The 111,430-nt window shown below is 31.6% G+C and overlaps 4 protein-coding genes across 7 annotated transcripts; 1 reads left to right on the top strand and 3 right to left on the bottom strand.

Annotated features, from left to right (window-relative positions):
- Nucleotides 1-3,200: 3,200 nt before the first annotated feature.
- Nucleotides 3,201-39,628, bottom strand: LOC136976333 (microtubule-associated protein RP/EB family member 1-like). 4 transcript variants are annotated; one of them, XM_067271597.1, is made up of 9 exons: nucleotides 39,531-39,628; nucleotides 30,594-30,737; nucleotides 30,473-30,511; nucleotides 18,401-18,507; nucleotides 16,107-16,311; nucleotides 10,377-10,468; nucleotides 7,958-8,116; nucleotides 4,381-4,464; nucleotides 3,201-3,448 (listed from the first exon to the last, which is right to left on the bottom strand). In XM_067271597.1, the coding sequence occupies exons 2-8, from the start codon at nucleotides 30,724-30,726 to the stop codon at nucleotides 4,396-4,398; spliced, it is 804 nt and encodes a 267-aa protein (XP_067127698.1). In that variant the 5' UTR covers nucleotides 30,727-30,737; nucleotides 39,531-39,628; the 3' UTR covers nucleotides 3,201-3,448; nucleotides 4,381-4,395. The 4 variants fall into 4 exon arrangements, with proteins under 4 accessions (XP_067127698.1, XP_067127691.1, XP_067127685.1 ...); XM_067271590.1 differs by having other exon boundaries at nucleotides 3,347-4,464; nucleotides 30,594-30,729; XM_067271584.1 differs by having other exon boundaries at nucleotides 3,347-4,464.
- Nucleotides 39,629-39,944: 316 nt separating this feature from the next.
- LOC136976363 (proteasome subunit beta type-2-like) lies at nucleotides 39,945-62,252 on the top strand. Its single transcript, XM_067271615.1, has 5 exons — nucleotides 39,945-40,139; nucleotides 50,854-50,976; nucleotides 52,585-52,655; nucleotides 53,907-54,066; nucleotides 62,012-62,252. Exons 1-5 carry the CDS (start codon nucleotides 40,049-40,051, stop codon nucleotides 62,152-62,154), a joined length of 588 nt encoding a protein of 195 aa, XP_067127716.1. The 5' UTR covers nucleotides 39,945-40,048; the 3' UTR covers nucleotides 62,155-62,252.
- A 7,535-nt stretch (nucleotides 62,253-69,787) lies between these two features.
- Nucleotides 69,788-96,715, bottom strand: eIF3h (eukaryotic translation initiation factor 3 subunit h). Its single transcript, XM_067271575.1, has 7 exons — nucleotides 96,584-96,715; nucleotides 86,935-87,091; nucleotides 86,113-86,280; nucleotides 85,936-86,035; nucleotides 82,360-82,509; nucleotides 76,521-76,656; nucleotides 69,788-70,131 (listed from the first exon to the last, which is right to left on the bottom strand). Exons 1-7 carry the CDS (start codon nucleotides 96,656-96,658, stop codon nucleotides 69,904-69,906), a joined length of 1,014 nt encoding a protein of 337 aa, XP_067127676.1. The 5' UTR covers nucleotides 96,659-96,715; the 3' UTR covers nucleotides 69,788-69,903.
- A 3,452-nt stretch (nucleotides 96,716-100,167) lies between these two features.
- On the bottom strand, nucleotides 100,168-101,227 carry LOC136976225 (uncharacterized). The gene is made up of 4 exons (XM_067271449.1): nucleotides 100,767-101,227; nucleotides 100,622-100,690; nucleotides 100,443-100,532; nucleotides 100,168-100,305 (listed from the first exon to the last, which is right to left on the bottom strand). Exons 1-4 carry the CDS (start codon nucleotides 101,127-101,129, stop codon nucleotides 100,168-100,170), a joined length of 660 nt encoding a protein of 219 aa, XP_067127550.1. The 5' UTR covers nucleotides 101,130-101,227.
- Between the last annotated feature and the right edge of the window lie 10,203 nt (nucleotides 101,228-111,430).

Below are 111,430 nucleotides of genomic sequence, written 5' to 3' on the forward strand. Positions count from 1 at the left end.
TAAATGCATTAAACACGATTCCAAACACATCAATTGAATCGGTAAAGGCATTCTCGGTAGCAAGAGTTCTTTTATCCCAGGATTCCGAGACAAGCAAAAGACCGTGAAATGAGAAACCCTATTATTAATTAACTAATTAATAATTATATATTTTGGACCTAAGGTTTTTAGGGTTTCATTAAAAAAATTTATTTTTATTAAAATCTTTCTATAAAATTATGCCTAAATATTATGTAAGATAGAGAAGGGGAGGGGGATCAAAGAAAATATTACAGTTTCTTACACAGGGTGGGTGGGTGTCTAGAATGACCGAAATCGCCCTTACGTAATTTATGGACGGCCCCTAAGTGAATTCTTTAATAAAAATATTCAGTCTACACTAAATGCATGAAAAATAGATATATTATTTAGGTATATTTTAACTAACCAGGATTTCAACATCCAAAAATCAACTTATGTTAATTAAATACTGCATTAAATAAAAAAATTGGTGTATATGGAATATGGTCAAATTTTATTATTCGGCATTCAGATAATTTGAACGCCGCATAATGAAATTTGTACATATTCGGGACCCAACATATCCGGACATGTTGGGTCCAGTCTCTCACCACCCGACTGTCCCATTGTAGGCCTGGCTGAATCTATAATGGGTTTGCTTAGAAGCCATCTTAGTTCCTACAGATTGAAGTGTTAGAAAACACCTCACGATTTCACGCACACAGTAGGCCGCATTCGGTAGCAGTGAGGCTAGCTTCATCTGTAAATACAGTTGATCCTAATGGAATGACGGTAATCACTCAAATACCGGTATGTTTTGTAAATTCGGGCAGGATGTTTCAGTTACTATTTAGTAATTGTTTCAGCTTGATTTAAATACTAATTTGTTCCTGTATTTTAAACCAATATTACTTAAATTGTTATTTGCTTAATGGAGCTCTCGGCCAGATACTGGACGTTAATTTACTGGGTTACTCAAAACTTTTATATACTATAAATTTTTGATGCAGAATCGCATTACCACATTTATGATCTTATGTAGAGTATCTTTTCATTCATTATCAAAGAAATCTTAGAAGAAACATGACAATTTCACGAAAATTTGTTCAAATATTAACATTCTAAAATTTTTCATGATGAACAAACATTTGCAAATACTCGGGCTTTCGCGAACGTTTATATATTTTATTTTGTCTTCAATAAAACAGTAAAGGGGCAAGACAGGCTGCCTATCTTTGCTGTTTGGCTACCACCGGGAACCCGGGTTCAAAAATCCCAAATATTTAGGGAGTGGTCTGTTGGGGGTTCCGCCCTCACCATCCAGATGCCTCATTGCCGGCCTGGCAAACTCATTATGAACTTACAAAAAATCTTGGTGCCCGCAAGGCAGATTTAAAAATAATAAAGTTGAAACAAAGCATTTTAAGAATTGTAAAATGATTTTGAAATTTCAAATCTCCACAGTCTTAAATGACATTGTTCAAAAAATAAAAGGTTAAGTATTAAGTGTTGGTATTTTAAAGGGTTGAAATAGAAAATTACATTGGTTATTTCATATATACAAATATTCTCCTTAAATTTTAACATGAATATTTTTGTCCTGTCATTTTAAAATATATTCAAGTAATCTGTTAACTTATTAATTTACAAAAATAAACTGTTATAAATTCTTAAAAGTAATTGAATATTAATTTGATCAAGTACGGATAAAGTCAGCTATAGGATAAGAGCTGGTCAAGTACTGTAAAGGCTGTTGTACTTTGACACACTTTAAAACCACTAACAGTACTTTTTTTTCATTTCAGCAAAAATTATGACAACTCCCAGCCTTACAAAATGCACCTAACAGAATTACCATTCTTGAATATACATGTGGAAAAAGTTGTTTATAGAGTAGTATACCAATTAGAAAAGGCAAATCTAAGTGAATAAACTACTTTTCTTATAATGTTATAAAAGAATGTTTAAAACATTTTAAAAAGATGTTCTTCAATATGTGATCACATCTCGAAATATACCCTCTTAACCATGACACACTAGTTTATACATGAAAAATAGTACAGCATAATGCATTAACTAATTCCATTTGTCTGAATAATTTACAATTCAATTGTAAATAGTAGGAAAAAAAGAGTAAATCAGTCACACTGGAGAGTAAATCAGTCACCTGTAATGGTTTTATTGGCCTTATATATTTATTGTTGACCTATGAATACTAGATTTACTGCTTGGAATTTTTTGTCTAAAAAATAATGTGACAATATTTTAAGACACCGAATTTGAACATTTCGAGATACAAGAGCAGAGAAAATAAATGTGTTACCTGTAGTTCATGTAGCAAACTTGAGAATACCACGACATCTTACCTCACCTAACTGAATTATAACACCAAATTTTTTCTCTGACAATATCTGTGATGTTCTTGTGAAACTTAAATATTGCATCAGAATTTAACTAACAGACAACATAAACCTTATGATGACAATAGAGTGTACAAATTATTGGCTACCTGCCTAAAAATTTAATTACACAACCACTTAATGCTACCAGATGTTGACTTTCCCTTATAGATAGCACTAGTATTATTAATCATCATGAGAATATTCCAAGTTGTACTATGCTCCAGGTAAAAGTTTCCTATAGATACAATTGGCTAACTGTAATGATGTTGATTGGACACTATCTTCATTAGCATTGTACAAACACTTCTCTTGGACAATCATATCAGGATAAGAGTAATAGTCTCCATTTGGTACAAATTTCACATAGTTTCACATTCTTTGCAAGAAATTTTATAATGCACTGTTGTTCCACATGGCTGAAATATACCAATAATGCTGAAAAGAAAAGAACTTGTTCTTGGCAGAGTAGTCTTTATAACAAATTTTATAATAGAAGTTAAAAATGTGCAGATCAGTCATATGCTTCATAACAGACAAATTTGAAATTATTGATGTATTTTAGTATAAATAAGTGTTTTGTAAAAAATTTACTTATTTTTATTTAAATTCTGTTGATGGTAATTAACTTAAATGATTATTTGCAAATGTGTACATTCTACATTGCTTGAACTATGCTATTATGTATTGTTTCAAAAAAAAAAAAAAAAAAAAAAAAAAAAAAAAAAAAAAAAAAAAAAAAAAAAAAAAAAAAAAACAGGAAACTACAAAGTATGTTTATAATAATTAAGGAAAGAGAAATTCAGAATGTTTGATCATTTTTATTTTAACTTTCTATAACAGAATTTTAGAATATTTCAATTTATTTCAAGCAGTAAGAATCAATTTGTTCTAATTAAGAAATTCACAGCACAATTTTACTTAAGGAAATACAACAGTTGACAAAATTACCTTTCAAAAATATTCTTTATTTATCCTAATAATTTGAGCATTATAGCATGGTGACGATGATCATCACTTTTAAAGATATTTTTTTTCCTCTATGGGGCCTAAGAATTAAAATACATTGGTATTAATGATATCTCATTGAAAAAAAAAATAAATGCTACCTATTTTAAGCTAAGAAAAATTTCAAAAAGCTTTGAAATTTAGATTTTCATTCAATCATTCTGTACTTATTGCAACTACTTTTCATTAAAATAAATGAAACGAAAACTTGTTTAAAGTTTTAAATAAAAAAAATTTAAATATTTTATTTCATATTTTTTTAGAACTCACAACAAAGTTACCAAACCAAGAAGGCTAAATAATTTATTTGATCACAGATATCTTCCCAATATTTGAATACAGTAAACCTTTATAATTTTAAGTGCTAACCTTCAGCATTTTATTATTATTATTATTTCTAAAAACATCTAATAAAGTAATTTTATCCTTTTCCCAATAATATCAGTGAGAAATATTAGAAAAAGTTATTAATGCAATAGTTTTTTTTTTTACTGTACAAATAGTGTTAAAAGTTTGTGAAAAATAGTTTGATCGGGTTGTAAAATTTCCTTAAAATATTCAAGAAAATTATATTGATATAATAAAAAAAAAAAGAAGATTAAGGCAACAATGTTCTCATAGATTGACATTTTCCTCACTGAATGTCAGTGAAAATGTCAACTACACTTGATGTTCATTGAAGTATAAATCATGAGAACTAATGATATCTAATAGTTAGTTAATGAGGCTTACTTAAACACACAAATACAACTTAATACATTAACAAGCACAAATTAAAAAATTTTTGAAAATATTTTGGGTTGTAATATGTAAAACAATGAATTTTACTTAATTATTTAGGATGAGTTTCAGTACAAAATCCAATGCAGCATTTTGTTTAAACAAGTCTATGAAATACAAAATGAATTTTTAAACATTACTCAGATTGCATTTTTTTTTCCCTTTTTCATTAAGGCATTTAAACTGAACATACATTTTTTTGTTTTTGCTAATATTCTTCATCAAAACTCTGAGGCACTGCTCCATCTTCAGTTTCATCAGGAACTGCAAATCCCTCCTGGGAAAAAAAATTAAAAATTATTCTTAAAATGTGTCAAAATTATCGATGGTGTATTTAAAAAAGATGCTAAAAATCAGGTAATACAATTTGCAGTCCTGTCAAGTATTTTCATTTTTAAGATAAAATGCTTTTAACCATATTTAAACTAAGATTTTGAAATTTAAATAAAGAATTCAGTATGTGAAGTAATGAAAATATCAAAACAACAGAAGAAAAATATGGTGACATATTTCAAGTGTATGCTATTCATCTTTCATAGAAAAATCTTTGAGAGAAATAATTTATACAATGTATAAAAAATTCCTATTACATTTATTTACATAATTCTGCACAATTTTCCTACTTTTCATTTGATTCTAGTTAGTTAATAAAAGAGTATATTCGGAAAATAAGAAATAAGTACTGTCGGCATCTCTCTTGCATGTTGTCAGTGATCTCATGCACATGTGCAATTTCATAGTCATGTTAAACAAATTTAAAGCCATAGGAAATGTTAAGACAATTGAACAGCTTGCCAACTGTGAGCACAGTCCAATTTATTTTCTAAAATGTCAGGAAAATGTCTAATCAATTTAAATTGATCACCTGATCTGTGAAAGTTTATGGTGATGCATTGAGTAATGGCATGGTTGAGAAATGGGCTTGGATATTCAGTGAAGGACTAAAGAACTTGCATGCAAGTATGAACTGGAAGACAATCTTTGAAGGCTGATGACTTGTCACAAAGGTTGATGAAAGTTTGAGAACAGATATGGATGTCTCATAAATCACAGTTAAATCTAAACAGTAGTCTGCAGTGAAAGCATTATGCCTTGCCAAGAAACAAAAAAGTTCAAGCAAACTATTTAATCAAGAAAAATATCTCGTGTACTGCATGCCGGGACAGACGGGACCATATTCTGGTCACTTGTCTCTTTCAGGGACAAAACTTCAATACAAGAGAAAAAGCTAATTTGGGTCACTCTTAACAGGCTCATCTTTATTATTGATGTCATGATACTAGGTTGATTATATGTTCAGGTTATTTGCACATGCAACAAAGTATGGAATTTTAACCAATGAAATTAAAAATTTTTTTCGAAGAGTAAAAATTATAGCACGTGGTAAAGCACGAGGTTCTAATAAAGCACACACAAAACAAAATTTTTTAAAAATTTGCTAAAATTTTATGAATTCTAATGTCAAAATGTCCCGGATAACATTTTCTTCTCAACAAATGAAAATATTGATAACTGAGCTAGAAAAGAGTATATATTCAGTTAAGGGGAAAATTACATGACATGTTTCAAAAATACTTTGTCATCCAATCTCTCAAAGTAACAGCATAACTAATGGTTCATTAACTGATGTAGAATCATTAAAAATAAAAGAGTCAGGGTGTTGAGTGAAATGTGAAGCAGCTGCTTTAAAAATAAGAAAGACAAATGCATCATGTCTTTCCCAAAGATAGAATATATACTCTAATATAATTGTACAATGCAATTAGCATCTAATAGAAGCTAAATAGAAGCTAAAGATGAAGGATCAATTGAAAAACAACATACTCTAAATCCACTCATTTCTGAAAGTTGAAAGTTCAGAATTGTGTTTGCAGAAACATTATCTCTTGAAAACAAGAGAAGAACACATCAAAGGGGTTCTGCTGATGGACTTCATGTACCGAGGTATAATAATCAACTAGAGTTTATAATAGTCAAATTTATTGTTAAATAGTGAAACATTAAGCTGTGGTGTGCAAAATCAAAACAAGAAGCAAAGGATTATGAATGCTAGCACTCTTGTTTCACGACCACACCCTTCCAATCACATTCAAAATCTCATTTCAATGGAAATGGACCAGTCTCTGTATAGCCCTGACCTGGTGTCAAATGACTCTTCTTATATCTGAAGAAGTTCCTGGTCAGGATGACCTGAAAGACAAATGCAGAAGTAACTAACATTCAGATAGTCACATTCTATGAAGAGAGAGTATATAAAAAGAACTTAGAACCCATTATGACAAACACCTGCATTATTGAGGCATTTGTGGAAAACTAAAGCATATAGAATGTGCTAAAATTTCTTTGAGATTTTTTGCAAGCTAAACATACAAGGCATGCTCAAACATATATACATTTTTAGAAACTTTATTGTAAAAAATAAACACTTTACTCATCCTATACAAGTACACACACATTAAAATAATGCAAATACAAACAAAAGCTGTGCAATTTAGATATTAGTATATATTTTAATGATATTGATGTAAGTAAATTTATTAATTAAATCTAACAATCAGGATAAAATCACTTATATTTTTCAAAATATAAAAATTCAATATAACTTTTTAACAAAACTAATTCACTAAATTGTAAATCTAATTTGATTAGATTCATTTTTCAGAGAGATAAAATATAGGTCAGCTAGAAATATTGTACGTTGCTGTGAAAGGAAAAATCATGTTCATGTAACAATTATTTCCAGTATAGAGGATCGTTTTTTAAAAATCTTATTTTGTGAAATAATAATTGCAAAAATTAAGATTTCAAATAAATTTTATTTGGATGTTTTCAATACATGATACTGCAACATTTCTTGATACCATGTACTTTATCCACAGTATTGTCATCGTGTGTATCTGATCTTTGGTATGCAAAATATTACACCTCCTTAATCAATTGAATTTGATAGATTCTGGAAATTGATAAATTTTTAAATTTAACTGAAAATTCTTAAAATATAATTAAAAAATGATAATGTTAACAACTAATCATAATTTAGTCATAAGTGTTTAGCAATTTAAGTCCTCTGAGTTGACTCCTTTTGTCAATTCACTGCATAATCAGACCATAGATCAATGCATTGGTCTTTAAATTTGAAGCCTCTATGGAACCTTTATGCCAAAATATTTTTGTAGAACTGATAATAGTGTACATATAGAAACGGCAAACAGGACTATTTTTAAATGAAGCTTCTTATAATTGGACACTAGAGTTTAAAAAATATATATATTAAAAAAATTTAAAAAGTTTCTAACAAAAATAATAATCTTATCTTTATACACTTCATTTGGATTCTACAGGATACAGTTTGACTATCACTAGTATAGATAATATCTGACATAAATCATTGCTTAATAAGATTTCTGTAATACTTCAAAAAGCTTAATATTTCTTAAGACAAAAAAAAAACTTGATTAAAAAAAAATACAAACACTCCTACAGAAAAGAACCTAACAAGATGAAAAATTACTCTAGCTATATATCTAAGATAGAAAAGGAATTGGGTGTTCAATGAATTTGTATTGTGAATTTTTAGAAAACTCCTGACAACTAAATTAGGATATTAAATTATTTGATGTCATTAATAATAATATGCAGTTATTTCGTTTCATTTTATTATTAACTAAAGATATCATTACAAAGCTTTTTAATTACTTAATTTTTTTACTTTAAAAAGTACATTTATATTTTAAATATGCATTAATAAAAATATTAGAACTGTACCATACCTCAGTTGCATACAATATATCTAGGATACGTTCAACCAATGTTGCCTTTTCAACTGCATCATCTTGTTCCTGACAGAGTACTTCAATATCTCTTAATTTACCATAGTAAAAATCCCTCTCTTTTTCTAAACCATCCACAGTCAACTTAAGTTCTGATACCTAAAAAAAAAGACAAGCCAGATTGTAAAATTTAAAAGTAATTTAATAATTTATGTACAGTACGATCTTACTTTACATGGGAATTGTGTTAGCGTGTACCATAAAAAACAAACATTCATGTAAATTTTTGCTCCATCTCAAATAGTTCCAGATGATTGCCTAAACATTTATGCAACCATTTATTCTTAATAAGATGTTAAAATACTGCAAGAAATATATGCAGACCAGCATATTCACCATACTGAATAATATTTACTAGTTTACATTTGAAATGTCAGAAGTTACACATCCAAAATATTATTGATTTTATTTCAATCCAATAAAAAATCAATCAATGCTTTATTCAATTTGCATAGGAACAATCAATATTATTCAAATTATTAGTCCATTTACAAAACATTTGTCATTTCTGCATACTGCAGAATTGGACAAATATATTTCTTATTACAATGCTTTCTCCAGAAAGTACTATTCAAGTAATATAATTTTGGGTTAAAGTTTACCTAGGTAGTCCCAATGGCAGCACTTCGGTTAGATTAACTACATTTTTAGTAGACATTTCCTTTTTATTCTTTTGTTCAAGAACTACTGTGAATCAATAACTAGCAACATTAAACAATTGGTGGCCTGCTAGCAGCTCCCCTCTGGGAGGAGTCCATCAGGAGCACAAACTGTTGGAAGCGCTGCCATTGGGACTACCTAGGTAAACTTTAACCTAATTTTGTTTTTGTGTTAACCAATCTTGAATTCCATTCACTCTCCAGAAAAATCAAATAATAAAATATTTAAAATTTGAAATATTAAGGAAATAAGGGAACAAAGAATTAATAAAATATTTATTTAGTTTATAAAGACATTTATAAATAAATATCAAAATTCACTACAAGAATTGAACAGGATACTATATACTTTTTATTGAAGATTCTAATCAAATATTCTGTACTTGTTAATGAGATAATGAGTTGATCAATGGATCAAACTCATTATCTTATTCCATTAAGTCATAAATTAGTAAATTATTATACTGAATATACTGATTATAGAAATGATTAATGAATGAATTTGAGTTATAATTATATATAACATTTTACTTGATCAATCAAATAAAATGTCTATACACAGATACAACCATGTACTGTACATAAATATTCATACTACTACTACTACAATAGAACATTCTGTATTTTCTCAAACAGAAAAAAATTATTGTGATTTAAAGTTTTTACTGCTAAAAATCTTCCATAGGCATTTTTTCCAAATTTTAATTTTAATCCTGAGACAAATTACTGCACAATTTTGATAACATTTAAGATATTGTACATAAGTGGTGCAGTTGTACTCTTCAGTTTTCTCTATTCATAGCATATGGTCACCATCTACATATTAAATGATTTTTCTCTGTTTATCCATCTTGTTGTTTTTCAGCTTTGAATTAGGTGATACTGTATCTGCAGTGTACAGCACTACATGCCTTGTAATGTAAATATATTTTGTTCTTTATTTTTTAAATGTATTTGAAAGAGTTACTTACATTTTTGCATATCCATTGCATATAAGTCTATTTAACAATGTTATAGGTTTCAATAAATTTTTAGACATTAGTTTGAAAATATACTAAAAACAGCTTTTGAGATGGTTAGATTTTTGTGATGTTTCTTACTCTTATATAACTTTGACCCAGGAGGAGTCAGATGCTGCTTTAGAACATGTCAAAAAATATTTTAAAAAAGTTATAAAAGATGGATTATGACATTAAATCTGAGTCAGAAGACAGATTATAAAAGATAATCAGAACAGTGAATCCAAACAAACAATCAATCACCTAATTAAAGAGATGACGTTTTTTAAGAGACTGAAAGACTAAAATTTATCTGTCAAGACTGTGGTAAAAATGTTTGCAAAAATGCCACAATTACTAAATGTGGCAGACGTAAAGGGAGCAACAGACTAAAATGGAGTGACTTTTAAAGCATTTAGACAATTAAAAATAACTGTTTTTTCAATAGAAAGTTCTAAAATATAATGCCCTCTTATTTTATTAATATAGTCACAAAAAAAAAAAACACCGTTGGAAGACAAAGTGATATTGCATGTGTGATAGCTGCAATGCACCATCTCATGAGACTAAAAGATGTGCCTCAAAGGGTTAAACAAGTTTAAAAGTATATAAATTTAATGTCTTCAATTGTTTTATAAAAATAAATTTAAAAAAATCAATTTGATATATTAAAAGTTTTTTTAGACACTTAAATTACTTCACCTGATTTGATAGCTCATCCACTTTTTGATCACCAGCTATTCTGTTTGGTGTAATTGTTGGTTTTGAAGAAACTTTTGTCTGTGTTCTTGGGGCTAGAAGTTAAAAATAATTTTAACTGAGAATAATTTAACACACGACAAATTCTATTACTTGAACAATAAATTAAACTGAAGAATTAAAATAAAAAACAAATGCCAAAAACAGCAAAAATTTTATGTTTCAGTTATTTAACATTTTACTATTATTAAAATTTATAAACTTTTTACATTACCAAAACCTTGCTATTTTATTTTATTAATGAGTATGTTTACCAACAGATTAAAAAATTTTACTCTGCTAAAAATGTACTCAAATATGGCAGGAAACATTAATTTATGCAGCATTAGTAAGTATGAAAAAATGACAAAGTATTAAATTTGAATTGGCTTCAATAAGTGAACTGCATTCCAAATTTTTTAAAAATGTTATAATGAAAATATCTATACCAGTAATGTGCACACTTTTCTAGATGCTGACTGTAAGGAAACTTTGCAGGATTCTGACTGGATTCACACTTTTTTCTTACCGTGTTGCAGGCTTTAAGCCTGCTGAGACATCACACTCCAGAAGTAATCCAGTTTTTATTAATAAAATGTTAATTATACTGAATTAAGTATTACAATAAATATTAGCCATCTCATCTTTTTCACCTTTGTGATATTTGTCATAACATCCAAAATATTTCTCTTGGCAAGGTACACAATTTACAAATTACATGCTGATTACTCATCTTTTTCATAACATACTTTAAATTTAGTATGAAAATAGATAAAACGAAAACTTAAGAATTTAGAGACAGATCGAGCCTTTATCAAAAATATACAGAAAACATCGTTATTTTATTATACTGTAACAATTCTTCATTACAGTATAAAAAAATAAGGAATATACAGTGTGTGAAGAGTATAAAAAATATGTATATTGGTGAAGAACTGTTACACAATTCTTCACACAGTATACATATTGTATAAGCATAAAGCATCCACACAGTTGATAATTCATGATTAAATAATTAGAACAAGCATCAACATTAGCAATGTTTTTCCTTCCATGGCTACCATATATACTTAGGATGTTTAGAAATCATCTATGTTACAGATGACAAACAAATCAATAAAATAAAATTTTCCATTCATTAAACAAAATTTTTGTAAAGCTAAATTTCATATTGGTATTTTCAATTTCATATTTAATTTTACATTTTGATTCTGATCCTACGATGATTATTTTATATAAAACATTATCCTTATCAAGATTCATTTATTTTAAATATCACATGCTGTTATAATAATTTATGTAAAAAAAAAAAAAAAATATAAAAACACTATTTTTTAAAAATGGAGAGCAAGCTGTTAACCTCAAACCCGTTAAAAAACCAACAAATACCGACCGAAACTCAAAGTGCAGTATATAAAATTCCGTGTACCTGCAAAAATAAAAAATATTACATAGGAGAAACAAAAAGAAAAGTAAAAATTAGACTGAAAGAACATATAGCTGACTTAAAATACAATAGAATAAATTCTGCATTTTACGAACATTGTACTCTAAATAACTGCAACATAGACAAAGATAACGTCAAAATACTGCATAAAGAAAAATTAACGTACAACCGGAAGTTTAAAGAAACCATAGAAATTATAAAAAGTAAAGACAATATAAATAAAAATCTAAGCCTTAAAATAAACGACAACTGGCTTAATATATCATAAATCAAAATATTTTGGGAAAAAACAATTTCTTTGGAAAAAATGAGCCTGCAAAAAAGCTTTGGTAAACAACCACAAGGCGGCGAACACCATACGTGGCAACACTAACCGTACCAATGTAAACATCAAAAAAAGGGGTGGAAGGGAAAAAGGGGCGGAAACAGTTTTAAAAATCTTTTATATTTGCAATATATTTTTATGTCTTACAGCAAACTTTTAAAGTTATAATGCACTTTTTATAGTTGATGAACTTCTCACAACTGTAATGTATACAGTTAACAAGATTTTACATTTTTTTAAAAAAAGATAAACAACAGTTGACTGAGAAGGGGCAAGCCCTGAAACGTGTACAGAAACAGTACCGTATCAACGAGAATGAATAAAGATATCTGATAGAAAACTTGCCAAGTGTCTTTGAAGAAAAAACACACAACATTAGTGTTTATCAAGTCTAACACTATTTTTGTTTATTTTAACATGCATTTTAAAGTTAATATATATTATGTGGTATTTTTTCTATATACAGAATTTTAAGATCCTGTATTCATTATGAAAATATATATATATATATATATTTCAATAAATGTATTCTTAATAATAATGTATTCTTAATAATAATCATCCATTCCTGCTGATACCAAGAGGGTGTACAGATCAACATGGTGAAAAAAAGAAAAAGCCAAACTTTTACACAACTGTCCACTACTTTTTCCAAATTTTGCTATCAATAAACAAGTTTTTAGCCCGAATTAAAGTTAAATTCCTTTCCTCTAAAGCTACTTAACACTATCAATCCACCTTCATCTAGATCACCCTTTGGTTTTCTCTTTGATTTTAGCTTTGAATACCTGCTTGGCCAATCGGTCGTCTTCCATTCTTTCCAAATGGCCAAACCACCTCAGATTAGTCTTGCTTACTCTTGACTGAATATTTGTTATCTTAAAGTCGTTCCTTGTGTCTTCATTTTTAATATGATTTTGCCACCGTATCCATCTATTAACACCACTAATTTTTCTAAAAACTCATTTCTGCTGATTCTAATTTTTGGTCAATTCTCTTATTTCTCACCCAACCCTCAGAACCATGTCAATATAGGTTTAAAAGCTTGTACACAGGTAGTTTTGTCTTATGACTTATTTCTTTCTTGATCCAGGTATATTTGATCAATTGGCTCCCTGCCTGACCTGCCTTGTTTAACCTACTGCTAATTTCCAAATTAACTTTGTCTTCGCTAAAGATTTTTCCCAAGTACAAAAACTTATTGACATGGTTAAACTTGGTAACAAATGCTTAGAACATTAAAGTCTCTTTCTAGTAATAGCCATAACCTTCGTTTTCTTATAGCTGATTGACATACCAAAATTCCTGCAACTTTCCTCTAAATTATTTAAAGCTTGCTAGAGGTCCTTGGATTTATTGGTTATTAGGACAATTACTCTATTTCCCAAACTGAAGTTTGTCAATAGTTGTGATTCTTTTATTAAATTATCCATGAAAATTACTAATAATAAAGGGGACAATGCACATCCTGGCCTCACCCCTAGTTTTACTTGGAACTATTTGTCCTTCTATCCTTATGGCCGACTTGACGTTCCTATACAAGCTTTGGATTCCTGAGTAGAGTATCCTTGATGCCATATTTCTTAAGAACTTCATGCCTTCTCCAGCAATCCTCTAGACACTAGAGGATTGCTGGAGAAGGCATGCAATCTTCTAGAGTCTAGAGGATTACTGGAGAAGGCCTTCTTCAGGTCAACAAATTCCAAGTATAGTTTCTTGTTATATTCCCATGCTTTCTCTGTCAATTGCCTTGTGTAAATATTTGATCTTGGCATCCTCTATTTGGTCTAGAGCCTGTCTGTTCTATGTCACTTTTAACTAATTGTTTGACCCTTTTTTCTAAAATGCTGCATAAATTTTAGCTGGTACTGAGAAGCAGAATTCCTCTATAATTATTACATTCTGTTTTACTTCCTTTTTTTATGAATTGGCTCTTCTTCAATCCTCTGGAACCTTCCCTTCAGACCAACATCTTTGAATAATGTGATGTAACTACTGTACTACTGTTATTCCCCCATACTTTAGCATCTCTGGTCTGATTCTACACTGGCACCTTTCCACATTTGATGGTTTTGAAGGCCTTATCCACTTTTATAACTGAAATAGGATCCGATACTTCCAAAATTTCGGTACTTTTCTCTTGTTCAGCTAAATCTGTCACTCCTTCATTCAGTAGCTATTCAAAGTATTTTCTCCATATTTTTAGAATATCTTTTTCTTCTGTTATAATTTCACCATTATTATTCTTTATTTCTCTAGCTACAGTTTTCCCACTGATTCTGTAATTCTTTACTAATTGCTAGGAACATTTTGCCCTCTCTTTATACTTGCTTTCTATTTGTTCCAAAAATTTTCCAGCATCTTTGTTTAGCAGTCTTTCATTTAGCTTTATAATCTAGTAGGTTGCTTTGGTCTTATTTGCCAGATATCTTTATAAACTGCCTTCTCTTGTACTGCTTGTCTAACCTCTTTGGTCCACCATGGAGTTCTAACCTTCCTATCTTTGCAAACTACTTCCCCACATACAGTTTTTGTCGATTCTACCAATGTTTCCTTGAACTTTTGCCATTCCGCCTCTAAATCCATTTTGATAATAGAGGTGTTATTAGCTGTGGTATTAACCATATTTCTGTATTTAATGGATTTGGAAAATCTGATAATTTTTCTATTTTTTAGCCATTGAAGCACCTTTTTACATCTCCTAGTCTTAATATTGAAAATTTTTTAATTTGCTCAGTACGAGGTGATGATCACTATTGACTTCAAAACCTCTAAAGACTCTTGTGTCTTCAACTAAATGAATCCTTGTTTACAATAATATAGTCAATTATGCTTTTCAGATTTCTAGCGTGTGTTCTCTTCATGTGAATTTGTGACACTGTGCTGGAATATTGTATTAGTACGCACTACAGTGATTGACAAGCACAAAACTCGAGCAGTCTTTTGCCATTGTTGTTAGGTTTTTCTCTCTCACCAAACTTACCTAAAATGCTGCCATAGATGTAACTGTCATTTCCCACTCTACTATTAAGATCTCCAGCTAGAACTATTTTTTCTTTAGTATTTGTCTCCACTGCTGATCTCAGGTCATAAAATTCTTCGACATCTTCCTTCTTTGAGCCTTCAGTAGGTCTACAGTCACAGATAAATCTCATTATCCAGTTTCCTATTTTAAATTTCGCCCAGATGACTCTGCTAGAGTGTTTCCCATTCTATAAGATTATCTTCTGTAGCAGATGTAAATCCTATGGCTACACCCTCCTTGCATTGAGCATCATTCCCTGAGTACATAAACTATATTTATTGTTTAGGCTTGTCTCGCCAACTTTAATTTTCTTAGTTTCAATGATACATTTTTACATTATACTCTTCTAGCTCTACTTCCTTTCCATTCAGACTTCTAACATTGATGGTACCAACCCTGATTTATGTTCCAGCAGCATATTTAATGCTGTGTGCTAGTTCCCTGACCAACACAATGGGGACCTTGTTGCAACACAGGCAACGTCCCAGCCAGTATGACTTTCTGTTGATTTGATTTACCACGTTTAAAAGTTTTAACTGAGAGAGAGATCCATTAGAGTTGGTTAATCCTATAACGGTAGCCCATCCTCATTTGCTTCGATACCCAGTTAATTAGCTATCTACTGCCAGGTTGTCCCATGGGGATGAGGAATGGACATTAGGTCAAGTTTACCCAGTTGGTTCCTCATGTGCCCACTATCTAGGGAACATGAGGGTCTCCCTCTGGTTGAAAGACTCAAACCTTTAACTCCTCACATAATTCTTATCCTAACAATATTCTTAATAATTATATATTTAATCTTAAATATTAAAAAAAAAGTCAATTTCTTAAATAGAAGCAAAAATTTTGCAATATATAAAGAGATTTAGAATAAGCATCAAATACAAAATAAATTACCAGCACGACCAACAGGTTTGGTGAAACTTTGGTTAACTTTTCCAACAGATCTGTTTCCGCCGGATCCAACAGGAACACCACCTCTTGCATCACTTGCATTATAAGGATGTCCATCATAGTTTGCATCAAAAAACTTCTTAAACCATTGTAAGAATTCAAAGTTATCTTGAAACCTTCCTTTAACAAGTCTGTCAATTGGAACATTCTATAAAAAAGTTTTTAAATGTAATTACTAACTCAGGTCACTTTACAATTGACAATAAATCATATATTGTTAGATTTTCATTTGAAGGATTTCAGAAAACACATACATGCAAAATATCTTTGACAACACCACTCAACTGCACAACCATTGTATTTGTGTATGTAGAGTAAAATATTTAATTACTTATATTTTTTTTATAAGTTTAAAAAAAATAGTTTATTTAGAAGACTATTAATTTCTATAGTAACACATTAATTTTTTTTCCAATATTCACAAGTCAATTCTACACTTCTAAATGTAATTTTTTGTTATAGTTTACATTGTCAGAAGATAAGTACTTGTAGCAAATAAAATTGCAAATTTAAGATTTCTTAAATATTTGTAATAAAAAGTCAAAAATACTAGAATTGTGTATAAAAGTATGTGCAATTTTAATGTTTTATCCTAGAATATAATACAAAACAAACATTTTTATTATTATTCAATGACAAATTATTCTCTGGATAGTTTCAAATTTGCTTTCAAGCCTCCATTAAATTCTAACCCAAGTCCAGAGAATGCATTTGCATTGCTATAAACAAAAAAGTAAACATTAAAAATTTGTCCTTTATGTTATCTTAGAAGAGTTAAAAAAAAAAAAAAAAAAAAACATTCTATAATAGTAAGAAGTTCTAATTTCATTTGTACACCTATGATTATTAACTTTAATGCTGAATTGTTCAATCATTTTGAACAGATTACTACAATTTTCTCTCGTCTTTTTTGAGAGATTAAAAATGCTTAATTCAGGAAACCAAATTAAAATTATTTAAAAAACCTGAAGGAGAGAATAAAATTTCAATTTAAAAAATATTTCAAAGGAAAAAAAATGTTTACATTATGACGAAAGTCTTAAACTTCATCCAATAAAAAAACCACAAACTTTTTAAAGGGGGGGGGAACAAAGGCTGGTAATTGCTCTTGCACAACTTCTCCAGCATTCAAATAGAAGTTTAAGTCCAATAAATTCTTTATTATAGCATAAATGAAAATTAAATATTAATAAAAACTTAAAAATGAGTCAGTCATTTTGTTGAAATATGAGAATTTCTATTTTTTTTAACTTTTTAACTTATTATTTTTTGAAATATTTTGAGATTTTATCAAAAAATTTTATGACAAAAACCTTATTTCTGAGGTTAGGGGTGAGTTTAAAAAAAAACTTAAATGCCAATAAAAAAAAATTTTCATTAAATCTAACCCTATAAGTCATGACCTGCTACTACTATCCTTCTATCTCTAGCGTCCTTTTTCACTTATAATCTACAAAATTTAATAGCCTTAATGCCCCCACATACAGAAATAACACTTCTATTTTTATGGCTCAGAACTGGACAATTTTGATCTGAAATACATAGATATCTATCATTCATATACATATATGCACAAAGTTTGTATGTAAATTTCTTTAAAGGCTCTTAGTCGTCACAATACAGAAATGCAAAATATAGGGGAGGATGAAAATTGACCATCCATCATACTTTCCCTCATATTGTAAAGCAGCAAGAAAGTTAAAGATCCAATATTTTCATCTTTCTTTAACTGAAAATTATAATCCTAAAAGCTTTTTGACATTTAACAAAGTAAAGAAAAATTTAATAAACTTACCGAATAATAAAAGCTCAAAATATGACAATAATTTAACATAATTGTTATAGTTTTTGCAACAATTATTCAAATTATATTCCTTGAAAAATACTATCATTCGTCTAGAATTATATAAAGTTATTAATTCACTTATGAATTACAACTATTTTAAATTAAATCTTTATATGTACTGTACCGTACATATAAGATTAAAAGGTCAAATTGTATTAAAGTTGTTCCTAGAATAATAAATGTGTACTTTTTAATTATTAAAAACCAATATTTTTTTATTCACACTTCTATTTTGGATAAAACTACTTTAAATGCAAGTTATATTCATTATTAAAATTTAAACCAAATGCAAATTGATTATAACAAAGCTAGATTTTATGGATAACTAATATCTGGTGTATTACATTAAGTCATATTAAGAATTTATGTAATGAGAATCATTAAGTTTTACCTTATCTGCACCAACTTTCTTGAAGGAGGCTTGCAAAAGTTTGAAGTTTTGAATATATTCATGTTCTTGATTAGTTTTAAATTTCACTCTTTTCAAGGATATGCTTCCTATAAAATTAAAAACTTCTTAAAATAACTATCATATTAAAAGCCAAGTGTATTTTTTACAATATAATCTTCAAATTCAAAATCTTTAAAACACGTTAAATAATTTAGTCATTCGTTAACACTATTTATTTAGGTACTTATAAAAAAACTGGAACAATTAACAGTAATGTTGCAGTACAAAATAAATGCAATAAATTTATTACTACAGAGTTCCTACTCAAATTTTTGTTTTGAATTCTCTGATTTTCCCTGACCAACTTTGTCCAAATTCCCCGTCCCTCACATTTCTTACGGTGTGGAATATCGACATAATAAAACAGGATTTTATTTAGTGTGAACATTGAGTACATCTATCCCTCTTTTTGCTCAGTTGATAAGTTTCAAATACTGCTACATTAAAAAAAATACAGTACAGTACAGTACAGTACATCCTGTAGAAAAATGTTTGATAGAATCCACAACTTCAATGTAATGAAAAAATAAGCAATTTACAAACGAAACATGAGCTAAATTAAACACCAGAACACTTGAAGCTTCTGCAATTTAATATTCAAATGCTTTCATAGCCTATTTTTATAGGCCATCCTCAGGAAATTATAGTTCCACAACCGAGCACAAAGCTGTCCAGACCATCACTCCTTTCAGATATGAAGTCCTCAAACTTTGTAGAATAGGGCTTTATGGACACTTTATTGCAAAGTATATCATACTGTTCTTTTACTTTGATACAAACAGGATTGGTGAGAAATGTGTTATCATGTAGAACCTCCATGAAATACAATTTTCCAACATTTCATTGCATTTTAATAATTTCTGGGTCTAAGTTGCTCAAAGCTTTCACACATTTGTACTTGACAGGTCCCTTCTCAATCTTTTGTGTCATCACTTTCAGCACATTTCGACAATCTCTTAGAAAACACAGAATATCTTTGTCGCTTACTTTCGATTCTTTTAAAACCTTTTTTGCTCCAAAACCAATATCCAAATTCTTCAAATTTACCAAGTTTTCATTAGCATTTAAATCTATTTTTAGAAACTGCTTGTTGGTGACACTGTCATTTTTCACAAACTTTCTCATCAGGTTCATTAATAATTGAACAACTGCTTTATAAAGATAGGGTGCAAGAGGTTTGTTGCTCTGACATCGAGTGAGAAAGCTCTCACTGTGTGTACATACTGACCAAAAAAATAAAAGTTTAATTTTAATAAAGGGATCATCGAGTGCCTGTCTCAAGAATGTAGCCACCTTGCTGTCTTTCAACTTTGTACTGTTTATGTATGTCTTCACAGATTCAACAACAACTGCTGCAAGTTCTAAGCACTCTCCATTCTCCAACTACCTTGAACCAAACTTTTTGGGAAATAATCTGCTTCCACTTATCCACTTGGCGTGCAGAATACATTACTATTTGCTAAAAGACTCATAGCACAAATTCCGTAGCAGTGGTAACAAATTCCAATCTACTACTTTAAAACCAGCTTTTACAGCACCATGGACTACATGTAAACCACATGTTCCCATTTTCACAAATGATTTATCAACATTTCGTCTCTCCATGTGATCTAATTTATTCAGAAAACTTATGTTTACATTTGGTCCATCTATACAGATATTCATCTTAATCTAGCAAAAATTCTTCATATCTGAAAGGCCATTGAGAAATGCAGAGATCATCTGCTGTACTATGATCCAGAAAGACATTATTTAAATATCTGGTCATAACTTTCTCTCTAGTAACAGTATTTTATCACAAGATCCATTTGAGTTCTTTAAGCAACTTTGTTTAGTCAAGAGATAGTAATATTATCGCAACTTGTAACAGCATCAATCAATTTTTCTCTGAAATAATGAGCTAGGCCATAATTTATTATATAGGAAGCTTTATTTGGACCCAATTGTATGGCTATAGCACTGTCAGGAAACATTTTTTTGAAAATATTTTTAATATCAGAGCATGAATTAAGTGACATCTTTTTCTTTACAACTGCCAATGCCAGAGTTATCTCTGCTTTTATTACATCACCTTTTATAAGAAAAAGTGTCAATGTGCTGCTAAGAAATGTTGATTTGGTGAGAGACTGTTCGTTAGTGATCGTAGATCTATTTTCCACAACAAAAGCCGTTTCACACATTTTGTTGACTATTAGAAGAGTTTGAATTTGTTGTGGTTAAAACCTTATCAGTGAAATTTGTTCTGACTTCAATCTTTTTATTTCAACGTGACTAACTATTTGCATGTGAAACTAATGCATGCTTTCCCCATATTACTTAATGAGAAAACTTTACAACAAATGCAGCAAAATGCTTTTGTATCATCATCTTTTACAGTTCCTAACCAAGAATTTAATTCTGGATGAATAGCTGGATCCAGCCATTGAAGATTAAACCTTGTTTGTTTCCGTGCCATTATAATTTAAGAAATGTAGAAAAACACAAACGTTGAATAATATTAAAAGACAGATGAACCAGATCAGATAGCAATGTGTAAGACTTGTTTTGTCACAACACTACGTAAAATATTCAAACGACATCCAAATGTGCATCTGCATATATATTAATTAATAGTAGTGTTGCCAACTCAAAATTCAAATTTACAGATAGACATTTTAATAAAAATACCCAAATCATATTGTTTCCATTAGAATTGCTTGATTTTTTTAGCTCTATTCTTCATAAATCCATTAAATCTAGCAAAAAAATTAGCTGAATTGGCAACTCATTAAAAGAAAAAAAATGTTCTGTTGCTGCCATTTTGATTTTGGTTTAAAGGACAGAGTTTTAATAATTTTTATTATTTAATTTTGCATTAAATTTCGTCTTTGCATAAAGTTTTCTTAAGGCGGCAGACAAAAATTTATTTATTTTAACCCTTAATTACAATTCTTATAATTATTGCAAATCATATTACAAAATCATCTTTCTCACTTTTATAGCAAATTTTAATTAAACAAACTAATGTTTTCAGCCATCTTAGCCATCAGCCTTCCTCAGGTTTAACATAATTTCAAATGTCAATTAGAACATAAGATTTGAAACTTTGAGTTTCGCTTGTGTGAGTTACAAAGACTCTTTCCCCTTGGGAAAATAAAGGGGATAAAGTTAATTCTCTTGTCAGGAAAGTTGAGGGACTAATAAGTATGTGGGAAATGTGGTACAGATAGACAAAGACACCTCTTTACCGTTTAACCCATTTATTGTACAAATATGCTTACAATATAGTTAAAGTTGTCTTCATTTTTTGTTTTTAAGTTGTAGCGATGTTAGTGGAACCTGGAGCAACATTCAGTGAATAATCCGGAATGGAAAGTTCATTTGATTTCCATCCGACGTCTAGCACTAACACGTTTGTCCTGAGTTGGAAAAGTTCTCCTTTTGAAAGGCAACTGTTAATTTGTGGAAGGAAAAGGCAGCAAAATAGCAGATGAAGTGCAGGGAAAAGGCAAATGACCGGAGGTAATTGGTGGCAATGGATTTGAAAAAAAAATGACTCTTGACAGCCTCGTGTCCTTGAGACACTGGCTTTTATCACCTTCCTGTCCCTCAATTGTTCCCTGGATTGGTTTCAGATCCTCACCCACGCTTTATGATGGGGATCTGATGGATTCTCCGATTTACTTACGTCAATCGAGGAATCGGAGTTCGCAGGAGAAGTCGTCATTGTCTTTTCAAACAATGGAAATTCCAACTCCAATCCAAATGATAGATTTTGGGAGCTGCACTGTCTAGACTATTTCTCAAGTTTCTATAAAAAATTTTTTGTTCATTCCATTTTTTTCTCTAATAATTAAATTATTTTACATTTTTCTATTTAGTGAGTTCTGGGACAATTCCGGAACCTCACACTTGCATTCCTATGTCGTCATAGTATTATGAAAATTGGTACTCTTAAAACTTATAGAATTTAAATGAAATAAATACAGAAATAAACAAACAAAATTACAATTATATGTTAATAAAATATAGAAGTTCAGGCATAGAACTGTAACTACAAATCTCTTTCTTTTGCAACATAACTATTAAATTGTTTTGGTGTTGTTTCACACAAAAAGATAATTAAATTACTAAAAAGTTAAAATAAATTTGATTGATCTTTTTAAAATTTAGCAGCTTTTTAAATTTTAATTATAAGCAACTTAACATTGGCTAAACTATTGGATTACCTGTTGATTTTCAAAACTATAACAGTATATCTATTACAGGTATGATCAATGATGCCTGTTTTTAAGCCCTAAATTTGCAAAATCAGCGATATTTGTTACCCAACGTCATTTCTGTTAAACTAATTATTAAACTATGTATCGAAGTTGCGAAATTAACGGAAGAGAGGGAGAAAAATACGCTTTCAGTATAGTATTTTCAAGGAAAATCGTAACAAATGTAAAAAGCTTGTGCCAACAACAAGTCGGTGCCAGAATTTTACTATAAATGTCAAGTAACTATTTATAAATATTTTACATTGTGTAGTAATGTTTTAAACATGAGAAATAATTAAATTACAGATAATTCAACTTTTAAAAGTTTGCAAACAAATTTAATTAGTTATTTTTTATTCTAATTAACAATTTCATCTTTTCATAATTAATTTTTAATTTTAATAATTCAGCAAACACTATTACGTAAAAGTTATTAATCCACAACTGTAAAATTATATGGCTTCAGAATGGTGAAAAAAAGCCATTTTAAAACGGATTCTGGAATATTTTCTTATTAAAGATTGCAGCATTACTTCTTGCCGCCTGCAGATGGCTATGTTTGGTCAGCCATATTCAGCAAATGAAATCAACAAGGCAGCTAAGAAGACAAATTCCCTGACTTTCCAAGACTTTTTCCAAACACTATTGAAAATCCCTGACTTTCCAGGTGCGTAGGAACCCTGTATTAAACACTTGCTTGTAAAGACTTATTTGTATAATACTAATTCTTGTATGTTTGTAACTTACAGATTATTAACTTAAAAACATTAAGACAAGAACAGAACTTTATGTTGCTTAAAGTCATTTTAATATGATTGTTATAAAGAGCAATTAGTACTATATGATATTGACTCAGAACATGAATATTGGGTAAACCACCCCACAGACTTATGACCATTGAATAATACATGGGTCGACTAGACAGTCAAATACAGAAGGATCACACTCAAAACACTTGTGAAAGAAATAATAATGTGTTGCATGTATTTTACTTGAAGTTCGAACATTAAACATGTATTTCTGTTTGCTATACAAGTTTGAAATTTTGACTTGAGCCACAACCTCTTAATATAAAGTGACATCTCCCAACTACAATGTTCACACAATTTATTGCTAATTTAATTTCATAAAAATTAAAGTTGAATTTTAGCTTTGTTATTTTTAAAAAATTCAATTATTAGAATATATGATACCTTTAGGAACTTTTTTCAAGAAGATTGCTAGTTAGTTCAGAGATCTTAAAAAATTTGGCTGACAAAAATAGTAATTTATTTTCTTAATACAGGCTTTATTCAAAAATTAAAAAAAAATAATCAAAATGAGTTGAAAAAAATTATGGCATGTGCACACATGTGAATGCAATGTAAGAAATAATACATACAAGTTCTAAGAATCTAAACTTAACATAAAATTTATTTAAAGACAAATTATAAAAAAAAAGTAAAATGGCAAAGCTGTATTTGGGACAAGTCTGTCTTGGAGACTCACTACTAAGCGGGATCATTTTGATGCTCAAGGCGGGTCTCATTCTCCAATCTTCTTTGGCATTGCTGGTTTTGAGCATGATTGTTCAAACTTCACCAGCCACGACCACCAGGTTGTCCACGATGCATTTTCGGTGAAATTAACCTATCCAATTTTGAAATTTTTCTCCGTTGTGTGTTGCCCTGGGTTGAATTTTTGTCGATGCATAACGAAAAAGCTCCCATTTTTGAAAGAAATAATCCTGGCTATTGTATTGTCCAAATTTTTTTATTATTTTGCACAAACAATATATATATATATTAATAAATGTAAAAAGAAAAATTATATTTCAGAAGTTCATTTTAATATAAAATTATAACGACTAGCACCATCTACTTTCAAAAACGTTCTGATGCTGAAACTAGATATCTCTGGTCGCCACATGCTGACCTCGACCGGTTGACCTGAGATATGTGGGAATAACATGGGATTGGGAAATGGGGTTTTTTTCAAAGATTCGTTTATCAAAATTCGATTTCACAACATTCGAATTTCCAAGTTCCCAAAGAGCAATGAATGTGCAAATCTTGCACTACTGCCTGTTTGTAGAGTGTGCTGCCATTTTGTATTTTATTTTGACTTTGTTCTCAGTCCCCTCAGTACCTACAAGTCTGCTTTTTTTTTATATGGAGATGACTTGGGCACTTAATACTCTGTGCCAAATTGCAAGTCCTGACATGTACTCCTTCATACCTCTAAGCTGGTTACCCAGCTGGTGGTATGATTTTATAAACAAGACAGTCTTGTCAAAAAACAGACAACCAACCAGATGATAACTTCAAATATCAAATGAGCAGCCAGATTCCTTTATTGAGCTATTTAAGATTAAGTAGTTTGGACACAGGTAGGTGGTTAAGCCACCTACCTGTGTCCAAACTACTGAATCTTAAATAGGTGGTAAACCACTTAAATAGGTAGGTGGTTAAGCCACCATCTCTTGTTAAATTTAATAATTAGAAATAATTTAATTTAGAATATTCCAGAAAAAAAAAATCAGCCCATCCAGAGTGGGAAGCAAATCAACAACAACTGCTTACCATGCAGATATGTTGCCAGTTACACTACCTAGACCTCTGTCCAATTTTTGCTTTCAGACTAATTAGTTATTTTAGATATAACCATACTGATCACTCACTTTTCTTCCAGAATATTCTAAATTAGATTTAACAATCAAAAAAAAAATTACTTGAACAAGAGATGGAGACTTCCAACCTCTGGACAAATTACTTAAGTAGCCTTAAAAAGCCAAATGAAAAAAGGAATCCAACTATTCATTTGATATTTGTTTTATTAGTTACTAACAGTTAAGCCTGGCATCGTGTAAGCAGAAATAAGTACAGTGGTGCCTCGTATAATGTACGCCTCGAATAACGGACGCTGCAAACAACAGACTTTCCGGCATAATTGGTGACTGCTCCATGGGTGCGTTCTTTAATGTGACTCCACTACTACGGGAGTGCGCTGCTGTTTGTAGGCATTTAGAAACGACGGTGAAAGAAAGATGGCGGCGCCCGCACTATCGATAGTATGGTGATGGAAAAATCTATAATTATAAACTATGAGCTTTAAAAGTCAAAAGAAGGGTCCCAATTGTAAAATTTAACCATAAAATGGATTATTTGTTGAAAGAGCATTCGAAAATAGCCTCGGAAAAAAAAAATTCATAAAGCACTTAATCACCACGTGCGCTAACTCGTGCTTTCACAATTTCTAAATTCTCATTCATAAAACCACGTAATGGACCCAGAAACGAAACTATCTGAGCCACGGAAAATGCCATGTCGCTTTCCACCGTAAACTACTGCTACAAGCGACCGTTTTTGCCGTTCGACGGCGTGCACTCCCACCAGAATTTAGGAACGCGTTCCGCAGGAATTTTTAAATGGATGTCGCTCGCGCAGAGTTACGCAGAGGAATAAAAGAACGCACCCCATGTTCATTTTTTATGATACAGTATGGTTATTTTATGCTGCGGAACAAATTAGATGTTTTAACATGTATTTCTATGAGAAAATCCATTTCGTATAACGGACGTTTCACTTAACGGAAGTGCACCTGGAACGGATTAAGTACGTTATATGAGGCACCACTGTACAAGGGTAATTCCATGGAAAAGTGGACATTCTAAAGTGAAAATTTTTTCACTAAATACTTTTTTTGCTCCTATGATGATGATATATCTCTAAAATGTAAAAAAAATCATTTTTGGCAAGTTAGTCACATGATCAGGTGCCACACCTGTTTTGCAGCACATGATGACTGAACATTTGAGCATAAAGGAAACTATTTTCTTCTGTTACATTGAGAGCCTAGATGACTTGTTGATAATAGTAAGAAGTAAGTATCTTTAGATTATAGATCCATGTAAAAAAATATGATAATTTAGAATCCTTGTGGATATAATGGGAAAAAATGGATCAGCTATTGATCTGTTACGTCCATTACATTTTACTACAAACTTCTCTATATCTTGGTCATTAAGTTACTGAAACCTTTGTAATTACACATTCTTCTAATGATTTTCATCACATTTAAACATAAACATAACCTCATGCAAAGATGATTGAAGTAATGCTTAAGAAAAATTTGCACTTGTTACATCAGTTACATGCATTTGTAACGGATGTAACAGGAGAGGTTGTTACATCAGTTATATTATGTTTCATTAATTTTCTCTTTATTTAGATGGCAGATTTACCAGAACCACCTGGCAAAAAAAAGAAGCAATGACAACTGCAGAGAGGATGAGAAAGTATAGGGCCAAGATGAGTGCAGAAAAGATAGTTGAAACAAAAAGAAAAAATGCAGAAGACCAGAGAGCTTTTAGACAATCCTGGACAGCTAGTAAGAAACACTCAAAGACAGCAAAAATCAAGAGAGGATGAGAGCTATGAGAAAACACAAGAACTTCATCCTAATTCGGACTTGTCCTTAAATGAGAGCCCTTCAAAGACTTTCATCACTCTGCAGTCATATGGGAAAGCAGTCCAGAGAGTAAAGAGAGCTTTACCAGTATCACCAAGAAAGCAGAGATCAGTTGTGAAAGAACTAGCAGTTCAGTATGGAATTGAAACTAAAAAACAGCCAAAGACATGAGAGGACAGTGGTAATGAGACCAAACATTTAGTTGTAGCATGTGATGAGAGTGACATTATATCACGACAATGTCCAGGACTGGTGCCAAGAAAACAATACAAAAAAGTGATGAATATGACTGATGGAGGCACATACTTTTCAAGCAAGAGCATCCTGGGATTAATTCTAGAGGGGGTTATGGTTTTTAACTGAATTTGTACAGTACATTGGAGTTGCAGGTTACATTTGTTACATGTAATTATCACATGACCATCAATAAATGAATGATTTTATAAAAGTTCCAATGATTTTACTTTTTTCTGATACTGTGTTATACATTTCATACAAATTGTGCAATAAAAAAATATAAAGTTTCAGAGAAGTTTGTCATTTCATTAGTTACCAAAAATGTGGTGGCTTTTTCATGTTACAGCCGTTACAAAATTTTATAATAAATTTTCACCAAAGTTTATTAAGATAGCAAATGTAACTCACTGCTATATTATTTGTCCAAGTTCACACAATAATGCTACAATAGTCTCTTATTTTTAAGAGCAGTAACTTTTTCACATTAAATGAGATTATTGAAAAATCTGGACTGTGTGTGTTACATCCGTTACAATGGAACATCCCACAAACATTAAGATTATTTCGTATTTCTAACCCTTCTATTATATTATACTATAGTATTTGATTTATATAATGGCAGACTATCTTACATAAGGGGTTTATCACGCTGAGTGACTAATCTAACACATTTAAAAAAATTCTTTAAATTGTGTACAGTAGAGGAAGACACTACAGTAGAGGAAGACTAAGTGTTTACTTAGTACTGTGTATAAGGTCTTAGCTACGGTCATGATGAGGAGGCTGACTCCACTAGTAGAAGAGAAATTGAGTGACTATCGGTGTAAATTTAAGCCAGGGTAGATCAACGAAAGATTACATCTTCACTATAAAGCAAATAATGGAAGTGTGCTACGAGTTTAATGTGGATGTTCACCAGCTCTGGATTTTCAGCAGGCTTACGATAGTGTGAAAAGGAGGTTCTTGTACCAGACTTTGAAAGATATCGTAAGCCTGCTGAAAAGCCACATAGAGTTGGATGCAAATGACGCTCACCAGAACAAAATGTCAAATCAAAGTAGAGGGAAACCTCACTAGAATAGTTGAAATTAATCAAGGTTTGTGGCAGGGTGATGTGTTAGCCACATTGCTGTTTAACATAGTTCTGGAGAGAGTGATGAGAGGGGTGGAGACCAATTCACTAAATGGCAATCTGTTCAACTGTGTTAGCCAAAATTTAGCTTATGCCGATGGTATGGGTATGCTATCCTATAGCCTGGGAGAGCTGGAGGAAGGATTGGGTAGAATGGAAAGTGGATTACATTACATGCACATCAATTAAAAATTTGCTCAAACTTTTATAATTATATAATGTCTAAGAATAAAAATAATCTGTAGATACTTTTTAATACAGAAAAGAGAAAAATACCATCACTAAATCAAAAAAATTTTTACATCCCTGATGTTATCACTGAGAGAAAGAAAAACTTTTGCAAAGGATAAGACCAACATAATATACCAAAATTGATAACTTTTTACATACATATCAAAAACAACTTTGATGAAAGATTTTGAATCAAGACCAAAAAATTGGTGTTTCTGGAAGACATTTTAGAATAATTAAATACTGTCGAGCCTGCATAAGTCGACACCCCAAGGGAAAGTGAAAATGTGTCGAGTTATCCGTTATGACGACTAAAGCGAAGTTGAAAAAAACCACAATACTATAATTAGGAAAATAAGGTAGTGCAATGTTCCTCTCTGACCATCCATCATCACTGGCACTAAAGTTGGTTTCTAGTCCAAGTACCCCAGCAATTTCCATCGCCTTTTGTTTCAGTATAAGTCGCAAAACAGGAAGATTCGATGAACGAATTTGCTTTAGCCAACATACCAGAACATCTTCGACATCTTTGTACGGCAACTTTCTCTAGCATTTGAGACAGCCGCAATGAAAATCCAAGAAAACATTTCTTAATTTCCTCTTTTTTCTCCAGGATTCCCACCAATGTTGTTTTTGAAAGGGTTTTTTTTTTGTTTTGCAAATTCAGCTTGCCAAGTTTTCTTACATTCAAATTCAGAAACAAGTTCGTATTTTTCCTTCAGCCTAAGCGTTGTTAGCTTAGGGACACTCATTTCTCACAGAAATGTGAAACACATGCTACAAATAACATTTGATGTGAGAAAATGCAAAATCAAATTCTACTGTGATGTTGATATATATTGTATATTTTCTTTATGTATTTTTATATATATAAAATAACAGATAAACAAAATGTTATATATATACATAACATATATATATATATATTAATAAAAATGCCTTAATAAATAAGTCGACTCCCCTCCTAAAAAAAAAAAAAGAGTTCACACCACACTATGCGAAGTGAACTCATTTTTTTTTCCAGGAGGGGAGTCGACTTATTGGATGTCTAAACATGTGTGGGACAGCAAAAGTATGTCGATTTATCCAGTGGTGACGAATTAAACGGTGTCGAGTAAGCCAGAGTTTTTTAACATTAATGCCTTTGTAAGTCGACCGGGACCACAGAAAACTGACTACTTAACCAATGGTGTCAAGTTGTACCTATGACGACTTATGTGGACTCGACTCTCTGCAGTGAAGAATAGTTGTCCTGGTGATTGGACATGGCAAGTAATGAAGATATGTTTAGTATCTGTAATGTAATTTTTACTAGGCAAGTTGTTTACTTAAGCCCAAAAGATAATCACAAAAAATTCTGGAGAATAATAAATGTTTTGATTCACATAATAAAACTATATTACATTAATTTCTCAGTATCTAATAAAAAAATTTCATAAATATTTTACTATTATAGAAAAGCTTCAATTTTCTTTTTAAATTTCAGTCGATTGTAGAAAGGTAGTTTGAAATACCAAGTAATATGTTATTTGATAACTGCAGTTGTTCTGTTAATTTGAGATAATTTACTGATTAATTTCATATGTTTACACTCAGGATAAGCATTATAGTTACCTTTTTTTTTTGAGAAATTCAAATGGTTAATTTTAACTAAACTAAAAATTTTCCTTAATTTACAAATGTTAAATTGCATTTTTATATACAAACAGAAATATTACAAACCAGGAAAAAGCATATCCATGAACTGACAGTATGCTGCACCTGTAAATTAAAATTCTTTTTTTATAAAACATTTTGATTTAATAACATAATATTTTCCTATTCTTAAGTATAAAAATCATACCTGTACACAATTCTTCAATTTTTCCATAATTAGTCTGTAAACAATCATTTACCCAACCAAGCATTTCATGGCGACTTAGATTTTCAGCAGTAGCACTTGTTGCATAGACATTTACACAAGTTAATTCAGACATCTTCTAAAGATTAAATTTAAAATATTTAATCATTAATTATAGTACAGCTAATAAAAATTCATTACTTATTTTTCATATACATACAATCATCATCAAACTTTAAATATTTTTGAAAATAATACTCAAATTCAACAACATTAAAAAAGAAGGCCAAAACAAACTTAACAGGGAATATTGGACAAAAGTATCAATTCTTCCATTCACAAACACAAATTTTAATATTCAGCTTTAAAAACAAAGCATACTAATCCATATTCCAATTTTGTGCAAAAACAAGCCTCATTACATTCAAGTAATAATGTCCCACCAATTGAATATTAGAATTGATTATTGGAATCTAAATTAAAATTTCTTTGCTGAACATTTTTAAATTTAACAGGAAAAATCCTATGATATGCTTCTTGTCTAGTCTTCTTAATGACTTGAGCACTAAGATTGGCTTTACTTTATCGCTACATATTACATCACCACAGGACATCAAATTAGACTTAGAAAAACACTTTTATTTTCAGAATGCATATCAGACCTGGACCTATTGTTTTATTGTATCAGCACTACCCTTTATGTATACTTTTTCTTTTATGGCATGTTTAATCTTTTAATGTTCTAAACATCAAAATCAACATATTAAATGTAAGTCTACAGCCTTTTCTCATTTGTGTCAATTACGGTACTTTACCTCCTCTTAATTTTGTAGCTAAAAAGCTGATGAGGGACTCGGTCTGAAATGCATTCTGAAAATAAAATAGTGTTTTTCTAAGTCTAATTTGATGTCCTGTGGTGGTGTAATAAGTCTGGCAGTAAAGTAAGGCCAATCTTAGTGCTCACAAGTCATCAAGAAAAATCCTATCATCCTAAAATTTTGTTCAAAGTAATATTTCGTCCTATAACTTTGAAATTAGCAAAAATATATCTGTGCTAAGATGATTTAATTCATTTCAGAAGAATCAAAAAATATTCAGAACACAAAAGATCCAAAGACAGAAAATTAGTGATGATTAGTTTTTCAAGGACATAAAAAATAATAAAATTTAATTAGTACAGACATCACTTGTACAACATGGCACTTCACATGGTTTTGCTCTAACATGATTTGAGAATTTGGGAAATTGTACAAAATTTCACAATTAAGTGCAAACTCAGTTATTCAATATTTTTTAATTCAAGTAAGCATACGTGTCATCTCAGATTTGCCCATGGATTTTACAATATTGAAAATTTTAATTTGTTTTCTGCCTTTCGTCAGATTTACTTTAATGAAAACTGATAGGAAAGCTAGACAAGGAAGAAAAAATTGTACGATCAAACAGGCATTGTTGATGCTACTTTCAGACATTAGCCTTTAAGGCTCATCATGTTTTGGTTTTATAGATTAAGTATTCTAAATAAGAAGATTAAACATTTTTAGGCAAGTGTTATCTACAGTTAAAAAAAATTTTAATAATAAGCAATCATTTGTAGAAATGATGAACAAAATATGGCAGTATCTTGGTACTCGAACAAACAATTCAGTATTCCAAAACAAATTCTGGAGAAAAATCACTCAGTACTTGATGGAACATACAAAAGGCCCCTAGAACAAATTTTCAATTAATAACATTGATTTTGTCATCCATAAAAACTACATCAGCAATGACTTCATTTTTCTTATTTTTTTCCATAAAAGTTATGGAAAAAAACAAGAAAAATGAAGTCATTGCTGCTATTTCTGACCAAGATCGACATAAAAAGCTGAGATGATGATAATACTTTTAAAAAAAAATGCCCTTGTTTAACTAAAATTAACAACACATAACTAAAAGTCACAAAAGTATTCTGTTAATTATTGATTGCTATAACATTTCTCTTAGTGACAGAAAAGAATAGTATAATTTTGCTAACTTTTAGAACCTAAACCTATGTTTTGCATTAGTCCTTTGTTTCGTATAGCATGAATTTGCATAACACTTTTCAGAATGTGAGTACTACGTTATACGAGGGATATATATAAAATATTTTGCTGATTAATATATGGGTAAGTTATCAAAACTACTTAATTTTGAATTTTAATATAATTTAAAAATAATAAATAAATAGTCTAAATTTTTTTCTATTTGCATTGAAATCAGGCATATAACTGCAATGAAAGAACATAGGCCTCAGACAGTAAATGACTAAGGGCATTATGAACAGTAACAAATGATTATTTTTGATTTACTAATGAGAATTTTAAAATGTTTCAAAAAATACTTTTTTTTAACATTTCTAACATTAACAAAATCATTTTGTCAGAACACTATTTAAAATCACAGGTTAATTTATATTTACATTACCTCAAGAACCAAAAAGTCATAGTACACAGTATTTCTGACTAAAATAACTTACTCAGTATAATATAAATTCTACACTATTAACTATATTATATTAGTCACACACAATAAATATATAGTTAAAAATGGTTAATTTTTTTTTAAAAAAGACAAATATAAAAATTAGACAACAGTAAAAAGAATAAAAAAAAAAGCCATTGATCATTTGTTAAAATAGACTGATCAATAATAATATTTCATTTAGCCTAGAAATAGGACAATCACCTTTGAAAAATATACATGGGTATTAAAAAAGTAAAAGTTTCAATAAAGCATCAGTAAAAATTCACAAGAAACATGGTAAAATTTTAGAATTAAAATACTATTTTCTGGTGTATAAGATAAAATTTTTTTCCGCCAAACAATTATTTTCAACAATGTATAATTTTTTCAATAATAATATAAATTGATTGAAAACATTAACATACAAAGGGAAAAAAATGTAGAATTATAACAACATTTTTAATCTTTATCTTCAGAGTTGGACAAATCTTCTGAAATATCTTTTGTATTTCAATCAGAATCATTGCTTTTTTTGAAACAGCAAAATCACATTCAGTATTATCAAGGTACTTAAATTCTTTAAGAAATGTGGCATTAGTACAGGTAGGCCTCCTACAACGCGGTACCTTTACAACGCGTTTTTGCTCCAATGCGGTTGGAAAAACGCAATACTTTTACAACGCAGTTTAGGGTATTTAGAAACGAATTATCTTCCACAAAACAGAAAAATTGCAATGGATCACATAAGTGCAGTGGAACTTGATGAAACAAGCTCAGATCTTGAAATAAGGCCAGTCAAACATTCTCGAACAACTATAATAAGTGACGACGAGGACCGAATTTGTGAGCATAACATTACGTTTCTTTTTAATTTTGACTTGAAATCATAATCTTTTTAGTTTTTACATGATGTTGAATTTTATTTAAGCTTTTTATATACATAAATTTAAAAAGTGATGAAAATGTTACACCATAAAAGGCAGTTTCTCTTTTTAGAACTGAATCTCAGTTTTTGTATTAAGTTGGTGTCTCCTATAACGCGATTTCCCACAACGCGGTATTTTCAAGGAACGTATCTACCGCATTGTAGGAGGCCTACCTGTAATGTGATTTTTGTTACATTCCATAAGGTTTTAAACCATTCACATACTTCTGAAATGTCAACCTTCAGCATATAAGACATTGATTTTGAAAAATTTTTAGGGAAGAAATGTTTTATATGCCAGAAAAGACACTATATAAAGTACAAAAAAAAATATATTTTTTTTTAAAAATCAAGGTTCAATTGAAAGTAACCTTGATAAAAGCTTGGGGAGAATATTTTATTGGATAGAAATTATTTTATTCATTTATTGCATGCTAAATTTTGGAAATAAAAAAATTTTTCTTCTTTTAGTTTACTAATATTTGATTTAAACAAGTCAAACATTAAAAAATCAATAAAGTTAAAAATTACAATCATTATAATGCATACGTAACATCAATATTCTAGTTGTACAGTAATGAAATATGATCTTAGAAATCTAAGACATCTCTCTGAAATATTAAAGATTAGAACTACAATTTTTAGAATTTTTTTTTTTAATCTTTAAAACCAAACATTTTCCAGATTAAAATCAGGCTATATTACTGCTACTATTAATAATTAAATACCAAGTAATTTGTCACTAGAGGTAGGTATTAGGCACCACATATATTTAATAATTATAATTTTTATTAAATAATTTAGTCAGCACCATGAGTAACTAGTTGGTCATATCTAAATTAAATGTCTGGAAGCAAGAGATTAGATGGAGGTCTGAGTAGCATAACCAGCAATGCATCCACATAAGCAACAGTTGTGGGTTTGAGTCACATCTGGACAAATTCTTTTCTTCCAGAAATTTTCTGAATTTATTAAAAGATGGCACCTGTTACAAGTGCCAAATCACTCAGTATTTAATTATTAATAGTAATGGTAAAGTAGTCAGATCTAACCTGCCAATCAATTGGTTTTAATATTTTTTGGGCTTTGATATGTTTTATATATATATATATATATATATATATATATTTTATTAAATTGGATATTCATTCTTCGACTACCACAAAGAGAAATCTAATGACAAGTATTAGAGAGTAAATATCACGTTCATGTATCAAAAACATCATTAAGTAATCTAATTTAATTGGTTAATTATAATTTATATTGGTTATATTTATGTCAGTAATAACACTCCAATGTTAAACTATATAAGAATGTAATAAATTCTTGTTATAGCAAGAATATTCTTATCGTTATTACTAATAATTGTATTTGTTTGTCATTTAATTTATAAATCTTCATTACAATAAAATATTCTCAGTTTTATTATATCAACATGTTATATTGCTGTTTTAAATGTATAAAATACACAATAGAATTAAATAGATGATTACATTTTTTGTCATAATGCAGAAATAGGTGAAATAAGGTTATACAAAAATGATTAATAGTCAATTTTCACTTAATATTAAAAAAGTATTTATGCTATTAAAAAGAATGAATCAATAGAAGCACAAACATCAAAAAGAAAAAAATTTTATACACGATTTTCTATGATACCAACACCTATCTCTGATATTTGATAGACTTAAAGAAAGTTGTGGCTATAACAGCGATTGAAATTTTTAACACCTATAATTGAGCTCATCATCTGCTTCAATTGAAAAAAACTGTCGTCAAAATGCTTAAGTTTAAAATTATCTCTAATAAGTTTTAACTGTATAAAGTTAAAGTATATTCTTGTCTAAGTTCTAAAAATATCTCTTTAATAGGTATATAGAGCTGTGTATGGAATATTTGCATACATTGGAATGTAGTGTTAAACAATATGCAAACTTTGGCATCATCTTTATAACAAGATGATTGAGAAATTTTATATAAACAGTCATGTGATGAATCTGGTGATATAAGAAAGCATTGGTAATGCTTTTGTCTGTCTTATTCATTGTATTAATTTCTTATTGACTGTTTTCATGTATTTTTTAACATTTTTATATTTAATTATTAACTTATGCTATGAATTATTGTGCAGTATTTTAAAAATAAATTATTTACAGTAGTTAAATTTATTAATTTTATTGCAAAGAAGAAATATTGATTAATTATCAGATTTTTAGGAGAGTATCTACAAACACACTAAATAAATAAGATTAAAATTGAATTTGAATTTATATTTTGAGACAATTTTTTGTAAGAATTTCTGATAATTTTTTTTTTTACTTTAATCTTCATAGAAGTCTGGTTAATACCTGTGCATATTACTAGATTTAAAATAGTTATATTCCAATATTTAAAAATTAATAATATAAGAATGTCTTATTTTAAACTGATTTTCAGTCCTTTCCATATATATTTCCAACATGTAAAAATATTGAGAGGGAAAAAAGACATTAAATCTCATCCCAACAATCATTTATGATTTAAATACAATGAGCCACGATATATAATAATATGTCATGATGTACCACTTGTGTAACTTGCTAAAAATTTCCCCTGGTTCTTCAAGGTACAAGGTTTGTGCCTCAGTGACAAATTACACAATATGCTCTGTGGACTACCAGTAGTACCTCAAAGCATTCTGTAGATGTATTTCAAGAAATAACACAAAACAAACTTGTACCAACCTGCAACTCGTGATCTGTACATCATTCATCTTAGCCTTGAGGTATAGAGGTATATATATTATCCACCAAACAAAAAAACTTTCAAAAATTAGCATAAACATTAAAAAAAATCAATTCAAAGAGCAAATTATGATTTTCTGATATGAAAAGAACAAATCTATAGAAAAAAGAATATCCCAAGGGGACAAAGTTTTTCAACAGTGGCAGTTAATATGTTAATTCTTAGCTAATAGCTAACTGCTTGAATGAATGAATCATCATCATAATATAATAATAATAATAATAATCAAATCTAGAACTGAATTACAAGAAAATTACAAGAAAATTTTAAGAAAACACAGCTAGATAAATTTTAATGTTTTGATCTGGTTTAAGTACAGTAATATTAAAAAATGAAAGACTTATGCAGAAAAAGTAAAATACTTAACTATAATTGACGTAAATTTATTGCATTATCATTATAATTAAAAATTTGACTTAAACTCAATTTATTCCATAGGAATTACTTCAATCATGAAACCAATCTACATAATTAATGATAAGAGTATGATTATTTACATTTTATACAGACTGATAATGAATCATAAACAAATATTTGATAAAAAATACAACTGAAAGTAATAAAAGAATAATTTTAAACTGTGATGACTAAATTGTCCACATATATCATGCAGGCCTGGCCAAATTCCAAAATGTCAAAAATGCATTCTCACACTAATGAAACTGTATCCAAACAGTTTCACAAAAATGTATAATAAAGCAATTTTATCAATATCCCATTTACTAAACACAATCTGTTTGGAAAAACAGAATGTTATTTCAAAGTACAGTATACATATATATATTTTTTAAATTAAAACTTTCAAATAAATATTGAATAATATTAATTCCAAAAAGTATTTAAATACAATTATAAGTATATTTTTCAGAGAAAATTAATATATTCTAGAGGAAAGAAAAAACATCAAAATAGCAAAATATAGATACAAATTTATCATAATCATGAATTATTTTGAATTACAAAAATAATGATAAAAGAAAATTGTTATTACAGAAAGGTTTTGTCTGTAATTCTGCAAGAAGAATCAAAATTATTTGCATATTCCATCTTATAGAAACTAAGAGAAGCTTCTATTGGCAGAGAAATTTTGCTTTTAATGTTTCAATTATTTGGATTGGAATTGCAGGGGATTTATTTTTCAACAACTCAATTTCATCTTTTCTAATTAATTGTAAAAACAGCCAGTAAACAGTCTTATTTTAAAATGTCTAGAATTAAACAGACTATTCTTATTATTTAAAACTAAGAAAAATGTGTAAACATGCATTTAAAAAAAGGATTATGAAATGATAAAAAAAATCATATATATAATTATAATAATTATTTCATTCTACTGTCCAATTACTCTTAATTTTGATTTGTCAACAACATAACCAGGGCATTAAAGCTATCAGTCAGATCAAAATTCCATTCATTTAAAATAGGTCCAACCCGAAATGAGGTTGTCCAGTTCGGATAGCTAACACTTCAATCCATATCACTTCTCATAAATTATGAAGACCCGAATTGATTTTAAGTCAATCTCCATGGCAGTAGGCTAACATCTCACCACACATCTATTTTGCAAACTAAATTAAAAACACATACCCGTTTATATCTAGTATTTTAAAAATACATATTTATATGTATGCATGAATCTTAAAAAAGTAAATAAATAAATAAAAAATACTCTACGAAATGTGACAATTTTTAATTTTGTCATCATCTCCCTTTTCCAGAATGCTTTATATTTATTTATTTTTTTGGAAATAAATAGAGTATATTCATACTGACAGATTTATACATCACCTCTACCAGACTAAGTGCTGATGATTGACATAGGGGGAAAAAAAAAAAGAAAAAACCCACAATTTAATAAATTTCAATAAAATTTTAGCTTTGTTTTTAGCATGCTTTTAATATGTAAGACTTTTCTAAAGATGATTCCTAAATAAGAGAATCTTACATAATATTCTTAACTTCTTAAAGAATTGCGACAACAAAACAAAACCTCCAAATTAGAAACATATTTGAACATAAGAATATTTCATTAAAAAGGTTATCATCATCGAAATTATAATTTAAATAGAATTTAATAAGATAAAGTATATTAATTTAAATAAAAAAAAAAAATTGATTTTTCTTTAAATTCCTTTCCAAACATAATCATATTGATCTTTAAAATTATCAATATATATATATAGCTTTTATATGTATTAAGTATATAATAATTTATATATCTTTATACATACATAACTAATACACATTTTCATATATAAACATATCCTGAAACTAATGAAAAAAATTATTATACATAATCATTTTGTATTCTATTATACTAGTCTACAAATAAGAACACATTTTATGGTAGAGATTACTTTTAGGTAATCGATTCATATACACTTATATATACCATTTACCTAAAAGTAACTTCTACCATTCTTTAACCTAAATCAATAGCGGCAAATGACTTCATACACTTATTACTATAACTATAGAATACATACGGTCCGAGTTGAGTAAAATTCTTATCGAGTGAATCCGAACTGACCTTATTAAGGTATTAAAATCAATTTAATTTTTACCTAATTAAGTAATCCTTTTTTTTTTTATGTCATCGAAATTAGATCATTCTAAAAGCGCCATTTTAGGCTTAAATTGGATTTATATCGTTTTTCGAGCGGTTTAATAAACACAAATGTTTTAATTATGTTTAAATTTAATATATAATTATTAAATTTATTTATTAATAAAGGAAAACTTACGCTAAATATATTTGAATTATCACGTAAGACGAAAACTGGCCAACTCCGACTTCGAAAAGATCTCTATGAAACCGGTAACACCATTCGCTTTTATACGACAAGTCAATTCGTCGATTTCAAATATTATTTTTATTCAAAAAAAAATTTATCGAATTTTAATTTAAATATTTATAAACTATTATTTTTTACCTTCGTATAATTATTTAATTAAAATAATTAATTCGTTTACTGCGGTCTTAAAAATTAATTTTCTTATCGAACATAACCTGACAAACGGTTCTTGAAAAAATTTAATAATGGAAAATATATAATTATCGTTTAAATAAAATATAAATTTTTAATAATTGTTGTATTCGGAGAATTAAAAGCAGAGAAATTTTAAAATATTTTAACGAAAATCGTTCGTTTCTGTTAGCGACATCTGTAGGCCGTATTTGGCGTAGTCTTTTCTGCAAGTCACGTTACTTCTGTGTTTAGACGATCCAGACGAAATTTTCCAGGTTTAAATTATTTTAATAATGGAATGCCTTATAGGAATTACATTCGATGATTTTGTGTTGTTAGCATCTGATAAAATGGTTACACAGAACATAATTATGATGAAAAAAGGTTAGTAAAATATTAAGTTGTGGTCACTGTTTATGTGACAAACATTTTGAAAATATAACTTACTGAAGTGATTTGCACTTTATAAAAATAAGAGAAATTATCTTTTTATAATTTACAATGGTCAATTGATTATTATTTAATGTTTTACCATGTTTTCAAGTTATAAAAGTATTTTTTTCAGGAAAGAAGGATACCAATGAGTAGGGCCTACCATTAACATTGGATTACACTGCATAAGTACAGTATTTTTGGGTATAACTACATTATATCAATACATACATAAACATTGAAAATTAACAAAGTTTGGGGGTACAAATCTGTGCCGTGTTCAAATCAAGAGTTAAATAAAATAGCGATACCTCGGTTTTCATCGATAATCTGTCCGAAAACTATCAGCGAAATCTGAAACTGATGAAAACCAAGGCAATTAATCCATATGAATTAATGTAAATCCGATTAATTTGTTCTAGACACTCCAAAGTATATATCAAAACACATTTTATAGAGATTACATATAGCGTTTAATACTAAAATCAGTAAGAAATTAATATAAAAGACTAATGTAAAGAATAAATGAACATTTAACATGGCATTTCTCCACGATGGAGCTAAAAGGAAAGGAAAGCAATGGAATTGTTTGGCTAGACGTGCGAGGTAATGCTCACACAAGAAACAACATCACTCTGAGCAGGAAAACTCGTGGGTCACCCTTTGTTTTCACAAAATTAGCAGTGAGATCAAGTGGGCATGCTGACAAAAACTGACAGATTTTTCATGGAAAAAATTGAAACTGACAATAAGTGAAGTAGACAAACACCGAGGTATTACTGTACTTTGTTGATGAAGCCAACCGCGGCGTACGAGTGTGAACAGTCTGTTTGATAAATCCGAGAATGACCAAAAATATTTTGGATTGAATAATTTTTGACTTTTTTAAATAAGCAATCTGTTTAATTCTTAATTATGTATGAACGGTTTGCATTGCATATCATTAGCAGATGCTTGCATGCCTATTGCATATTAAATTTGATATAGAATTTTGTTTTGGAGAGAATTTAGATTTATTGAAAATTTAATACATATTGACTAATCAGAAAGTAAAGTAGCTATAGACCACTAAACCTCTAACTTCCACCAAAACGTGTAAAAGTTTGCAAACATTTTCAGAATTTACCCGATTTGGGTTCGGAGAGTTTGATTTAAATTGGAATGCACACGTAAAATTTAAATTTGAATGAGCCAGTATAAGATATTATGTTTTCAATAATAGAGAAGTACATTTTGTTAAAATATCTATGTAACTTTCAAGGGTTGGTTTGATGGGTGAGGCAATGAGGTGACTGCCTCTAGAAGCAAAATGAGAGATGCCACCGAAATATTTAAAAGAGAGAATGAATAAATAATAATAATAATAATAATAATCTGAATATAGTGAAGTTCTGTAAATGTATGAACTGTTTATAAATAGCTTTAAAATACAAGAGTACATTCTAGAAATTTTCTCTATTTCCAATCATTCTTGAAGAAGGGGTGGCAAAAATTTGTTTACCTCAAATTCACATTACAATCAAGCTGTTACTGATAACTTATATGGCTTGATTTTATAAGTATAGCTTGTCTTCAACATAATAAAGTACTAGTTATTGTAGAAAACCTAACTTTTAAAGGATTTCAAAGCATCTTAAGATCTTAATAGCCTTTTACACTTAGTCTAGATCAAATAGACACATATACATGTGAGCTTATCACACCAGTGTGATAAGCCCATATGTAAGGGCAAAAAGCAATAGATTATACCGTTTATTCTTAATAGCCATTAGTTTATATAATGATTCATTTTGTGCTCGTATATTAAATTTTGATTAAATTGACTGCATTAGTAGTATATAACTAAGACATTTTAATATATTATATAATATAATAAATTTATTTATCAAGACTTTTTAACAGCTTAAAGTAACCAGGATATCAAATTTAATGAATACTTTTCTTTATTTACAGTTAAAAGCATTGTAATGACATTTAAAATTATTTAAATAATCTTTGTAGATCTTGAAACTGATCAACATAAATTAATAAATGAAGCGAGAAAACTATTCTTTAGTTTACATGTAAGAATTACTACATGAGTAGTTTAAAATTAAGATTTATAATTTTGATAAATCAATTCTGTTTCTTTTTGAAGGAACTGAGCCAATATCGAATATCATAATTTTGATTTTTTAACCAGGAACTTATTAGAAAATTAAAATTATTCATCATATATGCAGAATTCTTGCAATATCATTGCATTTAAAAAAAATAATAATAATTACTAACATACTGACGTTCTTTCTTACAAATTATTTAATTTATTTGTTAAATTATGTAGCAATGTTAAAGATCTGAACATCTGCAAGATAAATAGTATCATTGTATACATGTAAAATATATTAATAATGATTTTTATGATTCATTTTAAAACTTTCTAAAATGCAAAGAGAAAAATTAATTTAATATTAAAGAACTAAATATCAAAATATAATTTACATTCTTATTATATAAAATATCAGTTTACTATTTTTCTCCTTGTGAAAGTTTTATACAAATTTGTTTTATTAAATGAAACAGGTAAGAAGTATATAATTGAAATTCATTAATTTCATCAATGAATTTTTTATTTAATAAACTATTATGATTTGAGTGGTTTTTGTTTCATCGTATTAAACTGTTCTTTTAACCAGATAACTGTGCTTGCACAGAAATAAAAACTGTTTTAATGGAGATGAAAATCTACCAAAAAACAATGTCCAAATGCTTGTAACATTCATCGTTAGGGATGTTAATGAAAATAAGTTTTTGTAATGAAGATTGATATATCAGATTATAAGAGGAAAGTTTTTATGGTAACAGTGAAATGCGTGTTATATTAATAACTTACATTTATATAAATGTAATTATTAATATAACATTCCATTATTACCATGGAAACATTATTATTTATTTACTTTTTTAATCTGCTATGATGGTCTCCATGACAATGAAATTCCACTTGTAAATGTTAGTTTGAAAGTTCTTGGCCTTATATATATATTCTTTTCATCTCATTGTTCTTCCATTTGTTTTTTTTTTTCGTTTTAATGTTATGTTGTATAGGATTTCTAAGAGCTTTTATTTTCTGTTTTTTAATGAAAACATTTAACATTATCAGATTAGAATTTGTTTGAAAATATAAATTTATATTTTTTCATGTTCACAAATGTTTACAGAATTTGTGAACATGAAAAATGTAGTCATATCTTTTCTGAATAACGTAATTATATAATTTATAAATTTTTATTTGTTAATTCAAAAAACTACAAAAACAACCACTTGTACGTTTAAATACAGTGCAAATTTTACTTTTTCTAATGTTTTCAGTCGTTTTAAATGCTCTTCCTCAGGATAAAAACCAATTGCAATTTAAAAATAAAAACGAAACACATGTTGGACTTACTCTGTAGAAGTCTGACAAATGCAGTAAACTGTTGGGATTCTAAAGCATTAAAATTTCAAAACACAAATTGTTTCAGAGGACAGCTTTCGTTCTTATTTTTAAATTGCAATTGGTTTTTATCCTGAGGATCCGGGCCTTTAATATGACCAAAAACATTAGAAAAAGTAAAATTTGCATCTCATTTAAAGGTATAAGTGGTTATTTTTATGACGAATGCAGCTTTACTGAATAGTGTTAACTCAATAATGTTGAACATTTAAAATAAATCTATTTTTATGCTCATTTAAAGTAAATTTGCTTGTATTGTATGAATTGAAGATAATTTTAACTTGCAATATTTTGGTTGCCTTAATTTATAGCAGTGTGTGCAAGAACTATAATTCGAACTACAAAATGATACTTAAAATAAGATATAAATAAAAGTTATATTTAAATTTATAATTTAACAAAATATAATATATTTTATGCTGTATTTCCTGTTTTCCAATTTTACAATAAAAATAATGCCTACACACTAACAGAACAGAGAACTTTACTTAACAGGCCATTTTTTTCGTAATCATAATTATATAATATGGATGTTTGTAATTGATAATAAGGAATTTAGAAAAGATTCACAACTATGAAATGAAAGTTGTTTTGTTTTGATTGTTTACAAAAATTTAAAGTATTTTCTAAAAGTCATCGGTTCATCCCTCGAGGATATCTTTCATCATTCTTTGCGTCCTGACTCTCGTCTCGTATAATTGGAGCCTGCGTGAATACGAGATGAGAGTTGGGACGTGAAGAATGATGAAAGGTAATTTAAAGTATATTGTAGCATTTTAATTAGATTGCAAACATTGTGAATATCTACAGCAGTGGTCCCCAACCCTATGCCCGCGGGCACCATGGCGCCCGCCAATCGTTTTACGCGTGCCCGCCACTGTGTGACCACGATAAAAATAAAAATATTTCGGTTTTCGATAAAATGCTATGTAAAAGTTTTTTCACTTTGAATGATTAATCATTCAAAAGTAGAAATGGCGTCCAACACAGATGAAAGCACAAAGCGAAATGCGACCGATCTCTTTTTCCCCTCCGCCAAATCTGCACCAATTCAATTTCCCATACCTGAAATGAAGTAAATCGGTCCGTTCTGAATACCATAAAATCAAAGTAGGGAAACGTGTAGGGCCCGTAACTTGGAGTGACCTAGAAATTTCAGCAGTCGTTAACTAAATAAAAAAAAAAAAAAACTGTCAACAGCCATCCGTGTGTCAGAAGTAATCTCCGCCACGATATCTCTCGCACCATCTAGAAATATTCCTGGGTGACACCACGATATCCGCACCGGGTGTCACCCATGCTAATGTCACATTATATAAGATTTGTGTAGAAGAAACTTATTTAAATGGGGCCCCAATTTAAATTTTGTCTAGGGCCCGCTAGAGGCTTAATCCGGCGCTGTTAACTATGTCCAAATATAAATTCACCTTGAAAAAATAAATGGTGCCCGTCGTCCAGCCGGTATTCTAGAATGTGCTCTTAGGTACAAAAAGGTTGGGGACCCCTGATCTACAGTATTTGAGTAGAAGTATAGGTATTCCTCATACAGCATGGTTTCACTCTAACACAGTTTGAAAATTGGGGATTTCTCCCTACAACACAACTTCACTTTCTCGCTAACATGGTTTTGGAAATGCTTCATACAAAATTAACAGTTTTTAAGTGTAAACCTTGTTATTCGATTATTTTTGTTTTTGTTTTTTTTTATATATTCAAGTAAGCATGTGTGTCATTTCAAATTTGCCCACAGGTTTAAAAATATTGAAATTTTCAAATTATTTTGTGCTTTTTGTTGGGTTTACTTTAATAATAATCAATAGAACAAGGAAGAAAAAAATTGCATTAACTTTCCTTTCAACCAGGCTGTCATTACTTTCAGACTTTAGTTCTTAAGAATGTCCCTCTGTTTTTTTTTATAGATTAATCTTTGCATTTTGTAAAATTTATTTAAACATTTTTAGGTGTTTAAATAATGAAGTATTTAAACTTTTTTTTAATTGTGGGTTCACTTACCTATGAATGATCACTCGAACAATTTGGTATTTGAACATGAATTCTGGAAAAAGTCACTTGATACTCAACTAAACAAATGCGACCCGCTAGAACAAATTTTTGATTAATAACATATTTTTATTTTGTCATCCATAAAAAAATTTTATGATGAAAATAAAAAAATATGAAAATGTTGCTTGATATTTCTGGTCACGATCAGCAAAAAAGCTGAGATGACGAAAATACTTCATTAAAAAGAAAGCTCCCTTGTTTAACTAAAACTAATATTAATGCATAATACGATGCTTTGTGATCGTTAATTAATTATTGGTTGGAAATAAATTGTCAATTGCTTCAATAAACACATTTCTCTTAGTAATGAAAAAGAAGTGTACACTTTTGCTAACTTCTGAAATTTAACCCTATATTTTGCATTAGTCTTTTGTTTCGTATATCATGGATTCGCATAAAACGACGCGTTTTCAGAATGTAATTACTGTGTTACATGGGGATACCTAATTATTTTTTTAATCTAATAAATTAATGTTGAAATCCTAAAATGTATATGTAAAGCAAAACAGTTGAGTAGATAAATATATGGTAGAGTCAAAAATAGAGTGAACTTTTATTATGTTAATACAGTAGAGCGTCGTTAATCAGAACGTCGGTAATCGAAATGGTCGGAAATTGGAACGATTTTCAGTTGGACTGTGTCGTGCTGAATCAAACATTTTTGATACTAGATTTACTTCTAAAGTATAATTTTCATGTTTTTTATATTCTTCAATATATTTATTTTGTTTGTACAAAATAAAGAAATAATTTTTAACGATACGATAGCCTCGATTATTATTATAAAAATTTTCGTTAGGCTTAAAATCGACGAAAATTCAACATGAAGCGACACGCAACGGAGAAAAATTTGAACATCGGACAGGTTAATATATTTTTTCGTACAAAGTCGGAAATCGGAACAAATGACTAATTGGAACAACCTCAGTCCCCAATTGATTCCAATTTTCAACGCTCTACTGTAGTACAAATATTTACAGAAGACACCATCAAAGTAAGCTTCTTCCATTTCTGCCATTGTTTATACTACTTGTTAAAACAATTATAGGAGTGGAAAGAGTTATGGAAATGAAAAGATGAAAGGTGTCTATGGGCTTTTTTCACTGCGGCTTCAAGATTCAGCTTCCTGGTTAATAAATACCAAGAACGATCTAACCGTATTATTTCAATCTTTTTTGCTCTTGATCTTGACTCAAAAACTTTTTATTTGTTAATTAAAGTGAAGTTGAAGGATACATATTCCAATCAGCAACAGAAGCCATCTTGCAAGTAGTATGATTTATGACTAAGCATGAACTAGTTGATTTCATGATAAACTGATAGGATATAGCATTGAACTAAGTTCATATTGTAGACGAAGGTTTGGTCTGCAACCATGCAGTCATTGATTCAGTGTCATTCTACATCATACTCTTCAATGTAAAACAGGCACTCCCTTCAACAACTGTTAGATCCAACGTTTTGGATTTTTCATATGCCATAAAATAGTTATCCTACTTCAGCTAAAGGTTGCAATTTTAAGACAAAGTTTTTGATTATCATGCATATGATAATGCTCCTATCATCCTAATTATTTCATTAAACTATTAAAATATACATATAAATGTATAAAATATCTTTAGCCGATACATACATTGTTTATTAATTAATTCTTTTTGATAAAAAAATACTTGCAAGAGGTTGTAGCATGAAACTATAAATAACATATTGCATATATTGTATAATAAAACTTTGGCAAAAGTTTGATTTATTTTCGAATCTACTATGTATGTTTACCTCTTAAATATTATAGAAAGAGCATAGTCCATATAACATTATATGCGTGGAGAACTTATTTTGGAGGATATTTCTTATAAAAAGTCATCTCTAAATGTCTGCTAACTAGTAACTAACTCATTTCAACTTAAGTTTAGTTCAACTTAGCTCAGCTTCTTGACCTTATGGTATCCTGTCATATAGTTCAGTGTACTCTCCTCAAGACATCAGCTCACCTCTCACATGGAAGACTGCAAGTCATCTATGTAATATAATTATGTAAACACTCTCTCACCATATAACAATTTAGTTAGCAAGGTATTAGTTTCAGTTCCCCATTTAAAAGGAAGAATTGTAATTAGATATTTCGTTTTCATTTTGATTTAGTTCCATTATAATTGTATATAGAGGATGATTTATTTCTAAATACATCTTTTAATCATTAACTTGTTCAATTCTGAGAGGTCTTACCGATCATTCAGATTAATAATGGTCATCACCAATGTGTGATGGGGTCGACCAGAGCCCCGAATATCGCACGTATATAAAAGAGCTAAATAATCCTTCATTAAAACCTTTAACTGGCGTGGGGTAAGATCAAATTGCGTATGCAAACGATTTTCGGATGCTTCCCTGGGTCCATCCTCAAGCTATGTTCTTTGTAACGATCCGTTATAACGAAGACCAGCCGTTTTTGGAACGAAATTTGAACTAGCAAACTTCTAATCCAACAGGAACCATGAGCGATGTCTTAATGAAGGATTATTTGTATATTTCTCCAATGTGTGTCGATTATTTGTTTATATAAAAGAGCTATTAACCAAAGTATTCTGAAAATCATTAGCAATAAATGCTTTTATACTAAATATCTTGTATATTGGAAATAATTTGATACAACAGCTTACAAATTGTTTGTGAATATATAGAGCTTTGATAAATAGAGCAATCTCACATTCCTCTTTAGTTAAAGCAGAGTCGATAGATATACTGGTCCTTGCACTGCCAATAGCTGTAATGATACTATTCTGGTTTAATAAATATTTTCCCACTTTGAGTCCTAAGTTTGGCTGGAGCATAGGGAGAGTCAGCTATAAACATTCAAAATTCTTTTAATATAAGAAATTTTCTAGTTTTTAACTTAAATATTTCTTTTGTCTTTTCCAAAGGATTGCTTATAAATACTATTTTAATCCAGTTTTGAACATTATTTATTCATAAATGTCATTAATATTTATATTTCTATTAACTGTCGCTTTCATGATTTTAGACTTTAAATTGAGTAGACTGTTTGTTTTTTGTTTACAATTTGTGTTCATTTTTAAATATTTTTGGGAGTTTTTATTAAGGGGAAGAAAACTTAGTCAAATAATTTATAGTTAAGCCGGTATATACATTATTAATATGGGATGTCTTTGGGATTCTTGAGAGCTCTCTGAATCAGGAAGAAAAGAGAATGATGAGACTTATGTATATAAGTCTCATCATTCTCTTTTCTTCCTGATTCACATGGTTTAACATTTCTATACATTTCCATAATTAAATGTATATAAATGTTAAACTATGTGTTAAGATAGGATAGATTTAAAGTGTTAAAAAAAATAGATTTAGGATTTAGGGTGGCTTTGGAGTTTATCAAGGTTAAGCCCATATTTCTTTTTATTTTTTAATATTAGGAAAATTATTGTAGTTTGCAGTGAGAAAAGAGTTATGATATATGTTATTCACAGTTTATATTGTGTTTATTAATGATAGAGAGAGATTAAAGTTGAGACAAAAAAAGTTAGGAATAAGTTAGAGAAGAGGATTAAAAGTTAGTACAGTACATGTAGTTCTTGGTTTCAAATATAGGCTGTTAGAGGAAAAAGAGGAAATCCAACTATTTAGACAACGAATTCAACATATTTACAGACACCTAATAACTTAGAGATGATTACAGGTTGACAAATAAAATAGGTAAATGTAGGATGGCAAGAATTCAGACAATATTAGATATTGACAGTGATAGTGATTAGTGATGACATGGAGGCTAAAAGAAAGACATGTTAGTGATATTTTAAACCTATATAAATAAAGGACAACTTTAGTAGGCCATCAATAAAACTTCATTCATATTCTACTTTTGATAGTGCAGAATATATAAATTATTAGTAGAGCCAATGTGAGTGTCATAAGAAATGTGATTTCTCATGTCAAAAATACAAAACTATTTCATTCCAAATACTATTTCTCACTACATTAAATAAAGTAAAATTGTATAGCACAAATTATATAATGTTTGTAAATTATTTAAAAAATAGTTTGTCTTTATCTGGATAAATTTCTATGGCTATTTAAATGTATCAGAGGATTTTCCTACGGTTTTCCTAATTATATTGTCATACATATGTAATAAAACAGTAAAATGCAAATTCACTTACTTAGTTTACCATTATCTATTTATTAAACAGATATATTATACAAGAACATTATGTACAAAACTTTCATTCACAATACGTAGCAATATAACAGTTTTAAACATTATAAAAGAGCATCTTGTCTTGAAAATTGTTGAAACTAATATCTCAAATACTATAGTAGAGATAACAGAGACTTATCACAATGCTACTGAACATTAAAATGACAAGACTGTAATCTGATGATAGAAGTGTCATTTTTATGTTACCAGTAGCATGTGATATCTCTATTATAGTATTTGACATATTAGTTTTAAGAGTTTTAAACAGATCTCTATTTAAAACCTGGATAAATTAAATTGAAAATAGTTATATTTTTGATTTATCTACATCCTCATCCAATTTTTTTTTATAAACCAAATACACTTTTTCTTTCTTTATACATGATATAAAATTTAAAAATGTAATTAAAAATAAGAGTTTTTTGACAGAACAGTATAAAAAAAGTCACAAAAATGCTTGCAAATGGGAAAGTACCTACTAACCAAATAGATAAACAAACTTCTTCTCACCTAACAGGGACTCTCATGCCAGCTAACAGCAACATGAGGCATTAATTGTACTTAAGATTCTAGCGCAAGGACCAGTATATCTATCGACTCTGGCTAAAGATAGGAATGAGAAATTTATAGTTATAAACACAATAGCAAGTAACATAGCATACCAACAGAAACCATAAGCAGTCTTATCAAATCTTCATTAAACAGGCAAGAAGAGCCAAAAATGTTTTTTGATGAATAAGTTTGATTATCTTAAGAAGCAATCATTGGTCTCTTTCATGTAAAGATAGAAATATGTTGTAATATTTATTTTTTTATTATATTTATATTAATATGTTTTATTTCATTAATACTTTTGATAAGATTTCTTTGTAAAATATATAATTACTAAATTTTTATTTTATTTTAACCTTTTTCAGATGACAATAAACAATATCCTTTGAGTGATCACTTATTAATGGCTGTAAGTGGGGAACCAGGTGATACAGTTCAGTTTGCTGAATTTATTGCAAAGAATATTCAATTGTATAAACTTAGAAATGGTAAGAAATGTGATGGATGTTTTAATAATATATTAAGTGTAGTCTCTATGTGAATTATTTGAGCCTGTATTTAATATTATAAAATGGCATCTACAGAAACATTTGTAAATCTTAAGTGTTATCTTTTGCTATAGAATTTTAATTTATACAAAATATATCAATAGACTTCAAATATAATCAGATAACAAGAAATGAAGTTATTCTTAAGTGATTTCAAATTATTGTCTGAACGATTTTCAATCAAATAGATTATAGAATGGATGATCAGTAAGAGTTGGACTAGATTATTTGATTATATTTATTGGTGTCTGTGCTAACATATCCTGAAATTTTCTCATAATTATTGATTGCAGAAGAAATTTTTGAAGACATTTAATATGAAACTGATGTTAATTCTTATATTTTTGATATAAAAATAACAATTTACATTTGCAAAAAGAATTGCTAGCTATAAAAGTCCACCATAATAGTGAAATAATTGTAAATACAGGTAACCCCCGTATAACACGGGAGTTATGTTCCAAAAAATTGCCGTGTTATGCGAAACAAAGAACTACTGCAAAAAGGGGTTAGGTTCCAAAAATTAAAAAAACATGCTGTTAAATCCTTCTTTAAATCGGATCTATGATTCACAAAAGGCCGATGCAGGCATCGGGCATACAAAATTACAAGTAAAAATAATAATATACTAAATATTATACTGTAAAAATATAAAATATATATAAAATAATTTATATTGTTAATTTAAATAATTGCTAGGGGCGCCCCTAGTGGCCATTTTTGGCATAGTGATAGAATCCAGTTTTTCAGCTTTATATGTAGATTTTTTGTGAGTAAAATACGTATTTAAGTAAATATTTTACCAGAGATTATTCATCCCATACGATGATCTCAGCATGAGAATCATCAACTGGTAACAGTTTTTAATACATTTCATGTTGTACGAGGGTTTTACCTAATTCCTGAACCGTGTTAGAGTGAATCCGTGCTATAGAAGTGCCGTGTTATACAGGGGTTACCTGTATTGATGATTTAATTCTTTATATTTACTTTATTTTGCTATAAATAAGTGTTGAAACTTTTTAAACATAATTTTACTCTAAAATATAATTTAAATCTTATTTTTATGTCAAAAAATGAAAATTTGCCAGATTCCATATTAAATATTTTTGTAAATTGTTTGTGTGACCAATATATAAAAGAAATTCCAGACATATTTGTGTGGAAGCACTTGCATATAAATTGAAGCCTGTTTTAGTTTTTGAGCAACATATTCATCTTCATTGGCATATAAATGATTGTAAATCATGCTTTACAGATCAACCACTATAGGATTCTTTATTAAATTTAAATTAATTTAGTGAAATTTTAGTGGTCAACTAATTAAAATTTCAAAATATTTAATTGTTCAGCATCAAAATAGATTTGTTTTGAGGGAGAGCAAAAGTGTACAAAATGTGTAGTAGTACCAGAATGATGTATTAAGGATGAGTATTGGATAATGTGTTATATTAATAGTTAAGATAAACAATTTATATTATAGATACAGATAAAACATGACACTATTTTTTATGTAATGATTTTAGATTAATAATTTTTTTATTGTAGGTTATGAATTATCACCTTCAGCTGCTGCTAACTTTACTAGAAGATACTTGGCTGATTTCCTTCGAAGTAGAGTAAGTTATTTAAGAAGATTTGTAAGCTGTGATCACATGCATAAGGCAGTAATTTTCTGCTGATTTTTCACAAGTAATTACATTGCACACAATTACTGTTCCTTGAATTTGATGCTTGGAAAGTGTCTTCTCAGCACGTACAAAATTTTGACATCATACTATACATTGTTTAGTTTGAGATATTTTTTGCTTACAGAACAATATCCGTAACAGGGCTTCAAACTTAGCAATAGCATATGCTAATGTGAAACAAATAAATAACAAGAGGGCTGAAGTGTTTCTCAAAAGGACCAATATATGATTTTTGTGCATTATTTAGGCATGAAATAAACCTGTGAAAACATTCAAATAGTGGGAGGTCATATCAATCTGGGAGAGAGACAAGCATTCAAAATTGTAGCAAGGGCAGACTGTATATGTCACATTTACCTGACAAACACCCATGACATTACATTTCCTCTTGTAGCAGTTGTGACAATAAGGAAAAATTTTACATGATTGCATGCATAATGTGATTTTCCACAGCAGTTTTTGAGGACCTATAATAAGCAGAAAAAGGATTTTTTATCAAAATTTTTACATAGAAAAATGGCAAGTAACACAAGAATATCATGAATCGTAGCTAAGTACCTCAATTTGGTAATAAAAAATTTCTGCAAAAAACTAATAAATGTGGAAAACTGCCACAACTGCATCTGATCACAGGTTAAATTTGTGAAAATAAACTCAAATTAAGTGAATTTTTGTAGTACATGAATAAATTTTAAAATATTTTTTAAGGATTTTAAGTAGCATTTTTTTTTTATATTAGCTATATTAAAATTGTCAAATTTCAAAATATTTTTTGTTCTTACTGCATTTAATATATTTACATATAATATAATCAAAAGCTTATACAATATAATATAAATGATAAATTATATATTAATTCAGAAGTAATAAAAAACTTTTATTTACAATATTGAAGATTAAATACAAAAAAAAATTTTAAAGTCTTTTAAGTGTTCATTTACAGTCATCAGAACATAATTGACCCTAGTGCAGCTGATCTTTCTTTTAGGTTCTTCTCCACTTATACTTATGCAAATTGTTTAAAAGTTCTCGTGACATTGGATAATTGTAAAATAAAGATTTATATTAGATACTGTAAAATTATTAGAATATATCAGACACTGTAGATTATATAGATATTATAAATATATTTTATCCAGGACTTTTTAATTTTTGTAACTTTCATATTTATTTTTGCAGTCTCCATATCGTGTAAATCTTCTGCTGGCAGGATTTGATAGCACTGGACCAGATCTCTATTATATAGATTTTCTTGCAGCTATGGTAAAATTACCTTACGGAGCTCATGGATATGGATCTTTTTTTAATCTGAGTATTCTGGATCGCTATTACAGATCAGGTAAAAATGGCTTATCAAATTAAAGTAAGAAAAGAGAAGATCTTGCTAGCTTTTTTAAATCTGTAGTTTTTTTGCTAACGTTGTCTTGAAAACTAGCAAAATTTAAAATTTTATAGAAAAACACTAATGTGAAAAGATTTCAACGTAACAAAAATTGTAATTTCATTTTGATATCAGCCAGTACAAAATTAGAAATTCCATAATTCACTCATAGTCATACCAAGGTCACAATTGAAAACATCTGTTTTTTCTGGCACCATACAGTAAAGGCAGCTTTGAAATCAAATTTTCTTTGAAGTGGACCATTGATTGATATATTCATCAAATTGCTAACATTTATTAGATCTAATCTATTGCATATTGAGGTTTTAATGAGATTCATTTCACGGTTAATGTTACCCGTGGTATCGAAGATGGCGACGGGGAAATTTTTCCCCCTAGATACTAGACGCCGACGGGGAAATTTTTTTTCCTACGTTCGAGATGGCCGCGTTTCTGGTCGCCGTCTTGTCTGCACGCAAGCTAACGTGCAAACAAGATGGCGACCATCGACGACGACAATAAATTATACTTAACTAGATGTTAAAAGATATTTTAAACTATTTTAAACATATATATATTCTTTTCTGTTTCTTTTTGGTAGTACTTTTCTCTGCAATCTTCTTAGTTGCCCCCCCCCCGCATTCCTTTTTTTCCGAACGTTTTTCCGCTATAGAGAGGTTTCAAGGTCGCATGTCACGTGATAAAACACACGTTTGCTCCGCCCATTCGCCATTTTTGTGGTAGTTTTCGCTCGCTTAGCTTGCACGTAGTCTGTTATTCGACGTCTTTTTTTAGTTTAAACGTACAAAAATACTGCAGTTCTATTATCATGGATTAAGTTAAAAAAGATTCTTTTCTTGCAAGCTATTCTAGCAGTCTAACAGGACGAGATGCAGCTCTGTACGAAGAGAAAATTTCGTTATGTCAAGGCGATCCATACGAAGCCAGTTTATCAGACTTCGTCGTATATCAAGAGTTGTGGCCGAAAGTAGAATTTGGTGACATTATAAACTATTTGGTTTTTACAACAAATTTCTACACCCTGTCACAAATGAAAGCTTATAAATCTTTAGAGGCCCATAACTATTTAACAAGTGGCTGGGTTTCTCCTGATATAAAAGTAAAAGTAATTAATAACAGCGAAGTAATATTGCTTGGAAAGATATGTTTTCTTTTGTTTGTTTAAACTCGTGTTTTTACGTATTTCTTAAGTAAGAATTTTTGTCTGAAAGTAAAAGTCTAATTAAAAACAGCCGTGGAAATTTTTTAATTCAAATTGTTCAGTACCTTTATTTTCTAGTTGAAACTAGCATATAATAAGTCTACTTGCTTTTCGTTTTAACGTGTAATGTTTATAAGTTTGCACTAGCTAAAGCCTGAAATTACGTTAGTTATTCGTTTATAAATGCATTATACCTAACTAAATTAATATAAGCAAATCAGTAAACTCTTTTAGGTTTTAAAATATAACTTAGTGTTTATTAACGTAAATATTGAAATGAAATGTTTCTGACAAACTCTTGTATTGATATTCACTTTATTCGTAACGAAATTTTTCCGGTTAATTCTCGAGAGCCATGCAGTTTGCCTTCGTCGTGAAAGCTCCTCAGTTTGAGATCCTTGATGACAAATAATGCCGGGAATTTTAAAAAATGATGTTCCTTTGTTCTTGAGTGAACTAGCATTACACCCAATTACACAACAAATCACCATAGTGATATTCGCGACGAAAAAAACAACACAAGAACTCCAGTTAAAACGCACGTGAACACACACAAAACGTAAACAAGTCACAAACAGTCACAAAGATGGCGCTGGACAATTGCGCATGCTCATGACGTCACTCGTGATGTCGACATGAAACCTCTCTATAGGGGCTGCTGGGACTGTCGCAGGTTCCTTCCATATTGGTTCCTTTCCACGTCCGGGATATATATTCCGTAAATGTCGAACGAAGGTAAAAAAACAATCTCCTAGTTTTTTTGAAGGCCAATTCAGGTATTTTCTATACATAAATGCGTACATGTAAGAATCGGAAAGGTCTTCTGTATCGTGTTTTGGAAGGTTTTTTTTTATTTTTCAAATATCCCCACAGTCTTTCGATATTTTGGGTGTGGACTCCCGTTTTTGGATCAACAAAATTTTCAGAGTGATTAACCATCCTGTGTGATATTTTGATTCCTTCCAATTTGTCGATATTGTAGTAGCCTTTCCATTCGTCAGTCAATACAGTAGTACCCAAATTAATAAACTTCGATATAATCCAATTGAGAGTATTTTCCGACCTGTCGTTTACTTGGCAAACGAAACAGCTTTTATCTTCTCGGCAAATGCCTCCGACGACCCATTTTGTGCTTTTAAGCTTTCTACCTTTTTCGTATTTTCTTTTACAAATAACGGTCTCGTCTATTTCGACAGTTTTATTTGGTCCTCCTATTTTGAACGATAGAATATTATGTAGTGCTACTAGCATTACAAATCTGATATGGTTCGACCAATCGACTGCAGCTTTGTTAGATATTCCGGCGGCATTAGCAGAAATATTTGTAGAGCAATCGAGCGCAAGGTGATGCCATATAAACGACAAAATCGAATTCCACGGTAAGTTTCCACATTTACCTTTAAACGTACCGTCGAAGGCAGAGCTGAAGTTCCAACATTTGTGGCATCTCATCGCACACGATTTTCTGTCGTTGCGATATACTACTTTGCACGGTTTGGAACATTTCGAACAAATGTCTACAGTGTGCTGTAACCCCAATTTGACAGCTAATTTAAACCCTCTGTCTATTCGCGAGTCAAGTCCAAGTTCAGTATAATCGTGTTCCAACAATTGGAAAAAAGTCTGGGAAGAACATCCCGCCCAAAATTCTTCGGAATTAATATCTATATCACTCATATCTTGAGTTAAAAAAAAACAAAAACTACAAATTAAATAACAAAGCTATCGTTAATAATATTATCACACAAAATGCGAATTATCTCGAAATATACAAACCTAAATCACAAAAAAAAAAAGACTTCTCTTACGAATAAATTTTCGGTTTTCGATAGACGTACCGCACATCGAAACTTTCCTCTCGTCGAAAAATTAGTATTAATTTGCATAATGCGACAGATAGTACAGGTACGCCCCCAGTAGAGATTATCACTCGAGAATCTGATTCGAGATTACCGGAAACGCGGCCATCTTGAAAGTAGAGAGGGGAGAAATTTCCCCATCGCCGACGAGTCGCTAGGGAAAAAAATTTCCCCGTCTCCATCTTTGATACCATAGGTAATATTAACCCATTTCACTAAAACCATACTCACAGTCAACAAAAACTAAGTCATTTGTGATCATTAATTGGTGGACTCCTGAGAGACAGAGATCCATGCACCTGTTGATAAATATTCTTTTAAACAGGCCCCATTCCACAAGCAACTCGGTCTTCTCTACATATAGCTGTGGCTGCAGCAAAGTATGAAGTTGTAATATTTCTTTATCTCCAAAGTCAGAAAAACTGGGATGTTTCTGGGTATCAAGACTGTAAACAATTGCAGCTTTCCAAAATCAGAAAATCTTTGTTGCAAATTTGTTACAAGATAATGCAAAACAGTTTGACATACTCTCTTTAATACCTGATGCTCTTTCATATTATTCTTTGTAATGTTCCCTTCAAATTCAATCTCTCCTGTGGTTGATGCCTCTCCAGGAACTTTGTCTAAGAACTCTTTACATGTGGGGCCATTTATATTTTGCAGTGATTTCAGGTAGTCAATTTTACATGTTACTAGAATGTCAAAAGTTTCAAAGTTTGTGCTTTTTTTGAAAACACTGGGCAAATGTGTTGTAACACATAAAGAACGTCAGTCAAATAAGCTGAAATTACAATAAAGTTGTAACAGCCTACACTTTTTAGCAGTCCTTGGCATACTGCTGATTTATCCTCAAGAAGAACAGATACTAATGTTGACCATGTCTTTAATATAGCTTGAACACATCTATTTAAGCTTAGCCAGCTTGTTTTGAAAACTCAAATTAATTTTTTTAGTAATGTTCAAAACATCTTAACAGCTTTGTTATTTTTGGTGATTGATACAAGTACTGGAATATTTTGTTTAATACATTTGTTTCTAAGAGCACCAGGGGTATATAGTATCCCGTTAAGAGATCACAGGTCCCAAAGGGACCTAATATACATCGGATCTACCAAGAGGTCCGTTCAAAGAAGGATCTCGGAACACAAGTATGACGTTGCCAAAAAAAGACACACCACTGCCCTGTCGACGTACGCCACCGACCCCGATATAAAGGCAGATTTTGATAAAACCAGCCTCATTAAAACATCATTCGACACGGACCGCATCAGGGCCTTGGAGACCCTTGAGATTTACAAGGCGTCAAAATCGGGGAAATGTATCAATTTCAAGGATGGCAACGTTTTAACATATGCGTGGCGGTATGTCTCCAAAGTGCACCTGCAATGGTAGCATCTCAGAGTAGTGTAGTATTCCTGTATGGATGGACAGAGTCATTTTTATGATTGTTTCATTGGAGATTAAATGCATGTTGGATCATTTGCAATTATTGCACGTGGGAGAGGTTCGATCATTTGAAGTTTGAAAGAATTCTATTTGCATTCTATTTCAAAACCGTCGGAAGAAAACCTGACGAAGATCGCGGAGGCGATCGAAAACGTTAGTTAATTGGTTGTTTATGTTCGTATTGAGTACCGGAAATTTAAAAGGCTTAAGAAGTTATATTGGATATTGTTTAATACATCTTGGTATTTCACTAGCTCCAAAACATAGTCACCTGCCTGGCCACTGGTCAATGCAATACGGTGGGCTATACAATGTATGGAAACAATATTTTGTGCAATCTTCTTCAACAGAGTTGCAACACCACTGTTTCTGCCACTATGACACTTGCACCATCGGTTGCAATGCCTGAGAGTTTGTCCGAAAGAAGGTCTTAGTCATGCAATGTACCAAGCAAAGCATCATATCTTTAGCAGCACAGCCAGGCAGTTCTTAAAGTTTGAGAAAATCACTGTAAACTTTACCAGCCAAAACATATCTCACATAAACAATCATACCTCTTTACACTAGAATCTGTACTTTCATCAATGCATATAGAGTACCATTTACAAGCTGTAACTTCTGACAATAGTGATTCAGTAATAAGTGAAGAAATTGCTTGTTCCATGTCTCTTATGCTTCTGTAATGTTCATTTGATGATTTCAAAGCATGTCATATGTCACTAACACCAAGATCAGTTCAAAATTCTTTCAAGGTGGAAAACTTGTTAGCAGTCACATGTTCCTTTGCCTGAAGATATGGTATCTGCATGCATTTCTTGGACAGCTTCTTCTGACAAAAAGAAGGAATGGTCCAGAGGAGTAATTAACATGCTGTGTGCTGAACATGCAATGAGATCATCCTTGCTTTTTTAAATTATCAACCATAGTAACAAGCGACCTATTAAAGTAAAGAAATGATACAAATGTATTATTTAATAGACATATGCCTAATGTCTATTAAATGCACCATATGCACCATGCTTAGTATAAGATGACCACATGTCTAGTTTAAATTAAATACTTACCATTAGGATCTGTCAGCAAGTTTATTTCCCCAGTTTTAATTACCAGTTGCACTTCATTTTAATGACTGCTGCATTTGTTGAAGTAACAGCCTACATCCATTTGTATTGTTGTTGCCAGTTACTTATCAATAAAACAGATGGCAAAATAATCTGTGATGATTCTGTTTTGAACTTTTTCTGGTCATCGGCACTTTCACTTTCTGCCGAGCCAGAAACACTTTCAGAAGCAGGAAAGTTAGCTTGTGGTTATTGCTGCTACCAGGAGTGATTTTAGAGTCTGATTTCCATTTCATAAACTTGTCTATTGTATAAATCAGCTTTGTGAACAGAACGTGCACAGCAGTTCAAATTCATTACTAGCTCGACGTCAAGATATCGTTTTGCAGCAATGTTGCCAATCTAATGAGAGAAAAGTAAAATATCTACATCTTAAAATTATTGGAGATGTGGTTCCTATTGATATTATTCGAGAAAATATCTAATAATAATAATATTATTATTATTATTAGATATTTTCAGATTATTATTGCACCATGTGCTTTATATTATTATAAAGACAGACAAACAAACACTTAGTTAGATTAATATCTAATAATAATAATATTATTATTATTAATATAATAACTAAGTGTTTGTTTGTCTGTCTTTCTCAACAGATGCCAGTACTTCATAATACATTGTAATATTTATTATTTATGACTATTTGTTATAGTTATATTAACAACATAATATTCAAAGTGGAATTGTTGACCAGATGGTGCTATATCATTCAGCATCACCATTTTTTATTTAGAATTAGTCTTATCTCATTTAAGAAACCAAATGAATATTTGGTTTCTTAAAAGAGCTTAATCTCATTCTTAAATGATTATTCTGAATAATAGCGACCAAGGTTGCTATTATTCAGAAAAGACAGCAAAGAAACCTTTTTCAAGGTTATAGAATTTTTGGTACTGTTCCTTATCCAGGACTCAAATGGTAGAAGAATCTATATTGTCATGGGGCCCACCAGTGGCCAAGCAATCTTCCTGGAACACTGGGTCTAACATTTATTAACAATGCAAACCCACAACCGAACTGGCAGTTCGGTCGTGGGTTTGCGTCTTGCTCAGATGGTCTAGCCACCGTTTTCCAGTTTTTCTCCACATCTGTAATGCCAGTTTCTCTTAAAAAGACCTCCTGGAAGGCATCTTCCCTAGGCAGATCGCCCAAGTGTTGCATTGTCATAACTAAACAAACAAACTATATTGTCATGGTCCACTATATTATGACAGTTGGGTCAATTTGATAAAAAGTAGCATTTGATGGGTACATAACATATTAACTAGAAGTGGATTGGATAAATACTGCACAGTACATTTCATTCTTTCCCCGTGTTATGGTAATGTATTAACAAGGGGGCTCTGACTGGGACAAAAGGCCAGACCATTGACTACATAATTCCCTTCAAGCAAGCCTATCTAATAAATCTTATACTAAATCTTATTTCACTTAAAATTATCATACAGCCATCTCAGTTTGCTACACTTATGCCTTCTACCTGTAGATAATATTAAAGCATTTTTGAAGTAATTCTGAAATGTACAAAAACACATTATCGTACAGGAAACTATCACGTTTGTCTAACAAGTGTGAAATTTTCCATCACCCTTTTGCAAATTTTCAAATAAATGTTGTTGCTAAATTACACCACCTTTTGCAAAAAAGTGAAAAAAACTACAGGTTGCAAGATCCCTACTATTATTTAAAACAGTGATTCTCAAAGTGGGGGTCGCGACCCCAAGAGGGTCGTGAAAAATATTAGGGGGGTCGCTGAAAAATTGATTCTAGATCAATTTTTTTCAAATATTTTATAAATTTACTATGGATTCATGTTTAGAAATAATAGAAATAAAAACTATATAAAATAATTTCTACTTAAATAAATTGCACATATAAATAATAAAAAGAATATAAATATTTAAATACGAGCCTAACCCCCTCCCTCCGGGATGTTTTTCGACACATACTCATTCTTTGGGGATCCTTTGAAATTTTTAAGTGCAGAAGGGGGGTCGCGGTCCAAAAAGTTTGAGAAACACTGATTTAAAACAGTAATGCTTTTTATACGACGAAACCGAATCATCGAATTTCTTTACAAAGTCAATAATTCAGCTTTCTGACTTGACAGGCTGCTCAAATATATTTTCTTTAATTTATATTATATTCATTATTCATTTTGTCATCTCACAACTTTCAGAATAAATTCATTTTCATAATCTGGATTTTCAGTTTATATCATACATATAATAAATTTGTAATTATATTTATAGATATGACAGAAGAGGAAGGTATGGCATTACTAAAAAAATGCGTTGAAGAGATTAAAGACAGATTTATAGTTTCTCTTTCAAGTTTTCATGTAAATAAGATTGATAAAAATGGTATTCATCATCTCTCTGATATTACTGTATAATACCGCTCTGTCGTTAACATGATTATTCATTTAAAAAATTAATAGTGATCAGTTTCAATTAATGTATATTTGTTTACATTAAACTTTTATAATATAAATTGTTTAAGATATTAAATTAATATTTTCCTTAACATGTAAAATTATTTGAAATTTTAAATTGATCTTATGATAAGAAATCTTGGTCTACCTGGTATGCCAAATTGTTCATTGATAACAAATTTGTATCTTGTTATTCTATTTGACATAAATGGGGGAACATAACAATCAGATTTTAATAATTCTCATACATGTATTCATATATATATATATATACATACAGTCGAGTCCGCATAAGTCGACACCATCGGTTAAGTAGTCAGTTTCTGTGGTCCCGGGCAACTTACATAGGCATTAATGTTAAACGGTGTCGAGTAAACCGGAGTTTTTTTAACTCGTCACCATTGGATAAGTCGACATACTTTTGCTATCCCACACTCTGATAAGTCGTCACCCCCTCCCGAAAAAATGAATTCACTCCGCACAGTGTGGTGCAAACTCTTTTTTTTTTTTTTTTTCAGGAGGACTCGATTTATTTATTAATATATTTAAGAATGACATATATATCTTAATAATATATTATTATAATGTAAATATATAGAACGTCTTCCTCATATGTCATACTTAAGTTCCTAAAACGCGTCGTGAACGAAATGGTGTACATCGAATATCAATTTCTCACCGAAATAATATATTATGTGACATTGCCGACCAACTAAAAACAATTTATGTGCAAGTGTCTAGTGTACAATAAGAAACTTTATATGGAAGTGTCGCTACTTTCAACACCTAGAAAACAAGGTGACGGCCGGATGTTTGAACGATTAAGACTTCAGTCTACAGCTCTGAGATCGATTTCGGGCTGTTGAAGAACCCGGGGCCGGCGGTCTGTACCGATGTGTCAAGTACCGTTCCATACAGTCCGGTAGCCCACATTGTGGATCTTAAGAAACCAGAAATGAATAAGATTAAGACAGTTCTCGATAATATCTCAGCTGCCATATTGCAAGTGTGAAGAAATATACGATGAGCACGAAGATCTTTAATTAATGATGTTAAGTAAGAGTTAGCAATATTGAAATACGAGCGAGATTTGTGCGCAGATAATTTCTTACTATAATAAATTTACAGAGATTTTAACAGAAAAATTCATCACAAAGCGATTATTGATGCGAATGTGTTAATTCCATTTAATCCATGCAAGTTATGATTACCAGAGCCCCTTCGGCCGCCAATTTAAAGTGTTTTAATCTTTAAAATTGGCGTTTCCACTTCCCGGGACGAGGACCCAGGGGTTGGATTTGTGGGAAGCGAGTGTTCGGGTTGTTTCATTGTGTGGAATTACGCAAAACGAGGCGCATGACGTGTAAGTGCGTGAGTGCGAGGATTCGAGTAAAGGTTAAACGGTGTATATCTTCGTGTACAGTGATGTTATGTCCGTGCGTGTCTGTGTGTGTCTGTGTGTTCGAAGAACATCTTCGGCATGTCTGAAAACAGAAAATCAGTAAATTACGATACGAGAATAAGATGTGTTAAAAATGAAACGAAAGAGTTCTTACCATCGGAAATTTCGGCAAATATTCACTTGTACGATAAATGGCAAATTGGTCCTCTTCTTGGTAAAGTTGAGGAGGGAGATTCTTCTCCTTCCCAAATGTTCCTACAAAACACAAAGACAGTGAGAAAAGAAGTTGATTCATTTATTATCTAAGGTCAAAATTATTACCTTTATCAGATAGTCTTTCTTTCCGAACAGAGTCATGAGGAGAGAGAAGGACCTGACCTAGCCTATCCTAGCCTAACATAACCTTAACCGGAAGCTCAATCCTCGTAACAGCTGTTTGGGAAGAAAGGTCGGCCGAATGTCGCGCCGGTGAGTAAAGGTATCACGTCCGGGTGGTCACAATCGGGAGTCAAATCCGTTGTCGTCGACCGAGTGTCACGTTCGGGGGACAAGTAGGTGGTCACGTCCGAGTAAAGGTGTCATGTCCGGGTGCAAAAGACGAGTTGGGTAAAACCGAAGAAGATCACCGCAGCCAGCCCGCACCCGCAGCAACAAAACCGCGGTTCCTCGACTTCGGTGGCGCTCTCCTCCGATTCCTCTCCGTTTTGACTTCGGCAAAGCAGTAGCGTTGCCGTCGCGGACGAACGGGCAGAACGCGACCAACCAGAAAATGTCAACTCGGACGAGCTGTCATTTTCTATATCCGCCACCGCAAGGTCTGTGGCCGGATGACCCCCGAAGACCTTGGCCAAGTGCACTGGACCCAGAGTGTAGCGTCGCATGATCCCGACTCCGGGAGGATGCCAAGCCACGCGCACTTAGAGAAGGTCTTCTTCACTTGCTGTTCTTCACTCGTTTGTTCATCAGTTTAAATTTGAAGATGATCTATGGAATAGATCGAAAACGTTAGTTTTCTTAATTAAAAATTTTCTCAGCAACTTATACAGGTACTCGCAATTGACCACCATGTATATTTTAGCTGAGTACGTTTATGTTCAATATCATTATGGCGGCATTGGTTGAAGCATACAAAGAGTACAGGAAGTTAGCGATGAAATTGGTCAAAGCTAATTGTAAGTTCGAATTCTTAAAGGAATGTTTGAAAAACAAAGTTTTTCCCATGTCAATCTTTAGACTCTCTGTCCCAAAAGAGTGCCACTCGCTGAAGTTCAGATTTTGTTCGGCGTGTCTAAGAAGGTCTATTAAATTAGTAAGAAACAAAAATTATGGGCTCCTGCGTCGCCTCATCGACCTCGAAGATAAGATTTTTTAAAGAAAATCCGGAAAAGTTAATAGATATTAATGAAGGTGTTGTTGGTCTTACGGATAATATCCATAAGAGTTTAACAAAGAGCTATGTTAAGAAAATGAAATGGATTCTTAGTAAACAAAGCACGAGAAAGATTGGAAGGAAAATTACTACATATGTTGTATGGGACCAGGTTCAAGTTCCGGAAAGAGTAAAGGAAGTACTGAGCAACGGCCCGAACTTCGTCCCCGAGAACGCAGCGAGTTGGGAAACCTCCCTCCAAGAGATCGAAAGAGGATTAGTTGGCTTAGATCCGATAGAGAAAGATTATCTACGTTGGAAAACGATTATTAAAAATCAGGAAAAGTGGAGAAGAGGAGGGAGTGAAGACAAAGACATCCGTTACACTAAACGTTGGCTGAAAGTAAACGACTTGGTGGCTGCAAGAGCGGATAAGAGTAAACAAATAGTTATCATGAAAAGGCAGACTTATAATAAAGCATTGGAAGAGTACCTCGAAGAGACGGAGTGTGTTAGGACCAACGATAAAATCGTTGAGAATATAGATAGGAGGCTCAAGAAACTCGAAGGAAGTAAGCTCTCGAATTTTACCGTTTATCAAGAAGTGCCGTAACCCCAGACCTGGGGTCCCAAGGCTATTTGCGTTTGCTAAAACGCATAAGGAAGGCAAGAGAATAAGGCCAATTGTGGAAAAAATTGAAGCACCTACGGTTTTCTTAGAAAAAAGGTTGCACGGTTATCTTTCCTCCCTACTGGAAGGCAGTATATTGGTTGCAAAGGATCCTACGGTAGTAGTTAAAGAGTTGCAAGACATAACTCTGATGGATGAGGAAGTGGGTACTATATTAGATTACGAGAGTATGTACCCATCCGTAAAAATTGAGTTCTGTTTGGAAGCGCTAATGGAATCCTTATTTAAAGTAAACCCAGAGTTGTTACACCACAGGGACGATGTTTTGGAGATGGCTAACCTGGTATGCTGTGAATCCTTCTTTGGCTACGAAGGCCATACTTACAAACAGAATAGGGGAGTTCCTATGGGAAGCCCTATGTCGGGGCTTCTATGCAAATTAGTGGTTAAGAAAATTGAAGAAAAAGTTCTGCACGGCTTCAGAAACAATATAGTTTACTACAAGAGATATGTTGACGATATCCTTATAATATGGAGAAGTAATCGAGGAATCAGTACCTTTATAGAAAGAATTAACGATAACGAAGACGGCCTACATCTGAAACTAGAGCAGAAAAGTTCAGTAGAGGTACACTTCTTAGACATCAATATCACTTTTAAGAGAGGGCATCTATCCACTAAAGTGTATACTAAACCCACGCATAGCCCACTCTACATCCCGCCACAGTCAAATGATCCATTTCGTTGGCAGCCTTTCGTACCTTAGTCAGGAGGGCTTTTACTTATTGCGATAACGTTATAGACAGGGTTAACGAAATCGACAGGATCATGCGAATAGCAGAGAACTTGGGCTACAGAAGAAACGTAATTAATGGTATCGTGAGGAAGTTTGAAAAGAGTGACGCAAGAACCTCTAAACAAAGACCTAGTGGATATACTAAGTTTACATTCAACAAAAATGTACGGGGCATTATGGAGGAGAGAGCGGACATTAAAAAATCAACATTGATCTTGAAACGAGCCCCGAACCTTTACAAAATTCTGAGAACTGATAAAGGGGAGATTAAGAAAGAGGATAAAGCTGGGGTCTATAGGATCCCTTATGAAAACCAGCAATTAGGACTAAAACAGGAGTATATAGGGGTTACAACGAGAAACCTAGGTGTAAAAGTCAAAGAACACAAATATGATGTAAGGAAAAGTTCTAACGCAACGGTACTGGCCCAGATGGCCCAGGCCGAAGGATCCGTCGTTGGATGGGAAGAGGCGGAAATCGTCAAACAAATATATTCTCCAACTTTAGCAAAGACGACGGAGAAAATAGAAATATACAAGAGTAGACTTGACAATAGATGCATTAACGCCAGGGACACTGAGGGATTACCGTCAGCTTGGAAGTTTGCAATTAAGAGACTTACAAATGGCTCATGATTTGCGATGTGTTTCGTATTTGGAGAACCTTAATATTTTATTATCTGTTAAATGATGTTAGCGTGTACTAATAACTTTGGTATTGTTGTGTGTTTGTTAGTTTACATTTGTGTATTTTTTGCGCTTTAATTCTAATTTTAATTAGTTGCTCCGTTGTCGGTTTTTTGAATTTAAATATGTTGTGTTCCATTCTTTGGAATTGTTTTTGTTCGTCAGTTTAAACCTGAAGATGATCTATGGAATAGATCGAAAACGTTAGTTTTCTTAATTAAAAATTCCCTCAGCCACTTATAAGGTGGTGGTTATTGGAGCATTTTATTGTGTTCGGAATTTGATAAATAAATTATCTTCTGCATTTACGTGGTGCAGAATGTCCAACGTGGAGATCTTTTTCAATTCTATGTCTCGTGGCTCGACCATCTCCGAAAATCGCCCGAAATTCGTTCGAATAAACATCTTTTTCGTCCATGGCATGAAATAAATCAAATTCTTAGGATTTCGCCCAATATTATTTGGCTTTTCAGTCGCCGTCGGGGTTGCGGGTTGCGCGTATTAATGCAACATCAAACTGGATAAAGTTAATATTAAAAGTACCGAAAAACCTTTATAACACGGCCGAGACAACGGGGAAATCGACACAGAGGATAGACAGACTGAGCTAGGGAGAAACAACCATTCTTTCTCCTCGAGTTTCTGACTTTTAAGGATCTCTCCCCTAAATTCTTAATTTGATGGGTTAATCAATTTGACACCTCCGTTCAACTTGGTCTAACTTTGAAACTTTCGCTTGCTATGATATTTTATTTCCTGACGGCTAAGAATTTTTTGTTTTACTTACAACGCGACAATTTTGCTTTCGGAAGAATGCTACATTTCTAAATTTTGTCATTGTAAACCCATAAATTCCCACTGTCTTAACTTTGAGAACGGAGTTATATGAAATCCGAGACCAGATGTGGAAACTAGGGACGGGAGGCCCCAATTAACTATATATGATCTTCCGATTCAAACCGAAAGTCATGTTTTTTTCAATTCAAAACGTCAGTTAACAGATGACCGGCACGACTCTATTGTTAACGATAAAGTGTGATGTACAGGGGCAAGCCACTACTAATTTGAGGTATTTCGAATTAAATGATTTCAAAATACGATTATTAAGAATTGCAGCCCAGCATTGTGACCATGCAACAATAAACAATTGCTCGTAGTTCCACTTGTGAAAATATTTACAATGAAAACTACATTTTGATCTTTGAATATCTAAGTTAAAATCCTTCTGAGAGGTAATGAGTTAATAATTGTGGGAAATGGAAGAAGCATTGCATTTTCCCATCAAAAATAAACAAAGAAAACATGCCAGATATGTAAAAATTACACCATTAAGATGTGTACAAATTATGCACATTTTAATGGTGTAGTTTTTAATTGTACACTGAATTTACAAACATTTCTGAAATGTGTTTGTTTCATTTTTTTTCCTATGGTACGAACACTAAGAGGACTATTCTCAATGCCTATAATGAAGATGGCACGATGGTGATGAATAAGCTTGACATATCTGGAACAGATTGCTCGTGAAAAATTCTTGGGTTTACTTGCTGGATTCAATCCAGATGGCCTTAACTGCCTGGACATCCTGTAATAAACATTAACAAATAGGCTAATACTTACAAGTGTATATTATATCACAGCTTTGAGGGTCAGGGTTCAAATTCCCTTAATTTATAATAGTAAGGATAAGAGTAATTTGTTTCTTGCCTATGTTAACCCCTATTGCAAATCCGACCTGTTAATGATACACACAACTAACATATAGGTAAACAGTTAGACAGTTACAGGTGGTTAAGATGTCAGTCTACTATTAGCTATTGGAATTTTTCGTCGGCAGTCCGTCTGGGATACGCCAGGTTCTTGCCACCGGATTGCCCTGGTGGGTTTGGATAAACTCGCAATGGGTATTAAAAAAAAAAGACATTGTTAATGCAGAAAGAGCAAAAATGAAAAAATTGTCATATAAGTCCATAATGTGCTGATACTTTGCATTAATGTCACTATCAGTTTTTATTCAAATAATGTTTTTCAATGAAAAGGAACATTGGAAAATTTGTCTTTTAATGTAAAAACAGATGTGATTTACTTCAGTAAACTAAATTGAAATTGGTAAAGTAACTTAATATCCATTCTATTCAGCCCAACTTGCGATAAAAATGAGTTAACAAAAAACATAGAAGTCAATTCTCCAATTTAGAGTACTTTCAATAAATTATGAGGATTCTAAATTGGATTCAAACACATTTCTCATGACAACTCCTAATTTGTATATGAAAATGTAACAATTTCTAAACAGTTCTTTTTTATTCTGATTCAATACAAAAGTTGATTTCATTACCTGCTTTTAAGAAAAATGAAATTAAGATCATTTTGTTGCAGTAATTTTAACAAGTGATTTATTTGAATTAAGTGTGGTTCATATATCAAAATTAAAATATTTGTTTAAACGGGACGAAAAAGTGTGATGTTTATTCGTTGCTAGCTTTAATCAAAATTTACAGAAAAATGGAAAAAATTTTGAATAAATGTTAAGATTTTTTTCAAAATTAACATTCCTAACCCGCAATTTACACGGCGGTGGTTCCGTAAAATTTTGTATAAAAATTCTTGGAAATGAAGACTAGCAATTTTGTTACATCACCCCCATACAATAATTTTAATTAGTATTTACCAAAATAAATCAGAAAACTATAATAAATTAGAATTAAAATTAATTTTATAAAGAAAAGCTTTTATTTGCATTTTCTTAAAATTAAAAATAACCCAGTTAATTATGTTCCAATTTGACTGAACAAATACAGACAACGAAATTGCAATACATTAATATTAAGTTATAATTTTGTCTTGCTGTTGCTGTAAGGCTTCGGCAATAAATAATTTTCCGATATTTTGCGCGGCAAACTGCGACATCTGCTGACAGTACGTATTAATTTGACCGCACATCAAGAGAGCATCCAAGCGAGACGGAGGAGGTATGGGTTTAAATAACTTGTTAATATCTTCTTCTGGAAGAGGTGGTTCACCTTTCGCTGCTCTGGATGCATTTTCTTGTGCCTGTAAACAGAAATGTACTGTATTTCGGATATGATGTTCGACATATTATGCCAAAATTTTCCTTACGCATAAAATAATTGAAAATTTTTCTAAAAACAGATTCAAATATAATAATCAAATTTTACTCTGAACAATACAATTTTAAATTTCTCCATTTCGGTTATCTTAATTAAATATCTCTTGCACCAGTGTAATATTAAAATTAGCAAGAAAGCCTTAATCTCTCGGCTCTATTAACATAGGCTAGTGAGAATTAAAAAGCAAATTAGAAACAAAGTAACTTAATCATACTAAACTTAGAGCAAAGGTCATATCTTAATGTTAACAATAGATGACTCATTCCTAGATGCTTGCAACATACAACTTTTACTGAAGTTTATAATCTTTGTTTATGGTTAAAAAATATTTTTTAATATGACATAGTTGAAGTTAACTAAGGTTGACATCTCATATTTTTGGCCTGTTCCGTAATACTTTACTTCTTTATCTATTGTCCATTTTGCTAAAGATGTATCAGGCATAGGGATTGCAATCCAGCAGTGTTTTGAATCCAGCTGGATTTTTGCTGGATTGAAATCATTCCAGCTGGATCCAGCGCGGATGTATTTTTGGTGCAATAGTATTATCTGTCTATCTATCTATCCTTATGTTTTTTTAATGAAATAAAACATTTTTAAAAAATACTTAAGAAGCTTTTATTATCTAGACTGGTCACTATAAATCAGTAAAACTTCTTACACATTTGGGTAGTAAACTTAACTTTGGTTCGGTTTAACACTTGAGATAGAGATAATTAACTTTAAATGCTTAGTTAGATTATAATTATAATGTAATCTTTAAGTTAAATAATAGCAAAGGTAATTCTACTAATTAATTTATATTAATATGTTATAATATTGTAAAGACGGATAGGATAATCAGTGGCTAAGTTGCTATCAGTCTTACCAGTTTTCATATATAGGCTCTACATATTAGTCTGTAGTTTTATATACTTATAAATAACTACACCTTTATCAATCCAGCAAAATTTAATAAAATAATAACGTTTTAATCGTTTTTAACGATCTTCCTCGGTTACAAAAAAAATAGAACATTAAATATAGAACATAAAATGTGTTCGGAATAAATATAAAAATTAACAGAAAACGTCCAAACAGACAAAATATAGATAAATAAACAAAATAAATAGCGGAAAAAATATATACAGGGTGTTTTTTTTAAATTGACAGTTCTCAGAAACATCTGTAGAGCAATCTAACAGCCGGACTGTCGCCAAATTTGGGAGAGTGACTAAGGATGACATGGAAAAGAGATTCCGCGAAGAAAAAAAGTAGTACCTAAATTCGCCGGTAGAGGAGGATTTGGCACTGTTGTAGCGAAAAAGCTACCAGCACTTCACAGAAAAAAGGGTCATCAGTCGCTTTTTTCCACTTGCATGGCCACCTCGCTCCCCGGATCTAACCCCGTGTTACTTTTTCCTGTGGGGTTACTTAAAGTCCAAGGTCTATCTTGGTAGTGTCCCAAACTTGATGACTTTGAAGGACAACATTTCTCGAACTGTGATGAACATTCCTGCGGACGGCCATGTTACGTTCAGCCATAGAGAACACGGTGTTCAGTGATGCAATGAGTTGTCCAGCAGGACGGTGATCACATTGAAGAAGGGAGAAGGTTATTTGCTGATTAATTAAACTTTCGTTATTACACTGAAACCTCTGTCTGATTATTCATTCATGTGTTTGTTAATTGCAGCTGGATTTTATGCAGATTCTTAGCTGTTTCACTACAACAGTGCCAAATCCACCCTTACCGGCAAATTTGGGTACTACCTTTTTCTTCGCGGAATCTCTTTCCCATGTCGTCCTTAGTCACTCTCCCAAATTTGGCGACAGTCCAGCTGTTAGATTGCTCTACAGATGTCTCTGAGTACCGTCAGTTTAAAAAAAAAAAAAAAACACCCTGTACAGTAATACCTCGACTTACGCGAACCTGGAGTTACGCGATTTTCAAATCTCGACGATTCGTCTTTTGTTTGAGCGCCATGCAACCCTTGATTACTCACTCCCCCCAAACTATTGTTCAGCTTACAGGTTCGGATGTGTCGCGCGGAATCGACGCATAGCTACAATTTATTTTGTCTTATTTATTTCTGTGTTTGTTATATCTACGGAGACTTGAGACTCTACTGTGTCATCCAAATGAAGTAGAACTGATTCTTCTGCATCAAACAAGAAAAGAAAATCTCCATCTTTAATAATGTTAACTTTACATTCCAAAGACTTCGATACAAAAATGAAAATTTGTAAATTGGCAAAACTTGATCCTTGACCCAGTTCAATCAGATGATCGAATGACGGTTGGAAACTTGACAGAAGGCCTCAGTTTAATTAAAAAGAGGTTACAAATTTTAGAAAATATAGACTCCAACGAAGAGCGCATTTCTTCTACAAAACGAGAAATAAAAAAATTATTAGCATGCTACGAGGAAATTTTGCGGGAGAAAAAAATCTTTGAGCCGTCAGACGAATTTGTTAGATTTTAAGAAGTCTTCTATAACAAAATAACTTCGATTTACGATTTTAATAATATAATTTGTTATACATATGTATTATCTAAGATTTTATTAAACATTTTTTTCTAAATTGTTGTTTTCTTTAGTCTCCGGCCCCAATTAAAAATAATTTGTATGTATTTATATGCGAAGTAATACCCCAACTTACGCGGTTATCGCTCGGTCCCACCTATCGCGTAAGTTCGGGGTATTACTGTATATAAGATATAACAACGAAACCAGCATTGTCCGTTAATAACATTAATTAATGTAAAAAGATCTCCACATGGTAGGCAATGAGTCCGCATCTCTATGGTTTATACAACCAGTTGTCATGTGCGTTTTGCAGATTTCCAGTCTCTCAAGATTTTTGACCGTTTGCCTATTCTTTGTCGTTCTTATAATTGCCGTTTGATCCCATTGGACGTTAACATCCTTCTGTCTTGCGTATGATGTCAGCGCAGTGTTGTCAAGGTTCTAACTGATTGTATATTTGTGCTCTTGAGCCTTTGTTTTAAACTGCGCATCGTTGCACCCACATAAACAAGCTTGGAATTGAAACGTTGGTTGTGTAAAGGCACTGAGTATATACCCATTGTTGAATTCCAATCCTCTTTCTTTTTATCGTTTCTTAAAAGTTTGAAAACAGTGGGATTACGTCGGTATACAATACGAAAATTATCAGACCTGGCAGTACATCTATGTATCTTGTTTAAAAAAAAAATGGGATGTAATTAAGCACTATTCTTTTTATATTTATTCGAAACACATTTTATGTTCTATAGTTAATGTTGTATTTTTTTGTAACTGAGGAAGATCGTTAAAAGCGATTGAATACATTATTATTTTATTAAATTTTGCTAGATTGATTAAGGTATAGTTTATTTATAAGTAATTTAATTATTAGTGTTAAAGTAGTGAGTAAGTAATTAGTAGCAGTCTAGTAGTTAGCAAAGCGGCAACGCGACGACATAGACTTTTGCGCAATTATTTAGAAAGTTAATTGAGTATTTGCGGATCCAGCAGGCCGAAGAATGCGCTGGATCCAGCTGGATTGCTGGATGAGGTATCCAGCAATTGCAATCCCTAATCAGGCAATGATCGAATAGTAATGTTCCTTAACTATCTTTTCTAATGAACAGTAAGTAGAACGTACTGTACATAATAAAGGATGTCCTTATTGTTGTTTCTATTAAATAGTTTCAATATATATACCCCTGCTTTTTATAAATCTTTCAATCTATCTTTATCTGATCCGAGAATAGTCATGAATAAGGGAAATCTGTTATATAACTGTAATCTGTAGCAACCAATTTTCTTCTGTAACAGATACTAAGAAAGAAAAGAAAGTTGTAATCTTACAGACATTTGTGTGGTTTTGAACTATGTAAATTAAGGTATTGTGTTTTTGCTTTTTACCTTAATTTCATGGAACGTTTCTACTAACTTAAGCCTTAACATAAATCACACTAGTGAATATGAACACAATTTATTATACATATATTTAAGTTTACAACAATGATTAAAACTAATATGTACAGGTTGTCTCAAAAAAAGTACACACACTAACAGCTGATAGCTCAATTGATTTCTCTCCAGATTAAACCAATTAGAATTAATAATGGAAGTCAGACTAAGCTTTGAACAAAAGAAATTCATTCTAAAATGCTGCTGGAAGTGTGAAAATGCAGATAAAATGCAAAGACAGTTTCGGAGGCTACATTCAAATTAAATGGTACAATTAATTGCCATAATTGCACCTATTGGGAACCTGATAATCTGCATGTTATGGTGGATCATCATGTTAATTTACCAGGAGTTACAGTGTGGTACAGCTTATCATCAAGAGGATTAATTGGACCAATCTTTTTTTGATGTTACTGTCACTGGTCCTGTTTATTTGAACTTGCTGTGACAGTCTGTCATGCCAAGCATTAGAAAGGACTTTGAAGATAAGGCGTTTTATTTTCAGCAAGATGGGGCACACCCACACTACCATCACCATGTTAGATCCGACCTTGACGAGATCTTGCCAAACAGGTGGATTGGATGAAGCAGTTTTGTAGAAGCATTCACACCACTGGACTTTTTTTTTTACAGGGATACTTAAAAGACAAAGTCCATGCTATGAAACCTGAAACAGTTGCTGAATTGAGAGCAGCCATTGAATGAGAATGCACACAAATACCAAACGAAATGTTTCGTGATTTTTGCAATTCCATTGCTTTGCATTGTCAGCAGTGCTTGAACCAGAATGGACGTCAATTTGAAAACAGGCATTGACTAAACAATTAAATAATGTCTGTAGATTCCATTACATTTTGAAAATGAAATGTATTTTAATAAACACTGACTTTATACTTATTTAAAAAGTGTGTATACATTTTTTTGAGACACCCTGTATATAATACATCCAAAATGCATTTCGGACTTTAAAATAGGGTCTCATCAGTTGGTGTGTCAATTAAACTCTTCATTATTTCAGCCTTTTAATATAACTTTTATGTATTTTTCATCTTGAAAGTTTAATTGACATACCAACTGAAGAGGAACTATTTTAAAGTTCAAAATGTATTTTGAGTATATTATATACATAATAGTTTTAATTATGGTTGTAAAATGTCTGTTTTGTAAAATATATAATAAATTTTGTTTTCATATTCACTGGTGTGCCCTAATATAAGTAACTGGTTTAAGTTAGTAAAAATGTTCTATGTAAATTAAATCTATGTGTAGCTTAAAAACATAACTTTACACTAATGCTATAAAGAAAAATAAAAGTAATAATATGGACAGAAATAATCTTGTGAAAAACAAAAATCATTTCTTAGAGGTTTTAGATTTTTAAAAAAAAATCATATTTAGAAATTTATAATCATTCGTTCCCATAAGCCTCTACATCCATAAAAATTGCCCGACGATCAGTACTTTGTACCTGTTTTACAATTACTAACTTGTTTAACAGATCAGATATGCAGACTCATACATTTGTACAGCACATGTATCTTGTTTTATTTTCAAGTCTTTTATATGTATTTGTAATAAACTTATTTATTATTATTTTCTAACATCTGCACAGTTTACCTACCATACACTACACTAAAAAATGTAACTTATTAACTAATAAAAGCAATTGGTTTATGTAAAATTTTATTAATATAACTAAAGTGATAACGTTATCAGTTTTAGAAAGATAAAATATGCGAGTTTACTTCTTAGATATCATTAAATTTTATTTTTAAATACTTTATTATGAGAACGTAAAGGTGAAATTTAGACATTTTGATTTTTTTCTAGAAATTTTTCTGGAAAACTTATTCTAAAATGTTCAATTTGTGTATATAGGTAAATTAACCAGGAAACATTTCATCACAAAGTATTGAAAATTGATGCATCAGCAATGTCTGACAATACGAAACTTCCAAAACACATGCTATTGCTCTATCATTTCAAAAGTGACCACAATGCAACAAAGGCCCACAATCTTATCTGTGAGGCAAGTAGATCTGCTACAACTGGTTCACGAAATTCAAGGAAGATTCCTCACTTCAAGATGAAGCCCACCAAGGCAGCAATTCCACCATTGATGAGGATCAGATAAGTGTTCTCTTGTGAAAACAATGCACAGTACTTTCTTCAAAAAAAAAATCCCGTCATTTTATGCTCACGAGATTGAAAGTTTACAGCAAAGATGGCGAGATGTGGTTGATACTGATGGTGATTACCTATCAGGCTGAATTGTAATCATTATTGAGTTAATTGTCAATAAAGTTTTTTCAACATGTCTAAATTTCACCTTTACAACTGATGATAAGCCAACTGATGGAAAAAAACTTACTCGTTTTTGCAAATACTGATGCTTGCCTTGTTGCTGTTTCAAAACTTGTCGTTGATAATTTGTAAGTTTATTACTTTCTTGGCTAACAGTATCTACACACTCCATCAAAGCTTGAAGATTTTTTTCCAGAACAGAACTAAAATAAAAGTAATATATCTAAATTTAAATCACATAATAATTGTTCTAAAAACAACATTAAAAATAATCAACATTGAGAAATAAAGACATTACATAACATTGTCAAATAATAATAATATCATCATTTAATACTTATTTGTTTATCATAATCTAAACATAAATAAGTAATCAGAAACTCATTATTACTGGATACCTAAAATTTAAACTGAAAAATTAAGAAATTTCATTATTAAATTAATACAAAAGAACAATTTCTCAAACCTAACAATAGAATTATTATTCTTAATTATTCTATTAAAATAAAATTACGACAATTTCTAATCCTTTTTCTCTTCTTTTTGCATTTGAAAATCAGAATTTTTCCCTTTTAAATGATAATATTTGTTAAGCAAAATATTAAAATTAATTTTACATTAAATATTTTTGAAAGCAACTTTTTAAATAGATTTGGTCCAGATGGCTGATTCTAATGTAAGATCTCAAGTAGCAAAAATTGTTACTACATAAATGAATATCTAAATAATTTAGTAATTTATCCTCAATTGATGTATAAAACTAATGTATGGTTATAAATTCTTCTATTTAAATAATACTGTTAAAACGGTAACCATTATGTTGTTCTGATTAAACTTAAAGTTATTAATAAATTATAATTCAAATTTATTTTCGGAAAAATGTGGAATTAAATTTAATATCTAAAAATTCTTGCCGTGTTATCCAATTGAACTTTGTAATATAATTCAGTTTTATTACGGGGGGACACTACTGAAATTTCAAACTTTTTTACTACTTGATCTAAAGCAATGAAATAATCATATTTTGTTAAGCTTAATGCAGTTTAACAATTTTTATAATGAATTAAAGATTTAGGTAAATATAAAAAAAATTTTTTTTTTGTTTTGCTCCAAAGAAATCTACTTCTAAAAAATGATACCTGAATTTCTAATATTCTAGTTATTAAATTAATCTTTAATGTTACAGGAAAAGGGTAAAATAAGTGTTTTTGGTGTATGAGATAAATATATTTAATACTGCTTAAATTACTTTTAATACCAAATATTTCAGACTGTGTATACTTAAATCATTTTTTTTATATTAATAAATTTATAAGTATTACATAAAATAAAGCACATGGCTCATTTCTATACATATTAGTGCTGATTAGTGCCAAATTTCACAAATCTACATCCAGCAATTCTTAAATTATAGATTTCCCAAAACTGTAAAATCAACAAAAATCACAATTTGAGAAAAACAAGTTTAAAGTTTTGAAACAGAATTATGCATATAAAATTGTTGATTCTGCTTTAGAAAGCTCCTGCTTCATACACTATGTCCTCTGTAGCTTCGTTTTTATCACTTGTTTTCAATCTTTTCAATTTTTTAAAAATCTTTTTTGGCCTTCTCACTTGAGAATCTAGTAGCATTAGATAGTTTCCTTTTCAATGTATAAGTTGCTGCTTCCAGATGATGATTTCCAATAGGAATACTTAATTTAGTACAGCGATACCTTGGTTTTTGTAGATAATCCATCCGAAAACAATCGGCAAAATCCAAAACTGACAAAAACCAAGGCAATTATTTCCATATGAATCAATGTAAACTCAATTAATTCAATCTAGACACCAAAATACATACCAAAAACACATTTTATAGAGAATTAATATAGCATTAAATACTAAAAGCAATAAGAAATTAACATAAAAGACTAATTAGCGTAAAGATAAAAGCATTAAGATTAAAGATAAGATAATTAGCATTAAGATGAAAGCAATGGAATTGTTTGGCTAGACTCCTGGGGTAATGTGTCTTGTCTTGAAGAAGCTAGTTGGACATGAGCTTCCAGCCTATATCGCCCCCTGGTAAAGTGTAATGTAATTGTCATGTAATAGTAGTTGTATGTGTTTATGATGGTCGTATCGAGGGGAATAATGCCTTCCGGAAAATCTATTTAAAGGTAACTGGCCCCTATTCGGGCGTTACAGACGTGAAGAAAACCCGGAAAACTTCACCTGGCCACCCCACCCTGGCAAAGTGCAAATCCACGACTGAACTCCCAGTGTTCAGGGAACAGAACCGTTGGCCAATGGTGAGCAGTCGCGGGGTAATGTTCACACGAGAAATAACGCCACACTGTGCTGGAAAACAGGTGGGTTCTAGCAAAATTAGCGGCGAAGTCACTTGAGCATGCTGACAAAATCCAAGGCAATCAACAAAAACTGAGACAAATTTTTCGCTAATAAAATTCAATGAAAACCGAAACCGATGATAACCAAAGTCAATGAAAACCGAGGTATTACCGCATGTTTATAAATGCAGTAGGACCCCTATTGAACTGTATAACAGCCACGAAAGCTGTTGTAGAAATTGGTTAATGTCCTAAAATTTATAATTTTAGGACATTTTTGCCAAGTAAGTGAATGAAGACTTTCATTGTTGTTTTGGGTCTTATTTCCAGTACATCTTTTTACAAGTTCTTGATCAGTCAATCGTTTATATATAGACAAAAGAGCTTCACCAATTTCTTTTGGAAGTGTGGGTGTGTGTTTTCGTTTTTGAGATGGATCTTCGAGAGCTCATTTAAAATGACACCAAGACTGGGCACCAGTGAGACAAAATGTATGATATGGCTCTTCATCTGTTGAAATCATGTGAAAAAGGGATGCAAAAGCAGCATTTCTCATTTTTTCAATATCTGGTGCATTATTTTTTAATGCTTTACTGTAATAATTCTGTATTTTTTCCATTATTTCATTTGTGAGACAACCTTTACCTCCTAAATTTATTCCAGTCAACTTACTTGTTTCTTTCAATTTTCTGAGTGCTGAACCCATTCGTTTTGAAATGTGATTTATACATTCTTTTTTGCAAATAATATAATTGTCACCATAAATATTATTTTCCTGCAACTTACGATATGTTTTGGAGTCACCATCAGAAAGAACAGTCAGATATTGAAGTCCATATTTATCTATTGAGCATCCAAATAGTTGTAATGCTGCTTCCACTTCCATGGCACCTGATGATCCACTGTAATTTATCTGACAGTCATTATTTTCAAATTTTTTAGGATTTTGTTTTTTTAAGCAACAGCCACGACGATATTTGCTCATGACAGCAAAATCAAAAACAAGACCTGTCAAAGTATCAATAACAGCACCAATCCCAAATAATGATGAATGACCTCGCTTGTGCCATCATAACTAACAGCAATATTAATATCATCATCATTAGCTGCATCCAGTTTTTTATATTCAGTTTTTATAATCTCAGCAACTTCCTGAAAATGTTCTAAAACTTCAGATAATGCATTATCAACTGTCTTACAGATTTGATTGAAAGGTTTTCAGATGGAAAGGTCTTGGAATATTCACCCCAGAAAAAAAATTTTTAATCTAAGTATACCCAAAACCATTATTTTTCGCTGATATTACAGCCAAAATATTAATATTAGAAGTTTTATTTACTTTGTTAAAAATTGATGAATTTACTTTAGTAATTATTTCATTACAAATATGGCAAAAGACATCAAAAACTGTAACGATACCTTTACTTTTTTCTATTATCTTTAAATTCTGCTGATAACATTTTGGGCATGCAAGTGATTTCGTTAAATTTTCAATCGCTTCTAAACTAATAATTCTATTGGGTTGTTTGGAAAGTAATTTAGTTTTTTCCGTAGAAAAATAAACGCAATATTCTTATAATAAATAAATATTTTATTGAATTATATATTGACCATTTTGGTCAAATATTTGTTGTCATTGTTTCTGGTAGTAGCATGATTTCACATTCATAAAAGTTTCGATTGTTGTTTACAAAAAACTGATCCAAGTGATTTTTGACATTGTCATTTCAAGTAAATGTTTTACAGTTAAAAAGAAACTTTGTATAGACCGGAACAAGTAATAATCCGAGTGTGCCCGATCTGGCGAATATGATTGGTGTGATCCCATCTAAGCTATAACAGTCTCTGACGAGTAACCAAACTTGTGTGAAATTTGGCATTATCATGGTAAAACACTACACTTTGTTTGTTGATCAATTCTGGCCTTTTCTGTTTGATGATATTACTCAATTTGTTTACTCGATGGCAGTACACTTTCGAATCAATTGTTAAATTGTCTGGTGAAAGCTCAAAAAAAAATTTCTTTAAAATCCCACCATAGAGAGCATCTCCCTTTAATAACGTGTGGAACCCATATATCGAGCTTTGAAACGAAACCAATTCGTTTTAAGTAATAATAAACGGTTCAATTTAACAGATTTAATCTCTTAGTGATTTCACGTATTGTTATACGGCAGATTGCTTCGATCGGTACCTTTATTTTGTTTTCATTGGCTTCAAATGGCCATCCAGAATGTGGTGTATCTTCGATATTAAAATTGCCAGAATGCAATTTTGTAAACCAGTTTTGGCACTGTCTTTCTCTCAACACATCTTCTCCAAACATGTACCACAATTTTTTTCTTCTTTGAACAGCATTTTGATTTTTTAGTTATAAAAAAGCAAAATATGCCAAAAATGATGCTTTCGATTTTCCATATTTGATGGGTCACCGAAAAAAAAAAAACAATTGTACAGAATCAAACAAAATTTCTTACAAATAAGCCTTAAAATGTCAGCTGTCAAATTATATAATGAAAATGTGGTTTAAAATCAAATTGGCTGATAAAAATACATCTAATTCCTCTAGTAATAAAAAAACGAAATTACTTTCCAAACAACCCAATATATCCAGGGCATCGATTTTCCAAACACGTGGCTGTATTCTCAAAATATTGCTGTTTTTGATATGAAGTCGATCCTATATTTTCATCAAAATTATTTGGTGCTTTTAATTCTTCCAAAACTGTAAAATATTCTAAATTCTCTTGACTGTCATTTGCAATATTCATGTTATTCTCGAAGTCTATTTGTTTTGGCTGTTTTCCTCCAGTCAGAACTCGCAGTTTTCCTTTCCTTCTCAGTCCAAATGTTTGTTTTGTCAATCTTTTTGTACGTGGCATAATTATTTAAATAAAACACTTTTAAAAACTAAAAGACATCGATTTTATACAGGTCAGTAACTAATAAACATTCAAAAAATAACACAACAGTCTACTATTCAATAGCAACAAAACACACTCACTGCTCAAGCATATCGGTAATAACCAACAGGCAGTCATGAAAATATCCTCCGACCAATCACAGCAAGTATAAAGATTAAAAGTTTAGCCAATAAAAGAGCTTATAACTATGAACAGACCGCTCTTTTGTCTAAACAAAGTTGAGAGCGAGAAACACGAAGAGACAAGCTTTCGAATAATATACGATATGAGTCGCCATCTTGAAAGTATCGACTATGACTGCTGTTCAAAATTTGACTAAAATGGCAACTTTAGAAAAAATAGTAGACAACATATCATAGTAAATTATTTTATTTTTATTAATTTTGATTTTATTATTTCATATTTTTTTAAAATTTTAATAGATTTTTGTGCAGAAAACTATGCATAATCGGAAAATCGATATTTTGGTCGATTTTAGTGAAATTTCTGCTCGTGTCCCCCTTAAAAAGTATAGTACTATAATAGAATTTGAATTTAAATATCAAAGAAGAAAATTTTGGCAATATACTAACAAATTACAATTATTTTTCATTTTTTTTAAAACTTTATAAATGTACATAATACTTATAAGTTTTTAAATAATACATACGCTGTTCCCATATCTAAAAACTGTTTTCCTTCATCATCTGGTACATATTCTGATAACTCACACAACATAGCATTGATTAAGTGGGAATTTTTCACTACTACTGGTATTTCTGTGAATATTTTCTGATAAGACATATGGCAATTTTTCAACCTGAAAATAAATCAAACATTAATAATCATTCATTAATTTATAATTTTATTAATCTAAGAAATACACTTTCAACAAAAATGAAAATATTTTAAAAATTAATTCCTATAAGTCACTAGTTATATTTCAATGACAGCCACATGGCTGAATGGTTAACGTGGTAGCCTATCGCTCTGAGGGACCTGGGATCAAATCTGGACAGGTTGAAAAATCCCCAGAAATTTTTCGGGGGTGGTCCGACCGGATATGTTGGCCCCCCGTCCCTCACCAACCGGCTGCCCCATTGTGGGCCTGGCCAAACCCATAACGGGCTTGCTAAAAGGCCCTCTTAGTGCCCACAGAGCAGGGTTAAAAAAAAAAAAAGTAATAGTGGATTCCGCTTAATTGGGACACCAGTTAATCGGGACAGCTGCTTTATTGGGCCAATTCTCAAAGAACGGAAAGCAAAGTAATAAATCGATACATAATTTAATCGCTTAATTGGGACAGTAGCAGAAAAGGAATTTATCAATTTTTGATATATTTTAGTAATCTTCTGAAAATGTGTAAGCATACACTATGTACACTAATGTCATGTAGGCCTAACGGGTGGCAGAGACAAAGCGATTTTGTCTTGCTCGGGCAGTTTGGTTTTTCCGGAAGGGGTCAGCATAGTGGAATGTATCACACGGGAATTTCATCTGGAGACAGCTCTGAATGCAAGTTACTGACCCTGCTCTGGATTGGACCAGACAATCCCCTTAAAAGTGAAGGGACAAAGACTGCCAGACAATTTTTCAAGGTCTCTCAACTGAGTTGGAAGACAGCTAGAATAAGCAATACCTTCCAAGCTTCCCTTGGAAGGTATTGCATGCATAATTACTTCCAGATTCAGACAGTAGCTATCCGATTGTTGAGACCAGGAACGAGCTGGCGGATTCTACAGACACTCCTGCCGAAGTGGCCCATCTCCAAGTAAAGGAAACTGTACTCAAAGGAAAACCATAAAATGACTTTTGATCAAACAATTTTTTCTTTCTATCTTTTTAGTTAGAACATGTTCTAAGTAAAAAGAAAGAAAGGAAAACTTGTTTGATCAAGAATGGATCAAACGGTCAATTCCATTACTAATATTTGGCAACATTAGCATTATGCAAATCAGTTATCTATCAATGCGAGTCTGGCAAATTTATAGTACAAATATTTTCTGTATTTTGATTTAATAAAGCATTAAAATAGGTACCTTATTATTATTTTTTACCTACATATTACATATTTTATTATTAGTTCGTTTAATTGGGGCAGCCACTTAATTGGGCCAAAATGGATTAGTCCCAATGTGTCCCAATTAAGTGGAATCCACTATATTTCAATTGTACAAACAATATAAACAAGACACGCTCATTTCTATTTTCAGTCTCAAGAATTTCAAAATATTTTTTTTTCAACTTTTTCTTGTAAGGCAGAAAATTACTTTAATAAAATTAAAAATAATGCCATAAATAAAAAAAATAAGTTCTAAAAATTTTTATATGACTTCAATGATGTATATTTTTTTAATTTCCTTAAATGATACAATTTGTCTATTTTTTAAAAATTTAATATAAATTACTGTTATTTTAATTAATGTATTTATAAATTGTTTATATTCTGACAAAATTTAAACTAACAATCATATATAATTTGTAACTTATGTATCATCATATCCATAAAAATCAGTTTTTAAGAATTAAAACTAAAATTTTCACATTGTATATTTAATTTATAGAAACTAATTTCATTCTTATATTTAACTATTTTTAGAGATTACTTATCCATCTTAAAGTAGCAATAATGTAATAATCTACTGAACATAGGGTATATAAAATATTCAGTGGCAAAGCTATGGAAATCTACTGACAAAGAAATAATCTCAGATGTTTTAAGTTTACGAAACAAATTACAGCAAGGGGCTATACATTAACCTGCAATCACAGTTTATTTCTTCTTTTTTTTTTTTACAGGACTGAATGCAAAATGCAGAATTTTTCAATTGATTTCCACATGCAATTATGCTGCATATAATTGCCATTCCTCAAAATGTAATATCTTCTTTGTACATGGCAAATTTCAACATCATATATTGTTTAGTTTACACAATTTCTTTTACCGGGCTCCCATAGAGAGTCCTTCAAATTCTACAACAGTTTGGCTAAGGTGGAATGAGTTCAGTTGGAAATAAATGAATGGGAGAGATAAAGTGTTTCTCATAAGGACTAAAAAATGATTTTTGTATTTTTTGAAAACAAAATAAACCTGCAAAAACATTTAAATTGTTGGTCATATTGCCCCAGGTTATCTTATGGAAATAAGCTTTCAAGATTCAAGCAAATTGGAGACTGCAGGTCATACGTCATGCATAGCTGACAAACATTCATATCATTTTTGATAGAATTCAACAATGGTTGGTGTCTGAGACTGCATATTACTCAATACACAAAATCATTACTCTAACACCTTGTAAATGTGCAGCCAAATTTATTAACTTCTAACATTTTTGACATTCATTAGAAGTTAATAAATTTGCACGTTTACAAGGTGTTAGAGTAAGTGATTTTGTGTGTTGGTGTCTATTGGGCTAGATATGACTATATTACTAAATAAATTATGCAACCAATGTGGTATTAGAGAGGGGCATTAGATGCCATCTCTTAATAACTTTAATAATTACAATTATTAGAGCCTCTAGTGCCAAATTGGTTGCATAATTTATTTAGTAATATAGCCGTATCTAACCAAATAGAATTTGGCATTGGTTAGTGTCTAGCTTTGTAGTATATATCAGGTCTAGCAATGTTATTTGTTTATCATTTTTGATGATATCAGGTCACCAAATATAATGACAAGAGTGGAAAATTGCTGCTTTTTGCATGCAAACACGTGAATAAAGAAAAACTGTATGTGACTGCATGCATAAGGTGGTGATTTTCCAACTGTGATGTTTTGGGAGCTTGTGATAAGCAGAAATATTTTGGCCAAAATTGTTAAACAGTTAGTATTAGCATTTAGCATGAGTATATCATTGAAGCACAGCTAAGTAACTCAATTCAGTGAAACACAATCTCTGCCTCATTGGATCAAAGGCTAATTATGCATAATGTTTTTGAGCCACTTTTGACTCCCTCTTTTGCTACTGTGTACAATGATCTACTTTTGACATAACTTTCCCTTTAATTATATGTACAATAGTTGATTGATCTCTTGATATTACAAAAATGACTAAGCCCTCAACCCCCTCTCACTGTACATATTAATGCACTTTTTGCAATATATATATATTGCAAATATGTGTGCATATATGTAAATTTTATATATACGCGCACACATTTATTTATTTATTTTTAAATTCTGATATTTACGATTCCAATTATTAAATTCCAATATCTATGTAATTCGTGTTTATATATTTACATTTCTGGACTAAATTCCGCTTCTTTATATAATTTCATTGCTGCCTTAGTTAAGCGATAGGCTTTCAGTGATAGAAATCCTCTTGTTGTTTTCACTGGATCTATTTTTTAAAAAAGTTCAAATTAAATTATTTTCAAAACAAAATTTAAAATCATAGAATTTCTATAAATAACTTACCATAAATCAAAACTACAGATTCTTCAATAGAATTTTGATAATTAAACTGAGATTCCAAAAATGGCTTATTAAAAAAATTTCCATAATGAGTGCTTTGATACCATCCAACGTGTAGATGATCAGCATTTACTTGTCTTAGATGACGCATTATTTCCATTTGAAATTCAACTATTAAAATTATTTTATATTATTAAAATTTTAATGACAGCTATTGAATGGGATCAAAAGTATTCAGAGTTAAAAAGCAATTAATCTTGAATCTTCAAAGTCAAATCTACAACATGCTTTTTCATAATTATTCTTTCTGGTTTTATTATTCTAGTTATTTAACTTACAAAGGACATACATATTGATTTACACTTTTAAATTTCCCACAACTCACAGTCTGTCATTTGGCTTGTTACGACAGTTACCATTGGCTAGAACATTGGTGTAGTACAAGGTGACAGCACTGGACAGAGGAGTGAAATCTGTAAACACCACAGCACATTTATTCAGCTGTCATCTGTGCATGAGCCAACATCATAAAGAACAATCATTAAGGGCAATGGTAAATAACTTAATTTCTCTGGAAAGAGGTTGTGAGCACTGCAGAGATTCACAAGTGGCAGTGGTGGAGAACATGCACCTCCATGGAAAACCATGTATAACTGGATAGAAAGCTGGAATCAGAAGGTGGACTTACCAAGTTATAAGTGATTTGTTTGTGTTGAAAAAAAAAAGTATAAATCAATATTGTACATCCCTCATATTTAAATTTTAAAATATTACAAACTTTCTTTTCATAAACACAGAAATAAATATAATATATTTTAAACATACGTTCATCAAAATCCTCTTCATCTGTGTGTCTTGGAAAAGGAAAACTGTTAGTTATTTCTAACCGATTATCGACTCCAAGACCCAACAAAACTCCTTGAGCAATGTCAATAACTCCAGCTCCTTCTTCTTGACAATGTTTTATTATTTTCAAAACCACCTGTAATTTAAAATAATCATACATTATTATAATTGAAAACTTTCCCATCAGGCATGATAAACAGACTAGTTTCTCACAGAAAAAATTGAGAAGCATATATATTTCAGGTAGTTAATATTCAAATTGAATAGCCTATACTGTTCATCAGAATGCAACTGATGCATGATAATACATTTTAAACTATTTCTGTCCATTCCATATTCATTAGATTGTTATTTCTGATTGGATAACAGAATGTCACATGGTCACCAGTGAACTTTTTAAAAAAATTATTGTAAAAGTAACACAATGTGGCTATTTTTTAAAACTTAACGTTTAAATTTACGCCATTTGCCAAAATATTTAAAAATGCAACATAAGGTAAATGATGTCACTGCTATGTATGCGATATCACGGAGCTGAAATTGATAAAATCTTTTTTTAAATAGCTAATAGCCAGTATTTCTGACAATCATGTAGCCTAATTCAGGCTACATAATTGGAACACGAAAAGAATATAACCAACATTTCATCTGGATGGACAAAAATAGAAGGAGTAACAAGGATTCAATATCAACATCAATATATTACACTTCTAAATAAAAACTTATCATCATCAATATAGTAAAAAAATTAAATAATACAATGTGTTATGAAGTGGCACCATCTGTGGAGAAGAAAGACAACAAATAAAGCCACAAACAGACCTTGGTTATCATAATAATAATAATAATAATAACAACTCTCCCATGGTCACCACCTGGTCGTAATGGGAGAGCCCAGTAATTTTACTGATCCATAGGGCAATGCAGGCTGGAGCACAAGCTCCTGGTAGGGACACCCATGCCAGTAAGGTCTATGGGGAGAAATGAAGCTAAGAGTGACCACACCCACATTCTGTAGAGATATTTATTATGGTGATAACTAGATCAAAGTGTGATACCGGCTCGGACGTCGCCCGGGTTAACAAGGTCCGCGTTCGTGGGTTAGGCAGAGGCTCACGTTCGAAAAATAGGCCACAGTCTCCCCTGGTTACCGGTGGCAAAAGCAGCACCGGCCCAAGCATGGCTACTGCAATGCCCTCAACAGATGTGAGGAACCAACCCAGCCTTGGTGTTTCTGTGGCAATGCATCCACAGACCACAAAGGCTGGAAAACCACGCCAACGGATGAAATGGACAGTAGAAATGAACGAGTTTATCATCCGTACTTATTACACGATCACAAAACTTGAAACAAACATGACAGCATACAGACAACAACTATACCATACATTCACACAACAATATCCTCATTTCACTGTCACCGAACAAAGGGTTGTTGATCAAAAAAGAACAATTATACACAACCACCTTATTCCACAAACAACACTTGAACTTATCAAACAACAGGTTGCTGATCAAATACATCAACAGACAGAAACATCTAACATTAATGAAGATCATGTAACCTGTCAGGATAATCCAGCAACAAGCATTGATAATAACACACATACAACAATTACCACTAATGATACTACAGACACTTCCTCCTCCATCACTGATAACATAGACTTGGATTTAGTTAATATGCTCTCACTTATATTTCAGGAAACACTCACTAAATATACAGGTACAGATCCCACACAACGACCACGAATACCAAAATTAAACACGTCAAAAAAAGTAGGAAAAACACTAAATTATGTAAACACTCACTTACTACCACACTACATTCATTCAATTTCTACACTCGCAGACATTCATACATTAGTTTATGCTGAGGCAGTCACAGTAGTGACACACCATGGACTGAAAGTACAATCACAGACAAATACACAGAAAACACAATTCTACATCAAGCCTGCCTGGCAGAGAAGAATAGAAACACAAATAAATGACATTAGACAGCAATTAGGCAGGCTGACACAATACACTAAAAACAACATAACACCCAAATTAAGGAAACAGCTCAAAAACATTTTCAAGAAAATAAAAACACACACAAAACACGAACATCACAACACACGCATTACAGAATACATTGATACACTAAAACAGAAACTTGCTGCGAAAGCACGTAGACTCAAACGATACAAAACATGTACACTACGAAAACAACAAAATAAATTATTTACAAACAATGAAAAACTCTTTTACAGACAAATTAATAACAAAGCAAACACTGATACACAGCACAGTGGCACACCAACAGAAGAAGAACTCACAACATATTGGTCTTCTCTTTGGTCCAGTGCTGTCACGCACAATGCTGATGCAGGCTGGATCGAGGAGGAGAACAGAAACTTGCACAACATACCAACTATGCCCTGTGTTGAAATAAACATACATGATTTCCAATACACTGTTAACAGAACACACAACTGGAAGACACCTGGTGTAGACAACATTCACAATTTCTGGTACAAAAAGTTTACATCACTGCACCAGGAACTAGCTAAACATCTAACACACATCATCATCAATCCACAAGACATGCCAATTTTTCTTACTCAGGGCATCACCTACATGAAACCTAAAAACAACAATACCACAGACCCCACACAATACAGACCAATTACATGTCTTCCAACACTCTACAAATTATTGACATCCTGTATTGCAAACAAAATATACAAACACGTTGAAGAACACGACATTCTAACAGAACAGCAAAAAGGTTGCCGTAGAAATCACAAGGGATGCAAAGAACAGTTACTCATAGATTCAGTCATTCTACGGCAAGCACACAAACAACACAGAAACATACACATGGCATATATAGACTACAGAAAAGCATTCGACAGTGTTCCACACAGTTGGCTGCTACATATTCTACACATGTACAAAATACATCCATCACTCATTGCATTCTTTCAAAACACTATGCAGCACTGGAGAACAACACTACATCTGAGGGTTAGTAACACTTCCATACAAACAAACCAAATTTTTATTAGGCGAGGAATTTTTCAAGGAGATTCCTTGAGTCCTCTCTGGTTCTGCCTAGCCTTGAATCCATTATCCAACATGTTAAACAACACGCAATATGGTTACAATATCAGGCATGAAAAAACAACACAGTATACACTGTCACATCTCATGTACACTGGATGACATAAAACTTTATGCATCCACACAAAAACAACTTCATCAACTCCTACAAATCACACATTCATACACCAACGACATACAAATGGAATTTGGCCTAGATAAATGCAAAACACTTCACATAGAAAAAGGAATCCTGAAGAAAGAAGATTTTGCACTTGGAAATGGAGACGTTATTGAATCCATGGAAGAGGGCGAGTTCTACAAGTATTTAGGATTCCAACAGGCCAAACTAACAGAACATGCACAAATAAAGCAAAGATTAATTAAAGAATACCAAAGTAGGTTAAATGCTATTCTCAGAACACAATTAAATGCAAAACACACAGTTAAAGCAATAAACACATATGTCATCCCAGTACTCACATATTCTTTTGGAGTTATACATTGGACTCACACAGATCTTGAGCAACTCCAAAGGAAAACAAGATCTACACTTACTAAGCATAAACAACATCATCCTAAATCCGCCACAGAAAGATTAATCCTTCCACGTAAAGATGGTGGACGTGGCCTGATTGACATAGTTAACCTTCACTACAAACAAATACAGTCACTGCGAGAGTTTTTTTATGAAAAACAAGAAATATCACAATTACATAAAGCAGTAACTCTAGCAGACTCGAACAACACACCATTAAACTTACACTCACATAATATGGACACAACACAACATATAAAAAGCATAGACACCATTAAGCAATCGTGGGCTCGAAAGGCACTCCATGGCAGGCATCCTTATGATCTGGCCCATGATTTTGTTGACAAAACTGCGTCAAACAGCTGGTTAGCTCGGGGATGCCTCTTTGGGGAGACGGAAGGATTCATGATTGCCATACAGGATCAGGTCATAAATACTAAAAACTACAGAAAACACATACTCAAAGATGCAACACTCACAAATGACACGTGCAGAAAATGTCACGTCATGCCAGAAACTATACAACACATCACCTCTGGTTGCAAGCTCTTGGCACAGACAGATTATTTACACAGACATAATCAAGTAGCAAATATAATACACCAAGAGCTTGCAAAGAAACACAAATTAGTAGACATCCACAAACCATACTACAAATACATTCCACAGACAGTATTGGAAAACAACACGCACAAAATGTACTACGACAGAGCCATAATCACAGATAAAACAATTTACCACAACAGACCAGACATCACACTCATTGAGAAACACAATAAAATCACATACATTATAGACATATCCATTCCAAACACTCACAATATACAAAACGCATGCACTGAAAAAATTAGCAAGTACACAGAACTCGCCCAGGAAATAAGGCATCTGTGGAGGATGGATAGGGTGCTTATTGTACCTGTTGTTCTCTCCTCTACAGGTGTCATACCACACACACTACACAAAAGCCTGGGCACATTACAATTGAATAGAAATACATACATCACACTACAGAAGGCCACTATATTGAATACATGTCATATTGTGAGAAAATTCCTGAATACAGACACACACACTGATAAACTTCTTTAATTTCTGTTTTGGTTACTATGCCTTGACTTTGGTCCGGCATAGTACACAGCCACCGGTGTTAACCGAGTATCTCTCACTTAACCCAACATAATAATTAAATTTACTAATGTATTTATGACAACAGTAATATTAAGTTAAAATTAAAGTTGTTGATGTTCAAGTGGCACCTGTATCTATGAATGTATGTCTAACTTTTATTTTCTCACACAGTGTGTGTGGAAATAACAATTACAAAAGTCCCGAGAAAACCAATACATATGCACACATTAATGTATTGAAACAAACACACCTTTTGATTTCCAGCAACAGTTTAATATCACAGAAACATTTCTGACCTATTCTACCTGGTCTTTCTCAGTTAAGAATGATAAGTCAAATATATAAATATCATTTTGAGATTAACATCAAACAAAATACAACTTTGAAACCTCTAAACTTAAACAAATATAATATAAAATTTAAATAAAGATAATAAAACTCAATAATTGAAATTTAGATTTTAAAATAAACAAAACAAATAATAAAAATAACTAATGTAAGTATCAAAGCTGATGGTTCAAAAATACATATCCACACCGTAGAAAAATGGTCCACATCTCTGAAATTAACACATTTGTTTTTGTGAGATTTAAATATTTTCAACAATCTCAGACCTCAGATACTTGGAAATGATAAGATTTCTATTGGGTCAGATTATCTGCATCTTCCCATGCAACTCTTGTCTTGCTCCCTGGCATAGTTGGCAAAGACTATACTGTTTATATTCCTTGGGTCTTGCTTTCAAGCTCCTTGCCACTGTAGCTCCCACATATGTAAGTTTATGTTGAAATCATTTATCTTCTGGAGGGATGGCGTGTACTCTTGGTGTGGTGGAATGGTTTTCTTTCAGTTTATCATCAAACTGCAGGATTGTATTTATATGCAACTCTTTATGTTGATTTTCCTTGTGATCTCATTGTGGATTTTTTTAAATGTGGAAAAGTAATTTACCATGCACTTCCTTAAAGTATTCTGTTGCAAGGATTTGCTTTTGTCTCATTATATGCTGAAATTAGACTGTGTATTGTTGTTGATGGATAGCCATACTGTATGGCAAGTTTAACAATATATATCAATATCTCAAGAACCCGACGTATTAATAATCAACCAAATAATCATAAAATAAACTTCATGCCAATGTTCAAATAAATTAAAATAATTAACACTTCAATGTTGCAGCATTACAAATTGCAACTTTTTAGATTTTAGACTTACTCACTAGCACTTTCAATAGCTTATAGCTATCATCATCGGGTGGAAAATCAAATACAATTATTTTTGAATTTTGAGCGTTTTAACATTTGAAAATAATAGCCAAATTAATATTGTCCAATTAATTTGGCTGTTATTTGATTAAGTTTAACAATGTAATCTAATTCATTTATCACATCCATAACACTTGTATAGTGTGTATATGCTCTTTTAATTAGAAATCTGAATGCTAAGAGTTTAATGTAGAAAGGGTGGATGAGTTGTAAGGAATAGATTGGCTGGTATGTAAGTTTCCAATATATGTTGGTGTGTATACTAGTGCCTTAAAACTGATGGAGATGTCCAAAAAATGGATGCAAGTAGTGCTTTTTTGTTCACGTTTCAGGTTTAGCCAATAAGGGTTAACCCAGTGCAACTCATGGTCAGATTTGTAACATTGTTACTCGAGGATGTGTGCTGTGCTTATCTTACATGTTTACATATTCTTAATGATTTGTCTTGAGAAATTTTACTTGGAAGAGGAAGTTTTGATATGAATAATACACATTTTAATGCTTACCTTACTTTATTTTAGTTAGAATACATTAAAAGTAATTTTGTTAGATAAACAGAAAATTTGTCTGATCAGTTCAACTCAGATCAATAAAAACAGAAATACGATATCTGAAATTATTGTTAAACTTGATTATAATTTCTATTCAAGTTCTGAATCTGTTTAGTCTGAATTTTAAAATGGCATTGTTTGCAGATTGTTACTATGTGGTATCTGCAGATAGGTACAGTAGGCTACCTGTTACACTATTAGATGCTGTTTTCCTATTCCTTCTTTTTTGGGCAATATGCACACTTGATACTGATGTTGCCTGTGGAGGATCTGGTTTCTTTTGCAACACTTCCAGCATTTTCATACAGAGATCCTCACTCTCATTGCCTGCAAGGAAGGAGCCTACATTTTCTTTCTCAGACTCCTCATCAAGCCATTTCAGAAATATCTCATCATATTTTATGATAGAACGTATATACAATATCACTTTAAAATTAGAATTGTACCACTTTAAATACATGAAAAACAAAGGCAGCACTGAAAACACTAAATTAGCAATGACTATTATTTCTGATTCCAGTATCTTGTAAAATCTTTATTAACCTACTGTAGAAAAGCATCTGCTTAGTTCTTTATTAACCTGTTATTACTTGAGGGTGAGCCAGTACTCACCCTCAAGTAATAACAGGTTAATAAAAAACTAAGCAGATGCTTTTCTAAAAATAAGAAATTTGTTATTCCACTTTCCTGGTCATCTCTTGTATTGAAACCCTTCTCTTGTTGACTTCCAATCAGTAAATTGTAGAAGGCAGAGCAAAGCAAGATAAGGCTATTAAGAGGTGTAGGTTGTATGCTTTGGTGCTCACTATAGCTCACATTAAAGCATAAAATTACATATAAAGTAGGGTTATCCAACCCATAGCCCACACACGGCCCAGCCACTGTAATAAATGCAGCCCAACATAAAATCGTAAACCTCCTCAAAACATTGAGATCTTTATGTTGACAGGAATGTGCTCAGCAAATAATTAGACAATTATAACATACCTTTTTCGTTGCCGAGATAGTTTAATTGAGAATACAAACATTTTCGACCTATTCTATAGGTCATCTTCAAGTTGAAATTTCAACCTGAAGATCACAAGATGTCATTAATATACACTTATAATTTTTAGAAATATACATTTGATGCATTTCCTAGTAAAGCCACTTAAAGCTGCTTTGATAAAAAGACAATTGAGCTATTTCCGTTTTAGGTTGGCCACTGTAGTGCTAGTGAAGCAAGGTTCACAAGTGCTGAAGACAGAAATTAAGATGGCTGCCACCATAATTTATATGCATATTAAATACTTTTTCACAAATGAAAGAATTTGGATACTTTGAGCCAAAATAGGCTATCCTTTTTTAGTTAGGCCCATGAGAAGTCATTTAGGCTACAACAATTTGACTTGGCTATATAAATTATTTCATCATTTGTTGGCAACCTTCTCTTCCAAGACTACAGCAAAGGATTGCCAACCATAAAAGATAAAATGGTACATTTCGGTTAACAGGCAACCAGAAGACTAAATAAACAACTTGACACCTAAATGCAAATTCCATCATATGATGAACAAATAAACTTTAATGTTCTGAAGTCCAGAGATTCCATTCCCAGATATTAGAACTTATAACTCGTCGTAGACTGCATATTGTATTAAAACACTACACATATGCCACCTTATAAAATGCAGCCGTGTTTATTCGGTACGAACGTTTTCGGTCGTGTTAAACGACCTTCTTCAGGAAAATATCCAAAAAAGAAAAAATCGAACACATCGCAATTAGAACTTATGCATCTAATATGCTATTCTTCCTTTTAAATACTTTGATGGTCAAACTTGCATCCAAAAAAAGGGGAGTACCAATGATGGGTAGCCCTATCTCGGGAGATCTGTGCGAACTTGTCTTACGAAAATTGGAAGAAAGTGTCTTAGTAAACTTACAGTCCAATATCCTTAGTTATACACAGTATGTGGATGATATTTTGATTATATGAAAAACCAAACCTGATATAGGAGAAGTGTTACAAGTTTTTAACAACAGCTATGGACTAACACTAGAGTTAAATCAGGAAAGTCACACAGAAGTTAATTACTTGGATGTCAAGATTTGTATGGCAAATAACAGCACTGAGGTGCTCGCTATCACTTGCACCAAAGGGCATGTCTACATGCTAAGCATAGATAGTAGACTGATACATGTTAAAAACGGACCTTCAGAGGTAAATATCATGTAAAGGGTCAACAATTCTGCAGTGGTGTGAAACTCCTCATTCAGAGCTTGAAACTTACCTATTGTTGTACATATCAGCTGGAATACCGTAAATCGAAAAGTACCAAAAATTAACAAGCGACCTAGAACAGAAAAATCTACTCATCACCTTTACATATAGCTATATAGTTTCTGTGCAGCCCGAGACAATTTTTGTCTTTAAATGTGGCCCAAAGAAGCCAAAAAGGTTGAATACACCTGATGTAAAGCATTGAGAATAGGCAGTAGTAGTGGTTCAAGGTAAAAACTCTTTTCAGTCAATAGAAGTTCATGCATTTATTATTTATGTTAAAAAACACTAGTCATCACACCTAAAGTAAATAACATCAAGTAATCCACGAATGTTCAAGGGGGCTACCAAAAGCTGGTGTAGTCATCAGGACCGAATAGTTAAACACAATAGTCTTACTGTTAGTGAAGTGTGCAAAGTGACTCTCAATTATACCCAGAAAGTTAATTTCAGGAGGCTCGCAAAAGGTTACATATAGTGGTAAGGTTCCTTTGACTTTTTTGCTCCAATGGGCACACTCTACAGCTCTGTTAAGTTCCCAAGTGTCTTACACATCTGCAATTGTGCCAAAATATGGCTGCTTATGAAGGAAAATGGAAGATATACACTTGCAAAGTGATCATCATTAAAATTATATGGTAATTATAATAATAATCGAGACAATATGTTTGAATTCAATAAGCTTGTCTGTAATAGATACACGTGGTTGAAAAATATTAAACTGTAAATAACTACAATCTATTTATAAGAAAATATGGTTATTACATATTTATTTAACATTTTAAGAAAAACTTACCAATCCGTCTATTTGAATATAATTGATAGGACTGTCGGTGTCTCCGAAACGACGAGTACGTCTACTGGACGCCATTTTAACCTTCTCTTCCAAGACTACAGAGAAGTGTTGCCAACCGAATGGGAGAAAATTAACAAGAGTCTAGTCTCTGAGCGATCATTACTTCTAAATTATGCCGCTACGGCTAACAGCGCCAATGGCGGAACTCGTTTTTGTGGTATTTTCTGGCCGTAGTTACAAATTACGAATAGTTTATTTGTAATTTTTATTAGTTAAAATTGAAATAGTTATATGACAAGAAGACAAATAGACAATAAGGACTTAATATGTCGTAACTTGTTTAGAAATTGCATATACTCCATAAAACGACCAAAATTTTTTTAGTGTACTAGCTGACCCGGCCACGCGTTGTTGTGGCTCAAAATGTATCTATTATAAATGTATAACACTTTTCCCGTGGGGGGGGAATTTCAAAAAATCCCTTTTTAGTGTACATTCTCTTGACGTACTGTACCTTATTAAAACGCAATCAAAAACGCATCTAAAATAGTATAATAAAAGCAGAGTTCTTCACAGTAAGTTTTAATCTCGTCCATCTCCCCCCACTGGGGGAATTTCGACATATATATTATATAAAAACACGTGCGTATTCGAATGCAACGTTGTGTCAAAATTTCAAAGGAATCGGTAGGAACAAACGAACGTTATATTTTATTTATATAGATAGAAGATAGAAAATGATCTGCTTCAGTCCATTCTCACAGAAAAGCATAATGCCTCACAGAAAAGCAAACTTAGGTCGTCGGAAGTTAGCGCCATCTGTTGGACATAAAAGCCTTAATCCATATATAAATATATTTTTGAAAGGGGGGAAATGGTGTAGGGGTATGAAAAATAGATAGTAGCCGATTCTCAGACCTACTGAGTATGCATATAAAATTTGGTAAAAATCGGTAAAGCCGTTTCGGAGGAGTAAGGTAACTAACATTGTGACACGAGAATTTTATATATAAGAAGATATAGTTTCATATGTGCATATATTTTTTTAGATTTTATCTTAGATTTTCCTCAAGGCTTAAAGTAGTTCTAAAATAGCTAAAGTGAGTAGTCATACTGATTTTACAGACTGTTATGATTTCAAGTTTGTACTGTACTGAATTTTAAAGTTGCAATAATTAAGAAAAAAATTGTCCGGTAGTTTCCCCAAGTAGACATTACATCCCTTCCATCTATAATTGGCTGTGAGTGAGAGGAGGTTTTAGTCATCAACTCTGTCTTTCCTCTATCCTAAGTATTCTTTCCAAAATACAAAATAATATTATCAAGACAATATCACTTTATGGTTCCGTACTGTAGCAGTTATCACGTTCGCTTTTGACTGCCGGATGGCCAAGCGTTTAAGGTGGCAGCTTAACGCTCTGGGGGACCCGGGATCGAATCCGGACAGAGCGAAAAACCGCTAGGAATTTTTCAGGGGTGGTTCGACTGGATATGTCGGCCCCCGGCCGTCCCATTGTAGGCCTGGAGGAACCCGTAATGAGCTTGCTAAATGAGGCCCTTTAAGTGCCCACAGGGCAGAAAGAGTTTTAAAAAAAAGACAATATTATCGTTGCGGATATGTCATGTGAGTAATGAATTTATAATTAATGCAAACAATAATGTTTTTTAAGGCCATATACTTATGCATATCACAAAACGTTCAGTTATTAATAATAACAATAGCAATTCTCTCAGTAGGAGAATATCAAATTTTAAGTCCCTCTATGCTTTATTTTATTCATAATGACATCCCATAAGGCACAATTCTAGATGTTTATGAGGGAGTCGGGACCTTGACAGGGCGTTAGAGCATATTAATAGGAACAAAAAAAGTCTAATAAACCATGGGTGTACGGGCGATCCTTCGCGAGATATAGGCCCCCAAAATGACTATCGACGTCGGAACTGACGCCGCTTTCTCCGCTAAGCCTATCGCGCGTTTAACAGGCAGCAAGCCCTATTGGGTTTACTATAGATTACTCCCTATGGAATTTCAGGACTTTGATTATATATTTGAACTCGGGACCGAGACGAGTTCAACGGTACCCTATTTTTGGACCGGAGACGAAAAATAAATGTTACTTATGGCAGCGAACATGGCGGCCCGACTGACCTCTCGTACTGTACGGGCGCCACCACACGCCGCCATGTGCTAAACTAGTGATCGATTCACGGTAGTTCTTGAACGAAGTAAAAAAAGGGGGAAAACGTCTTCTAAAGGCAATTTTAACGGCAAGCGACGCGACTCCCGATCGCGATAGCGAGGCCGGAACTGACGTAGGTGCATCTTTCGAGGGCTATATCTCGCGAAGGGTCGCCCGTACACCCATAGTTTATTAGACTTTTTTTGTTCCTATTAATATGCTCTAACGCCCTGTCAAGGTTCCGACCCCCTCATCAAACATCTAAAATTGTGCCTCTCAATCTTGGTTTTATTTTTTATGGAAAAATTCATTTTAAAGCAAGATGTCTATCCATAAATTTAATTTATTTTCACTTTTAACTAATAATTTCGAACACTGCATTTAAAATTTATAATTATGAACAGAAAACACAAGTAGTTGTATTGTACTGGTATATCACAAATCGTACTTTTTAAACTTTATCTTTGACTATATTTTAAATCAAACCCACATTCCATTTTATTTAACGTATAACGAGTTCGACAACATTGACAGTAAGTTAATTTCTGATTATAATTTTCCCTCCTCAATCCAACTGGTTTTAATATACTCTACTATTAAAATACTTCCCTTAATTTGGACAATTGTTGAATATTATACCTCTGTTTTTAACTGGACACGATGTATTTTACTTTAAAGTAGCGTACAAATTAAACATCAAACAAAAAGCAAGGTAAGAAATAATAAAAAAGCCTTAATGACTAGATTTTGTTTTCTACCGTAATTACAACGTATATAGGTCTTGTATTTGGCTAAACTAAAGTGGATTTGGTCATATGCCAACGACAGCCAATGACATGTAATCTCGCAGTGGCCAACTGAGAGATTACACGTCATTTCTACAGGAATAGAAGAAGCATATATGAAAAACATTTGCTGCTATTCAGTCAGAAAAGGTCCATGCGTATGATTTATTAAAGAAATGAGACTTTAAAAACACATTATTTTTCACAACATGCTTTATTAAATTTTACAATTTAGGCATAGAGTAACACAATGCAGTAGATTAAGAACAAACCGAACGGATACAAATAAATGTTAGTTGTATATAATATACTGTGAAATTTTATTTTTTAACTCTTGAAAAATAAAAACGTTCAAATCGATTTAATTTTTTTACAATGATTTGCATTGAAATCTTAATTGGGAGAATGTCGGGTGTGTAGCTACTAGGCATTGTTGCCCCGTGAAGGTATAATTGTTAGGAACCGTAACACGCGCGGGAAACACAGCTCCCAATGTTTAGGTTCTGCTTCCTGCTACGAACGGAGATGAAAACGGAGTTTATTCGGCCAATGGTGGGCCGCATTGAAATTAAAAAAAAAATATTTATAATATTCTGTAGAAGGTGATTATTGGAGATTATTTTTGCAACAAAGTGGAATTTTGAGATAGATTTAAAATGTGTGCAGCGAAAGAAATACACTTGTTATCTCCACCTTTCAAAATGTCCCGAACTTGCAACAGAATGTTGAAGGCGGAGTAGAGCGAACTGTACACCTATTAACGATAAAAAGAACAATTAATTTTTTCCTATTTTTTGACGTTTTAAAATCGTCATAGCTGTAAATTAATCGCTACTAAACTCGAATTTCTACTCTACATATGTTTCTTATATTTGATAAACTTCAATATACCTTTACCGGGCATCCCTTCGATGCAACGAAAAAACCACCACAACTAAATCCCAGTTCGTTTTCTCGAAATTTTTTCATGAAATCCAACAGCTAAATAAATATAGCATTTAATAATTAATAGAAATACGATTATAAAAGTACAGTTTTATTTGTAATTATTGAAAATACAATAAACTTACTTTTATTTTGTCTTCTATCGCCAAACGAGCGGAAGCGAAGATCCTTATTTCTTGAAAAGAATCATAAGCCTAAACACAAAAAATTAAAAAAGTTATTAAAAGTATAAGATTGATAAAAATTTTCATTTTTCTCATCAGTACTTACGAATGCCGAAATACGGGAAACAGCAAAAGAAAACAAGAATCCACAAAAAACGGAAAAAATGGTGCCGAGACATAATAAAAGACGAAAAATTATATCCAGTTCAACGAAAATAGAATGGTAGATTTGAAAGGCTAAGATATAAATTGCTATGCCAAATATAAGGAAAAATAGGTCCTTCCATTTATCATTCATCTGATTTATAAGATCATAAATCTCTGCATGCTTCCAGATGATTTCATCCACATCATACTTTGCGCATCTATTCCTGGTTAATTTTAATTGTTTGGCTAACTCTTTGAATCTCTCGAGTATCAAAAGGCCTACTGATAACGCTGCCGGTATCATCCATAAATAAAATGCCATGCTGTAAGTACCAAGTACAGTATACGAAAGAGAACAAAAAAGTGCTCGAAAAGAACTCGAAGCCTTCTCTACTACCGGAAATAAAACAAGCGAGGACATCAAAGCTAAAGTAATAAAAAGTAAAATAAAATAACCACCGAAAAATCTGAACATTACCAATTGATACCGAAACAATTTTTCTTTCTCACCAGCGTAACTCGATATTTTCATGTCAAAGCTTATTTTTTTCTTACCGATAAGTATGGAAATAATGCAACCAATATTAATCAAAGCAATGGACATTTTCAGAAAAAGATGAATTTTTCTACCGTTATTTCTTCCAACGGGACTACAGAAAATAACATTCTCTTTAGTTGCAAGATTCTGAAGGACAAATACAATTGTTGAAGTAACCAACACTATCAGAATGCATTTCCTGTAAAATTCTATTATTTTTGATTGCCTGGCGTTCAACTGGCGACAATCGCAGCGTTTGTAATAAATATCGCCAAAAAATATAGCGATAGAGAATATGGGATAAAGCATGCAGTAAACGCAATTCTCCGCCATATTGCTTCTAACCAGAAGTAATGGAGCTTGTTACTCTATAACAATTCTAAATTACTTTAATGCTGTTGTTTAGAAATAGCAACGAGTTTGATGTCCTTTTCATTCCACGTGTATTCGCTTATATCAGAACGCAAATAAGCGAAATAGTTTACTCATCTATGCGATGTGCAGAATTTTATGAACGCAATGCAACCAATCAATATCAATTCAATTTGAAATGAGCTTATTTTTGCGAATGAATATTTCTACATTTCTACTTATAAATAATGGAATTCGATTCGGCTTTAAATAATAGCTGAGATGTTATTAGATTGGACTGGTGATTGATTGAATTAAGGACATGCAACACTTGGGCGATCTGCCGAAGGTAAAGATCCTTCCTGGAGGACTTTCTTGGAAAAAACTGGACCTTATTTAGGTGTTTTAATGAGAAAATGGACCCTGTGTAGGTGTTAAACACGCGAAAAACCCCGGATAATTCCACGTGGCCTACGCGTTGGTGAGACGTGAACCTGCGACTTGTATCCAGAGATTTATCTACTCGTCGACCGTCTAGCCAAATTAAACTAAACCTTTCTTTGTAATATTAACAGTAAAAACAATAAAGATCCTGATTTTATTATTTTACTGATTTTTATTTGTAAAATAATCGCGATCTTTTAATTTAATCGTTTAATAAACTAACAACGGTAATGAAGAATATTGATATTTATTTACAAGATACTCAAGCTATTTATCAATATTTATACAAGATCTTATATAACTTCGCAAAAGTGTATTAAATCGCACGATTTATAGCTTTATATGATTGTGATATTCCATATATTTTATTATCGTTATATAAATAAAAATTTTACATACCGCATTTAATAATTTCTTTATTACAAGATCTTATTTAATCAAACATTTCGAAATGAGTTTTAAAATATTTAACTCAAAACAATTAAATAAGACAGAAATATACAAAATTCCATCTTTGCTGACTAAACGTGAACTGTTTATTTCTAATGTAAGACTCCTGAAGTGGCCGGAATCACAGGTATAAAAAATTAAATTTTTTTTTGTTAAAAAAAAATAATAATAATTAAATGTAAAAAGTAAACCGACAAAAAAGGGAAAAAGGAAAATAGAAATTTTTTGTCCATAAATGGTGGGTTGGCGGAAATTTCTGAGAAAGACCTACTTCTCAGGTTAAAACAATAGAATAATGTAGGACCTAAGTCCCAACATCGAATATCTTCGATAGCGATCAGAGTTGACAGTCGATGTTGACTCATCACGCTATCTGGGTTCTGATCTTGTTACATTTCGTAAAGAGTGAAGACCAATCGGAAAGCGGAGGTGAGTCAGAAACGACCTATCGAAATGTTCGGTCTGGGACCCGAAAAAACTTATAAAACGGGCATTTTCAAGGATGCGGAGAGCTTCTCCCGTCTTCTTATTGTGTGACACCATACGGTGAAAAAGAAACGGCCTCTGCATATCTGTATGGAACCGTTTTGCAACTCGACCTCGTGACGGACTATCTCTTTCTAACCCCCCGGGGCCAGCGACTTTTCGAAAGGAATCCGAAAGAATAGTTCCAGTGGGATTCACCCTTCGAGGGTCGAAATAAATCAGAAGACCCGACTTCGACTACTGTTGGCTGTTGTAGCTGTAAGCCTATTCTTTTGGTTATAATAAACAAAGTAACTATTTGTATCTCTTTGAGTGGTAAAGGGCCTTAAACCACAAAAAAAAAAAAAAAAGTAACTATTTGTAGCTGCGGAGTTTGTCTTTGTGCAATACGTACCCACTCATGCTTCGGAGTGACTCGCACATTCTGACGTCACGCGAGGTTCGGCGACCTCACACTAACACCAAAAATTTATTTATTAAAAAACGTTTAAGCCATCACTCGGATCCATCTTTAATTAGCTGAATTGAACAATTCTTCATCTTTATCTTATATTTATGGATATGTCCGAACACACGATGGGCATGGAAAATACAGCCTCATAGTACACATAGGGCGGAAAAAAATAAAATCATTAATGGCTCGTTAGTGTCTACTTTGCGGGTGCCCTGGGTTACAACTACTATTTTACGTAATTAATATACGTAGAAGAGCTTTTGCACGACTTTCCCTGCGCACCGACAGAAAGTTAGAAGACTGGAAAGAAAGTCCGATAATTTTTAATTATATTCAATTCATTAAATCACTAATTCAATCAATTTAAAAAATTGTGTGTGTCGCTGTGTTTTATAAAAGATTTTATAATAAATCATTTTCATATTGCTAATTATTATAAAAAGGAAAAGACTTATTTTGGATAGGAGCAAGTTTTACAAAAATTATAAATGTTAGTAATAATAAAATTTTTATTTAATAAGACATTTAAAATTAATGATAAAATTTTCATTAATTCTGACCCGCTCTAGATATAGCATATGGCACCCCTCCCTATACTCCCTTTACTTATAGTCTCCAAAATTTAAAAGTATCGTGCCCCACATATAGGAAACTTAGACACGTCTAGTTTGAAAATACCAGCGAATTTCCCGTAGAAAACATTTTGGGAAGGATTCAAAACTTCGGTCGGTTCGTCACTGAGTGGGTAAAACTACCGCATACCGGTCGTCGATCACAAGTTCTATCCTCGCTAAGTAGTTGACCACATTTTCAAAATCTTTCCTCCCTGTGAGCATTAAGAGGACCTCTTTTAGCAAGGCCATTATGGGTTCGGCCAACTCCACAATAGGGACGGGCTGACTTATCTGGTCGAATCACTCCCAGAAAAATTCCTGGGATTTTTCATCCGTCTGGATTCGATCTCGGGTTCTCCAGAGCAATATGCTACCACCTTGACCGCTAGGCCGTCCGGTCGTCGATCCTGTTATTATTTCATGGTTTCCATATAAGTTTGAATTAGAGGGCCTCGTGTATAGCGTTGACTTGGAACATTTTTCTTCGTAATAATTTTAGTGGCGAATTATGTTTTTATAAAAAAATGGTTTCCTTGTTGGTGGGAGCACCGGGCAATTGCCCTTTCTGCCCATAGGTGACACCTAGATAGGGAGATCCACTTTTCCGTAGAATGTCCCCTCGCAAGTAACTCCGTGGTAGATCGCCCATGAATACTCATAAAAACAGACATCCAATTTGGCGACATCTTTCATTTCTGAAATATAAATTTAATAATGATGTAATTTTTTGTTTGCTTCTATTTTCATGTGTACAAAGCACAGTGTATTCAACAAATTTAATATTTTGTCTTTCTGTGAGATTTTATAAAGTGATAAAACAGTGTTTGACAAAAGTTATTTTAAACTACTTCTGAAATTTCTATCGGGTGCACTTAATCTGTGGAAAATCTTAACGGTAAAACTTCACAAAATCTTCGCACTTTGCCCAAAAACCACGTCGAGACGACACCCATTTTGTGGTCAAACCCCTCCTGAGACAACCGACTTCACTGAAATTTCTTTCATCAATTTGTTTTAGTAGGTGTCAGGCCGAATATCAGTTCTGTCGGGGGGTTTTCACTCGTCGTGTACTAGAAATCTCAGAAAGATTTCTTCTTCTAGTTAATAGAAAAAACAGCAATTCGAAACAATTGTTAAATAAGTATGAAGTCTTATTGCGTCAAAGTTTGCAAAGAACTATTGTAATTTTGTTGTATTTTTGGCTGATATGGGTGGGGAGGTAATGAGGATCGTGTGTATTTGCAGTAGGGTCGGACTTAATGACGATTTTACTTGTTATTAGAATTTACAGCTTTTTTACAAAACTATCCCTATCTTCAAAATTAAGTTTTTTTGTAATTTTATAATAGTTAAAAATATAAGAAGATTTTAAAAATAAAATATGATAAGAGATGGCGCCACCAAAATTGTGAAAAGTTTAGCAACTCGTTGCAGGTTTATTTAAATTCTTTTTCTTACGTTTTGAATTATGTAATTTTAAAGTATATAAGCATTTCCCTAACGTATAATATACCTTATGCAGTTACGTAAAATTGTATTTATTTAAGGTAAAATGTAAAAACTGTAAAATAACCGCATTCCTGAAAATATGATTCCTATTATTTATATTTTATTAGAATAATTATTTAACATTACTGAGTTGTACTTACTGTAACATTCGATACTCATTCCGAATATTTAGTTCAATAATATGTTCGACAATGAGTGAGAAAATAGCCGATGACGACAACGAACTCGCACCCAAAGTTTATCTTTCTATAATTTTTAATAACCATAAAACAATAAATATATCGCTATTTAACTTTTTTTGTGTTGTAAAACTTAGACATGTTTACAGTACTAAATAAAATGTCACTTATATAAAAATATTAAATTTATTGAATAGTACCTTGGCAAAGTTTGATTCTTCGAGCTTTTTGCAAATCTCCGCGTTTTAAGACATCCTGAAACCAAAAGTAAAGAAAAAGGGCAAAACAATCCTGTGAAAATTCGAACCCGCCGGAACCAAGCCGTTAATAATAAAATATTTTATTGCTTGGTTCCCACGGAGGAAATATGAATCAGGGGAGGAACAACAGTCGAAAAATGCTGGTTGGTAAAACTGGAAAACGTGACCGAGACGATAAAAGGGCGATGAGAGGGAAAGGGGGGCCAGTTACGTAGTGTCACTTAGACTGTGTGTGTGCGCCGAAATCGAGAGGAAACCGCCCGCAATCCAAGGAATACTTTGACCTAGAGGACCGACCCGGATCACGAGGTATGACCCAAATTCATGTAAACTCTCCCTCCGCGGATCCGAACTTAGGCGACAGTCGCGCGCCTCTTTTGTAATTGTAACGTTAGCCTAAATAAATTGTTGTTGTTGTTATTATCCGTTGGCTATGTCTTTTATTCGGGTATCGTCACCGCCGCTCTATCGTCGGACCCATACACTTCCTCCACTCGCGTGACGCGTAACGCGTAACCCATCCGAACCGCCATCTTGACGTGGGCAGATCTCACTGACCTGTGAGCCGAGAAAAGGAGGAACGAGACTCCGTCCACCTCCCGGCGCACCCACACTTATTAATGGGACTTATTGTACTGTTGTTCGGTTTCTGCAATTGAGAGAAACTTATTCAGAGAAAACAATCAATCCTTATTCTTGACCTTGTATTTCTCCTGTACATACTTTCTTTGTATTTCTGACTTTCAGGTCCTTCTTCAGCAGGTTCTCAAAAACAATGTAAAAACAAAAATTTATAAAAATTTACAATAATATATTGCAAAGATTACCTGACAATACCGTAGTAATTAACAAAGGCGAAATTCTAAATCGTGCCAACACCAATATATTTATTGGTGTTGGCACGATTTAGAATTTCGCCTTTGTTAATTACTACAGTAACTTATAATGTTATAAAATGTTTTAAAGGAATATTTTTACTCACATAGCTGTGCCTGCAATAGCAAACGACAATTAACATTTTTACTTAGCATACTCCTTTCATAAATCTTCCATTCCTTCGCTCCTGTTATCGATAATACTGTTTCACGATTGGTAGATTTCTCTACACAAGTTTTTATTTATTTCGTTGTTTTCTCTCTTTTTATACATATGTTCGTATAACTGTCTTTTGAAATTGTTTCTTTCTTTTTCTTTATTTTTATCGTATCTAAAACATTTTCACATCCTTATTTATTACTACTGCGAATTTGCATAATTTCTTTTTATGGCTCCGAGATGTTTCTTTATACAGTCAAACCTGTTTTTATGCGCTCTTTTTATGTGCGATTTTTATTTGTGCGATTTTTTTAATGCGAATTTTTAATTTGTGCGGTATAGTTGTCGACTAGTCTCGTGCGATTCGTCATGTCTTACGTTTTTTTTTTTTTTTTTTTTTTTTCTAACTCTTTCCGCCCAGTGGGCACTAAGAGGGCCTCTTATAGCAAGCCCATTATGGGTTCGGCCAGGCCCACAATGGGGCGGCCGGGTGGTGAGGGACGGGGACCGACATATCCGGACGGACCACCCCCCGAAAAATTCCTGGGGATTTTTCGACCCGTCCGGATTCGATTCCGGGTCCCCCAGGCCGGCAGGCTGCTAACCTTGACCGCTCGGCCATCCGGCCGCGCCATGTCTTACGTTGACTTATTATAGCTAAATAAACTTATTATAGCATAAATGCACTTATTATAGTAATATTATTGCATGAATATGCGAAAAATGAAATAATTTACTTTTTAAGTCAACAAAACACCACCTGGACAAAAATATGTAAAACAGACGATAGACCAGACGATGCAGTCAAGTGCTGACATCTGTTGTCAATAAATTCTATTTCGTACGGTTTTGAGTTATTTTCTATGTGAGACTTTTTTTATGCGGTCCCTGTTGACCGCATTAAAAAAAATATTTTTTAATTGTGTCGCGAAAACTATTATTTACAGCCATTCGTAAAGTTTCGTGAGATTTTTTTTATGCGTTTTTTTTAATGCGGTCCCTATCCCCCCGCATAAAAACAGGTTTGACTGTACTTATTTTTAGTTTTCTCCTTGTTTCTCCTAAGAGAAAATTAAAAATTCGTTAGGTATGTATCTTTAATTTGTATGTATATATAAATAAATATGTTTATTCGCTATGCACACACAGGCCGTTCGACAAATTGCTACGACACTCGGTAGTTACTTTAACATGCTTCTAACTTAGATAATGTGGTACATGCCACTCCAAAATGTTGATTGAATTTCTATATATCAATTAATTTGTGTATACGTTCGAGTCGAATCCACGATCAACTACTAGTGTTCGGTAATTTTATTCAGATGTTGATAGTGTAACCAGAGTTTTAAAAATCACAATTTTAGTAAATTAGTCGGTTAACTGATCTAAATTTTGTATGTGTTTCAATGTTCCCTCTAATACAAAAATTTGTAGCCTTGTGGCACTGCAAAAGCAATAACATAAATGGATGTATAGAAAGATTATTTAATAACTTTATGTGATTTGAATATGAATTGACAGTAATATAATTCGATACATTATAAACCACACGTTGCAGCATCGCTTAAATGCTCAGAGTTTATGCCTACTTACATTTTCGATATCCTGCAGCTTGAACTGTTATCGGGCTTCTTTGAAACCAGCAACGAAGGGGTTCCCGTAACAGTTCGAGCTACAGAATACAGTAAATGTAGTTGCTATCTTGATATACTACGCTAAAACTGTATATGTCTCGTAACCTAATCTAGTAGTTGCTGTTTTGAACCCATGTGTTATCGGGGCTAGATGTTCCCTTCTTTGGGGGCATGTTGTGACCTTGGAACAACTTGCCCCCAGTTTACTGCATTACTGTACCGGTAATGCAGTAAAAATAATGTTTTTTTCCTTTTGCAGTATGCGGACTTATATTCGAAAAACAACACGGGGTCCTGTATCTCAGGAGTTGATGCAAAGAGCTGCAGATGCAGTTATTAAAGATGGTTAAAAAATAAAAACTGTTGCCAGAGAATTAGATATTTGTCATATGACGTTATATAGATTTGTAAAGAAATTGAAATCTGGAGTTGAAAACGCTGCGATTGGCTACAAAAAAGTAAGATTGGTCTTTATTGAAGAACAGGAAAACAAGTTAGCAGAGTATTTGTTAAATGTGAGCTTTACTGACGAAAGACAAATCTTGGATCAGCCAGGGTCATCGGGAGTTGTAAATTTGCCTGCAACTTCTGGTGTTATACAAGAACTTGGAAAGGATGTTCCTTTCTCCCTTTTTCTTTAAGTAAAAGTTATAAATGTTGAAACGTAAAAATGTTTTCTTTATAATAAATTTAAGAAAAACAACTAATTATTAATAAGATATTATTGATTAGTCTTTAAATACATACTTAGTTAAATAAATTATTGTTTTTTTACATATTACACCTTTCATAGATCTTGTAACAACTTGTCCCACCCTGTTAACAACTAGCCCCGAACCGGGGTAAGTTGTTACTTTCCGACTTTAGGTATTGTATTATTAATTATAAAAAAAACTTACAAAAAATCAACCCCAAAAACTGTATTTATAGCAAAGTTTAGATATATTACTAAATTTTAATCTCTCAATACTTATGCTAGAATTATGTTTCCTTAACAAAATATAAGGTTGATTAAAAAACGGAACTTGTAGCCCTGCTCTCCCCTACTGTGTATAAATTTACATGTATGTATATTTTGTGTATATTTATTATTAATTCATATTTTTTTAAAATGTTTATCTTTTTATCTATAAATTCATAAACTTTATCAACCTTTGTTGGATTTATTTTGTACAGTTGCTTTCTAAATTTTGAATTAAATAATAAATATATAATCTTATAATTTAAAAAATATATATATTTAATAAATTAGGTGTTCTGAATGAAAGTTTCTGAGTGAATTATTAAATCTGCTTGTTCAACAAAATTATCTAACATTACTCTGTAAGTCTGTTATAGTTTTAAATGCTGAATTAAAATTACTATAAAATTAATAAATTATATTCCATTTATAGAACATCGTAACATATAATTTAAATATACAAGCTTTAAATATGTACAAGTCGTTTAAAGTAAACATTTCTTATTTACTTATTGTATATATACACAGAGCATCCCAAGTTTCCATAGATACAAAGGTTAAATGTAACTTTATTCACAAGACATTAAAACATCAGCCTTAAGATTTGTGACAGTGGATTGACAGAGTAAGCCCCTGGAACACATTGGTTACTTGCCAATGGGATAACTTCTCGCAGAACTTCCTATGTGGAAACTGTATTTTGTTTTGGTGTTAAACACAAAGAAAACCCTGCATGGTGGCCAGTTTGGATGCTCGGCACAAACCAATGATCAACTACCAATGTTCAATGGTTTTATTTATTAGGACACTACTGGGCTTGATTTGGGTCATTGTATGAAGACTTTTGGGTCACCCTGTATATATATATATATGTGAGAGTCGCGATTTATTAGGCTAAATTATTGTAACAAATATATTAATTATCTAAAATATCCTTTCTACAATAAGTTAGTCAGATGTGGCGCTATCATGATGTAGTGGAGAAGAAACGTGGAAAATTTTTTAAGAATTTTCCTATGCATTTTTCTCGTTTCCATTTTGAAAAAAATTTTTAAACAGTTATGTCTAGTTAAGAAAAATCTTACTTTATTGTCACATAATTCTTTTCTATGTGAATTTTTCTTTGCAATAAGTTTTGGCTAAAATCTTATTTTTCAAATTTATATTAAATTCTTTTATGATTTTTTATCTGTCACGATTTTTTCAAAAGTTTTGGATTTTATTTTCAATTTTATATAATTTTTTCAATTTTCAGGCATTTAAATCATGACGATTTTTTCCAACCTGCGAATCAAATTCAAGAAATTGTAATTGACAGTTAACTAATTTTATTTACGACTGTAGATGAGATAACGGTTGTTATGTTTACAACTACAACGCCTGTCGGCCTTTCTCCAAGACTGAAAAGTGGGTGAAGGTCGTCTTCTGTTCTACTTTCTGTAGAAGTGACTTAATCATTCTAAATAAAAGTAAATTTCAGTGCATCTTTCATTTAATTTTAAAATCCATTGTTCAAATTTACACCCAAATATTAAAGTGGTTTAAAATATTAGCATTTGGTAAATAAATTTAATTTATGTATAATAAATTTAAATAAATAAAATTTTAAGAAACAACAAAACATTAGAAAAATGTAGAAATATTTTTTATATTTGTCTTCAGATTTATTACATTTGTTATCTTCATTCACCGATATTTAATTTTATAA

This window comes from Centruroides vittatus, unplaced genomic scaffold (assembly GCF_030686945.1).
Source record: "Centruroides vittatus isolate TY-2023 unplaced genomic scaffold, ASM3068694v2 contig_1110, whole genome shotgun sequence".
NCBI lineage: Eukaryota > Metazoa > Arthropoda > Arachnida > Scorpiones > Buthidae > Centruroides > Centruroides vittatus.

What these genes read in the sequence shown, in the direction of transcription:
- LOC136976333 (XM_067271597.1), bottom strand. Translation starts at nt 30,726, where the DNA reads ATGTCTGAATTAACTTGTGTAAATGTCTATGCAACAAGTGCTACTGCT. An exon ending in TGGATGAGCTATCAAATCAG is followed by an intron (nt 8,117 to 10,376) that starts GTGAAGTAATTT and finishes CTTTTTTTTTAG; the next exon opens with GTATCAGAACTTAAGTTGAC. An exon ending in ATATATTGTATGCAACTGAG is followed by an intron (nt 4,465 to 7,957) that starts GTATGGTACAGT and finishes TTTTTTTCCCAG; the next exon opens with GAGGGATTTGCAGTTCCTGA.
- LOC136976363 (XM_067271615.1), top strand. Translation starts at nt 40,049, where the DNA reads ATGGAATGCCTTATAGGAATTACATTCGATGATTTTGTGTTGTTAGCA. An exon ending in CTGATTTCCTTCGAAGTAGA is followed by an intron (nt 52,656 to 53,906) that starts GTAAGTTATTTA and finishes TTATTTTTGCAG; the next exon opens with TCTCCATATCGTGTAAATCT. An exon ending in GGATCGCTATTACAGATCAG is followed by an intron (nt 54,067 to 62,011) that starts GTAAAAATGGCT and finishes TTATATTTATAG; the next exon opens with ATATGACAGAAGAGGAAGGT.
- eIF3h (XM_067271575.1), bottom strand. Translation starts at nt 96,658, where the DNA reads ATGGCGTCCAGTAGACGTACTCGTCGTTTCGGAGACACCGACAGTCCT. An exon ending in GCGGAATTTAGTCCAGAAAT is followed by an intron (nt 82,510 to 85,935) that starts GTAAATATATAA and finishes ATTTATTTTCAG; the next exon opens with GTTGAAAAATTGCCATATGT. An exon ending in ATCAGTATTTGCAAAAACGA is followed by an intron (nt 70,132 to 76,520) that starts GTAAGTTTTTTT and finishes TTCTGTTTACAG; the next exon opens with GCACAAGAAAATGCATCCAG.
- LOC136976225 (XM_067271449.1), bottom strand. Translation starts at nt 101,129, where the DNA reads ATGGCATTTTATTTATGGATGATACCGGCAGCGTTATCAGTAGGCCTT. An exon ending in CGATAGAAGACAAAATAAAA is followed by an intron (nt 100,533 to 100,621) that starts GTAAGTTTATTG and finishes ATATTTATTTAG; the next exon opens with CTGTTGGATTTCATGAAAAA. An exon ending in CGAAGGGATGCCCGGTAAAG is followed by an intron (nt 100,306 to 100,442) that starts GTATATTGAAGT and finishes TATCGTTAATAG; the next exon opens with GTGTACAGTTCGCTCTACTC.